This window comes from Salmo trutta, chromosome 31, assembly GCF_901001165.1.
Source record: "Salmo trutta chromosome 31, fSalTru1.1, whole genome shotgun sequence".
Classification (NCBI taxonomy): Eukaryota; Metazoa; Chordata; class Actinopteri; order Salmoniformes; family Salmonidae; genus Salmo; species Salmo trutta.
In genome coordinates, this window is record NC_042987.1 from 13,381,434 (window position 1) to 13,520,282 (window position 138,849).

At 41.9% G+C, this 138,849-nt stretch overlaps 2 protein-coding genes across 2 annotated transcripts; one reads left to right on the top strand and one right to left on the bottom strand.

Moving 5' to 3' along the window:
- Positions 1-45,228: 45,228 nt before the first annotated feature.
- Positions 45,229-76,121, bottom strand: LOC115169581 (protein Wnt-9a-like). Its single transcript, XM_029725323.1, has 4 exons — positions 75,897-76,121; positions 52,240-52,499; positions 51,673-51,935; positions 45,229-49,408 (listed from the first exon to the last, which is right to left on the bottom strand). Exons 1-4 carry the CDS (start codon positions 76,097-76,099, stop codon positions 48,920-48,922), a joined length of 1,215 nt encoding a protein of 404 aa, XP_029581183.1. The 5' UTR covers positions 76,100-76,121; the 3' UTR covers positions 45,229-48,919.
- Positions 76,122-88,095: 11,974 nt separating this feature from the next.
- On the top strand, positions 88,096-118,432 carry LOC115169582 (protein Wnt-3a). The gene is made up of 4 exons (XM_029725324.1): positions 88,096-88,423; positions 106,961-107,199; positions 117,491-117,756; positions 117,898-118,432. Exons 1-4 carry the CDS (start codon positions 88,329-88,331, stop codon positions 118,375-118,377), a joined length of 1,080 nt encoding a protein of 359 aa, XP_029581184.1. The 5' UTR covers positions 88,096-88,328; the 3' UTR covers positions 118,378-118,432.
- The last annotated feature ends 20,417 nt before the right edge of the window (positions 118,433-138,849 follow it).

Consider the following 138,849-nt stretch of genomic DNA (forward strand, 5'->3'; position numbering starts at 1 on the left):
AGGTGAATTCATCTCCCGGGTGTCTGGTGGAAAGTAGACTGAACCAGGTTTTCCTCTAGGATTTTGCCTGTGCTTCGATCCATTCCATTTATTTTTTTATCCTGAAAAGCTTAACAGTCCTTAATGATTATACGCATGATGCAGCCACCACTATGCTTGAAAATATGGAGAGTGGTACTCAGTAATGTGTTGTATTTTCCCCCAACATAATACTTTGTATTCAGGACAAAAAGTGAATTGCTTTGCCACATTTGTTGCAAAAAGGATGCATGTTTTGGAATCTTTTTAATCTGTACAAGCTTCATTCTTTTCACTCTTTCATGTAGGTTAGTATTGTGGAGTAATAACAATGTTGTTGAGCCATCCTCAGTTTTCTCCTATGACAGCCATTACAACATTTAAAAAAACATTTTTTACTATCACTAGGACCCATTTCTCAATACTTAGGTCACTTTTTCAAAACTCTTCACACAGTTCTTCTAACCAACTTCCAGCTTGGCACAGCAGTTAATTTCACATCCAAAATGCACAAACTACCAAAACACTTAATACAAGTCTCAAATCAACTCATTCTTCCATAACACTAGCAAAGGATGTCACCCAACAAGCGCACTTTGTCACTCATAAAACAATGACCTAAAAAAACACTAACAGGCATCATTACACAATGTTTAACTTTGTAAAATGTCTTCACAAATCAAGAATGCCACCTCTCTACTGTTTTGAATTCATTGCAGTATATGTTACAGGAATGAATCAGACATGATACAATATGCTTCAATAGGTTTTATGTCATTTTTTGGCATTGAGTGATTCCACTTGTATATACACCATCTACCAATACAGATACAGTAGCAATGCTAGTCAACCCTGTCTTCTGCATTTGGCCACAGGTTCTCATTCACATCACATCTTATGTCATCTTGGGCAATGCACCTAGAAAATAATATTTTGGCATACCTGGTCCATCCCTGGCAATCTTCTGCAAATATGTCCAGGCATCCAGCATTCATTGCATCCAGGAGGGACATTTGATCATGTGGATGGTCGTCCTAAACCTTCCACCTCCATGAAGAAAATAATTCCTCTATGGGGTTTTCGAAAGGGAGAGTAAGGTGGGAGGAAAAGTGACACCATCCTGGGATGGGCTGCAAACCACTGACTGCACGGGAGTGGTGAAATGCCACATTGTCCCATACAATTAGAAACGTTGGCTGATTTCGACTCAATGCAACCCTTTCCTCACCTGGCACAACTCTTCCATAGAGGTCATCCAGGAATGAAATGAGATGCTCGGCCCAATTAGCGGTTTGTGTAACAGCAATCCATCAGAGGATATTGCTGCACACATTGTGATGTTGGCACCCCTCTGGCCCGGGACATCCACTGTGGCTGTTTTCCCAATCACATTCCTTCCTGCAACAAGGCACTAAAGTATGTGTGAGTCCATGCAACTTATTATGTGATTTTTACTCCTGTGCTTATTTAAGCTTGCCATAACAAAGGGGTTGAATACTTATTGACTCAAGACATTTCAGCTTTTCATTTTTAATAAATGTGTAAAAAATGTGATAAACATCATTCCACTTTGACATTATGGGGTATTGTGTATAGGTCAGTGACCAACAATCTAAATGTAATCAATGTCAAATTCAGTCTGTAACACAACAACATGTGGAAAGAGTAAAGGGGTGTGAATACTTTCTGAAGGAAATGTACTTGGACAGTGAAACTACAATACATTTGTCTCTATACTCCAGCATTTTGGATTTGAGATGAAATGTTTCATATAAGGCGACAGTACATAACCTCACCTTTTATTTGAAGGTATTTTCATACATACAGTGCATTCTGAAAGTATTCAGACCCCTTCAGTTTTTCCACATTTTGTTACGTTACAGCCTTATTCTAAAATGGATGAAATAAAAAATATTCCTCACAAATCTACATAATGACAAAGCGAACAGTTTTTTTTAGAAATGTTTGCAAATGTATTCAAAATAAAAACAGACATTTCACATTTACATAAGTAAAAAATACATTTTAATCAATTTTAGAATAAGGCTGTAATGGAACAAAATGTTGAAAAAGTGAAGGGGTCTGAATACTTTCAGAATGCACTGTTTTTCTTTTACCGTTTAGAAATGAAAGCACTTTATATATCTAGTCCCCCCATTTGAAGAAGTAATAAGTATTTGGAACATTTCACTTGGACACATTCACTTAGTGTATTAAAGTAGTCAAAAGTTTAGTATTTGGTCCCATATTCCTAGCATGCAGTTCGTCTTGGTTGTGTTTTTTGTTATGTTTTGCCCAATATGAACTGAATGATGACCGTTGTCATTTTTTTCTTTTTTCTAATTGAGTAGATAAGATGTTTTTGAACATTTATAAATTATTCCTGACAATGTTATAATTAACAAAAATCATGAATGAATCATGAATAATGATGAGCGAGATGCCATTCGGAGGCTACAACCAGGGGAGGGAGGTTTCTCACTTATCATTACTCACGATTCATTCATGATTATCCATAATCATGGTAGGATCCACATTAATGCAGTGTTCAGAAACATATTTTATTCTAATCTTACTTACAATAAATGTGATTCCAAAATAACACAATACACATTCACTATTCAGTTCCTATTGGACAAAATATAATCTGAAAAACAACCAAAACAAACTGCAAATGCATCCAGCAAGTTTGTAGTCACAAGCTTGATGTGGTCATTGAGTGCAAGGAATATGGGACCAAATATTAAACTTTTGACTACTTTAACACACTAAGTAAAATGTTCGAAATACTTATGACTTCTTCAAATTTGGGGACTAGATACATAACGTGCTTTCATTTCTAAACGGTAAAACAGATTTGTATAAAAATACCCTCGAATAAAAAGTGACATTATGTACTGTCGCATCATATGAAACGTTTGATCTCAAATTCAAAATACTGGAGTATAGAGCCACATAAAAAATGTTAGCTTCACTGTCCAAATACATATGAAGGGGAGTGTATGTTTACCTGGCACCATTTCCTCTGCCACCTTCTCTATGCCATGTGAACGTGGGTCATGGTGTCAGGAAAATTACTTTCTCAGACTTTAAAATATTTTTCCAAAGCAAGAACCATCGAGGCATAGCGAGTGTATCCCCTGCAGTGATCCAAATTCATTGGCCGGATCCCCCTTTTCGGTTTGAGGTGATCTTGCCAAGGCAGAGCCACATTCCAAAGGGCTGGCCACACCACATCCCATCCTCTCAGTAGACCTGGGTTCAAACTGTTTTTGTTTTCTTTCAAATACTTTGAGCATTTGATTGAGCCTGCCTGGAGTCCCAGATGGGAAGGGTTTGGCCTTTTGGGTCAATTCTATTGCTTCCATGTGTAACCGATGTGAAATGTCTAGCTAGTTAGCGGTGGTGTGCGCTAATAGCGTTTCAATCGGTGACGTCACTCGCTCTGAGACCTTGAAGTAGTTGTTCCCCTTGCTCTGCAAGGGCAGCGGCTTTTGTGCTGCGATGGGCAACGATGCTTCGTGGGTGTCAGTTGTTGATGTGTGCAGAGGGTCCCTGGTTCGAGCCCAGGTTGGGGCGAGGAGAGGGACGGAAGCTATACTGTTACACATGCACCCCCCGTCATGCAAGCTCAATGAAACTCAGTTAAAGTGTTTGAAAGATTTCAGATGCTATTTGAACCCAGGTCTGCCACTTAGTGTGCATGACAAAGCCCAGGGCTGTGACGCATGCCACCTCATCCGGGTTAGCACAGTGATCGCATAGGTCAAGCATCTGTAACATGAAAGGTGTTGTCCGTCCCTCATCTAAAATTCCCTAAATTATTTTGCCTACTTCGCTCAAACCATTCTTGTTTGGGAGCGATCCCCTCCCTCTCCTCCTTCTCCTCTTCCACCTGTCTTTGTTGTTAATATAAATGCCTGGGGAATTTTTAAGGTTTTAACGAGTGTCCACATTTCCTGGTTGACAAGAAATAATTCATTCTGATACATTTGTTCAATAAACACAATGTATTGCTATTCATCAATAGTTTATCGAGTGTGTTTGGCGTGGGGCTGGCTCGTCGCTGAGATGTGCCAAGAACCCCTTCTGTCACTGAGAGAATCTGGAACGCAGACCACCCGCAGCAGATATATTTTCACATGATGTTTAGCAACAGAGTGTTAGTCGGGTGCGTTTTTTCCCGAGTTTATAATAGGGACTGACCTTGTAGTCCGAGGGCTATGTGGAGTATAACATTGGGCAGTGAGGTAAAGTGGAGTAATGCGGGATTAAAAAACGAACGTCATCAGTCCAATTGTTCTTATACACTGTTCCGTGGTTGTGTCAACGTTCAGGATTCCTCGCCATAACTCAGATATGCCAGGGCATCTGCCTCTCTACAGAATGTCACCCCTCGACCGACCACATCAAAAATATTATGGTGTTGGCATGAGGGATTGAAATACTTTTCATATCCCTGTGACTAATGTCACCTTCACAGGCTAAATAAAGCTGCCGTAGACAGTGTACCATGTTACACAAACAAGTTATTTTGGCAATTCAACTTCCCCACTGCTCACGGGGCTACAGAGGTGTAGTGTTTCTTGACCTTTCATTTGCAATAAAGACATGTTGGTTTTTGCAAATTAAACAGCATTTCAATGCATTTAACAACACTTGTTTAGACATTTCTGGGATAGGTAACAGGCTTGTTATTTGCTAAAATCAGAATAGTATTGCCATGTGGAAAACGACGTTGGCACAGTTATACAAAGCAACATTTTTGCATATTGAACCATATTACATTATAATAAATTAATTTAGAATCTGGTTGTCAATCAAAGTAATTCAGATAAAGTCATTCAGACAAATCAAATTTACTTCACTATTGAAGCACCTGAAACTAAACTGATGTAGGCAGATAATGAGGGCAACAGCAGCAAGTTGCATTTTTATTTATTTCAATTGTTATTTTATTTAACCTTTATTTTACCAGGCAAGTCAGTTAAGAACAAATTCTTATTTACAATTTACATTGGCGCACAGTTTGTGGCAACGTCTCCACAACCCACGCCTTCAACGAGAAAGTGACTCCTGGTCCCCTGTGCCAAGCATAATAGAAAATATGACATGGGAACATCTCAACTGTCTAGTTCTCCAACATTAGACACCATGAGTCAGGTCTGAGAGGGGAGCCCCAGCCCAGGTCTAGCCCAGTGGCTGCAGCGAGCCGTTCACATGAGTCTGGTATGAACAGGGCCTCTCTGCCCCTGCCCTGTATCCTGTTTTTCCTCATCTCTGTGCCTCTACAGCTCCACTACCAGAAAGCCACACGTTCTGGGATGGAAAATGATGGTCCTTGTGTTATGTTCTCAAACAATAAGGGAGTCCGCACAGTTGATGGGAAAGAGAATTTCCAACAGGTCGGCAGACGAGGGAACACTCCGTTCTTGCATGAAGCATGATGCTCATAAATACTTCACGTCTGCTAGTTTCTTCACCTCTGTGTCATCATAACTGCATCAACAACAATCAATCCCATACGGAAAAATAATATATTGACATATTTTAGCAACGTATATGTACAAAAATGTATGGAAACCATCAAGCACTATTTTGAAATTGGCTCTCATGAGGACTGCCACAGGAAAGGAAGACCCAGAGTTACCTCTGCTGCAGACGATAAGTTAGAGTTACCAAACTCAGAAATTGCAGCCCAAATAAAGGCTTCACAGAGTTCAAATAACAGACACATCGCAACATCAACTGTTCAGAGGAGACTGCGTGAATCAGGCCTTCATGGTTGAATTCCTGCAAAACAACACTACTAAGAACACCAATAAGAAGAAGAGGCTTGCTTGTGCCAAGAAACCCCAGCAATGGACATTAGACTGGTGGAAATCTGTCCTTTGGTCTGATGAGTCCAACTGCCGTGTCTTTATGAGATGCAGAGTAACTGAACGGATGATCTCTGCATGTGTGGTTCCCACCGTGACACATGTACGAGGAGGTGTGATGGTGTGGGGGTGCTTTGTTGGTGACACTGTCTGTGATTTATTTAGAATTCAAGGCACACTTAACCTGCATGGCGACCACAGCATTCCATCTGGTTTGGGTTTAGTGGGACTATCATTTGTTTTTCAACAGGACAATGACCCAACACCTCCAGGCTATGTAAGGGCTATTTGACCAAGAAGGAGAGTGATGGTGCTCCATCAGATGACCTGGCCTCCACAATCACCCGACCTCAACCCAATTGAGATGGTTTGGGATGAGTTGGACCGCAGAGTGAAGAAAAAGCAGCCAACAATTGCTCAGCATATGTGGGAACTCCTTCAAGACTGTTGCAAATGCATTCCATGTGAAGCTGGTTGAGAGAATGCCAAGGGTGTGCAAAGCTGTCATCAAGGCAAACGGTGGCTACTTTGAAGAATCTTTGTATAACACTTTTCTGGTTACTACATGATTCAAAAGAAACATGATTCAAAAGAAACATCCCTTTTTCAGGACCCTGTCTTTCAAAGATAATTCAGAAAAATCAAAATAACTTCACATATCTTCATTGTAAAGGGTTTAAACACTGTGTCCCATTGTCACGCTCTGACCTAGGAGAGCTGTGTTTTCTCTGTTTAGTTAGGTCAGTCCGGAGCCTCCAGCGACGCTTCCCAGTCCGCAGCCTCCAGCGACGCTCCCCAGTCCGGAGCCTCCAGCGACGGCCTGCAGCCCAGGGTCTACAGCGGCGGTCTGCAGCCCAGGGTCTTCAACGGCGGTCTGCAGCCCAGAGTCTTCAACGGCGGTTTGCAGCCCAGGGTCTTCAACGGCGGTCTGCAGCCCAGAGTCTTCAACGGCGGTTTGCAGCCCAGAGTCTTCAGCGGCGGCCTTCAGCCCAGAGTCCTCAGCGGCGGTTGGCGTTCCAAAGCCTCCGGCGATGATCCACGGTCTGGTTCCTCCAGACACACAGGAGCGGGGGGGATTAGCGGGCGGTGGGGGTGCTACGCCCGGAACCAGAGCCGCCACCAATTATAGATGCCCACCCGGACCCTCCCCAATAGGTTTAGGTTTGCGGCCGGGAGTTCGCACCTTTGGGGGGGGGGGGTACTGTCACGCTCTGACCTAGGAGAGCTGTGTTTTCTCTGTTTAGTTAGGTCAGGGTGTGATAGGAGGGTGGGCATTCTATGTTTTTGTTTTCTATGTTTTGGCCGGGTAGGGTTTCCAATCAGAGGCAGCTGTCTATCGTTGTCTCTGATTGGAAGCCATACTTAGGCAGCCTGTTTTTCCCTTTATGTTTGTGGGTAGTTGCTTTCGGTTTAGTTTGTATTAACCTGACAGAACTGTCGGCTGTCATTGTTGTTTATTTGTATAAGTGTTTCATTTCATTAAAATTACAAAAGATGAGCACTCAACACGCTGCGCCTTGGTCTCCTCTATATGACGGCCATGACACCCATGCTTGTTCAATGAACCATAAACAATTAATGAACATGCACCTGTGGAACAGTCGTTAAGACACTAACAGCTTACAGACGGTAGGCAATTAAGGTCACAATTATGAAAACTTAGGACACTAAAGAGGCCTTTCTACTGACTCTGAAAAACACCAAAAGAAAGATGCCCAGGGTCCCTGCTCATCTGCGTGAACGTGCCTTAGGTATGCTGCAAGGAGGCATGAGGACTGCAGATGTGGCCAGGGCAATACATTGCAATGTCCACACTGTGAGACGCCTAAGACAGCGCTACAGGGAGACAGGACAACAGCTGATCATCCTCGTAGTGGCAGACCACGTGTAACAACACCTTCACAGGACCGGTACATCCGAACATCACACCTGCGGGACAGGTACAGGATGGCAACAACAACTGCCCGAGTCACACCAGGAACGCACAATCCCTCCGTCAGTGCTCAGACTGTTCGCAACAGGCTTAGAGAGGCTGGATTGAGGGCTAGTAGGCTTGCTATAAGGCTGGTCCTTACCAGGCATCATCGGCAACAACGTCGCCTATGGGCACAAACCCACCGTCACTGGACCAGACAGGACTGGCAAAAAGTGCTCTTCACTGACGAGTCGTGGTTTTGTCTCACCAGGGGTGATGGTCGGATTTGCATTTATTGTCAAAGGAATGAGCGTTACACCGAGGCCTGTACTCTGGAGCGGGATCGATTTGGAGCTGGAGGGTCCGTCATGGTCTGGGGCGGTGTGTCACAGCATTATCGGACTGAGCTTGTTGTCATTGCAGGCAATCTCAACGCTGTGCGTTACAGGGAAGACATCCTCCTCCCTCATGTGGTACCCTTCCTGCAGGCTCATCCTGACATGCCCCTCCAGATTGACAATGCCACCAGCCATACTGCTCATTCTGTGCGTGATTTCCTGCAAGACAGGAATGTCAGTGTTCTGCCATGGTCAGCGAAAAATCCGGATCTCAATCCCATTGAGCACGTCTGGGACCTGTTGGATCGGAGGGTGAGGGCCAGGGCCATTCCCCCCAGAAATGTCCGGAAACTTGCAGGTGCCTTGGTGGAAGAGTGGGGTAACATCTCACAGCAAGAACTGACAAATCTGGTGCCATCCATGAGGAGGAGATGCACTGCAGTACTTAATGCAGCTGGTGGCCACACCATATACTGACTTACTTTTGATTTTGACCCCCAACCCCCACTTTGTTCCGGGACACATTATTCAATTTCTGTTTGTCACATGTCTGTGGAACTTGTTTAGTTTATGTCCCAGTTGTTGAATCTTGTTATGTTCATACAAATATTAACACATGTTAAGTTTGCTGAAAATAAATGCAGTTGACAGTGAGAGGACGTTTTTATATTAGTTTATATATTATTTCATAGTTTTGATGTCTTCACTATTATTCTACAATGTAGAGAATAGTCAAAATAAAGAAAATCCCTTAAATAAGTAGGTGTTTCCAAACTTTTGACTGGTACAATATATATACTATATATATATATATTTTACTTTAGTTTATTTAGTAAATATTTTCTTAACTCTATATTTTTAAAACTGCATTGTTGGTTAAGGGCTTGTAAGTAAGCATTTCACAGTAAGGTCTACACCTGTTGTATTCAGCGCATGTGACAAATACAATTAAAAAAAATTCTCGATCATGACGGACTTTATTTGTCTAAATGACATTTGTTGAATAGAAGGGAAAGTTTTGCTTCTTCCTGGGTCCGAGGGTAGTTTTGGCCTGCCAGACTTGGAATTGTGTCAGCTCGCCACCCAAGTCTTTTACTTGCAACTTAGGAAAAACAATGGGTACATATTGAAGATGTGCATACTCATCCCCAAAAACGTTTTGCTTGTCTAGGCACCATGCTCAGTTGGTAGAGCATGGTGTTTGCAACGCCAGCATGGTGTGTGCAACGCCAGGGTTGTGGGTTCGATTCCCACTGGGGGCCAGTACAAAAAAATTTACAAAAATAAATAAAAAATGCATGAAATGAAATGTATGCATTCACTACTGTAAGTCGCTCTGGATAAGAGCGTCTGCTAAATGACTAAAATGTAAATGTAAAATGTCTATTTACAAAGGATAGAGTTGGGAACATTAACAGCTTCATTGTTGGGAACACTGTGGCAATTTGGAAGAAAATGAAGCATATTCTACAAGAACCAATATCACTACCTACAAACACAGCCCTATGGAGCAGTCCATTGATAGCTTTTCAGAGTTCACTGATTAATTGGTCTACATGGAAAACTAGGGGCATGGAAGCCGTGAATGACTTGGTAACATACATTTGTTTCCATGACAGAATTAAGAAGCAATTTTGGACTGACCAATATAGATATTTTCGAGTACATGCAGCTTGGAAAGTTTATATCACGAAATTTTGATTTGAAGTCTTTTGGACATCAGAGCAACCTTGAGGGAATCTTATTTGAGTCAGAGAGGGATGTTCATATGATGGGTGGGATGTGCAAAACCTTGCAGAGAGCATATCCAATTGACAATCTCTTAGAGAAAAATATAAGCTATTGGAACCAAGACATAAAGGGAACTGATGTTGGCACAAGATAAAGGGAATGTTGGAGCATGGCTGGTGAAATTACAGTTGACGAAAATGTATGCTTAATCCAGTATAGATTAATGTATATTTATTGTAGAGGAGACAAGGTTCACAAGTTCTGCAGCACAGCGGCAGAGTCATGTCTTGAGTGTGAAGCTAACAGCAACTTAATAGTCGATGCTTTCTGAGAATGCTATGAAGTCCAAGAGATGTGGGCGGAGCTAGAAAGTTGGATGTCAGCAGTATTGCAATGTGAACTTACTTTTGATCTGTCTGTCTGCATGTTTCAAGGCAAGGCATGTGGGGGTATCGTGGGATGCCCGATGGGCTGGAAGTTTCTGTTCTCATCATTCATCTTGAAAAAAATATTTATACAAAAAACCTTGAAATCAATCAATCCGCCATCATTAACACAACGGAAAAATATGATGAAGTAATTATTGAAATATTGGCACTCGGGATTGTGGTGTGAGCATGTGGGTCTGGGCAGATACGATGTACATTAGTTGTTGTTTGTGTGCTTCTGTAAATTGTTGTTCGTATGTGTATGTTTGTAACTGATTTGGGGGAAAATATGAAATAATTTGAAAACATAACATATTGTAACGATCGTCTGACAGAGGGGACCAAGATGCAGCGTGGTAAGTGCTCATATTAACTTTAATGATACTTTAAATAAAACAAGAAAACGAAAGCCAACAGTTCTGCCAGGTGAACACACAAGACAGAAAACAACTACCCACAAAACCCCAAAGGAAAACAAGCTGCCTAAGTATGGCTCCCAATCAGCGACAACGATGTACAGCTGTCCCTGGTTGAGAGCCAAACCAGGCCAAAACAAAGAAATACAAAGCATAGAAAAAAGGACATAGAATGCCCACCCTAGTCACACCCTGGCCTAACCAAAATAGAGAATAAAACCCTCTCTATGGCCAGGTCGTGACACATATAAAATAAAAGAAAGAGACTGTTGTCTCTTTCTGATAAAGTCACCAGTTACAGAAAATCTTGATGGCAAATTGCTTACCATCACAGCCAACCATATGTCCACCCCAGTTTGTCATAGTTTTAATAACAGGTGCTTGACTTGTGGGGTGTGCCTAGAAACTTTGAAAGAGTAAAAAATACATTGAGGGAAAAAAGTATTTGATCCCCTGCTGATTTTGTACGTATGCCCACTGACAAAGAAATGATCAGTCTATAATTTTAATTGTAGGTTTATTTGAACAGTGAGAGACAGAATAACAACAAAAAAATCCAGAAAACACGTCAAAAATGTTATAAAATGATTCGCATTTTAATGAGGGAAATAAGTATTTGACCCCTCTGCAAAACATGACTTAGTACTTGGTGGCAAAACCCTTGTTGGCAATCACAGAGGTCAGACGTTTGTTGTAGTTGGCCACCAGGTTTTCAAACATCTCAGGAGGGATTTTGTCCTACTCCTCTTTGCAGATCTTCTCCAAGTCATTAAGGTTTCGAGGCTGACGTTTGGCAACTTGAACCTTCAGCTCCCTCCACAGATTTTCTATGGGATTAAGGTCTGGAGACTGGCTAGGCCACTCCAGGACCTTAATGTGCTTCTTCTTGAGCCACTCCTTTGTTGCCTTGGCCGTGTGTTTTGGGTCATTGTCATGCTGGAATACCCATCCACGACCCATTTTCAATGCCCTGGCTGAGGGAAGGAGGTTCTCACCCAAGATTTGACGGTACATGGCCCCGTCCATCATCCCTTTGATGCGGTGAAGTTGTCCTGTCCCCTTAGCAGAAAAACACCCCCAAAGCATAATGTTTCCACCTCCATGTTTGATGGTGGGGATGGTGTTCTTGGGGTCATAGGCAGCATTCCTCCTCCTCCAAACACGGCGAGTTGAGTTGATGCCAAAGAGCTCCATTTTGGTCTCATCTGACCACAACACTTTCACCCAGTTGTCCTCTGAATCATTCAGATGTTCATTGGCAAACTTCAGACGGGCATGTATATGTGCTTTCTTGAGCAGGGGGACCTTGCGGGCGCTGCAGGATTTCAGTCCTTCACGGCGTAGTGTGTTACCAGTTGTTTTCTTGGTGACTATGGTCCCAGCTGCCTTGAGATCATTGACAAGATCCTCCCGTGTAGTTCTGGGCTGATTCCTCACCGTTCTCATGATTATTGCAACTCCACGAGGTGAGATCTTGCATGGAGCCCCAGGCCGAGAGAGATTGACAGTTCTTTTGTGTTTTTTCCATTTGCAAATAATCACACCAACTGTTGTCACCTTCTCACCAAACTGCTTGGCGATGGTCTTGTAGCCCATTCCAGCCTTGTGTAGGTCTACAATCTTGTCCCTGACATCCTTGGAGAGCACTTTGGTCTTGGCCATGGTGGAGAGTTTGGAATCTGATTGAGTGATTGCTTCTGTGGACAGGTGTCTTTTATACAGGTAACTAGCTGAGATTAGGAGCACTCCCTTTAAGAGTGTGCTCCTAATCTCAGCTCGTTACCTGTATAAAAGACACCTGGGAGCAGGAAACTTTCTCATTGAGAGGGGGTCAAATACTTTTTTCCCTCATTATAATGCAAGTCAATTTATAACATTTTTGACATGCGTTTTTCTGGATTTTTTTGTTGTTATTCTGTCTCTCACTGTTCAAATAAACCTACCATTAAAATTATAGATGGATAATTTCTTTGTCAATGGGCAAATGTACAAAATCAGCAGGGGATCAAATACTTTTTTCCCTCACTGTAATTCCTCTTCATGTACAGTGGTTCCTCAATTAAAAGTTTTGAGATTATGCAGCGGGACTTGTGGGTAATTTGTGGTTTAGTACGGTACCCTGCGTCACTGCTTCATTGCTCCAGACCACAGGGAGGGGGTGCACTGATTATGATTTTGGGTCCCAAGGCCTAATGTGTCTCTACCTGACAATAAATGAGCGATATAAACCAAATCGAAACTGATAATTGTGCACAACTTCAAAATTGAATTTCAATGAACTGAATGATGAGGATGAAGAAGGTGATTGAATTTAGAACAATAGTGTAAGAATTGCTATTCCTCTGTCCTGCACACACACCTGAAAAAAATACACTTATTTATTTGTTTCTACTTGGTCAGAAGAAGCTGTAACTGGACTGTAGCATATTACTAACTAAAACTGTTGTTAAGCTAAGGTTTTTATTCTAAGATAAACGGAAATGTTCAATTACATTCGATGATATTCTTAAAATATATGTGTGGACTGAATTTAAGCAAGTGATGTCTGCTAAATAATCAAGTTGATGGCGTGGTCATATAGCCTTGGCACCTACATAAAGCTGAGTGACTCACTCATTCATGGCTTTGGATAAAAATAATTAACCTTTCAGCGCAAGGTCTAGTTTCTGACATGCACAAAGTAAACTGCCTGTTACTCAGGCCCAGAAGCTAGGATATGCATACAATTGGTATAGTTGGATATAAAACACTCTGAAGTTTCTAAAACTGTTAAAATAATGTCTGTGAGTATAACAGAACTGATATGTCAGGCAAAAAGCAGAGGAAAATCCATCCCCAATTTTTTTTTTTTAGCTCCCAGCCACTTCAAATGTGAAGCTATTGAAAACTATGACTTCCGCCTCCCAGATTGCAGTGCCTATGGCTTCCACTAGATGTCAACAGTCTTTATACATGGTTTCAGGCTTGTTTTTTGAAAAACCAACGAGGAATAGTAATTTATCCAAGGGGAGGACTAAGGCAAAAGTAGTCTCTTTGCGTGTGTAAACGAGGGCGTGCTCTTCGTTATTTTCCTTTCCTATTGAACATACTAGTCTCCGTATGAAATATTATAATTTATTTAGATGTTAGACTACCTGAGGATTAATTAGAAATATTGTTTGACTTGTTTGGACGAACTTTACCAGTAACTTTTGGGACTTCTTTGTCTGCATGTTGAACGGGTGGATTACTGAACTCAATGACGCCTACTAAGCAGACTGTTTGGGATATAAAGAAAGACTTTATCAAACAAAACAACCATTCATTGTGTAGCTGGGACCCTTGGGATTGCAAACAGAGGAAGATCCTCAAAGGTAAGTGATTTATTTTATCACTATTTATCATTTTGTGACACCTGTGCTGGTTTGAAAACGTATGTTGTTGTGGGGCGCTGTTCTCAGATAATCGAATGCCCTGCTTTTGCCGTAAAGCCTATTGTAAATCGGACAATGTGGTTCGATTACCAAGATTCTAAACTAAAGAATCATGTATGACACTTGTATTTTCATGAATTTTTAATATTACGATTTTGTATTTTGAATTTGGCGTGCTCCGAATTCACTGGATGTTGTCGAATTTGATCCCGCTAGCGGGATCCGTGCGCTAAGATTAAGTACCAACATTCTTTCTGATAGTATTTCATAAAGAAATGTTTTGGTTATCCTGACCTGGATGCCATGTATTATAGTCTCTAAAAGGAAAAATATTACCACTGTCTCTTGCGCATGTCATTTTCCATATTTGCCCTAATGACAAATGCCCCTTAGATGTTAATTTAGAATCCTCCAATCCTCTAAATGTAATTATTGGTGGAGAGCAATATAGATTGCAAACTAGTACAACTAATACAATTATTCAATACATTGGAATACAAAAGAAGCCATCCATCCACCCATTATGGGCTATTAGCAGGACAATAGACTCTTGCCAAGAAGGAGGGTAGGGGGATAATTGTATCATTACGGATTCATGTTTTCAGTTGATGCCAAACAAGTTTGATCTGGTATAACATTTCTGGTGCAGGCATTCCGCTAGCGACCCACCTCGATAACATCCGGTGAAATTGCAGTGCGCCAAATTCAAAATAGAGAAATAGTCATAATAAACATTCATAAAAAATGCAAGTGTTATACATCGGCTTAAAGATTAAGTTCTTGTTAATCCAGCCGCTTTGTCAGATTTCAAAAAGGCTTTACGGCAAAAGCATACCATGCGATTATCTGAGGACAGCGCTCCGCTTACAAAAGCATACAAACATTTTACAACCAAGTAAAGGAATTACAAAAGTCAGAAATAGCGATAAAATGTATCACTTACCTTTGAAGATCTTCATATGGTTGCAGTCACAAGAGTCCCAGCTACACAATAAATGTTTGTTTTGTTCGATAAAGTTCCTCTTGTATCCCAAAAACTCTATTTTGTTGGCGCATTTTGTTCAGTAATCCACTGGCTCACAGGTAGCCAAAACATGCAGACAAATACATCCTAATAGTACCAGTAAAGTTTGTCGAAACATATCAAACGATGTTTATAATTAATCCTCAGGTTGTCAATTGTCTAAATAATCGATAATATTTCAATCGGACAATAGCGTATTCAATAGAAAGGAAAAACAACGAAGGGTGCACACTCGGTCACGTGCGCAAACCAGCACAGCATGATTCTACAGTCCACTGACAGGAAGGTCTCATTCTTCTTCATTTTTCAGAAAACAAGCCTGAAACAATGTCTAAAGACTGTTGATATCTAGTGGAAGCCATAGGAACTGCAATCTGGGTCCTAACCCATTAGATACTCTATAGGCATTCAATTGAAATTACCCCCATCAAAAACAATCTCACTTCCTGGATGGATTTTCCTCAGGTTTTCACCTGCCATATCAGTTCTGTTATACTCACAGACATTATTTTAGAGTGTTTTCTATCCGAATCTACCAATTATATGCATATCCTAGCTTCTGGGCCTGAGTAACAGGCAGTTTACTTTGGGCACGCTTCTCATCCAGACGTCGAAATACTGCCTCCAAGCCATAAGAAGTTAAATCCGGAGACCTACATGTAGATTTTAAAAAAATCATAAGATATACTGTAGGCCTACCATATGTGTTGTAGGTCTTTTATTTTAATTTTTTTATTTAACCTTTATTTTACTACATAAAGTCTACTTACTCTGCTGGCGTCTTGACCCAGTTTATGCCCTCATTTGCAATGCAACCTTGGGTGGCAGTCTGTTTTGGTCCGAGCAGACCCTTTTCCGGCTAACAGACATAGTTTTCATCAAGCCAGCTTCTTTCTATAGCTCTACCTGTTCCAGGGTTAGGACTGTAACCACCAGAGGACTTGAAAATGAGCCAGAGCTGAGAGGATCACCAAAACTTATAGGTATTTGGTTTCAGTGCATTTTCTTAAAAAAATATTATATAGCCTATCAATGTGTAGGCATACTGTGTAATAAATTCTATAATTGTGTACTAAAAACGTGAATGTGTTTTTGCAGAGCATACAACCATGCCGACAATCATCCGTGGAGATCAGTGGACAAAGGGCTGGACAATGGGCCGCACCGAAAAAACACATGGTTCCCAAGAAAGTGGTTTGTTTCTTAAAATGTGTTTCTGTACGCAGCATTTGTGTATTTCAGTCACTTTTAATTCTTAATTACCGTTACTATCATAGGCCTAGGCCACTGTAATCGATGGGGGCTCAGGGCAGTACCATTCTGCTCATCTGATGAAGGTGCACATGGATAAGATTCAAACTTTGATGACCGAGATCGAGTCATTGAAGGCAGACCAGCAAAAAGAGAAACATTCTCTGAGGACAGAGATACGGGCGACAGCTGATGCATTGGTCCAGAGCCAGGCGATATTGGCGGAGAGTCACTCGTCACTGGCGGAGAGTCAGGCACACCTGTGAGCTCTGGAGAGTCAACATACATGGTCGGTTCGTCAAGTCGTCAGTTCACCCTGACATTTCCATTCCACTTCTGACAACAGAACTTGACAAACTGCTCACCAGGCACAGCAAGGGCCGTCCAGACCGTTACGCTGTTCTGCTATTCCAAGGATGTGTAACCGAAGAGAGATACCACGAGTGGACACAGAATACTAACTGGGATGGATCCCGAGGCAAATCTGTCTTACCAGTGAACCTCCGGGTGTTCATCATTAATACTGTGTCTCCGAAGTTTCTGTCCATGACTGATGCAACCAGAAAAAGCATTAAAGACAGAGTTAATGAGTACTTGAGGTCACCGAGAAAGTCTGGACATGGTCTGCTCTCCCTTATGTAAGGAATTAGGCACGTTACCATGTACTGTAGGCTATGTTTACTTGTCAGACTGCACAGTAGCCTAATAAACATATGCATGTGGAACAGTTTAACTATTTGCTTACGGGCTCCCGAGTGGCGCAGCGGTCTAAGGCACTGCATCTCAGTGCTTGAGGTGTCACTACAGATACCCTGGTTAAGTTCCAAGCTGTATCACAAGTGGCCATGATTTGGAATCCCATAGGGCGGTGCACAATTGGCCCAGTATCGTCCGGGTTTGGCCGGTGTAGGCCGTCACTGTAAATAATAATTTGTTCTTAACTGACTTGCCTAGTTAGATAAAAGTTAAATGATGGTTTTGCCTACACCTAGCGACCTGTTTAAATTATATGAGCAAAACATTTCATTTTATTTGGAATGGCAAGTCAGACAAAAGTATTATAGGATTATTGAATCATTAATGGCTTTGCATCAAAATAAATACTTAAATCCGAACTGGTTGGAGATAAGAGTACATGGCCATAAAGGCTAGATCATTTTTCAAGCTGTTCAAACATTCATAGATGACCAGCATGGTCAAATAATATAAAAAGGGGTTATAGAGTGCACCCGGTCAGCACCTTAGGAATAAATGCAAGTTGACTTTTCATAGCCGAGCCTTCAGAGGTCATGACAGCAAGTGCGTGTGCGAGAAAGAGAATCAAAACACAAACAATAACGCGTGGAATACAGCAATAAGAATGACAGTTTAATATGCAGTGCATATCACCTCCTATTACCCTTCTCAGAGTTAATAATTGTGTGTGTTCAATTATTTGTGAAATTGTGGCATTTAAAGCATATTGAAGATAGAAGCAATAGGATTTGAAGTAATAGCCTACCCTTTAATGAATACTCAGGGAGAAAAAGGTGTAGATTCACACACAGTGCAGGGAAGATGTTAATTAATCCTTCGCAGAAAGCAGGAATTGTGGTCGCATGCAATGATCAAACACAGGTAGGTAATCAAAAACAGACAATACCTCACAACTATACAAACAGAAAGAACTGAACTAAATAGGGAGCTGATGGGACCAGGTGAAAAACGAACACAGGTGAAATCAATGAACAAAAATGAAAGACAGGTCTACGTTCCAGAACACAAAGAAACAGGGCAATGTTCAAGAACACAAAGAAAAAGAACACAAGGCTGACTAAGAAAAGAAAAGCAGAACCTTACATATCAGCATGTAGTCAACTATTTCAGCACTGTTTTGCCCTGCTCTGAGACAAGCATAGGGACTGGTCTTGATAAATCAATGACATTTTTATTTCACTGATTCTCCGTTTGGGTATTGGTTAGCCTACAATTTGGGTGTGGAAATGTTAGGATTATTTTGCTCTTAGTAGCCTACTCCCGACATTGTACAGTGCCATATTTTCCCAACGGAAACCCAGAGGGTTTCGTTTTTCATTTTTATTGCAAAAGAAACACCATAATATGAATCAAATTAATTAAGCTACATTTCTTCAAATCAATCCCATATACTATGTTCTTACAAAAAAAAGGTTTTAAATTCTCTAGTACAGCCAATATAAAAAAAGGGTTAGGGTTAAGGTCAGGGTGTGGTGGTCAAACTAGCACTAACTAGCATTATTGGCAACAATGGCTGACACTTAAATAACGTGCCATAGAATTCTGCGCCAGCTCGCAAGGTGTGCTGCAGTGTGACTCAACTTTTACAGGAAGAACCATTGTACATCCTTAGCACAAATGGCAGGTGGTTGGCAAAAAATTGTGGATGACAGGAAGTTAGTGGTTGTAGCGTTGTTAGACTTTAGTGCTGCTTTTGATGTACAGTAATTGATCATGAATTCATTGATTGAACTGTATTGATAGGTAAACTCAAGTGTTATGGATTCACATCCACAGCTCTATTCTGAATGGAAAGCTATCTATCCAGGAAAAGGCAAAGAGTTTGCTTTAATGGAAGTTTCTCAGACAGTATGTCTAAGCTGTGGTATTCCACAAGGCAGCTCCCTAGGCCCACTCCTCTACAACATTTTTACTGGTGATTTACCATCTCTAATTGAAAAAGCACCCGTGGTTATGTATGCTGATGACTCTACAATATATAGTGCCGCATCAGCACATAATGAGTTAACTGTTGTACTGAGCAATGACTTAAGAACTGTATCTGAGTGGATTGCTGAGAACAAATTGATGTTAAACATTTCCAAGGCCAAATATAATGTGTTCAGCCATAGAAATATGCTTGCTGGTGACCCGCAATTAAGCTTGTCAATGGATGGGTGGCTGTAGATCAAGTGAAAAAGACTAAACTACTTGGCTTTATGTTGGACGCATTGCTCTGCTGGTCTGACCATATAACATTGTTAATAACATTGTTATTAAAATGGGGAAAAGTATAGCTCTGACAATAAAATGCTCAGAGTATTTAACATTCTCTGCTCTTTGTTAGGGGATTCAATCTTTGGTCCTCTCACACCTAGAGTAGTATCCAGTCATACAGTATGGTTAAAAAACTTCAAAACAGATCTGCCAGACTAGCTCTTCACTGCGCTGCAGATATCAACTGAATACACCATAACCTCTCATGGCCATCTGTTGAAAGTAAATTACTATCCAGTCTTTAGATTTTTCTTAGAAATGCAATCCTATTAAAAAATATATATATTTCTCAATTGGTGTATACCGGCAAGAAACATAATCACCAAACAGGCGAGACAGGTGAATTTGGGGCCTCAGATATCCCCAGACCTAGAAGAAAACTTCTCAAATCAACAGTTATATACAGTACATCGCCATCGCTGAATGGAACTTCTTACCAACTCATATTTCCCAAGCGAAAAGTGAATTAATTTTCAATAAAACAAAAGTACATCTAATAAGATTAACCATATGACTGGACAGATACTGATCCCTGAATATGTTTTTTGAATGTTAAATGTTACCTTTCAGGTATTTTAAATGTATGTACTTCTTAATGTTTTTTAAATGTATGGTTTTAAAAATATATATTTAAGTATTTTGTCTGACCCCAGGAAGATTAGCTGTCATCATGGGAGACAATGGGGATCCTAATGAAATTAAAATTAAATAAAGTACTTTCGTAGATACTTTAGTAATTGGGGTGTTTTCTTGGCTATTTCGAAACTTAGTTATAGGAAGTATCTAAAACGCATGATATGCTGTCATAGGAAATGGTTTTGGTAGAAGGTACAAGGCTGAAGACATGTCATTTACGTTTTCAAAGACAAAGTGGGCAGTTTTCACTTTAAAACCATTTAAATTACCTTTTGTCTGACAGTTTTCACATAATGTTAAAATCACTGTAAAGTGAATGTAAATTCCATTGGAGCCCCTCTCAGTTTTCTCCAAGCTAATCCCCATCACATAACCACCCCTGAGGTTTCCCACTGATCTAACTGTTTGTTGACCTCTGACCTCTCCTGGTTCCCACCAATGCTCTGGGGATTATATAACCTGTCACAACCCTGGGCTATACACAGAGGGCGCACAAGCACTGCTTTCCTCTGCAAATGTTTTTCCCTCTGAAAAACGGTCTAGCTTGTGTTAGCTTGCGGTGGCTAACTGTGGCTAAGTGTTGGTCTTTGTCCAAACCGTTCAAATGCTTCTTTAATTTCCTTAAAATTCAATGTGATACAAATTTGTCATTAGAGAGGCCACCTTAACTCCCCCTATCATTTCCACAGTTTGATCTCTGGCTGCCTCATCTATGGGATCAATGTACTGTAGCCATCTACACCTCAGCTTTAAATGAGGTGTAGATGAGGAAGGTCCTCAGTCTCTTCTCCTCTTTTTTCTCATTCTCTCGTCATCTCTTTGCATTGGACTATAGCCCAATTGTTCTCCCAATGCATCATGGGCACACATCTTTCATTATTGTCATCCTATCAGAAGTTCAGGATCTAGTATGAGGGTTGTGTGTCTGTAGGGTCATAGTGTAGGCCAAGATACAAATAGTCCACCCATGTATACTCTCTTCCCACTATTTCTCCTCTAAGACTCGTACAAAACCCCATCACCCAATAGTCTACCTCCAGCAGACCAAACCGCAAGAAAGGGAGGAGAATAAACAGTAAAACAAAGTAGAGGATCAGCAGTGGGATCAGTGGTCTAGTGTCAGGAGGACTGACTGGCATTCTAGTTTCCCAGGCAGCCTCCAGCCTGGCCCGGCTCTGCTGGGCTCCGTGCTCAGAGGGGGCAGCTCCAACCAACTCCTGCTGGCTTCTTATGGGCTTAGGCCACTGGACTGGTGGCACCTGTCTCCTCTTCAACGCCAGCCAGGCCGGGGAGACTGCCCCGCTAGCCCTGATCCCCGCACTAATTACGCTCAAAGCAGTCCGGATTTATTGCGCTCTTCTACAGGCGCCAATGGAGCCGCAGCGCAGCAGCTCACAGCTCCCCCAGTCAGCAGATTTAATTTGCCTCTCTATTTGGCCTGGAGGTGGGCAGATGGATGTGTCGGACATGTGGAGGACACCAGAGAAACGCCTTTGTGCTGTTCATCTTCGATCGTCACTAGGATTTGGATGGTCTGTCATGTCTTGAATATGTCAATGTTATTCTAATGACAGGACAGAATGATACCCTGGTTCATCACATATTTTGAGAAGCCCTACACCGCCATGTCATATTCTGATGATACTGGGGGGATTCAACAAGATACAAATGTATAACATGAAATAAATTAACTTATCTGAATTCATTGTGAGACAGAAAATTGCACAGATCTTTCAGTAGCGACATACCTTACCTTTGGAATAAGAATAGCCTGAACATTAATAACCAATTACACCAATAATAACTGAACAAAGCGTCAGCTAATACACTATTTTAGTCACGTCACATTTCTTTTTACTTCCTTTCCCTGGAAAGAATTACCACAAAGACAATTGCTATAATACAGCAGCTAGTAATTGCTACTCATGCACCAATCTCAAGACTAGAAACAGGGGCTGGCTAATCAGGCCTTTGAAGGTATTCCAGTACCCTAATGGGACGGGGAAAATCACAAGCTGCTGCGACAGCTTGTGATTTTTGTAGATTGACATATAAAGATTAGCATACACCCAGACATGCAATATTCATACTTATTTCTACACTTCCTTGTCGTACCATTATTACCATTATTACCATACAGTATTAGGGCCAAGTCAATGACAGTTGACGTCTAATCTCTGTGTGTAGAAATGAATGACTGACATGCCACGGACCATACGTTTAGGTGTAATCCATCCCACTGTAATATTATGATACATCACTGACAGCACATAATGAGCCACACATTGTTTTCAGATTGTAAATAGGATATGCAAGCAACATCAGATTACATCTCCAGAGGCAAGTAGTGCATTTGATGGATTAATCACGGCCAGGGCTTTGAAAAGTAAAACATAATGTTACTACGCTGGAGGACAAGTGGAGGAAAGGCTCCCTGTTCTTCAGACTCTATTACATCATAACTGGCAAACAGTGCGGCTGATACATTTTTGTGGATTGTTATAAAAATAAAAAAACATGGAATCATCACTTGACTTACTGAGAAAACCTAGTTGGAATAGTGGAAGACGTGTTGACTAAATCAGGTCACTTTCTACTAATGTGATTATCGCTGTGAACCCTAATACAGCAACCACCTGTGGACTGAGACCAATTCTACACAGCAAGTAGATGCTGTCTACAAAAAAAAACTATGGACAATTTACTGCACTATAGAGGCATCTTCTCTTTGTGGATGCTTCATGGTTTATTGTATTTTTTGTTGATATCAATGAACCACTATTTAATTTCTTTACAGCTGTGTGTATAAATAACCACACAGTTCCGGATATACTGTACATGCTCAAAGCCCTACACCACAACCCGAGCCACCTCTGGTCTCTTGGCTGTTCCACCCCTACAGGGGTTCAGTTCCCGTTCAGCCCAGTCCAAGCTCTTCTCTGTCCTGCCACCCCAATGGTAGAACCAGCTTCCCCCTGAAGCTAGGACAGCAGGGTCCCTGCCCATCTGCAAAAAGACTGACCTTGCTGATAACTACTTTTGTTAGGGAAAATGTCCTTGCTACGACAGTGACACGTGGTTGTCTCACCCAACTATCTTAAGATAAATGCATGTGTTGTATGTCACTTTTGATAAGAGCGTCCACTAAATGACTAAAATGTAAAATGTACAGTATTTGCCTGATTATAACCAGGTGAAGTATTTGTTCCACTTCCTCGGCAGCTGACCGTAAAACATACAGACCGTGTGCAGTGACCCTTTCATACAGTAGCCTATTCTCTCCAACTCTTTGTTTTGCCCTGAAGTCAGACTGGGTCATTAATTTTACTAGTTCCCTATGGCTTAATACATCCTCTGATGTTTCCAACACACTGCACTTAACATTCCTGATGTACTTCTGGTCACTTGTGTGTGTTGAAGTGACAAAAAAAGAAGTTATACCCATGTAACGTGCACTTATCCAAACACCATACAGGCAAAAGTTATAAAAACAAAACTGTCCGTAACTCTTGGCCCTCTGCCATCGTATACTGCTGAGATAAGGTCCTTGTTTGATGAAGTCATCGGAATGAGGCCAGCTCTGGGAGGTCAGTGTACTCTTAACCCGGCAGCACTCATGCAACCACACCTACTGAATATAATGGGCCAATTGACACAGGTTCAGGTCTGTGGAATGATAAATATTCCTTCCTTGCCTTTTCAGTGACAGCACCCGGAGTGGACCATATGCCTCAGCAGTTCCGAACCTTTTCAAATAAATAATTTAAAAAATCATATTGATATCATTGATACAGTTGAAGTCAGAAGTTTACATACACTAAGGTTGGAGTCATTAAAACTTGTTTTTCAACCACTCCACACATTTCTTGTTAACAAACTATAGTTTTGGCAAGTCGGTTAGGACATCTACTTTGTGCATGACACAAGTCATTTTACAACAATTTTTTACAGACCGATTATTTCACTTATAATTCACTGTATCACAATTCCAGTGGGGCAGAAGTTTACATACACTAAGTTGACTGTGCCTTTAAACAGCTTGGAAAATTCCAGAAAATGATATCATGGCTTTAGAAGCTTCTGGTAGGCTAATTGACATCATTTGAGTCAATTGGAGGTGTACCTGTAGATGTATTTCAAGGCCTACCTTCAAACTCCGTGCCTCTTTGCTTGACATCATGGAAAAATCAAAAGAAATCAGCCAAGACCTCAGAAAATAAATGGTGGACCTCCACAAGTCTGGTTCATCCTTGGGAGCAATTTCCAAACACCTGAAGGTACCATGTTCATCTGTACAAACAATAAGTACGCATGTATAAACACCATGGGATCACGCAGCCGTCATACTGCTCAGGAAGGAGACATGTTCTGTCTCCTAGAGATGAACGTACTTTGGTGCAAAAAGTGCAAATCAACCTTGTGAAGATGCTGGAGGAAACAGGTACAAAAGTATCTATATCCACAGTAAAACAAGTCCTTTATCGACATAAACTGAAAGGCCGCTCAGCAAGGAAGAAACCATTGCTCCAAAACCGCCATAAAAAGCCAGACTACGGTTTGCAACTGCACATGGGGACAAAGATCGTACTTTTTGGAGAAATGTCCTCTGGTCTGATGAAACTAAAATAGAACTGTTTGGCCATAATGACCATAATTATGTTTGGAGGAAAAAGGGAGAAGCTTGCAAGCTTAAGAACACCATCCCAACCGTGAAGCACGGGGGTGGCAGCATCATGTTGTGGGGTGCTTGCTGAAGAAGGGACTGGTGCATTAAAATAGATGGCATCATGAGGGAGGAAAAATATGTGGATATATTGAATCAACATCTCAAGACGTCAGTCAGGAAGTTAAAGCTTGGTCGCAAATGGGTCTTCCAAATGGACAATGACCCCAAGCATACTTCCAAAGTTGTTGCATAATGGCTTAAGGACAACAAAGTCAAGGTATTGGAGTGGCCATCACAAAGTCCTGACCTCAATCCTATAGAAAATCTGTTGGCAGATTGGCAGAACTGAAAAAAGCGTGTGCGAGCAAGGAGGCCTACAAACCTGACTCAGTTACACCAGCTCTGCCAGGAGGAAGGGCCAGAATTCACCCAACTTATTGTGGGAAGCTTATAGAACGCTACCCAAAACGTTTTACCCAAGTTAAACAATTTAAAGGCAATGCTACCAAATACTAATTGAGTGTGTGTAAACTTCTGACCCACTGGGAATGTGATGAAAGAAGTAAAAGCTGAAATAAATCATTCTCTCTACTATTATTCTGACATTTCACTTCTTAAAATTAAGTGGTGCTCCTAACTGACCTAAGACAGGGAATTTTTACTAGGATTAAATGTCAGGAATTGTGAAAACTGAGTTTAAATGTATTTGGCTAAGGTGTATGTAAACTTCCGACTTCAATTGTAAAACTGAATAATATCATGTCGTGATTCAAGGGGAAACTCCTTGCTTGATGCATGCATACAATACATTTCTGTTGCAGCAAGACTCAGCTAATGCCAATTCTTATATATTATCAAGACCTGATTTTTTTTATCTACATAATGTGATTTTCTTCTGTACAGTAAAATGAAAAAATCATGTTTCCTATAAAGGTATGCTATCTTTTAAATCAGGTATGGGCCTTCTCACCTCCAGATTTTCATTTCAACATGATATGAGTTGTTTACACTCTACAGATTGGCAGGCTGATAAAGACCAGCTTGTTTCTAATTGACCAACTGGCAGAGGTGATATAGCTCCTTATTGCTCACAGGTAACAGGCCTTCAAGACATTAACCCAGCATCCCAAAGGGATCCTAGAAAAACAAACCACAGTGTTTGACCTTTTCAAGAGACTCTTGTACCATCAGGCTCCCCTTACAACTCATATCAGCTTCCATTGAAGTCCAAACAAAGGCTCAGTAATAGTAACCAAATAAGAGACAAGCTCTGAGCAAGAGCCCTGCCACTAGAGCCAAGACACCGAGACATTGTGGGACGTGTGAATGTTGCAATGATGCAGAACCAGCCACCCAGAGTGAACATTTTGCAGTCAGACACAGTCTATACAGTAGAATACACTATGTCAATTCAATTGGGGTTCTCATTCTTCATCCTCACACAGTATTCATACACAGATGCCGCAGTACACTATAGGAGAGAGAGAGAGAGAGAGAGAGAGGGGGAGAGAGAGAGAGAGAGAGAGAGCAAGAGCTGTCCTATTTGGATATTATAATTAATTGCTTCTCAAATATACTCAGTTCTGTACTATAAGATTTGCTGGACAGAAATGTGTGACAGCCTTAAGAACCTACTTTAACACTGTACAGTATCAGTGGTCTTTGTGATATTAGAAGTCTGTTGGATCCTCTCTATTCTTATACATGATATATTGCATTGACACCGAAGGATGGTACTGCCAGGGGAGTAACCCATTATGACTGATTTTGTAAATATTTAGGCTTATCCACATTAAGCTGATTTGGGTACTTTACTCTGCTGGTCTGCCATGAACACTTAAGGCTAAATCTCCTTAAATTTGTACTGTGCCACTCTGCGCGAGCTTCACATCCTCCCTGGGACAATATAAATGCCTGATTTGGCAAGTTACATCATCAGGATTTTTAAATATTTAATAGGGGATTTATGGACGGTTTATGATTTTATGTGGCTTTTTAAACTCTCTGCCTTGGCGACAGTGTCAGGGGTATGGCGATTTCCTTTGGAATTGGGTCTGGTGTTTTTGGAGATCATCAGAGGAACGCTTTCTTTCTTCCTTAGAAAGTTGGGAAAGTCTGGGCAGACCTGTAATAATTGATTTGAGGAGCCAAGGAGCCGAGGGTTTCTGTCTGAGCGTCAATCTACTGGTCTATTTGGTAAATGAGAGATCCAGTACCAGGTTCTGGTGGCGAGACAGCGGCGATGTTGTGGTGAAGGGCTAGGCTAAGCTCTTTGGGTGAAGTGCAGCTATCCCTGTGGTTAGGCCCTGAAGGAACAATTACTGGAAGCCATAAAAAGGGTTTCGAGAAAACACAATGAGCATTAGGCTAGAAGTTGAAACAGAGATGTTTGTTTTTCCAAAACACCGTAGTCTGTTTTAAATGTCGAGACATTTTTGTGGATCTCAATCAAAAAGCGGAATGCAGAAAGAGAAAGAATGCCTGTGGTTGAATCTTTGATCCCTTCTTTCAAGGTGCTGCCGCAGACCACAACGTCCAAAATAAGGGAAATAGAATTAAATGATGAAATTATCCTAAAGGGTTTTGTTTCCTACAAAACATGAAACAAAACTGACGTTTTGGGGAATACAAGATAAAAGGGTTGTCAAAACGTAAACCTGGGAGGGTTTCACCATCCGTGATTTTATTTGCAAAGAACTTGAAATATGCAGTAAATGAATGGGTGACCTCAGTGTTAATTTCGATTGTGGTGTCACCTATCAAAAGCTCTGTCCCCTTCCCATCAACCCCATGTCCAAACATCACGTGTGTAGTGCAACACAAATTAATTGGTTTCTGTGATTCCATCTCCAACGTTAGGAGGGCTGTGTTACCCCAGTAATCCCTGCACTGAATCTTCTATCTCGGGCAAAATTCTTAGCACAAGCCAGCCTGAAGAGCCAATGACAAGCTGGTCACACAAGTATTATGTTTTATGTTTCCCCATTACTGTCTACTGTTTCACATCGAGGTTAGGACCATCAAGCAAACTGCAGCTTACAAAAGAATGGGCCCATTGATTCCCCAAGGAATAATTTTAGTGGAGGGAGAATTTAGCACAGGCCAGCTAAGAGAGGGCTATTAGCTTCTTCTACAGCTCTGTGATCCATGACTGGGGAGCCTCAGTCTCAGTCAGAAGGGAGAAAGGGGACCCCAGCCTGGCACCGATTCATTCCCGTCAGCTCACTCTCCAAGCCAACAGCCAGTGTGTGGGAGTGGTGGTGAAGTCACGTTTAGTGCGGTGTTTGTTTGTTTCATTATCGAGCATGCCTCCTACCTGGAATTCGATACAAGATCATTAATCAGGGTCTGTTTTCCGATATGCCAAAGATAAGCAATACCTGTGAGATAAATAGATATTAAACCGTTAATTTCAAAAAGCTATGTATTCACATGCTATAACACTTCCCAGCTGTCCACTTAACAGCTTTATTACACATACAATATACACATACATTACAATCACAATGTGTCCCCTTAACTCTCTCAGTTTGGTCCTGCTGTGTGTCCTAGGTCCAATGGAGAGCCCCATCTGTCAGGGTGGGGCTGTTGAATTCCTCTTTCTCAGGAGAAATCAAAGTGGTCCATCATTACCTCTCCAGACTCCCCTTTTCCCATTTCAGCACCACACTGAACTGAGATATCAGCTAACACATTATCCTCTTAGCCCCTGAGACTGATAGCCAGCAAGGGCCTAGAGCCAGGAGCGGCCATAGATGCCGGTGAATAGAGCAGGCGTCACAATCACAGAGACTGTCAATTGGTCACAAATAAGGTTTTCCATTCACACTTACTGGCCAATTGTAATCAATGCATGTTCATATACTGTAGCCCAATAAATCTTACCCATAATGGTGGATAGGCTTTAAACCAATGCTATGTCAATTTTATATTTTTGTGAATTATTTAATAGAGTATTTAGTGTACTACTGTGATCCTCACTGTAATTATCATCCAATGGTCAAACAATTTTATGTGACTATGGCTGCGTTTACACAGGCAGCCCAGTTTTGATCTTTAGCCAGATTATTCATATTTTGAACAATCAGATCAGCTTTTTTGCCAATTATTGGACAAAAGATCAGAATTGGGCTGCCTGTGTAAATGCAGACTTTGAAGGATTATACAATTATTGTGCCATATTAATTATCCCAAAAATGGGTAATCTATGTATTCATGATGTCACTGAAAAAAGAAACAGACAGGTTGAATGGATTTCCCATATTAATATGAAATGGGGGAGTTTTGCACACATCGGTTAAGTTGTCACTTAGTGTGAATTCATAAATAACTTCTCTGTTCACCTGTGGTGGTCACCTGTGGTGGTCACCCATACATTGCAACACAACACTAACAATGAATAACAAAAACATCATTAGTATCGTATTGTTACTACAAACCATTACCCCATGGCAATAAATATTGGGTGGCATTGTCCCATTAGTTTTGTCTGCCTGGACTACTTTTTCAGGAACATTTGATTGAATACCTTGGCTCACTTCCCCCATGTCAATACAGGAAGCCAAACCCACCAGGTTTTTATGATTAAATGGAGAAATTTGGTGAGGGTCCTATTCCAGACACCTTGCCAAGTCATTTTATATCACTCAAAAGGAGCCAAAAAAGACAAAAAAAAACTGTTTACATGTAAAGGACTAACATTAATAGCTTTCAATGTAAAGTCTTCTAATAGCTGTGAGATGTTTTTACAAGTAAATCTGGCATTTCTCATGGTGCGTTGTCATTCAAACAGGGTTAGCCTAGTGGTGTGAGGTACTTACTTTATGTAATAACTTATCTGAAGCCTGAAAAGTGAGATGTCAAGAAGCAAAAAAACATTACAGCAGCCCCAAGTGCTGGCAACTACCCAAGATGCACCTGCACATTCAATTATTCAGAGGGCAAAGGGAGGAGGGAGCGTTACTCTGTTACTCCTCTCTCTTTCTCTCTGTAATAGTCTAGACACCCAGCACCTGCTACACATTAATTTCTAATAGCCCCTAGCTGCTGGATACAGCTGGATAACATGACAACACGGACATCTGATTGACGACACCTTTTCCCTCAGCTCCGTTCCGTCCCTACAGGGCCGGTGGCATACTCCTCAGCTTTCTCTGTAAAGGGTTAGCATGCAGCACCAGCCAGCAGCGTGGGTTTAGCCTCCACATCAACTAGGCCGGTCAGGAGGAGGGGTGTTTGGGGCTTCTTGGGGCTGCTTGGAGGTGTACTCATGGGGAAATCTAAAAAGGTGCCAGTTCTGCTTCGCACGTTTCTGTTCCTATCATCTTTGCAGGTGCATTGCCGACTTGTTGGCAGAAGTCAAACACTGACATATTCTTTACACAAGAAAGGAGTGTGGTTCTGGAAGTTGTCCACCCACTGCAGGGTTGGGGTCGGTTCTCACCAGCCACCTCTTCACCAGCCTGCAGTACCAACATCATTGTTTCCTACAGCCAGAGCAGACCCAGGCACTACCCCACCCCATTGGAAGTAGTCATTCTCATCCGACCTACATCCGACCTACTCCCAGTTTATGAGAGACTGCACTTTTATTTTGAAAGATCTAGTCATGGCTCACACTTGGTCTAGGTGCTCCCTTTTTCTTTGTATATGCACAACATGAAAATGGTAAGTGCACTTATAAATGAATCCAATGCATGCTCTATAATTTACAATTCACATACTTTAATTAACAGTGACACATAGTATGTGTCTAACCCTATAACCCTCCTGCTGTGTTCCGGTTGAATTGGACCGATTTACATGTTTTCTCTCTGAAAAATGTAGTTCCTATAATCTGATTGTGATAAGTTTCCATGACTTTGTCCACACAGGGCATCTGAACACACAAACACATTTTGATGATTTTCATTACATTTTGGGTGTTTTATTTAACTTTTGTACACCTGTTGTGTTCCCTGTTGTGTTCAGAAATGACCGGTCATTAGAAATTAATGTGTGAGACTACAATTAGTGTTTAAAACTGTGTTCAGGCACCTGCCCATTCATCAGATGGACACACTTCCTCTCCTAGACCCCCACATGCATGTGTGTTTGAGCGCACACACACACACACACACACACACACACACCTCACTCCCCTTCATGGCTTCCATGGCAACCCCCATGGGAACCTTTCCCAAATAGAATCTTTCCCCCACGGGAACCACACCTGTTGGCATTCTCACAAACAATCACAACATTGTTTCAATAATATATAGAACTTTTCCCGCAGCTCTGGTATATCAGGCTTTTTTTGAGGCCTTGCTCACAATTCATTCTGTGGCAGCACAATGACCAAACGATATACTGTATGTGAGGCTCTTGATCATATCTTTGATCATGACACTGGTGAGGAGAGAGGCCAGGAAACTGACAGTTAAGATGAGGAACTGTCAGGAGTTGAAGACAACACAGAATATGATCCAGACCAAGAGAGAACCAATGTGGAACAATCCAGTGATGAGGAAGAGGGCCCCGCTGAGGTTGTTGTTACATTCCGGTCAAAGAATGGGAATTTGTCCTGGTCTACATCCCCACCTTAGAGGAGAGGTCAGCTGTCGGCTGAAAATGTTATCAGGATGACCCCAGGGCCAACGAGATATGCAATATCCCGGGTTGATGACATAAAATCCTGCCACTATTTAAATATTTGAAATGGTTTCAAAACAAATTTCCTTGTTAAACTTTGAAACAAAGTAGTCTGTGATAAATAGCTCAATATGTTTTATCTTGTCACGACTTCCACCGAAGTCGGTTCCTCTCCTTGTTTGGTCGGCGTTGCCGGTCTTCTAGCCATCGTCAAACCACTTTTTATTTTCCATTTTTTTTGTCTTGTTTTCCTACACACCTGGTTTTCATTTCCCTCATTAAGTGTTGTGTATTTAACCCTCTGTTCCCCCCACGTCTTTGTGTGGAATTGTTTGTTGTAAGTGCACATGTTTACTGGTGCGCGACAGGTTTTGTACCCATGTTTGGTATTCTTTATGCCGTTGGTTTTGCAATTAAACTGCAATTAAATTACCTAGTTCTGCTCTACTGCGTCTGACTTCCCTGCCACCAGTTACGCACCCCTCACATATCTGAGTATTTGTTATAGTCAAAATAATCCATACATTATGCTTTTTTTTACTCAAAAACGAGTTGTATGAGCTCAGGTCAATGAGGCAAATAGAAGTTCAAAACGTGTAATGTTCACAAGAACTTAAGTTGATAAGAAGATCTAACACAACATTATGTGATAATATATGTATTATTATGGATTTATAATCAGCTATAATGGGGGCAGTCATTTTGGACCGGGAACACAGAATTAATTAACAGGAATCGAACACAACAGGAGGGTTAAAATCTACACGATTTAAACAGCTGCAGATTAGGAGAGCCCCTTGTAGTCGCTGTAGCAGTACAACGTTGTTAGCAGTCAGATAGGTCATGATCGTTGGAGTACGCAGCACTCCAAAACAACTCTGTGACACTCCTGTGCCGCAGGTTGTACTCTAGTGAACTGTTGACACCTGACTAGAGGAAATATGTGCTCTCTGTGTGCTTAGTGTCTTAGTCAGCCAGTGGAAATGTCATACAACATTTTTGAAATCCCCCCTCCAAAATACATCACACTTGAAACATCTTGGATTTCAGAGATGGAATTTTTCAACTAACACCAATTTAACCTGTTAACAGGTAAATAATGAAACCGTATTTTGAATATCTATAGTATATATTCAGAAGTGTCACGCCTGCCAGGCTAACCCTTCATTATGCACACCTGTCACCATCATTACACGCATATGCGCTCATTGGACTCACCTGGACGTCTTCATGTCGTTGATTGCCCCCTCTATATCCGTTTGTTCCTCAGTTGTGTTCCCCATGTCAGCATTATTGTTGTTTTGTTTTCACCTGTCTAGACGCTGTCCGTATTCTGTTCCTGTCCGTGTTTCATGAAATGTTCACTCCCTGTACTTACTTCTCATCTCCAGCGTCTGTCTTCACACAAAAGTATAGGCCTATTGTATTCAGTGTTGATAGAGTGCATAGATCCATAATTAATTATACAGTCCTAGATACCTTTTAAAAACCAGTCCTCCAACAGTGTTTGTTACATTGAGGCATCGTCAAAACTGTAACATCTTATGCTTTACGGAGTCGTGGCTGAACGACGACAATATCAATTTACAGCTGGCTGGTTATACGATGTACCGGTAGGATAGAACAGCGGCGTCTGGTAAGACAAGGGGCGGGGGTCTATGTACTTTTGTAAACAACAGCTTGTGCACAATATCTAAGGAAGTCTCAAGATATTTCTCGCCTGAGGTAGAGTTTCTCATGATAAGCTGCAGACCACACTACCTACCTAGAGAGTTTTCATCCATATTATTTGTAGCTGTTTACATACCACCACAGTCAGAGGCTGGCACTAAGATAGCATTGAATTCCGAAATAAGCAAACAAGAAAACGCTCACCCAGAGGTGGCGCTCCTAGTAGCCGGGGACTTTAATGCAGGGAAACTTAAATCCGTTTGACCAAATTTCTATCAGCATGATAAATGTGCAACCAGAGGGAAAATAACTCTGGACCACCTATACTCCACGCATAGAGATGCATACAAAGCTCTCCCTCGCCCTCTATTTGGAAAATCTGACCATAATTCCATCCTCCTGATTCCTGCTTACAAGCAAAAATTGAAAAATTTAAGCAGGAAGCACCAGTGACTAGATCAGTGAAAAAGTGGTCAGATGAAGCAGATGCTAAGCTACAGGACTGCTTTGCTAGCACAGACTGGAATATGTTCCTAGATTCCTCCAATGGCATTGAGGAGTACACCACATCTGTCATTGGCTTCATCAATACGTGCATTGATGACATCGTCCTCACAGTGACTGTACGTCATACCCCAACCAGAAGCCATGGATTATAGGCAGCATCCTCACTGAGCTAAAGGCCAGAGCTGCCACTTTCAAGGAGCAGGACTCTAACCTGGAAGCTTATAAGAAATCCCGCTATGCCCTCCGATGAACCATCAAACAGGCAAAGCATCAATACAGGACTAAGATCGAGTCGTACTACACCGGCTCTGACGCCCGTCGGATGTGGCAGAGCCTGCAAACCATTAAAGACTACAAAGGGAAGCACAACCGAGAGCTGCCCAGTGACACAAGCCTACCGGACGAGCTAAACTACTTCTATGCTCACTTCGAGGCAAATAACACTGAAACATGCATGAGAGCACCAGCTGTACCGGAAGACTGTGTGATCACGCTCTCCGCAGCCGATGTGAGTAAGACCTTTAGACGGGTCAACATTCACAAGGCCGCAGGGCCAGACAGATTACCAGGACCAGTACCTAGAGCGTGTCTTCACTGACATTTTCAACCTCTTCCTGTCCGAGTCTGTAATACCAACATGTTTTAAGCAGACCACCATAGTGCCTGTGCCCAAGAACACTAAGGTAACCTGCCTAAATGACTACCGACCCATGGCACTGACGTCTGTAGCCATGAAGTGCTTTGAAAGGCTGGTCATGGCTCACATCAACACCATCATCCCAGAACCCTAGACCCACTCCAATTTGCATACCGCCCCAACAAATCCACAGATGATGCAGTCGCTTTTGCACTCCACACTGGCCTTTCCCACCTGGACAAAAGGAACATCTATGTGAGAATGTTATTCATTGACAACAGCTCAGGGTTCAACACCATAGTGCCCACAAAGCTCATCAATAAGCTAAGGACCCTGGGACCAAACACCTCCCTCTGCAACTGGATCCTGGACATCTAATGGGCCGCCCCAGGTGGTAAGGGTAGATAGCAACACATCCGACACGCTGATCCTCAACACAGGGGGCCCTCAGGGGTGCGTGCTCAGCCACCTCCTGAAGTCCCTGTTCACTCATGATTGCACGGCCAGGAATGACTCCAACACCATCATTACATTTGCCGATGACACAACAGTGGTAGGCCTGATCACCGACAACAACGAGACAGACTATAGGGAGGAGGTCAGAGACCTGGCCGTGTGGTGCCAGGACATCAATCTCTCCCTCAACTTGATCAAGACAAAGGAGATGATTGTGGACTTCAGGAAAAAGAGGACCGAGCACGCCCCCCATTTTCATCGACGTGGCTGTAGTGGAGCAGGTTGAGAGCTTTAAGTTCCTTGGTGTCCACATCACCAACAAACTAACATGGTCCAAGCACACCATGACAGTTGTGAAGAGGGCACGACAAAACCTCACCGGGACCAAGGTTCCTGCCATCCATGACCTCTATACCAGGCGGTGTCAGAGGAAGGCCCTCAAAATTGTCAACGACTCCAGGCACCCTAGTCATAGACTGTTCTCTGTGCTACCACATGGCAAGCAGGTCCAAGAGGCTTCTAAACAGCTTCTACCCCCAAGCCACAAGACTCCTGAACATCTAGTCAAATGGCTACCCAGACTATTCGCATTGCACCCCCACCTCCCCACCACTGCCACTCTCTGTTGTCATCTATGCATAGTCACTATAATTAACTCTACCTACATGTACATACTACCTCAACTAACCAGTGCCCCCGCACATTGACTCTGTACCAACACCCCCCTGTATATATTGTTCTTTTATATTTTACTGCTGCTCTTTAATTACTTGTTACTTTTATCTCTTATTCTTATCCATATTTTTTTAAACTGCACTGTTGGTTAGGGGCTCGTAAGTAAGCCTTTCACTGTAAGGTTGTATTCGGCGCATGTGACTAATACAATTTGATTTGATTTGAATACTTCATTCCAAACAAAAAAAATTGACAATACGGCTCCACGAGAGCTCATTCGTCAGCCAGATAATTTGACTAGTGTTGTGTGGAGCTTACCCAAATCATGACCCGCTGTCATTGTGATCAGAGAATGCAAGGTGCACCCAGCTAACTCCCCCGGTCCCAGTCCCAAATAGTTACAGCCAGAGGAATGGAGAGCACAGAGAGAGAAGGCACAGCTGTCAAGCTGTGGAATAGTGATGAGTAAAGTGAATACATAGGAACACACAGCGAGGCAGACAGTTGCTCAACCTGTCAACAGAGTCTCCATAATTCCGTAAGTCAAGGTGGAGGACCATTCCTGTGTGACTGCAGAAAAACCATAAATAGCTGTCAGGCTTGTGAGTTTTTTTAATAGTAATCTCACCTGTCTCTCTCAACAGGTCTGCTAACGTAATTGAAAACATTGTGAAGGAAAACAAGAACCACTGACACAAGGAATGTATCTTTGTCCTCGTCTGCTATGTATGTGTTTGCTCTCCTGTTTTAACACGTTGCAAGAATCTCCCAATCCTTCTACTGGTCAGTGTGTTTGACATCCCTTGTTCCTAACATTCTCTCCAAATGAAATGATCTGTCATTATGTTTGTGTTTGATACAAATGATGACAATGTTTGAATGTTTAGCATCGCTATGGAAAATATTTTTGGGTGGTATGTTTTGACAATAAATATTTGTACGAGATGGCAATGTTTCATAGCTTGATTTTTTTCCTCAGTCAATTTGTCTTTTTGACAATTCGTATAGTCCAGTGGTTGCCAAACTTTTTATAGACCCGTACCCCTTCAAACATTCAACCTCCAGCTGCGTACCCCCTCTAGCACCAGGGTCAGCGCACTCTCAAATGTTGTTTTTTGCCATCATTGTAAGCTTGCCATACGCACACTATAAGATACATTTATTAAACATAAGATATTAAGAATGAGTGTGAGTTTTTGTCTCAACCCGGCTTGTGGGAAATGACAAAGAGCTCTTATAGGACCAGGGCACAAATAATAATATAATAATAATAATACATCATTTTGCTATTTATTTAGCCATCTTACATATAAAACCTTAATTGCTCATCGAAAATTGTGAATAACTCACCACAGGTTAATGAGAAGGGTGTGCTTGAAAGGATGCACATAACTTGCAAAGGACGTCAGTGTCTTAACAGCGTGATTTGCCAAGGCAGGATACTCTGAGCACAGCCCAATCCAGAAATCTGGCAGTGGCTTCTGATAAAATTTTCACAGAACCGCTTGTTGCAATTTCGATGAGGCTCTCTTGTTCAGATAAGTGGACTGGAGGAAGGGCATGAAAGGGATAACGAATCCAGTTGTTGGTTTCATCCGTTTCTGGAAAGTAATTGTGCACCGCACTCACTCAGGTGCTTCACTATATCACATTTGACATCGTCCGTAAACTTGAGTTAATTTGCACACAAAAATTCATACAATGATGGAAAGACCTGTGTGTTGTCCTTGTTAATGCAGACAGAGAAGAGCTCCAACTTCTTAATCATAGCCTCAGTTTTGTCCCGCACATTGAATATAGTTATGGAGAATCAGATCCTTCAGGCGAGAAAAAACATCACCCAGATAGGCCAGTCGCTACAACGGTTAATGTGATTGGATGTTAATTATTTTACTAGGTTACCTGTATTTGACATTGTGTTGTTATTTCGCCGAACACTAGATGGTTTAATTTTATTTCTGGCAGTGAAATGAGGATACTCAGGCGAGAAAAAAACCTCACACAAATGTATAGCCCCGTTGGAAAATATAAATGGACTGTTTGAAAATGTGAAGAAAAAAAAGATGTCACGTCCTGACCAGTAAAAGAGGTTGTTTGTTATTGTAGTTTGGTCAGGGTGTGGCAGGGGGTGTTTGTTTAGAGTGTTTCAGGGTTTGTTGGGCTATGTTCTTGTTAGTCTATTTCTATGTTAGTTCTAGTATGTCTATTTCTATGTGGTGTTTATTGGGTTGACCTTCAATTGGAAGCAGCTGCTCCTCGTTGCTTCTAATTGAAGGTCCTATTTAAGAGAGGTGTTTTTTTCTATGGGATTTGTGCGTAGTTTATTTCCTGTTTTGTGTTCGTGCACCTGATGGGACTGTTTAGTGTCGTTTGTTGTTTTGTATACGTGTTTCTTTTGTTTTCCTTCTTTAATAAAATAAGAAGATGAGTTTACACGTACCCGCTGCGTTTTGGTCCAATCCCTACGACACCCGTGACAAAAGAATATATACACTACTGTTCAAAAGTTTTAATGGACGACAAATTAGATTTTCTTTCAAAAACAAGGACATTTCTAAGTGACCCAAAACTTTTGAACGGTGGTGTGTATATATATATATATATTTTAAATGTGAATCACATTTTATTTGGCGTACCCCAGTTTGGGAATACCTGGTCTAGTTCAACATAGTTTGGATAACCTTGATTACAGACATCTGACAGCCTTGTCTGATACCTTACCCTTCATATCTTATATATACACTTCTTATCCACTTAAACGTGTAACAATAAATATGTACGTTAACTAAATCGTTAACAATGATTTTCAACTCAATTGCATTGATCAGGTGGAGGAGATGAGGAAGAGTATCCATGGAGTTGGTTTTAGAGTGAAACAAACCTACCGCAGGCCATCGTTCTAATTTCCTCTTCAGATTGATCTTCAAATTCCCTCTTTTTCTCAAAGAAAAGCAGCATTTCAACTTTCCCACCATCTCCTCTCAATATCTGTCCTCCACTCTTCATTGTGACTTAAGTCTCACTTGGACCCGGGCCAGTGTGTTAACTCCTGAAAAATCAATGGATTAACACATTTCATCCCCCTAATCTTAAAGGGCCGACCTCAGTCAACAAATGACCAAATTCACACAAAATGGAGCTCCGCCTCCCTCTCCATGTTTTTTCTTCTTCTAGAATAGTTCCCCCTTCTTTATGAGAGGCTCCCATTGAAATCCAGCAAGCCACTCTTGTTGAGCTCTTTGTGACAGATCTTTAAGTGCCTCTCGGTTAAACAAGACCCCCCTATCCACTGGGATTCAATTTGGTTGGCAAACACGGGCCTGGCTGAAAAAAACAGCCAGGGTGGGAATTCACACTAAGGCAAGCTATCTAGCATTTGTGGTTGGGATTACAACAGTAGCTAGGGCTGGAGGGCTGTAGGGCTCAGTGCATTCCTCAAACTCAATCACACATCTACCACGTTTCATTATACCATTCACTATTGGCATGTCTTAAGGTGTTAAAATACTCGGAAAAGAAAAATAAACTCACGGGGACGGACCCTTATTTGCACAACAACATAATTAACTATAACACTGTTGGTTGAAGATGAATAGACACCGTTTTATTCAGTAAATTGAAAGTGCTTGAATTGGCATCATGGACTTTGACGTTGACTCGAATGAGTACAAATGTGACAGTGCTCCATGAGACACTCTATAAATGTAGGTAGCTAAATAGACTGTTTGAATTGCACAGCTGGTGAGACAGAGGGTGTCTGCCCACAGCCTCTCACCCCCAACAGTAAATGTCTGTTCTGCTGCAGCTCTACAATGGTTTTCCTTATACAGTAAAACTGTTTAATATCGTTTAATACTGTTGATAGACCACCAGAAATATTTTGTCATCAAGAGAGTGAGAGAGATAGCGAGAGTGAGAGAAAGAGAGGGAGGAAGAGAGAAAGGGAAAAAGCGAGAGAGAACGAGAGAGTCAGAGGGAGAGAGAGAGCAAGTAAAAGTTAGCGGCACTGCACATTCACAGGTTGAGCAGAGAATATTTGTGTTAGAATATCTGATTTTACGGGCTACTCAAATGCTTTCACTACCTTACTTTAGCTAACGCTGGTTATGACCCATGAGGTCAGCGTTTCTGTTGACTCTGTGCCATAGTGTCTGGTAGTGTGTGTGTGGACTTCCTCCACCGTGTGCAGCTGTGCAGGGCTCTGAGCTGGAGGGATGCGGCGCTCACAGCACGCACCATGCTGTCACACTGTTTGTCATTCCACATGTCAATCAAAATTGAGCTCTCAGCCAACATTAACACATTTCGGTAAGAGGATACAGGGGAACGCTAGAGTTCTTCCCGTTAACATCAATGTTTCCCATGTTTTAAAACTTTCCCATGCTTCCCTTTAGGACCTTTGTCAGTTGTTATTTTTGTAGAAATCAATAACTTCACAAGAATTACTCTTCAGTGAGAACATGTATTAGATGTTTAATTGTATGCAAAGGGGACTTCTCATTTATGGTCGTTTGGACTATATTAGAATCAACACATTCATCTGGGTGATTGAATTACGGTCACATTTGATTTTGATTAAAAAAATGTACCTCATTTTTCAAGATGTATTTTATTTAAATGTATTTAGGTACATCTTCCCATTCTAAATAAACGAATATGGTAGCTTAATGACTTTAAATCGTTTTTACCATTATGATGACATTGTGCCATCATTGTGCCATATGGTAACATTAATGACAGTAACACCAATGACACATTTTTAGTAAATAAGTATTTTCTGAAATGGAAGCCACAAATGCTTAAATCTAAGGTCATCAATCCTTTATAAATAATTTGCCAAAGTGATATGATTAAAAAAAATTGCTCACAATTGTTATTTCCCTTCATTTAAATTGACTAACACCAAGTGACACTTTGGATTTAGACAAACCAAATTATGAATGGAATCCTCAAATTGATGACATACTTAAAGGGTGTGATTAGCTAATAGACCCCTCCCCCTGTAACAGAGAACGCTGAAGGTCCTTGTGTATCTTTGCAATGAGTGACTTGCAACTCAATATTAGGAAGGTCATTTTTTACTTATCTTTTTTTTTTACACAACACTTATTTTTCTTAAAACTGCATTGTTGGTTAAAAGGGGTGGTGAGTAAGCATTTCACTGTAAGGTTGTATTCGGCGCATGTGACAAATACAATTTTATTTTATTTTATTTGAGGTGTTCTTAATGTTTTGTACTCAGTGTATTAAATACTTCTGTTCAATTTCTGGCATTCAAAATAATAGACAGATATCTCTAAATCCCCAAAACATGTCACTACAACTCTAAACATCACTACTGGTACAAGCCATCACCCATCCCATGTCCCATCACACATTCCCCGGGTGGGCCAGAGGCGCCTGGTCTAGCCACAGTGCCATGTGGCCTAATCACATAAGCACACAGCCTAATCCTTGGGACAGCTGGGGAATCTTTACTGGACAAACGTTAGCAGGATCTCACCACCCCCATCCCCATCCCACAAGAACCCCCTGTTTCATCAGGCTGTACAACAGGCTGCAGGCAGACACCCCCATATAGACACAACCTGATATCCCATAGTCAATGATCATGTACGTAGAGAGCAGAGCCACGATTCTATGTTCACTAATTGGCTACATGCTAAAGTGGGTATAGAAGTTGACCAATGTTTTTGTATTTTATTTTGACTACCGTAGATGTTTGCAGTAAACTGTGTTATACAGTATTAATGTTTACCATGTTGAATCTTGCCACACCCTTATGTAACTAATTCATCCAGGCCTGTCATGTCATTGAATTTTTTTATTTAATTTTTATTTCAGCTTTATTTAACCAGGTAGGCTAGTTGAGAACAAGTTCTCATCTACAACTGCGACCTGGCCAAGATAAAACAAAGCATTTTGACACATACAACAACACGGAGTTACACATGGAATAAACAAACATACAGTCAATAATACAGTAGAAAAAAAATGAAGTATATATACAGTGTGTGCAAATGAGGTAAGATAAGAGAGGTAAGGCAATAAAATAGGCCATAGGTAATTACGATATAGCAATTAAACACTGGAGAGATAGATGTGCAGAAGATGAATGTTCAAGTAGAGACACTGGGGTGCAAAGGAGCAAAATAAATAAATAAATAGAGTATGGGGATGAGGTAGTTGGATGGGCTATTTACAGATGGGCTATGTACAGGTGCAATGATCTGTGAGCTGCTCAGTACATTCAGTACTGTACAGCTGAATGTACTGTACAGTACCTGGGAATTTTGTGAGAAAGCACAGCCTCTCCAACTAGTCAATATTTCATGTTTCCCTGATGCAAACAACATATGTTAGGTCCGGTGAAGGGAGTTTTCCCTTTCGTGATAGCAAACATTTGTTATAGTCAATACTTATCCCAGATACCTCTATGCTGTTGGTACATTCACATCCTCCGAAGAAGGCACTGCACAACTCTTGAATGATGAACTCAATAGGAAGTGTGTATCCCACATATCCTTCAGCTCTGACAAATCATATGCACTACTTTCCTGGTTGGATATCCATGGGGATGAAACATTTTGATTCGGACTCGTCTCTGCTACAGCATTTAGGGCATCCAACCCCTCAGAGAATGGGATGAAGAACGGAGTAATAGAAGGAATTTCCTCTCAGAATAAAATGCTGCTAACCCTGCACCTCTCCTGGCAAGTGCACCAATTCCCCCTGTGCAATCGCGAGCACATCAGCCCTGCCAAATGCACAGGCTTCTACACAGCTCTATGTTTATCCCATCCCCCTAGAAACCCAGCTATGGGATCTCCAGGGCTTTCCTCACTCCCCAAGTATGTATGCCAATGAAAGAAACACATGCTCCACTATTATTTATAGATTTATTTGTTTATTTATTATGATTATAGTTTTCCTGAAGGAAAATGTTGACTTAGGCCCATCTGAATATTATAGAATTTATGTTCTATATTGAATTATTCTCCTGGATTTGGGTAGGAGTGGGAGCATGTGAAAGAGGTGGGGATTTTGAGCAATTGGCTTTGTCATGTGAAGTTGACATTTTTATGATTGTGAACAACGGTTGAAAACCTCCTGAGCCAGTTATGATCATTATCCATCTCGTCTTGCCTCAGACAACGTCTGCTAGGGTTCTCCTCGCGGTGGGAAGGAAAGTGCTAGCAGACCTCCTGACTAGTGGCAGAGCAGTTACAAGTGGAAACACTTAAGGCTGTATTCAATCTGTGAAGCTGAAGTGTTACAGATTCCGCGCTAGAAATTTGAAGGCAATTTCCGATTGAGCCGACGTAGGCAGCTTTTGCCATGAATGCAGCCTCAGCTACGTCGGGAACATTGCCTTTCAATTTCAATCATGATGTAAAGCTGAACATCCGTGATGCGGATTCATTAGAGCCCTTACCGTCTAGACTAACTGTGTTGAACACAGCTAAAAGAACATTGCTGAACATCTTTAAAGTAAATTGTCTGTTGACTTGCCTTGGACCTTTGTCTCTCAACATACGACGAGTAAAGGCAAAAACAAACACCCATCATTAGTCATACATGTTTACTAACTATTGATCCTCATTACCATGGTGTCAGGTGCCATGAGTGATATAGGTTGCTAGTGGCTTCAAATTGCGGAGTATTTACCAGTTGCTCAGACAGCTAACTGACAGAAAGATTCCAATTATATCACATAACACGCCAGCATTTGAGCTTAAACAAAGGAATCCTTGTCTTCACAGCAGATACCTTAGCGCGAGTCACAGCCAGATGCGCAAGTATTTTCCCTCCACCTGGTGCATTTTATTTTGCGCCTGTTTTGAGAGATGCTGAGCTCACATGTTTTTCCAGGCATGAGGGACAAGTGGGAACCTTGACAGATACTTAACAACAATCAAAAACAGTTGTAAACAGGGGACGTTATTGGGCAGGGTGCAGGAAGTGAGCGAGCTAAGGCAGTACTGCCTAGCATAGACCCCTCCTATCACACTTTCCAGACAGGAACTAACTTTTTCCCAAAGAGCTAAAAAAGACGAAGAAAAAAAATCTAAATTCACAGACCTGTATGAGCTAAGGTGTTTTTACAGGGCAGGGAACTCACTCCCTGTTTCATCCTGAGATCGTCCTTGGGTTGAATCATTCTGATGAACGATCTGAAGTCAAATGTACTGCTGTGTACTACTGGTAAAACTCTGCCTCTCTCAGGTAATTGTTAAATGTCTGTTACTGGCCAGTCTTGACAGTCACTTTTAGGTTGCATTCTAGTTCACCAAGCAGCAGTAGCACACTTAGTAGCAGCTAAGTGGTAGCTATGGCCATGCACCTCCTAGGCCTCAACACTGCATTTAATTACAGAGGAATCAACTAAACCACAATCAACAGTCCTCAGTAAAACATCTACAAACTATAAGAAGTACACTATCCTCTTGTAGGGTGGGGGTGGGCGTGATGGGATGTAAGCGTTTAACGATTTTATGCCGTTTTCAGCAGTTCAAGGGTTTTCAGTTAGCATTATCTCATAGCCTTCATCACTAAGCTTTGACCATCTTGGTCCTATCCGCCTATCCTATTGTGTGCCTCAGCAGACCAGAAGGATGAGAACGAGAGAGAGAAAGAAGGGGGGTGTATTTGAGGGGTGCATTTGATTTTTGCTCTTTTTTTTGTTAGTCTGTGCTCTAGTGGCACCAACTTCCTATATGGTAACAGCTGTCAAAACGTTGCTGGATTACAGCACACCGCAGAGCTACGGCTCGTATTAGAGCCTGGTACTGGGCAGGAAGTATTGAGGGGTGGGGCCGAGTGGGGAATATTCAGGCCACACTGTTCCTCAGGGCAAGGTGAGTAGGACCCTGGGGAGGCATATCTAACACCAGGGCCCTCCTGCTTGTAACTTTAGTGGCTGGGTAATACAACTACACGTGTTGAGGATATCTCTGGGCTTTTCCAGTGATGTTTTAGGTATTAGAACAGATACACTCCCTGTAATTGAGTTTTGTTTTCGCAATCTGATGTGAGATTTTTTTTCACTGATGCAGATTCAGGGACTCAAGGTCTCTTTCTTTTGGATTAAGTCAGGGCTTCCAGGCATGTGCGCATTGAGCCATGAGAAGCTTCGTCCACGTAGCTTGTTGAGAAAGAAAACTCCCTTAATTCTTTACACATCTGGTAGGGGAATTGAGTTTGTTTAAATTATATTAGTTCAACAGGGAGATTGTATCAGTTTTGGCAAGTATGTCCTGTACTGTCTAATCCAAAATAGAGTGAAATGTTTATATTGATATCCTATAGTAATGAGCTACAAAATAAATGTGTTTGACTTTCTGGTAAGCATATGCCATGACAGATTGAAATGTGTACTGCACGATGAAAGACTATGGTTGTAGGGCTTGATAATCTAACGCTACCCTTGGGCGTCGAAGGAAGACATTTGAAATGTCATAGCAAATAGAGGTTGCGTCTCCATGATGTATATGGTAATCCAACAGGAGTCGGTATCAGATTCTAATAAACACTTATCTCAACATGACATAGCACGTCGCAGACGTGGCCTTCCTTGTCTGTGACATCGCTCCACAACAGGGGATGTACAGCATTTTCCAATGGAGAGTGTCTCTAATAGCCGGACGTACTTGTCTTTAATTTGATGACGGCGGTGTGTACCTCTCCCTCTATTTAGCTCCACTACTCTCAACCCCTTAAGTATCCAGAACTCTGAACAGCTTGGAAATGCTATCGCATAGCATATTGGAACCTATATCAACAAGTCGCTTTGAGTTATGTGTAGAAGGAAAGGTGGATTATTAGTGGTGTAGAACTGTTACTGTTTGCTTGCTTAGACTTGAACCAAACTCCTCTTAGCAATGGCTGTATAACCACTGGGTATGAATGAGACCAAACATTCAAATAATTTAAAAATTCATTTATTATTTCAGGTTTTCTTGCCTTTGTTATACAAAGATGTTAAATAACTTAAATACATTCTTACCAGTCATTCGTGATCTGTTTATACCTACAAGCTATACACATGAGGTAGAGGACAATAATTTAGGTTCCCATAAGACATGAATAAGTGAACATGGACAAAGCTTTGCTGGTATAGTATTATCACAAAGAGGAATATATGTTTGTTTTGTTTATTGGCAAGCACAGCACAAATCCTAATACAAAATGTACACAGTGAATGTGACCCTCTCATCAGAGTATACCAAAAGTTGAATGAGTTCACACCAATACCACTCTATGTTTGGTCAGCATGTTTATCTGCACAGAAGGTTATGTTACGGGGTACAGACAGAACCCATACACCTCTCGCCAACCCCTCAAACAAACTGATCACGCTACAAATCGGAATGCTAGAAAAATACTTGCGCAGTACTGTGCGATGTCAATTACATAAAGGAACCCAGCTGATTATGATCTATTTAATTGCCTTCAGATGTGTTGTATATGTGTTGTATGTAACAGTTGAAAAAGGGAAGAGAAGTGTTTAGTTACTCAATTTGTAAGGATTTGTTTTGTGCTTAGGAACTGCAAATGTTAGAGTTATCTATAGAAACTGACTTTATAGAATACACTGCCTCTTGAAGCCTCCACCCCAAAGAAGCAAAACACCCATATAAGCCTAAAGGGAAAAAAACAGAGTAAAAAATACAGGTATATAAAATCAGTTTTGACTTTATGTTATTTACATTAAACACATGCTCATAAAATATCTCAAAATAATTTATCTTTCTTTTATTTTCATTTTTTCTACAAAATAGATTTTTATACATCATCCACTGACAACTACACAGTGCCGAGCTATGAGTTCAAAAATAGAATATGAAGGACTAAGACAATGATATTGAAAACAACCGTTGTATCATGCCGTCCTTTGTCTTGAAGAAGAAAAAAAACGTGTGTATATGTACAGTATAAAACATACAAAATACATGCAATGTGCATACTGTATTCCTCTCGTCATGACTCTGTTGACCTTTTGTATAACGTTCAATAAATTACCACTGTAGAGAACCAGTCTTGTGCAGAGGAGCGTGTGTAGAATACACTCACCAGAAGCTGTGGGAAGCAGGCATTTATGCTCAGGCTCTTAGCATAGCCATTATGCATTCCATGTAACGTGCAAAGTTCTATGTAGGTTTTGACCATTCTTTATTTGGCATGTTTGGAATTCAGCTCTAGAGGGTGAACCAACCAACCTTCGCTAGGCTAGACTCCCTTCTCAAAGCATGCTGCTTTTCCTTGATCAGTCACAGTGGGATGAATCATATATCAATCCTGTGAGTGTCACCGTTTCTAACATAGCATGCCAATGCCCTCGAAAATAGCTTGGACCACAGCTATCTAACTAATGTTTTTCACTTACTGATGATCACGTACAATCAAAAGTTTTCAGCAGCAATGTACTCCATATTCATGATTTAGCCATAGCCTTATGCATCAACTTAAATTTGACCACTCGCCTTTCCAGCATCAAACGTCTTGGTCCTAACCTACTTATTGCTACCAACTTCCTCTTTACTTGCCTGTGAGATTTTACCATGTGCCTCACTCTTGTCTCTATACCACAGGAGAATAAACCATTGTTATTTACAACAAGCAAAAGGAAAATAAAAACTTATGCACTGTTTATATTCATAAATACAGGATCTTTAAATACTTTAAAGGGGAAATGATAAAGGACTTCTGGGGCTTCAGTGCGTGAATGGGGGCTATCTTACAATGTTTCCTCACTCAGTAGTTCATTCTCACCCACCTAAAAGAGGCAAAGGTTGTATATCTAAAGGGAATCTATAGATGACTTTGCATCTCATGAGTTATTGTAGGTGTTTTAGAGGGTTGGCTCTGCCTTTTCCACCAGTCATTTGAAGCATCAAGCATCCAATATTACATTTTAGACATGTACAACATAACAGTAACCTGCCTGAGAGAGAATTACTGTCAAAACAACACAAAAGGAGATTGTACTTTTGCAGTCGTGGAGTTGTGGTAGCCATGCCCAAAACAATGGCTAGACAATGCATAGGCATACAGCTAGAGCATACATTTGCTTTGTCGTCGCAAACACATTTTGTCACCTTATTATTGTGAGCTTCAGCAGGACTATATCTAAAATACCAAATTTGCTTGAGGGTGTAAATGTTTAAGCCATTTTTCCATTGGACCATACTGTTCATTTTCAATCTCAACCATTAATACTTTTCAATGAAATGGGGGGTGTAGAGAGAGGAAGGAAGGATATGAGAGACTAGGTATAGGGGTTACATCTCTTCTGTTCCCCACACTTTGCTGTTTTCTTTACAACTTTATAGTATTATTACTAGCAAGATTTGCTTTGCTTTTTTTAAATAGAGGGCTAACTAAGTACCAAGAAGCTGTTATAGTTAGAGCACTATGCATCTGATTGGAAGATGCATTCTCCACTGGTCAGGCGGTCTCCTGTTGTCACGGTGACAGTAGTAGACACTAAACTCAGAAAAGCAAGTCCATTCTCTCATTGAAATTTCATTACATACAGTTTTTCTTCTTTTTTTTCTTTTTTTTTACCATCAGTCCAAATAAGATATAGTGGTTTCAGTTATTCCCTGAACATTATTTGAGTTCGCTCAAGGCCAAGAGTAGCCTAAAATGACTGGCAAAATGTATTCACCAACAATTTCACTCTAGTGTAAAAGAATGAAAGACAAATGAGCGTGTTTTCTCTCCTCGTGAAGGAGTATTCCCAAAGGGTCCATAAATGATCCACAGAGAGACACAAAGGACACACACGTGCTGCTTTCCAAAGGGCCTTGTCAAAACAAAATAAAAAGCAGAAGAGAGCGAGAACACACAAACAACAAAACATTTGTGTGGTTAGTGGTTTGTTGAAACATATTCAGATAAGTAGCAAGTGTATATAACATCATTATAATACAATTTAATTTATTTACATACATATGCATACACACAGTGGTGTGTGCGTGTAAATATGTGTGTGTAGAATACATCTTACACCCTGTCTTCTTAACAGTTTCTGAATATGGTTACCATGATTGCCATATGAGTTGTAATTTGACCCCCCTCTGCACCCTCACTCGCTAACACACACACACATTTCTACATTGGGCAAGGCCCAAAAGGCAGTCTTTTATTAACAGCATGCTAGCCGGAGACAGCGGCCAAGTGCTGCTTTTTCTCACTGACACATCTGACTGCATGTTGAATAGGTGAGGTAGCCTTTCTCCAAAGCTCCAACTCTGCAACAAGAAAACATGAGACCCATGTTGACCCTGTTGTCAGACAAGGCCAATCTCCTCCTGCAACCCCAACCACCATTGGCTGGGGCCACAGGGTATTAAAACCAAACCCATAGAACAGAAAATCCCTCAAAGTGCTTATAAAGGTCCTCCATCTCCATCGTCTTGCTCTCTCCTCTGCCGCAGAAGTCTCTCTCTCTCTCTTTCTGACAGCCACAAGGGGGGTGGGTGAGAGTCAAACCTCTGTCCTAGAACACCATTCATACCCCCCCCCCCCCCCCCCCCCTTCACCACCAACAACCACCCTCCACTTGCTAAGTCCGGTCAGAGGCAAGGGGCGAGCAGGAAGCTAAGACTGGGCTAACCTTTACAGGTGTAGACCTCTTCTCTCTGTGTACACTGCTTGCATTCGACGTAGCAGCACCAGCGCACCTGACACTGGCATGGCCGGGTCACCACGCGGCTCTGGGTGTTGTGGCCCCTGCCGCAGCATATGGCATCGCAGTTCTTGTCCTTGTAGCATTTCCTGGCCAAGGTGCCCGGCGAGTACTTGCTGGGCCGGCAGAAGCTGGGTGAGTCCTCAATGTGGAGCAGGTCCATGGTGCGTGGGATCGGATCATTGCTGGGGCCCGTTGGGGGCTGCTGCTGCTGGGGCCGGGCCTGGGAGATTTCCCCCTCCCCCGTGGCCTCGTTGGTGGAGCTGCCCACCTTCAGTGAGGTCTCGTAGCGCTGTTTCAGCTGCTTGCCGATCTCGTGGAAGGGCGAGAGCTGCCTCCAGCACGTCTGGACGGTGCAGGAGCCCGAGACGCCATGGCATTTGCAGGTGGTCTCCACCCCGGCTTTGATCACCTGGTTGTGGGAGAGGAGAGGAACATACAGTCAACCGTCACAGGGCATCAAAGGGACTGCATGAAACTACATAATATTAACTTTGACCCATTTTGTACTTTGTATGGACGGCAAGATTTCAAAGAAGAAGAAAATGACCTAGACTCATTTCTGCAGCACAATGGGCCTATGTAATAAGTCCTAATTTCATAAGAAATGGATCCAATATGAAGCCTTTACACACACAGGACATCAGTGTATTAAAATGTGATGAGAACAGAGGCCATAATTATCTTTTCTGTTTATACTCATACATACCACAGAGTTAGACGATCTAGAGCCTCTAATTATTGCTGATAAACTGTCATTAACATAATACAACATTTACATTACTCCCCAACCAAAGACTCTTAATACAAAATGTGCTACACTATAAGCAATAGTTTGAAAGATAATGTTTGTGGGTGGAAGGTGTCCATACGGACTGTTACGATAACATTCGGTAATCGAGTTTGATTAAAGTCATCATGGTTATTACTAATAGTAAGTGGAGAACACGCTGAGAGGCACTTTTTCTGAAGAAAAGATCCATTGAGTTCCTCGGCCATGGGAAAGAAGGAGACAGAATTCAGACCCTGGCCCCTGTTCTTGGTTTGTTTTAAGGTATGTGGGAGTCAAGAACCCCCGAGGTCCATCTCGTTCACCAGGCCAACTTCATAACTACTGTTTCGATTCAGTAAGGGGGAAACTTTAGGCTAGCAAGTGTAAAGCTAAACAAATCCATTTTACGTCAAATATGTTGAGGCCTGAAGATTTCTCATAACGCATATAATGGGATCTATCCAACAGATGACATGGAACGTGGACTCAGTTGAACTTGAGAGAACACCTCTGACCATTAATGCTCGACAAACTTTAACTATTGGGGGGTGAATGGGTGTGTTTAAGGCTCCTTGTTTGGTCAGATACAGCACAGCAGTGAATAGTACACGTTGCGACATTGCTTGAAATCTCTGTGGCTGGGAATGATTAATTTGTGTACAGCTCAGTCAGCATCAGCCGACCACAACGTTAAAAAGTTATGTGTTAAAATCCATAACGTATATTCTCCAGAGGAGGCCTGGAGTGGACAGACAGTCTCTCTCCGGTTCTGTTCTCACACACTGGGAAACAGATCGGTGAATAAGAAAGAAGTGCTGCATTATTCGCCACAGTTGCAGTTTAGTTCAGGAAAATGTGAAATGTCAGCTTTAAATGTTCTAGGGATGCAGAGGCTGGCACATTCCAAGATTTGTGCTCCATATGGGACGTGGTACACCTCACTAAATCTGAAAATAAGAAAAAAACATGGACGAAAACAGTGTTGTAAATCTTTTATCACAAATAAAAGAACCTGAGAATGGATTTGGAGAGCCAAGCTGAAAAGGAAGAGCACACCACAGGTCTTCAGGGAGAGGTTTGTGTCTGCTAACATTTGGGGAAGTGTGCTTCTGCTATAATTTATATTCATACTAAAATTAAAATGGCTACAATAGGAGAAAATCTGAGTAAAGGTAGCGGCTGCCAGGACCTTGAGTTTGCTTTGGCATGACATTTTAACACCATTCTCTCTTCTTTTCGATTTTACTATTAAAATCACATCCAGGCCGGGAAAAAAAAACTCACTCCCTCACCTCAAACAATTGTCGAATCTCGCTAAGGCACAAACAAAGGCAATTAGCGTGTGGCCTCTGACTTTAAGCAGTCAATTTAAGTGATTTAGGCTGGCCTTTTATCTCACCATTAAGTGGGATGCTTGAGGATCTATAGTATTTGTTTAATAACCGCAGCATGTGGGTAAACGATTCTCTGTCGACCATGGGAATATAGCTGTAAAAACTCTGTCATTGTTATTCCTCTCGTGGTCACATTAAATTCCTCTCTGGTCATTTTCACTGGTTCTGGTCATTTGGAGAACAATAATTTACCAACCCTACAGTATATAGTTGTCTGTAGGAGATTCAGAAAATATTCACCCTAGAATACAGCCACGGATCTTAACCATCTCAAGAGAGGACAACATAGGCCTACGTACTTAAAATAGCTGTACAGGGCCTAGGTATAGCAAACTACACTGTCAGTCAGTCAATCAATCAACCAGCCAACCCAAAAATATTCATCGTTTTTTTTTTACAGGACAAGTTGTGACAAAAGGGCTATAAGCGGGATACACTAATTACTGTATCCCATAATTCAACAAGATGAAATGTACCGCTTCATCCAACAAGGCTCCCCTCCACACTCACCTTCATGCCCACGTTAGTGTTGTGCATGTCCACGCGGGCACGCAGGTCCTTGTTGGAGCGTTTGCCCAGGAAGTCCTTGACAAACTTGTTGCTGTACTTGAGGTTGTCACCACAGCCGCCCCACTGCCAGGCCTTTCGGTTCTCCAGGTCTGGGGCTTCATCGCAGGTGCAACGCTCCATCCGCCCGGCGCTGCACGCCTTGGCCATGGCGTGAGTCAGGCCTGCTGAGGAGACGGCGTACAGGAAGGCCGTCTCCTTAAAACCTAGAGTGAGGTGTGGAGCAAGAGGAAGGATATCAGCTACCAGCTTCCTAATGGACACTCAAAATGAGCAATTGAAAGTTGCCATTATTGGGCAAATACACCTCAACTTTCTACTGTACTATCTACTATGGCCTCTCTCTACTGTACTATCTACTATGGTCTCTCTCTACTGTACTATCTACTATGGAATTACAAGGATCTATCTCCACCTCTACCCATGAACGTCAGAAACCAGTTATCTGTAAGTCGAAAACATGTTACATTTATACTTCTGTATGAAGTCGGAATGCCTTTCTTTCCCTACCTCTCTTCAAAAGGTTGGCTCTGTAGCGCCCCTCTAGGGTGCAGTTCCACCTCTCAAAGCGGAACTGGTACTGACACTCCAGGGCACTCATGCTGATGGCCTCCATGAGGGTCTCGGCCACGCCCGGGTCTCGTCGACACATCCGCCGCTGCTTCTTCTCCAGTTTGAGCCGGTCGCACAGCTTGTAGTGGGCCCTTCCCACGTTCTCCTCAGGTTGAGAGCTCAGCGGTAGAATGGACAGGGGTTCATTACCTGTCAATCTGGGGAGAGAAATAGACACCCCTTAGATACTGTCAGACGCTGCTGCTGTACCCAAAGGTCTACCTAAGGCTTATTACAGGCATTACCTGTCAATCTGGGGTTGAGAGAGAGAGATGTTGTACTGTAGCACACTGTTGGGAGGGTTCGGAGAATGAAACATTATTTATGGGTACACTCAGTCAGTACAGTGGACTGAGAATATGAGGAAATGGTATGCTAAGTCCCAAACATAGAACGCTGACCTTTATGGTCTAAGTCAGAGCTGGTTAATGTTCGAGGGAATTTGGCTGCAATTGTTTGAAGGTTGTAATCGACTTAATGGTTAATGTGCAGGGGAATGCAACACTTTCTAGAGATTGAGATCAACATTCACCATATGATAGGTGAGTCTGGGCCTCCTGAGTGGTGCAACGGTCTAAGGCACTGCATTGCAGTGTTTGAGGCATCACTACAGACCCGGGTTTGGTCCCAGGCTGTGTCACAGCTGGCTGTGGCCTGGAGACCCATGAGGCGGCGCACAATTGGCCCAGCGTCGTTCGTGTTAGGGGAGGGTTTGGCCGGACGGGACTTTCCTCCTATCGTGCTCTAGCGACTCCTTGTGGTGCGGTGAGTGCCTGCAAGCTGACCTCAGTCACCAGCTGGATGGTGTTTCCTCCGACACATTGGTGTGGCTGGCTTCTGGGTTAAGCGAGCAGTGCGGCTTGGCAGAGTTGTGTTTTGGAGGACGTGTGGCTCTCGACCTTCGCCTCTCCCGAGTCCGTAGGGGAGTTGCAGCGATGGGACAAGACTAACTACTAATTGGGGAGAAAAAGGGGTAAAAGTAAAAAAATATATTTAAAAAATAATAGGATAGGCGTGGCTGTGTATATAGCACATTCTCAGCAGGTGAAGAGCGTTCTGTGCTGATTTGTCTCTTTTAGGGTAGCTAACAATAAGGTTGCTCGTCATAGCATCGTTGGCTAGCCAGCTAGCTAAGTTGACACAGGTTGGTTAAAGGACATTAAGGGTGCGCTTGTAAATTCACTCAAGGGTGTCAGAGTGAGCTCAGAGTGCGCTCTGGGCGTTGGTAAATTCAGAGTGTTGTCAGATTGTCCGTTAGTAAATTCAGCGCTTTTCGCTCCCAGAGTTTTCAGAGCGCACACTGGACGCTCTGGCGGAGTAGGGTTGATTCGAACGTTCTGACCTCACAACGGAAGTCAAGCACCCAAGCTAACTAGCTAAAGTTGGCTAGCTTCCTAGCTAATTCCAGACACAAATGAGAACACCTCACACATTTTACTTGCCATACAGAGCTGGTTAGAGTGTTAGTGACTGCAATTGTGTATTTTTTTATTTTTTATTTTTTTTGCCAGTATAGAGAGTTCAGATGATATGACAGATTTAAACAATGGTCCCACACATTCAATTTGTCCGTCACATCACAGGCATCACAGGCATGCTAAACAGTAGCCAAACCAACAGAAACATTGCTTAATATTTATATCATATCCCGGGGACTACTGACCGTCACTCACGGAGACCAGCGGTGTATAGATGTAAACACAATCACACAGCAGGCTCTCATACACTCATTATAGAATCCCCATACAAACGTCCAGTATTCAGGACCCTAAAGCTGCAATTCATTTGGAATATAATGAGTATAAGCTTAGTTTCTAAACACGGTATAGGAGGAGAACATGTGGCAGAGTTGCACTCCTTTCGTCAGTTTATTTAAAGGAAGTGTATATAAAACACACAACCTAGCACCGGGTCTGCCACATAGCTGGCAAAACCCTCCCTGACCAACTAGTGTTCTGAGGTTGCGATGGATGGGGAAAAGCAGAAGCATTACTTTCACAAAAACACGCAGGGGACATGACTGTCAGCCTGTGACCATTTTGGTCACACCATCTGACAGGATTGGCAGGGTAGTTGCTCATTATGTGCAATTTCGGGGCCTCTTTTACACCGTTAAAGTAAAAGAGAAGAATAAATGGATTTACAGAAGAACTCACAAACACATTCCTGCAACGGGCCCGGGCACATAATGCCATTACTGAAAGAGTTTGATCCCTTTTAAGTGTCAACATTTCCCTGCTAATATTGACACCCGCTAACAATCTGAGGTTGTCCTGACAACAACCGTAAACAAGGGATAAACATATTAGATGTACTCTGGAGGTGACAATGTGAGGTTGTTTCTTCTTCTCTCCTCTATATAACTGAACTGCTCTGCTCAGTGCCACACGGTGACCTGTCTCTGGCCTCTGCCATCAAAATGTTGACATTTATGTTGTTGAGCTCAAGTGAACATCCCTTCTATCAATCTTGATAAAACAGCAGAGGTTTACTTTATCTAACTGCTTTAGCATGTTATCAGGAGAGCTGAGGAGGAGAGGATCCTATTTTAGTTTAATTGTCATGTCCAAGTGAATCCTGCTGTGTCTCATTCACAAAACAATGCTCTGATTATGCCATGTTCAATGAGAGGCCCATGCAGACGTCACCAGTCACATGGCCAGAACAGGAAGTGATTGCTAGTCTAATAAGTAACTATGAACCGAACAGTAACTTTTCAGTGAGGAGGGATTCAGGCCTGGTAGGACACAAGGTAATGAGAGAGAGAGAGTGAACAAGACACAGCCAGCCAGTCAGACACTATTAGCATTTAGCTAGCGTGTTACTGCTGCCAATGAATCAGAAACCTATTCAATTCCATTTCCAGCCCATGAGTCATTTGGGTACAACTATTAACCAAATCACAGCCATAGAGGCTTCCTTCCAGATGTCCCAGGCATAGACCGTGTTGCAGTGAATGTGAACGCTGACTGATTCACTGTCTGTACCTCAAGAGAGTTACTGTGTATTTCTCCCGTCTGTGTACTTCTCTAGTCAATGGTGCTACACGTTCACGTATGACCTAATTTGTCTTCTGTCACCATTCAGAGCCAAACGGCCTCACTGAAGAGGTCACAGAGGTCATGTTACAGAGAGAGAGAAATCTTTCAGAACTGATAATAACTGATTGTGATGTGTTTCCCCTAATCCCAGATGGCAGCGTACCTTTAGGGAGATATTTTGTTGGATATAAAGTTGGAGATAAACAGTTATTTTCACACATTGTATAGCCGGAAATGACTGGTAAGGCATTGCAGATTATAGATTTGTCTTCGGTTGATTTGTCTTCGGTTGATTTGTCTTCGGTTTTAAGTTTCTGGGAAATAAGTAATCCAGAGGGATGGTAAAATCTGCTTTTGGGTACGGGATTGTCGTCTTCAGCGAGGGAAGATCCATGTGTTACATTACAGGTCTCCCGGAGTGAAGAGGCTAGTCAAATGGCTTGTCTCTCTTTTTTGCCTTTCCTAACTTGTCTGACCACTATAGATTTTTTAAATGGAAACCTGGCAAGCTGTGACTTGACAAAAATGGTTCTCCTGCTGGCTTTAGGGTGGAAAATAGCTAAAATACTTAGTACGGTACTCTGGTCTGACTGTGCCACATTCTGCACTGTATGTATAGGGACACTCCATACATACAAATGCTGTATTTATCCAATCTTAATTGTTATCCCTTTTGATACTATGTGTATCCACTGTGTATACAACACCGTGAGGAGAAAAAGAAGGAACTCAAGAGCAAATTGTACCAGTTGACGAACTGTTGTAATCGTGATTGACGAACTGTTGTAATCGTGATTGACAACATTTCCACAACATTTCTGCTGTGGGCTGAGGCTCAATATTTGATTGATTGCAACACCATTTAGAGTACCTGGCAAATTAATTTCGACATGTCATCAGGAGAGCCAAGATAATATAAACTCCAGCCGTGATAAACTCAAGTCCTATGATTGATGCCTAATACGCAACAATAAACAAACTTAACTGAATGTAGAGATCACTAGAGAAATGAAAACAACGGCGTTACCCAGGAGATGCAAAGTGGAACAGATTACTTGTGAAGCTTGGCAGCCACAGTAAATTAAGCATCCTTTTTTTTGTATGATTTCAAATTCCTAGAGATTTTACAGTTATATGCATCATGCTTCTGAAGAATGTAAGAGCAATAGAAACAGCAACCGGATGCTGATATATAGTCTAAGCGTTGTATAGTACGCAACAATTCAATTATGTTTGGTACAATTGTTGCTAATGGCATAACTCTAGAATGTTAACTACCTGTTGCACTAAATATACATAGGTGTGCCATTATTATTAATAACAACAGTGGTGAAACTCCACGGATAAAAAGGTTGTCTTAATTTTCCGAATCCTATCACCATGACGTGTTACATTCCTCAACCACCACTGCCACTATCACAGTCTCCTTAGTGTTACCTCTCCATAGATCACAGATGGCTGCCTGCCTGGCCCTCCAAAACAAGAGTCAAATCAAATGCAATTTCTCAAAAGTGTCTTTGTGCTGTGACGTCTGTCTGAGACAAAAAGATACTCTGAAGCTGGAGGGAGGCCAGAGACAACATGAATGCTTTGGACTACTGCTCTGCCTGCCTAGCTGTTACTGACTTCCACACAAAGGCATATTTTTTTGCCAGTTACCAAGAAGGCTGGGGGGGGCAAAGTGTGGATAGGAGGAGAAGTTTCAGAGAATGGAGAAACACTTCTTCAGGTCTCGGGAGAAGAAGCTACTGTGGCTCCATTCTTGTGCATGTTTCCGCTCTGTGGCAGACCAGTGTATAGTCAAATGATATCCCAGATGTGCTTTAATTTCAGTTTCCCCGTCTTCTAAAGGATTTCTTATATCTAGCTGAGGGGAGGCTGTGTTTGAAAGGTTTTACTTTTTGGGGCTTTTAAAACACTGATGGAAATGATTATTTTACTTCTTAAAGCTATCCTAAATATGCACAATGGTAGTTACAGTGCTTTGATTAATTGTGCTACTGCATATTTCCTAACAAGCACATTTGACGAAGTGTAAGACGAAGAAGGGGAACACAAAACCATACAGGTAAACTAGCTAGCTGGTACTGGATCCCTAAAGATCACTTTACCTCCATAACGTGACCCAAAAGAAACCCAACGTCACACATACTCGGACAATGCTGAGCAGAACCCAGTGTCAGACACTCAATAGGAGCACTGCTGGCTTCAGCAGAGCGAACTAAACTAATCAAACTGACTTAGAGCAAAGGATGGAATCAAAAGGAGAGTACGGTGCACATCTTTGGTCAAAAAGTATTTATTCTAAATCCATTTTGGACACAGGACCACATAGCTTCTGATTAGGAATAATGGAAAGCCTAACCACAATGCCTTAATCTCTATGGTCCTGAAACATGTGCAAACTACAGTGTGTACAGTACATGTTGACAATGTAAGGCATATGAACTAAAGGGAGTATAGGTTGCAGTGTACGGAGCTACTGCCAGGTCTAGGAGCTAGTGCTAGGTCTAGGAGCTACTGCTAGGTCTAGGAGCTACTGCTAGGTCTAGGAGCTACTGCTAGGTCTAGGAGCTACTGCTAGGTGTAGGAGCTACTGCTAGGTGTAGGAGCTACTGCTAGGTCTAGGAGCTACTGCTAGGTCTAGGAGCTACTGCTAGGTCTAGGAGCTACTGCTAGGTCTAGGAGCTACTGCTACGTCTAGGAGCTACTGCTACGTCTAGGAGCTACTGCTACGTCTAGGTCTTACACATTAGAATGTAAGAGCATGTAGACCTGTGTTTTTCTATCATGAAGCGTTTTAGGAGGCTGTTTTTGTTTGAGGAGTTGGCACAGCAACACACATGGAACATAACACCAACAGAGACATAATAAAGTTCACTATTATCATACGTGAGGTAGGATTCTTACTGCTGTTTGCTCAGCTTTGCTTTTTAAACTCCCTCACACACTCACACATAGACATCATCAACCGAGACTTCAAACGGGAATAATCTCACTCACTGCCTTGCCTTTTCCCTCCCTGAATGCACCTTTCACTGGGTAAACGAACGGTGGAGTTTGTTTAGGCATTTCTCTCCACCTGTCAACGCTTCCCATTGCCCGGGACATTTACTTTATATAAATGTTTCAATGCACAGAATGGCTGAGTGAAAACGACTCAAATCATCAAATCAAATAAACGTTTATTGGTCGCATACACAGATTTGCAGAAGTTATCGCAGGTGCAACGGAACGCTCCAACAGTTTAGTAATAATATCTAGCAATACAAAACAAAACGTACATAATCATGAAATTAAGAAATATCAGAACGAGCAATGTCTGAGTCAGGAATATAAATATACATACACTATATATACAAAAGTATGTGGACACTCCTTCAAATTTGAGGATTTGGCTATTTCAGCCACACCTGTTTCTGACAGGTGTATCAATCAAGCACACATCCATGCAATCTCCATAGGAAACATTGGCATGTAGAATAGCCTTACTGAAGAGCTCAGTGACTTTCAACGTGGCACTGTCATTAGAATGCCACCTTTTCAATTTATGCCCTGCTAGAGCTGCCCTGGTCAGCTATAAGTGCTGTAATTGTGAAGTGGAAACTTCTAGGAGCAACAACGGCTCAGGCGCAAAGTGGTAGACCACACAAGCTCACATAACAGGACCGCTGAGTGCTGAAGCGCGTAGCGCGTAAAATCATCTGTCCTTGGTTGCAACACTTACTCCCAAGTTCCAAACTGCCTCTGGAAGCAACATCAGCATAAGAACTGTTCTTCGGGGCCAAGAAACACGAGCAATGAACATTAGACAGATGGAAATTTGTCCATTGGTCTGATGAGTCCAAATTTGAGATTTTTGGTTCCAACTGCCGTGTTTTTGTGAAACGCGGAGTAGGTGAACAGATGATCTCTGTATGTGTAGGGGGGTGCTTCGCTGGTGACACTGTCAGTGATTTATATTGAATTCAAGGCACACTTAAACAGCATGGCTACCACAGCATTCTGCAGTGATACGCCATCCCATCTGGTTTGCGCTTAGTGGGACTATCATTTGTTTTTCAACAGGATAATGACCCAATACACCTCCAGGTTGTGTGAGGGCTATTTGACCAAGAAGGAGAGTGATGGAGTGCTGCATCAGATGACCTGGCCTCCACAATCACCCAACCTCAACCCAATTGAGATGGTTTGCGATGAGTTGGACCGCAGAGTGAAGGAAAAGCAGCCAACAAGTGTTCAGCATATGTGGGAACTCCTTCAAGACTGTTGGAAAAGCATTCCAGGTGAAGCCGGCTGAGAGAATGCCAAGAGTGTGCAAAGCATTTTGTTGACGTTGAGGGTGAGGTTATTTTCCTGGCACCACTCAGCTAGGGCTCTCACCTCCTCCCTGTAGGCTGTCTCATCATTGTTGGTAATCAGTTCTACCACTGTTGTGTCGCTTAGAGATGAGCTTGGGAGGCAGGCACTATGGTGTTGAAGGCTGAGCTGTAGGCGATTAATCACATTCTTACATAGGTATTTCTCTTCTCCAGGTGGGATAGGGCAGTGTTCAGTGCAATGGTGATTGTGCTGTCCGTGGTTCTGTTGGGGCGGTATGCAAATTGTAGTGGGTCTAGATTTTCGGGTAAGGTGGAAGTTATATGTTCTTTAACTAGCTTCTCAAAGCACTTCATGATGACAGACGTGAGAACTACGGGGTGATAGTCATTTAGTTCAGTGACCGTCGCTATATTGGGGTACAAGAACAATGGTGGGCATCTTGAAGCAAGTGGTGACAACAGACTGGGATATGGAGAGATGTATTATGTCCGTAAACACTCCAGCCATCTGGTCTGCACATACTCTGAAGACGCGCCTTGGGATGTCGTCTGTGCCGGCAGCCTTGCGAGGGTTATCATGCTTATATGACTCACGTCGGCCACAGAGATATAGTGCACACAGTTCTCGTGAGTGTAGGGGGCCCACGTCAGAGGCTCGATGTAGTTTTCCTCGAAGGTGTTTAGTTTATCCGGGAGCGAGGCGTCGGCGACGGCGACGTGGCTGGCTTTCCTTTTATAATCCGTGATTGTCTGGAGTCACTGCCACATACTGTACGTCTCGTGTTTGAGCCTTTGAATTGCGACTTCACTTTGTCCCTGTACTGTTGTTTTGCCCCTTTGATTGGCGTATGGAGGTCATAACTGGTCTGTTAGTACTCGTCCATGTTCCCAGTCACCTTGCCATGGTTAAATGCGGTGGTTGGTGCTTTCAGTTTGGCGCGAATTATGCCGTCTATCCACGGTTTTTGGTTTGGATAAGTTCTAATCGTCACCATGGGAACAACATCTATGCTCTTCCTGAAGAAACCAGTCACCAAGTCAGTGTATACGCTGATACTATTCTCAGAGGCAACCTGGAACATTTCCCAGTTCACGTGATAAAAACAATCTTGAGGCATAGATTACAATTGGTCAGACCAACGTTGAACAGTCCTTACCATGGGTGCTTACTGTTTAAGTTTCTGCCTATAGGTGGGGAGGAGCCGAATGGAGTCGTGATCTGATTTGCTGAAGGGAGGGCAGGGGAGGGCCTTGTACCTGACCCAGAAGAGTGAGTAGCAATGATCGAGAGTTTGTTATGTCCGTGTAACACAGGAGATTATATTAGTAACGTTTCCTCCTATTTCCTTTATTAAAGTCCCCAGCTACAATAATTGCGGCCTCAGGATATGCCGTTTCCATTTTCCACATAGTCCATTGTAGTTCCTTGAGAGCCATCACAGTGTCGGCTGGGGGAAAAGTATCTTGGGAGGTAATGCGTTCAGCATTTGATGGTGAGGTATTCCAGATCGGAAGAACAAAAGGACTTGAATTCCTGTATGTTACCACAATCACACCATGAGTTGTTAATCATGAAAAAAAAGTGGAGAGTTCTTTCTTTTGCGCAATGGACGGAGAACCCCACAGCTAAGTGGATGGGGACAAAATATCCGGAGAGAGACATTATTCCGTAAAACACAGTATGTTACAGTCCCTGATGTCTCTCTGGAAGGAGATCCTCACCCTCAGCTTGCATACTTTATTGTCCAAGGACTGAACGCTAGCGACTAATACACTCAGAAGCGCTATTCTCTCCGGCATCTGCGTTTTTGTGCAGCCCCCAGGATGAATAGAGCTGCCTCAAGTTAAAAAAAATGGTCCAGGTCAGGGAAGTCGAATTTCTGAGTGACCGCCAATCTAATGTCAAAAAGTAATTTTTGGCTGTAAGTAATAATACAAAAAATAATGTAAGGAATAACACACCAAAATAAAATACTGGGAGCTAGAAACAGGGTGAACGTGTCTGTCGGTGACATCTTATTGACTCATTACGCAGGGTGTGTGTGTGTGTGTGTATTTGTGTGTGTGTAGCCACACAGCCCTGGGACCCTGGTGGAAATAATGTTTTGAAACTAAACGTTGCCGTCATCACCCTTCTGTGTTCGTGTCAGAGCCCCTACCATGACCCTGGCCTGCACTGCTGCTGCACTGGTTTATATTATGGCTGTTAATGTCGCTCTTCATCTGGGGTTTATAAAGGGTTTTTGAAAGTTTATTAAGGGTTACATGTGAAGGGGTAGTATAAGAACATTCAATCACCTATTAGCAGCTTGATAATCCTAGATATCACATAATCTTTGGCCTAATATAATTGTTAATCTTAATGAGTAGGTAATCACTAGGGATGTCAACGTTAATGTGTTAACGCACGACATGTTTATTGCCGTTTATTTTGTTGACTCCATTAATCGCGTCACCATTTCTTCACTGCATGGAAACTTTTAAGCACAGGACACAACACGGAACACAGCTACAATCAATGCCAGTCCCTTTCCATCGCTGAAGACCGTGTGCCTCTAGCTAAAATCAGTTTTGCCCAATATTACCGGAGCTATTGTCTTATTTTCAGACGCAGATTCTTGCATATGTTCCTAGCTGCTTTAAATTACTCGTGGTATGCTATTCTTTGGTTTGATAACAAACAACATTGTTTAGCTAGTCATGTTACCTACTTAGCCAGCTAGCTAGCAACCTGATAACTTGACCACTAACTAGGGCTAGGCTATGCACACATTTGGATGGCACACGAAGAATTCAAAAGGAATAGGCTACTCAAAGAGTGGAGTGTGTATGTATGTGTGTGCAGGAGTAAGTGAGAGAGAGAGAGAGAGAGAGAGAGAGAGAGAGAGAGAGAGAGAGAGAGAGAGAGAGAGAGAGAGAGAGAGAAGGCCTACTTAAACATTGGGAGCATTAATAGCTGTATGTTACAGTGACTTTTGTGTCGTTTATGGTGAAAACGCTATTAAAACCTTCTAACATAGATCATTTTGTGTTTCCGTCCCTTACAATGAAAGTATGCCTGTAACTCAGTGCACTGCTTTTTAAATGAAAAAATCTTTCTTTAGTGCCCAATTTCTGCAAATTCTAAAATTGCAATTAGCTACAGAAAGGCATGCGATTAATCGGAAATATGCAAACACGTGCAGAGATTTTGGCTCGTCAGTCACACTTCACAACAGCTGTATGTAAAAAGGGTCGCTCAGTGCAAATTCTGCAGAGTCACATAAAAAAAACATGCTGTGACAGGGAGAGCTGCAGTGCAACACACTGTTCGCTCTGTAACAAACATGCTCTTTCTGTTGTGAACTACATGATGAACGTAAGACGACAACAATGACTATTGCTATTTAGATCTCCACAGATTGTTCAGTAACAAGTGTCAGGCTGTGTTGGATTTGATTGGCATACAATGATGCTGAGAGACAAAAAAGGATAACTGACCCCCCCCCCACACTCCAATCAGATCAGTGCTTTTTTAGACTGTACACCATTGGTTGTTTTGAGAGTTCCAATAGAGATTCGGGACAAGGCATTGCATACTACACTTGAGTATCATTATGTCCATTGCCCATGCTTGGTTATTCTGGTTGCACTGGTTGGTCAGCAACATTGGTTGAAGGTTTTGTAACAAAGCTGACATGTCAGACAATAAAATAAACACATTCCTACATGTACGTGTGTGGGAGTTTGTTTTGTGAGGAGCACAATAGCACAACTGAACTGGGTCATATACGTTAAAGGTTAAAAGTCTTAACTACTTCAATTCTCCACTGCTTTTCATAGTTGAGGTCAGGTTCACTACAGCTTCTATATATCAAACATAGGCTACTGAAGGTTTGACAAATGTGCAGCTAGTGTGTACCCGTTCACCATCTCCACCCCACTTGACCAACAGGTTCTGTGTACGTACATGTGACTGCGTGTCTGCGTTTGTGTGCGCATGTGGGCGTCACATGCGTGTGTGCAGCATTTGTACGTTTGCCTGCTTTTTGTGTGTCTGTGCGGGTGTGGGTGCATGTGCTGCTACTTAAAGTCAAGATTCAACCCTGGCTGAACCCACCCAATCAACGAAATCAATTTTTATACGTCATACCGTTTCTGTACCATACCGGGGTATACGCTGTTACAAAATGTGCACACAAGGGGTGTTATTTCCAAAAATATATATACAGTACCAGTCAAAAGTTTGGACACACCTACTCATTCAAGGGTTTTTCTTTATTTTTACGTTTTTCTACATTGTAGAATAATAGTGAAGACATCAAAACTATGAAATAATACACATGGAATCATGTAGTAACCAAAAAAAGTGTTCAACAAATCAAAATATATTTTACATTCTTCAAAGTAGACACCATTTGCCTTAATGACAGCTTTGAACACATTTTTTTTACCTTTAATTAACTAGGCAAGTCAGTTAAGAACAAATTCTTATTTTCAACAACGGCCTGTCGTTCTGCCTTATTCAGGGGCAGAACGACAGATTATCAACTTGTCAGCTGAGGTATTTGATCTTGCAACCTTTTGGTTACTAGTCCAATGCTCTAACCACTAGCCTACCTGCCACCCCAATCTCTCAACAACAAGAGCATTTTGGGGGGGAACAATAATTTAGGCAACAGGGATCTTGATCCAGCAGGGAATTAAATATTTCTGCTGTAACCAAGAAGGTGGATCTTGACATCTAGCCACTTAGTTAGCAAGTTAGCAAACCAAATACAGAGACAGAGCCCTGAGCTCAATTTAATTTATCTGACATATCTTAGATTTCTTATAGTTATACGTAACTTAAGCAGTGGCGTAGCACGCACTCCCGTCGGTATTTTAAAATACCCCCGGTACACGGTATAAACAGTATACCGTCCAAGCCTAGTCTCAACTTGCTGGTGTCTCTAAGGTCAACTCCCTCCCTCCTCTCTCCCTCCCTGTCTCCCTTTCCTTCCCTACCCCCCTAGCTCCCCCTCTCCCCCTTTCTCTCTTTCCCTCTGCCTCCCCCTCCCATCTCCATCCCCTATCCCTCCCTCCCTCCCCCCTCACAAGGCTGCCTCCCCCCTCCTCTCCCCTTCCTCCTCCCTACCTACCCCCACAGGCCAATTTACTCTAAACAAATGCCAATCATTCCCTCCAGCTGTTGGCTCAAAACAAAGCCTGCTCCCAGACAAAGCGAACCACCCAGCTGTCTTACTAAAGGTAACCCAAAACAATGGCAGCCAGCCAGACAGACGTGTGAAAAGTGTGCAAGGCTAGCAGACACAACCATTGCCCGTATTTAAGCACTCCCCTGTCCATATAATCTTATTCAATATGATCAAAAAGGCCAAACTGATCCTATATCAGCACTCCTGTAAGACTGTTTGTAAATACAAACCCTTGGTTAGTTTACATTTCTCCCCTGACTGTTAGGGACAAACCCCCATGCTCACCTCAGAAAGGTGCAAATGTTGTCAAACCCTATGGTGGTAGCCAGGCTATTGTAAAGATGTAAGGGGGAGTTTTGAAAATAAAATCTGGGCTGGTGTGACCTTGCCCTGATCCATGTGTGTGCCTGTTTTTTCCTTCCCTTCTTCCCTCCTTCCCTCCTACCATTCCCCTGCTTGGTTTTCCCTTCCCTCCTCCATTGTATGCTCCAGCTAAATGCTCCCTGCAGGAAAAGAAGTGTCCTCCTCTCCTCAGAAAGAAGGTTTTTGGATTCACTTCAGACCACCCTGCCCAAAGCCCTCGTCCCATCTGGTTTCTCACAGGCCCTGCCAGAGGTAGTAGGAATGTCAGTGTGGTGTACTCCCTCTGGCCCAGCCTGAAACCAAGGCTGCTGCCGAGGCTATGTACTACTACTGACTGAACTGAAGCTCGAGTAATCGGGAGAAAAACCTACGTTTTGACTGTGGCATCCAGATCATTGAATGTTGAATGTTGAATGTTTAGGTCCACATTTGATCTGTACTGGTGGAGATTAAACAACACGTGGTTCATTACAACTTGACGAACTCTACCAATGAACATCGCTTTGCAATTGTTGTCATCATACTTTGCATCATTATGTCCAAGTTGAGTCACAGTTCTGACATGTCCCATATAGGAAAGTGACTAGAGGGTCAGAGATGACATCGTGCTTGGTCACTTCCTTTGTGGGTCAGCTGTTGAAGACCCCCTCTACGACTTAGTGAACAAGATTGTGTAGTGTTAAAAGACTATGCATCATATCTTCCTCATTCGGGGAGGTGCATTACTCAAACGATAATGCCTTACTGAAATGTGAAGTGATATTGGTCTGTTTTGGCACAGAGAGGATCTGTCATGTGTCCTGCGAGTGTACAGTATCAATCTCAGGCTATAACCATATCACTCAATCCTCTCTCAACCAATGGCTAAGCTTAGCTTTACCTTCCCAATAACCATTTACTCTTTCCCCCATATCTGGCTGAAATTACATGTGAAATGGAAACCGTGTCATTAAGGTTGGCGAAAGAAGGTCGCATATCTCCATTCTCAACAGGGCGCAGCACTGCACAGGCCTTGCCGTCCCTCTATACAGATGTAGGATCTGTATAGAGCACTCTTTTTTCCGATTTGATTCGATTTTTTTATGCTTTATTTTTTTATTTCACCTTTATTTAACCAGGTAGGCCAGTTGAGAACAAGTTCTCATTTACAACTGTGACCTGGACAAGATAAAGCAAAGCAGTGCGACAAAAACAACAACACAGAGTTACACATAAACAAACGTACAGTCAATAACACAATAGAAAAGAAAAATAGAAAAATCTATTACAATTTAGCATTAATACTGGAGTGATAGATGTGCAGATGATGATGTGCAAGTAGAGATACTGGGGTGCAAAAGAGCAAGAGGGTAAGTAATGTTATGGGGATGAAGTAGTTGGGTGTGCTATTTACAGATTGGCTGTGTACAGGTACAGTGATCGGTAAACTGCTCTGACAGCTGATGCTTAAAGTTAGAGAGGAAGATTTAAGACTCCAGCTTCCGAGATTTTTGCAATTTGTTCCAGTCATTGGCAGCAGAGAACTGGAAGGAAAGGTGGCCAAAGGAAGTATTGGCTTTGGGGATGACCAGTGCAATATACCTGCTGGAGCGCGTGCTACGGGTGGGTGTTGCTATGGTGACCAGTGAGCTGAGATAAGGCGGGGCTTTACCTAGCAAAGACATAGATGACCTGGAGCCAGTGGGTTTGGCGACGGATATGTAGTGAGGGCCAGCCAACGAGAGCAGTGGTGGGTGGTATATGGGGCTTTGGTGACAAAATGGATGGCACTGTGATAGACTACATCCAGTTTGCTGAGTAGAGTGTTGGGGGCTATCGCCGAAGTCAAGGATCGGTAGGACAGTCAGTTTTACGAGGGTATGATTGGCAGAATGAGTGAAGAAGGCTTTGTTGTGAAATAGGAAGCCGATTCTAGATTTAATTTTGGATTGGAGATGCTTAATGTGCGTCTGGAAGGAGAGTTTACAGTCTAACCAGACACCTAGGTATTTGTAGTTGTCCACATATTCTAGGTCAGAACCGTCCCGAGTAGTGATGCTAGTCGGGCAAACTTAGTTTTACTAGCATTTAAGAGCAGTTGGAGGCCACGGAAGGAGTGTTGCATGGCGTTGAAGCTCGTTTGGAGGTTTGTTAGCACAGTGTCCAAAGAAGGGGCAGATGTATACAAAATGGTGTCGTCTGCGTAGAGGTGGATCAGAGAATCACCAGCAGCAAGAGCGACATCATTGATATATACAGAGAAAAGAGTCGGCCCGAGAATTGAATCCTGTGGCACCACCATAGAGACTGCCAGAGGTCCGGACAACAGGCCCTCCGATTTGACACACTGAACTCTATCTGAGAAGTAGTTGGTGGACCAGGCGAGACAGTCATTTGAGAAGCCAAGGTTATTGATCACTATTTTGTTGCTGAGAATTATTCTGCACAGCAGCAAATGCAAACTTGTAGTGTATTCAAGTTTTAAAAAGGCTTCTAAAGTTTGTAATTTCCACTTTAAAATGTCCAACTTTATTTGCCCTAACGGAAAATGTATCAACGCCTACAAAAAAATGCCCATTAATTATAATCCCCATAATAATACCTGTTGCTGCAGAATTATTTTCCTTCTGTAGCAAACTGGCTCAAATTAAGATCCTACATATGTAGGATGTACTGTACAGCAGTCAGGACCACTCCCCCTTACCAGAGAGTCATTATGAACCTGACCTACTGTATACTTTTTAATCCAGCAAATTAAATACATCACCTTTTTCTAGACATCAGCAGAGTATTCTTTCCCAAAATCTACCCTGATCTGAACTGTTGGCTCTGTTCAACGTGAAATGCTGGGTGCTGACTGCACTGTAGACCCTAGCCATTGAGCGGTCGGTAATGTATTCATAAAGGGTTGGTTGGGGAATGGGAGCATGGAACTTGGTAAGAGGTTTAACTACAATGTGAGAACTCAAGTCTCCTAGGGTCAGCGGCTCAATTGTAGTCACTGTGTGACTGGCACAGATTGGGCGCAACGCAACAGTGTCCGCATGACTCCCCTGTTCTAGCCTATGCCATGGTACAGAGCAGCGCAGGGCACCCCTGTACCAGCACACCAACTGACCAACGCACCAAACACGCTCAGTCACGGCACACATTCATACACACCCACCCCATTCAGATACACACACCCCAGTCACACAAACGCACGCACGCACACACACACACACACACACACACACACGAGCCACAAGAATCAGATAGAAAGGGAACCAGTGTATTTCAAAAGTGTACTTTTAAATAAGACTCTGTACATACTCTGTACAACAAGTAATTGGTTATGTAGTTTATAGATTTGTAACGCACACATTTATTAATTTACTCTTACTGTAGAGTGAGCACTTCCCAGGGGTAATCCAAGCATGTAAAGTCAAACCACTATCAAAAAAACAGTAGCTGTGGGCCTCCAGAGTGGCACAGGGGTCTAAGGCACTGCATCACAGTGCTAGAGGCGTCACTACAGACCTGGGATCGATCCCCGGCTGTATCACAACCAGCCATGATCGGCAGTCCTATAGGGCGGCGCAGAATTGGCCCAGCGTCGTCCGGGTTAGGAGAGGGTTACGCCGGGGGGCTTTACTTGGCTCATCGCACTCTAGCAACTCCTTGTGGCGGGCCGGGTGCCTGCAGGCTGACCACGGTCGTCAGTTGAACAGTGTTTCCTCCGACACATTCGTGTGGCTGGCTTCCGCTTTAAGCTGGCGGGTGTTAAGGAGCACAGTTTGTCGGGTCATGTTTCGGAGGACACATGACCCGACCTTCGCCTCCCGAGCCCGCTGGGGAGTTGCAGCGATGAGACAAGATTGAAATTTGGGAGAAAAAGGGGGTAAAAAAATAAATGAACAGTAGCTGGTTTCAACCATGCATTAGTAACTTCAAGTGGCTAAGTTTAGTCATATTATGAACGGTTATTTACAGTTGCTAATGAAAGATGACAAGGTTTCCTTTCTTCTCTCTCTCTCTCTGGGAATTCAAATTAGAATGGCTGAAAAGCCAGCAGAAGGGAAATTCAATACTCAAGCTGTAAAGCCACCAAGGGTGGTAGTGGTACAGTATATTTACATTTTAGTCATTTAGCAGACGCTCTTATCCAGAGCGACTTACAGTAGTGAATGCATACATTTCATTTCATGCATTTTTTTTTTTTTGTACTGGCCCACCATGGGAATCGAACCCACAACCCTGGCATTGCAAACACCATGCTCTACCAACTGAGCCACTGCACTGCAGGCTTAGTAGGAACATGAATGAATGAATGAATGAATGAATGAATGAATGTGATAAACTACCATCCTGTAGCTACACACTGGTTATAACATCAAGGTACTAACCATTGGTTACAACTGGAAGAGATGTCATTTTGTCTCACCTTACATACATCCGCCTGCATTCAATCTAGTCATAATGAGATTCTTACGGTGTTCCATATGGGCAAGAATCATCACACACTGAGACTTTATCACCCAATTAAATATACATTTCCTCTGTGCTGACTGCCTGCATGGCAAGACTGCATGTATCACACACACCAGCATGCTCCCACAGACTAGGGTAAAGGAGGAAATTGGCCTGTGGTTAAGGACGGACAACATATGACATGGCAAACCCGCTAATTAACGTCAGATCATCAATCTCAGACCAATAAAAGTATTATGATTCTATATTGGCTTTCCTGTTTTGCAAATTATCCTTGTCGAGGCTATGTCCCAAGTCCCATCTGTAAAGAACATCATGTGTCTAACTCTGTATACCTTCTCTTACCAATGAGAATATGTTTCCATTCCATATCTGCGGACTACCCAGCCATGAAGTACACAGCTGACTGGTAAGGGCTGGATAGGAGCAGGGGCCACTCCCTCCTTTTAAAAGCCAATATTTCTTAACTGTGGTCGGTCTCGGCATGCTGACGATACCAGAACCTTAAGCCCTTCGGATGTGAGTGGGCCAACACACATTTTAAAGACCTTCCCAAATGCAATAACAATGTAATCTTCAACACATACAGTAGAACCATGTCATTATACTGCACAGTGTGTATCCAGACTATCCACTGCCCAAGCCACTGCAGACACCATCCATTAAAAACTTCACAACAAAGGTATGTGAGTATATAAACCTCCAAATAATTCATCTCTAAAAAATATAATTACAATCTCACTCCAACAGGCAACATTTGGTAGAGGAACCATTTCCATGGCAGACTGCCTTAACCTGCTTATTCAAGGAGCAATCGTGGAGTGAAATTAATTATTCCTTTCACAGCACAATACAGCAAGGCCCTGCTATGAGTGAGTTAAGTTGAAAGACATTGGGCATCCAAGTGGATCAAATAATGCATTTTGACCACAACTAAGCATACGTGAAACCATTTTATCCTGAATTTGAATTTACACAGTGTCCGGTGCCTTTAGATTTGGCTGTTTTCACATCTCATTTCCCACTCTCCTAAGGTTACACAAAGCGGCTATAAAGTGCTGATTGAGACCCATCCTGGGCTCCACAAAGAGGCTGCTCCCCCTTGTGGTGGCCAGCACTCCCTTCACCAGGTTGACTGAGCGGACATAGACCTAACACTACACAGTGAAAACTCGAACTCATAAGACAAGCTGGAAACAATACTGTGCCAAATATATTAGGACGGACAGAAATACAAAGATAACAAAGCTCTCTCTCTCTGTATTCACAAAGGGCATGACACAAAGGGTTTAAGCTAAGACTCCAGCAGGTTTGCGCGGTGTGATCTCACCACCAGCCAGACTCCGTGTGATCACAGTTAACCCCAGGCAGCCAGCGGTGAGAGAGAATCCTATCTTCTTGGCTCACGGTAAAGTGATACCCTTTGAGGTGTGGCTGCAGCCACAGGATATCCTCTGATGTTGGGAAATCCCTCTATCCCAGGCAGGGAGCCGCTCCCCACCCTGCCTGCGCCCTGCCTGCGCCCTGCCTGCGCCCTGCCTGCGCCCTGCCTGCGCCCTGCCTGCGCCCTGCCTGCGCCCTGCCTGTGAGCTACCCTAGCGTCAGGGCTAATCAGTGCTTAAGGCATCTGTAATGAGAAGCCCGCCACCACTGTCTGCCAGCCTAGCCCCACGCCGACGTCAGCCCTGAGCCCACACTCACTCTTGATGACTGGTAATCACCCGGCATCTCTCCACAAACCACTGGGATACTAACAGCAGCACTCCCATTAACCAGTAGACTGGGGTGGGAGCAGGAGGGAAGTGTTTAAATGGAGACTGACTGTTGAGTAGACTATAACCTCTTGTTTCATCTCCATGCAACACTGAAAACCGACCAACTAGGGTTCGAACCCGGGTCTTCCGCCCACCACAACTGTTTTAGCGAGCTGAGCTAAAGCCTAGGCATTAACACTGGAGAATGTAGAGAAGCAGCACAGTGAATCTATTGCAGGCTATGAATGAATCTGCTTTATGGCATTGTATTAGGTAAATTACCACTCTCTTAATAACGAGGCTGAAAACTATAGGTGGACATGACCTTTGGTAGCTTGAACTGAGGGCAGGGTACATGAAGCTGTCGCAGAAATAGTGATTGGTGATTCACCATAGCTGTGGGTAGGATTCCTGTATATGCCGCAGCATGTGAACTAAATAAAAACAAAGTCGGTTTTAGTCAGTTTAAGACTTGCATTGAACGCAGTTAACAAAACCACAAATTGCCTTTATATGGGCCAAAAGTAGCGTATAAATGAACGGAGTTCGCTTGTTTAACAACATCTTGCTGAAACTCCTTAACAGGAACCCTTCAGTCGGGGTTAACTAAGTGAACAATCTCACTCTTTCCCTTCCTTCTTGAAAATACCACCCAACAAAGAATATTCCCTCAAGGTACAATTTGGTCAAAGCCAAAGAATGAAACTGCAGCAAACTTCCCCAATAGTAAGCCTAATGATACTGGGATGTGAGTGAGAGGCAGCACCTGCCACAACAGGCTGAACAGGGGAAAGTAAATGAGTGCTCACATTCTTGTGGCAAAGGATGACAATTTGAGCGGGTGCTTGACTACGCTAGGAATCCTGCCCCGCCCTCTGCCGCTGCAGACTGCGGGCAACAGAGACGGTGTTTATGTTACACTTACACTCCACCACACTCTGGAAATTGGGTATGCAACATCGACCATCTATATTGAGTAAATCAGTACCCAGGAAGAGGGCCGGAGGATGTGCTGTCCTCGTGCTCATGGCAGATATTTATTTGAACAAGAGTGTGTTAGTATGTATACTTCACTCAATGTCAGCCAGCCCAGGGCTGCGTGTGTGTGTGTGTGTGTGTGTGTGTGTGTGTGTGTGTGTGTGTGTGTGTGTGTGTGTGTGTGTGTGTGTGTGTGTGTGTGTGTGTGTGTGTGTTGCACAGTGTCAATGGTGTCTGGTTTCTAGCTTAGCTTTGGGGAAGTAGCAGTAAGATGTTGCGTGTATCTATGTCACCTGGGCCGGGTCTCTCTGTTTGTCTCATGATCTCTGGCTTAAAGTGTTCAATCATCCACTGACAATCATCTCCATCATCCTCAGGACATAAGTCTGGACTTGTATCCTCATACCAGATGACCCTTTGCACTTCCAAGGCCACAGATCAGATTGATTAGAAGGAATTGGAAAGCTCTACCTGAATAAGTAGATATGCTTTAAACGGAGTGAGCGTTTTGCGCTTCTTAATTGTATGCAACTGGCTAGTTACTGAGGGCCATTGGTGGTGTTGCTGGATGGTTATGATCTACCACTATCACTCTATGCCTCTGAGAGAGAGAGAGAGAGAGAGAGAGACAGAGAGAGAGAGACAATGGGGTTTCCATGACACCGGGCTGCTGAACCATATATAATTTTCACGCATCAAGACAGCATAGCAGTCCAGGTCCTTCAGTCAAAACTAGAATGGGTCTGAACACCACAGTAAAAACACTAAGTAATGACAGTTACCCTAAAATGAAGAGGTGACATATGTTTATTATCTGCAATAACATGCCGGATTTACGGTGATAATAATTTCCTCTAGTACCTGTCAGGGGACTTAACCTTTTGAGAAGTGACACATTAGGACTAAATGGACACCCCTATTATTTCAAACAACTTCTGGCAACTTAAACCACGAACGTTATCCAAAAAGTCATTATTTCCAAACAGAACTATTCCTTCCACCCTAGTCCGCTTTGTCCAGTCCTCCCTAATTGATTGGTTTCCTTACATGAGATCTAAAAGATCCAATTCAGCTGCCCCGGAGGCCTAACAAACCAGTTTACAACTTCATAATGTCCACAACAGGTCCTGGGGGGCCCGTCCCCGTGTTCCCCCACTGGTTCACAGCTAAATGATGTCCTTATCACCTAATACCCCTGGAACTACTGCTGGTGTCATCACTCACTCTCATCACTCTACAGTTAAAACAGCCACAATATTTCAGTGCTGCCAGTCGTTCCAATGTGTTTGGGTGCATGACTCACCTCAACTTCATAACAAGTATTGTTTGCAACACAAAGGGGTATCGATTACTGCCGTCGTCAACATTGTCTGCCTACCGCAGACAGAATGTGAGAACGATATATCTGTGTTCATTGGTAGAATAAAGGATCCATAAAAAAGTATCAAGATTCGGACTGAACTCTCTCGTAGTTGCTGTGAGATTGCAGGTGCCCACTGAAAACAGAACACAACCTGGGACAGAGCCTTCTGTTATAGCATATCCAAGCTATAACATGCCTGCTGTAGGCTACTTGTATACTTCACACAAGAGCTTTGAAGGTCCTGTTGATATTGCATTGATTTGAGCTATCCTTAGGGTTCATTGACAGGTTAATAGTCTTCAGAAGAAGTCTGAAGGATAATGAATGAAATTTGTCAGAAAGGACAAAGGCTGCCAGCAACCTCGGTATATTGAGGTGCAGGCTACACCTTAAAAAAAACAACAAGGCATTGCGTGGGAATAACGTTTTTAAGTGCTCATTAAATTTTAAAAAATACTGTCCTTGACATGAGATTATCTCATAAGATTTGGAAATGAACTATACATTCAGGACACATTATTTATTGTGTTTTAAACTGTTTTTAAACTTAGTGGGTGTGTGAACCCAACACCAGAATTCTCTCTATCCCGATGTTTATGCTGGATGGGGAATTTTCTCTTCAAGCTGAAGAGACGTTTCATCCACCGGTTGAGCTGCATTTCTTTATTGTTACCAGCTGTTGCGACTGAAGCCTACACTCACCTTTCGCTCCGTGTCTGTTTTCAGAGCCGACTTACAATAGTATTACAAGTGTTTCGACAAAATATTCACACAGATTTCTGCTACCAGTCATTTAAATATGCCTGGTATCAATGTCTGAGTAATGAGCATACCTGTATCTCTAGCTTTCGGGATCACCTTTCTGTTAAACAACACTTAGGGCCTGAATGGGTTGTCAAAACTAGTCTCGAGGAACCCCTCTGAAAAGGGTCTTCGAGGAACCCCAGTGTGAAGGTTCAAATCTGAACCTTTTTGTGATGGGTGAGATTCAATTTGGAACTTTTTTAATAATATATTGTAGATGTGGCAGCTTATCAGAAGATTGGAGCCATGGCTTATTTGAGGCGTGGCTTTTCAGACAGTTATTTTTGGCCACCCGTTAGAGTGAATGTCATTCCTGTTCACTATGTTAAGTTTGTGCACTGCAAATTTAAATGTTCCTTGAATATTAACGCATATGACATATTCTAATATAATATTAACAATGTTGATTACATGTAGTAATAAAGCATTAACCATTCCAACTGGGGGATTTGCATAGGAACTCATACACCTCTGTAAGCAGCAAGTTGAAGCTACAAAAGTGTCAGAGTTCATCATTAACATGTAATGACAATACAACAGAACAGGAATGACATTTAATGGGTGGCCAAAATAGATCTATCTAAAAGCCACACCGCTACTAAGGCAAACCTCCAGTCCAGGGTTCCTCCAGGAACACCCTTTGACACATTGAAACATTGAAGGTTCCTCCAAGAACCCCTCAACTAATGGAAGATGCAAATATGAACCACTGACGACATGTTGTTCCTTACGGAACTCCAGGTGTTCCTTGAGGATCTCCAGGGTTCCTCCAGCCACCACTAATTCTAAGTGTGTTTGAGAACCCCCAACCCCTCCCTATCCCTTTAAAAATCTGCTTCGGTATACACTTTGGGTAGCCTGAGCTATTACACTGGTCAGTTAAATCAACCATTTCAACGCGACGGTATCATCTCACGTCAACCTGCTCTCACCGCCGGTTGTGACAGCCTACTGCGCTACACAGGTGCTGTTGAACTGACAGTTCTATGCAACAACGTTGCAGATACTTGAAACAAATCACATTGTAGCTACAAGGACACCAGTATCTGATTAATTTGCACCGCATTTGATTTTAGAGGAAACATCAACAGTGATGAATGTAAGTTTCATTGGATACTTATTATTTGCTGCCATATTTAGGACTACGCGATACGAAAGTAGAAACATTTCAATGAACGGTAGGCTAATATGAGTAACGTAATTTATCCGGTCTATTAAAGTTGATCTAAGAGCGCATGACATATCTCGGAACAAACTCAAATCAATGACAGTGTCATGAACATGTGGATGGATCCAGTGCCTACCCGAAGTACGCTGTGGTCGGTCCGGGCAAGTTGAAAAGGTACACTATAACTGTGAACGATAACCATCCCAGGAGTAGGTGTCCATCCAGCATTTTGCTGCGGCTCCAAGGCAGATCATTTCGTTTCTCCTGAGTAGCTGTGTAAAATCCCTTGTTGTACGTTCGGCACTTCTTATACAGAGAGGAATTTTGCGCTCCTCCCATTAGCAGAGAGCAAGTCTGAGTGAGGGAGAGAGAGAGAAGGAGTGGGTAACAGAGAGATAAAGAGAAAGAGCGAGAGAGAGAGCACTTGCTTTGTGGAGCTGATTGTTAGAGATTATAATTATACATTATGTTCAATATTCAATATTTTACATTATGAAATCAATGATATTGTCAAATGTTTCCAAATGTGCGCAGGCACGTGTACACACAACCACAGCCTTACTTTACAGACTGACAATAGACCTTTTAATTTAAAAGTATTTGTTATAACCCAACAATATTATTTTTATGGAGTAATTTCCTTGCATACAGACAGTAGGCCTAATGAACTTTGTGGAACTGGGTGAACTTGTCAGGAGCATGTTTAGGACCTTTGAAGTATAAGCTAGTGAAGTCAACAACACCTGATTTTGACATTCATGAGCTGTCCCTCTGTGTTGGAAGGTGTCCAGTAGTCGTTGTGCAGCATGCTAACTGAGGTCAGCTGAGCAGAGGTGTCAGTCTGCTATATCCTTCGTTTTTACTGCCAATTGGTCAATGACATGTCATTTCTGGAATGGCAAGCTAGCCTTTAGGGGCTAGGGGTTGTGCAATAGTTGCATGTAGCCTAGCCTACACTACTAAATGGCTTGGCTTGGAAAAGTTTATGCATTACCTATTTTTCACTGAATCATCACTTCTATTGCTACAGTATTCTGTGTAGCAGTGACTACACTGACTATACCAAACATGAGATGAGATGCCCCCCTCCAATGATTTACACGGTTGTGTCAAGTTTGCTGGATGTCCTTTGGGTGGTGGACCATTCTTGATACACACAGGAAACTGCTGAGCGTGATAAACCCAGCAGCGTTGCAGATCTTAGAACAAACCGAAGCACCCGGTACCTACTACCATGCCCCATTCAAAGGCACTTCAATATTTTGTCTTTTTCATTCACCCTCTGAATGGAACACATACACAATCCACGTCTCAATTGTCTCACGGCTTGAAAATCCTTCTTTAACCTGTCTCCTCCCCTTCATCTACTCTGATTGAAGTGGATTTAACAAGTGACATCAATAAGGGAACATAGGTGATCATCTGGATTCACCTGGTCAGTCTGTCATGGAAAGAGCAGGTGTTCTTAATGTTTTGTATTCTCAGTTGGCACTATATGCTCATTCAAAATGTGTTCTGGTGCTGGGAAAATCTGTCAAAAAGACATTATGGACGAATATAATCCCCCATGTTGCTCTGCTCCCAAAAGTGCATGTATTGTCTACACGGAGAGAAACACTGTTTAGATCAACTGCAGAAGCCTGCAGCTGGCCTGCATATGTATAGCGAAAACATAATATATCACAGACAGTATAACCTTTATTCATTCTTTTTGGTTAAATATTCTCCACCTACATCAAAGATCAGCTTATGTGCCTATAGCATTTGTGGAATATCCTTTTCAGTGTTATTTCTCACAAGAGAAGAAAACTTAACTAAGTTTGAACTGAACTAGGTACAAACTGAACTAAGTACGGTTCATTTGTAGTTCGCAACTGCATGTGCAAAGCATATTTCTTTAGGCTAATATTTCGCAAGAGCAGAAGATGGAACCTTTTATTAGTAATCAGAAATTCATACTCAAAGCCATAAATCAATAGGATTTTGGCAAGCATGCTTAGGAAAAGATTGTCTATGCTCGTTCTGGTACTTCTATTCCGATCTATAGTATTCGGTTGCATAATAGAAACTTTCGTGGTCATAATTTTACACACATAATCAATACATTGGATGATTTTCAGACGCATTACGATCGTCGTTTTGTTTTTAACAGTAACCTGCTGCCTGACATCTTGTGCGCCCACACTTTAATCTATGAAGCAAGGAGTAAAAGATAGATATGGATCTGGGCTTGGGAAGGATCCAGCTTTCTTCTCCTAGCCTGCACTTGGGGAAAACTCATGCCAGAACCAGGGATGAAGTCTATTCATCCCCCAAATTAAACAATACATCCCCATTCATCCCAAAGATCACAGTAACATTTCACACCTGTACCAGGAACAGCCAAGCTTCTGCCAAGTTTCTGTTTACCGAATGGCCAGTTCTGCTAGATAGACAGCATCACAAATAGGGGGTAAGAGTGAATGAGAAATGAGTCCAAGGAAGTGTTGTGCTTGGTATGATTACATACAGGTGTCCATTTGCATCCCACTTTCGTCCGTCAGTTCAGTTCTGAATCTGCGCCCCAGTAAGCGAGAGGTCCCCGGTCTGCTTCTTATTAACACCTTGTTTAAAGGAGATCAGCTGGAGGGTTTGTCGGCTACAGTACATGACAAGAATGAACAGTAATCCTGGCAGGCATTACCCACTGGTCCTGCATGTCTGGTGAGTGGGGTAATTGATTCCCACACCCTGCTTAAGTTAAATGCTCGCCGTTCTCATTACACCAGGCTGAGAAACCAGGAAAACAGTCCTTCTCTGGTGTGTTTGTGTGTGTCAGTACTTTTCCCTTAAACTTGTTGCAACTACTCTACCCTACTCCTCTGTTCTTTACTCCTCTTGACTTTAATCTCGCTCTCGCTCTCGCTCTCTCTCTCTCTCTCTCTCTCTCTCTCTCTCTCTCTCTCTCTCTCTCTCTCTCACACTCACACTCACACCTCTGATATGGCGGATATGATGCCTGACTGAATTTTTTCATCAATTTGTTATGCCTTTTGCATTGAGGAACATGAATAATATAAATGATTTTGTACGTCGAAATATCAAATATCACGTGAAAGGTATCCGTAACTTAATGTGGGTGTAGCTTTTGTCTTTTCTTGTGAAAAAGCCAACCTGGTCTCAACTCATAGTGTGACTACAATACTCAGACAGGATTAGGAGTTAGCCTGCAGTGTTGCATTTCTTTGCAATTACAATGAGTTTCCTCTGGGCATTGAGGTTAGGAGCACTTCTGAGCACAGACTATTCCAATGAGCTGGAATGTGCTGTAGGATGTTGATGAAGTTCGAGGTATTTCTTTCAGCAACAGGCTAAACCTAAACCCAATGGCCAATGTTTGCATGGCCCCAGATATCTTAACATGTGTAGACTATCTGCACCTTTTTCAGACACAACTGATGCCCACAGTGACACCCTCAACAGTTTGTCCTTTGTCAGTCCTTTGACTGAAACAGTGAGCTCAGGACACGGCAGAGAAGTTCTAACGTAGGGTTCTAGTACTTCCAGTCTCTTGCGTATTAGCCTTGCTCTGACCTTGTCTTGATACCGTATCGTCCAATCCGGCTCTGCTACCACCACCACCAACCTCCTCTCTTGCACTCACCACCCCTACTCTGCCCGGCCAGCCCACGAGATCTTTTCCATGCCCCAGACATAATTTGTGGCTTGGGATGTAGGCTGACGGTGCGTCTGCGCTCACTGCTGTTTCAGGCGTCCGGTTGTTCGGGTCGCACCATGTGCACTGTGCAGTTCTCAGGACCAGCCAGCCAGTCACTCTTCCTTCGGAACCGGATAAGTAACTGTTGTTTTTGAAACGGCAATACATGCACTGTCAATCCCTGGATTGTTTTGATTGTGTCCCTGGGTACACTCTAAATGACATAACTCATCCACTTACCCAACACTGCTAACTGGGGAGGAGTGAGGTAACTATGTGGGGGGAGGGGAGATACCCTCATCAACTCTGTTAATTACACATTATTTAACCACAGACCTGCAGACTTGATTGAATATCATAACAAATACTGTAATCAATCTAGGGGGCCTGGATTTGGAGTAGTGTAACCAGGCAACAGGTATTTAGTTCTGTTGTAAATTAGTGACATCACCAGGATCTCCCACATGCAACTTCACCTCATCATCTGAACTCCCCAATGATGTACTTATTCACAGTGCAGGTTTCTGGCATGTATAACATAATGAAGTAAAGGTAAAAAGGAAATCTTACAATAACAAATACATTAATTAACGTCAGAGCTGTAGCTCACTATACATGTAGTATAGAGATTATGCAGAGGTCTTTGTTGATATTTTTCAAAATGGGACAGTACTGTATAATCTGTACACTAATTAAATCACATTTATTTTATAAAGCCCTTTTTACATCAGCAGTTGTCACAAAGTGCTTATATACAGTACTAGTCAAAAGTTTGGACACACCTACTCATTCAAGGGTTTTTCTTATTTTTTTACTATTTTCTACATTGTAGAATAATAGTGAAGACATCAAAACTATGAAATAACACATATGGAATCACGTAGTAACCAAAAAAGTGTTAAACAAATCAAAATATATTTTGTATTTGATATTCCTCAAAGTAGCCAAACTTTGCCTTGATGACAGCTTTGCACACACTTGGCATTCTCTCAGCCGGCTTCACCTGGAATGTTTTTCCAACAGTATTGAAGGAGTTCCCACATATGCTGAGCACTTGTTGGCTGCTTTTCCTTCACTCTGTGGTCCAACTCATCCCAAATCATCTCAATTGGGTTGAGGTTGGGTGATTGTGGAGGCCAGGTCATCTGATGCAGCACCCTATCACTCTCCTTCTTGGTCAAATAGCCTTTACACAGCCTGGAGGTGTCTTTTGGGTCATTATCCTGTTGAAAAACAAATGATAGTCCCACTAAGCGCAAACCAGATGGGATGGCGTATCACTGCAGAATGCTGTGGTAGCCATGCTGGTTAAGTGTACCTTGAATTCTAAATAAATCACAGACAGTGTCACCAGCGAAGCACCCCCACACCATCACACCTCCTCCTCCATGTTTCACGGTGGGAACCACATATACAGAGATCATCCATTCACCTACTCTACATCTCACAAAGACATGGCGGTTGGAACCAAAAATCTTCAGTTTGGACTCTTCAGATCAAAGGACAGATTTCCACTGGTCTAATGTCCATTGCTCGTGTTTCTTGGCCCAAGCAAGTCTCTTCTTCTTATTGGTGTCCTTTAGTAGTGTTTTTTTGCAGCAATTCGACCATAAAGGCCTGATTCACGCACTCCTCTGAACAGTTGATGTTGAGGTGTGTCTGTTACTTGAACTCTGTGAAGCATTTATTTTGGCATCAATTTCTGAGGCTGGAAACTCTAATGAACTTATCCTCTGCAACAGAGGTAACTCTGGGTCTTCATTTCCTGTGGCGGTCCTCATGAGAACCAGTTTCATCATAGCGCTTGATGGTTTTTGCGACTGCACTTGAAGAAATGTTCAAAGTTCTTGACATTTTCCAGATTGATTGGGCACACCTACAGTACTCATTCCAGGGTTTGAAACTTTCTTCAAGTGCAGTCGCAAAAACCATCAAGCGATATGATGAGGCACACCTGTTAATTGAAATGCATTCCATGTGACTACATCATGAAGCTGGTTTAGAGAATGCCAAGAGTGTGCAAAGCTGTCATCAAGGCAAAGGGTGACTACTTTGAAGAATCTCAAATATAAAATATATTTTGATTTGTTTAACACTTTTTGGGTTACTACATGATTCCATATGTGTTATTTCATAGTTTTGATGTCTTTACTACTATTCTACAATTTAGAACCCTTGAATGAGTAGTTGTGTCCAAACTTTTGACTGGTGCTGTATGTATATATATATATATATATATATATATATATATATATATATATATATATATATATATATATATATATATATATATATATATATAGATATATATATATATAGATTGTCTATAGCTTTTAAGATAATACAGTAGGTTATATAGCAGCATAAAGTGGGAGCTCTCCAGTCCCAATGAATACCTTAATGGAACTTAATCCCAAGACTTCATTTGTGACATGTAACTTATGGTCCCTGCACATTTTCTAGTGAAATGTTATGACATACGTGAGCCAAATTGTATGTGCATGTAGTGGCATGTCCATTCTCGAAAATCTCTGTTTAAATGACACCTTGCTATGGAGACTTTGCTAATGGAGTACTGCAATGTTTTTGAGTGAGGGTTGAGTTCAACTGAAAGTGCTAGTCTTTCTTTGCCTTGTTATTCTTCCAAAGCAAAGAATAACAACATCAACATTGCGAGATGAAACATTTCCTCATGATAGTAAAGTTGGATCTTAGTTCAACAAAGTCCATATTTCAGTATGTTATCATAGACCGTAGAGAATTACACTGCATGCGGGTTAGCCTAGGAAGCACAACAAGTTGATGTCATATTTCAAAGGTCTATTTATTAACAAAACACTATATCTTAATGTTTGGCTTTGTTTAAATGGACATTTCACTCAATTGACTACATTCCGTTTCAAGCAAGTGTTACTCATTGTACATTATAAACCCAGAACATACAGTCTGTAATTTGCATTGACCCCCATCGGACTTACATATTATTCAGTTATGCACCAAAACCACAAGATATGATCAGTCCAGTGGTTGCCAAGCAAACAGTGAACACTCAGGGTAAACCATGTATACAGAGTGACAAATCTCCAGGATCTGCTATTTGCCTTTACTCTCTTGAGCACCCAAGTACATTTTTTAAACAGGAAAAAGCATTGAACATTGCGGGATGTTAAACAGTAAGTCATTTTATTTTATTGAGTTAATGTGTATCCATTGGAATGTGTTATGGTGTTGACATGATTCAGTTTTATTTTTCCTTTTTGAATAACTAAAGGAACAGCTGTGGTCATTGGCGTCTCTCTTAGTCAGCGATGATGATCCGGGAGGACCCGGAGATAGTGTCATTGTCTGTAGGGAGGGAGGCAGGAGAGAGGGAGGCAGGAGAGAGGGAGGGAAAGAGAGAGGGAGGTAGAATACGTGGAGGAGAGATGCCTGTGTCCCTGCTCCCTGTGTCCGTCCTGACAAGCTGCAGCTGATGAAAGCCATTCTGTCCTGAGTTGACAAGGAGGGTGTTCCTGTAATGTCAAAACCTCCACAGACTGACTCTCCTGTTCAGACACTCCACTGCTTTATCTGTGACCTCAGCTCTGACACAACTGTCCAAGTGCCTTAGAGGAAGAGCCCAGTGATCAAAGGACAGGGCTAAGGCGACACATGCAGATAAAGGGCATAGCAATGGGTTAAGGCCAGTTGCAGATGAAGGGCACAGCAATGGGCGGAGGGAGGCTATACAGGCTACCTACAGCTTCCCTCCCTTCCCACCCATCCGGATCATAGCTCATCCTGACACAGATGCGTGCGCGCACACACACACACACACACACACACACACACACACACACACACACACACACATGCCTGTCAATTTGTGTCCTTAGTCCTCAGAAACTGGAAGTACAACGGCCACGACCTTGTCCATCCGTCCTGACAGTATGATGTCATACACACCCAGTCCACAGATGTTGGTGACTCTACTGTCCTAGAGACTGTCCAGAGAGGATGTGTCCAGAGTGGAGGTCACCTTCAATGATGTGTCTTATTAATATTATGTCAGTCACTGACAGTCACTCAATTAGCCGTTTGAACTTAAAACGTTTCTCTCCTCCATTTAGAGGCTAGCCACTAAAATGTTTTGCCCGCAAGGTAGAGGCGCCCCCTGACCAAATCTCGCCTAGGACCCTCAAAAGGCTAGGGCCGGACCTCAGAGGGAGACATAGTGGTGTCAACACCAATGGCAGCGCCTATCCTGCCGAAGAGTAGCGTTTCCCATGTCTTTAAGTGAAGGGGAAATTGATGGGTAGTTTCCAGGTGTGAGCTGAGCTTCTCCTGGGGTGTGTCCTGACTTAGACTGACACTTATCAAGGCACAGCTAACTCCCTTCTCTCTTTTCCTTGGGAACTTTGTAATGTAAACAGAGCAGCAGCGTTGGAGGAATGGATGGCTGTATTTAATCAAAAGGTTGTGTCTCCCTGGCCTGGCCCGCTGCTATGTGTTCCTGTTGACTGCATTTGTTCCAGACAAGAAACATTTGACCGTGCCGTTACAGCTCAGATGGGATACTGTACACATCTTGGTCAATTGCCGTTGTAGTTGTCAATGTTTGTGTTTGAATGCTGATTTTGCATAAGCATGGTTTTGTAACTGAACCTGAAACCAATTTTTGGGGAGTTGGTGATTGACATGCAGTTTGGCTAGACTTGTAGCTTGACATTTTGTTTTGTTATCTTGTCTGTAAAAAACAAATCATACTTTAATATCTCTTTGTTAGAGAACACATACTGTTGCAGGAAATGAGCAAATATTTAATTAATTGTCCGATCTGTTTGTTTTATGTCTGATAATTGTTGCCAGTAATCTAAATATAGTCTATATAACAAAAGGAGACAAGGAAACACAACAGAACAAAACTCAATGAGAAGTAAAACTATAATTTCATTACACAATGCTGACATCTAGTGGTTAATATACTTGCACAATTAATCTTATTCAAGAGCGCTACAAAAATACTCAGATCGCCCACCCAGCTATTGGGTTATTTTCCCTGGATAGCAAATAAAGCAGATATTCCAGTCTATGAGTCAATGTAGACTGAAACATGAACATTAATAGACCGTCAAACTGCAGAGAGAAATGAAAACCGGGAAAAGAAAGAGAAAAATGTCCTCACTGCAATAATTTTTACTTTGTACATTTTGAGTTATAGTTAAATAACAGTGGCATGTCACTGTTCTGTAAATGCATAACGGATTGACTGTAGGCGCTTTGAATGAATGCAAAGAATCATGTTGTTAGAATAAACCAATGATGTGTATGAACATGTGTACAGTATGTCTATGGAATCAACTAACCCGCGTCTAAATCGCCATGTCTGAATAACACAGTATAATCGTTTATTTTCATGTCTCAGCTAAAGAATCACATTAGTAATGAAAATAAAAAAGTATGATTGATTGGATTTGACTAAAGTTGTGTCAATTATATTGTGCACTGCTGTCTTTTGTCAACGTGAGGCTGAATGAGCCATGTGCAACCAGGGATACATATAGGGCTGGCTGGCCAGGGTCACTCACTGCTATGGACATGGCTTGGCCTTGACATCATGCTGGATGACATCATCATGGCAGTGAGGTCACCCTGGCCACATAGAGGTGCCATAATGGCCAACTGACACAATGTCGCTCTGTTCCCCTCTGAGGAAAAACTGAATCGGCTCGTACTGCTGCTGCCGGAAAAGTAGCAGCAAAGACGGATGTATAACACCCACGGAAGAGAGGTAGGGTCACACTTTAAATCAACTTGCACAGTTACTGTTTTATGTATATTTGTATGTATTGGTGTGATTAAAAAGTAACTACATAGTAGCTAACTGTACTAAGAACTCCTGGTAATCTGAAACATGATTTGATCTGTTACTTCAACTCAGTAAACATCATTCTTTAGTAAAGCTGAGAGGCAGCTAGGACTTGGAGGGTTCAACACTTCAACCATGATGTCAACCTGACATTTAGCTGTGCTTGTATGCGAGCTGATTCTTAAAGACTAATAATGGCAAAGTCATATCGCACAGACTTCGTGCGATATAAATGGTGTGATCGTCACCTCCTGGCAGGGCAGTTACACTGCACAGACATTCACATGACATACTATTACTGTAAACTGAGAAGACATGTGTTTTCCTCACCACCCCTGACTTAGACCGCATGCCAATGCTGACAGCAGTTGGAAAAAAGGCATCGTTCACACTTCCTCCCTGCCAGTACCCATTGACATATGGTCAGTGCCCCCTTCCTTCAGCCTGCTTCCAGATTTTCCCTTCTATATTAGGCAGGTTTGGCACCTGGTTCTCTCTGCACCTGTAGCTCTCTCTAGCTGCAGATGCTGAACACCTTGGCTTCAAACTACGTTTCAAGAGAGACTATTTATAGACGTATTTGAAAGTATATGAAATCTGGTGTTTAATCGCGTATTCATAGTTAAATATAACTCACCAAGAACAAGAACAACACTTTTCAACACTAACTGTTTTGTCTTGACACATAGTATGAAAGGAAGGAATCACTTTCCTGTGAATAAATTGTGACCTATTGTCTTGTCTGTCAACAAGACCACCTTGGCTCATCAGAACTGACCCACAAAGCATTCTATGTCAATCAAGTGGTCAACTGTAGTGTACTGGATAAAGACAGTTTAGGATGCATACAAGAGAAATCATTGAGAAGACAAACGTTTCTGCAGCCCGTTCTAAGCAGTGTATGTCTGGAGGTCCTACTACAGTGACATTATCTTCCTGATAAAAGCTGTTGATCCGTTTGGTCCCCTGTCTGTCTGCTGAGTGGTTGTGCCCCTCCTGCTCCTTGTAAAAACGCACTGAGTTCATAGCACGCTCAATGTCCACAAGATGGCGATAGAACCAAATGTTTCACGCTGAGAATGTAACGTAGCTGGGGGGTAGTGCTTCTTCAGACGGCTCTCATCCTACTTCTGATGGCTCGCGGTTTGGGGGGCTTTTGAAATGATAATGAAATACTTTTATGAGTGAGCGAGGGGTGGAGTTAATGAATTCGTGAATCGACTGATTGATGAATGTGATTGTGTATCACGTTATATTAACCAACGTACATTTTTATAAGGCAACACATCCATAAAAAACATATTGATGAACAAGAATGAAGTCCGTCATTTAATTCATTAATGTTGTATTCACAACAAAAAATTGTATGTTATTAGGGTTTCAAAAATGTCCGTTTGTTTATTGGGTATAGAAAATGTGTAAAACGGGATAAAACTGCTGCAGGAAATATATAATTTAAATGGGTGACATTGGATTTGAGTTTAATCCAATTGCTTGGCATTTTAGCCAGTTGTAGTCTACTACAACTTGGTTCCTCTTTCTCGTCAATTCAAAGCTTATTTCAGTGTGAGTGTACTTTAACATGACAGTCCGTGCAACTATACGTCGATGGTAAGCTATTCATTTAAACAATCACCGCAAGAATATAGTTAGAACGAAGATATGCATCAGTGAGTGCATATCAATGGGGAATGAGGACTAGTCCACTTCCTATTAGATCACATATCAACAGCCACTTGACATTGAGAGAGAGGAAATTCAACACCATGTCATTTAAACTCAGCACAGCTAGTGACAGGCAACCATATGTACTTCATGTTGCAAAGACATGAAGTGCATAAATAGCCCGAAATACGCGTATGGACAGTTCATTAAAAAAAATATATGGTTTATCTCGCCAATAGTACAAATTATATTATAATCTGTAAAGTGAACAATATTCGATTCCAGATTAGATGGTTCCTTATTTGCAGATATTTGATGATACTATTTGTACACCCGACATGCATTTCTCTCTTGTAGACCTATACATTTGTCATTATAAATTAGATAATTAATTATGTGAAAATGAATCGATATGAACCAAAAGCTTTCAAGCAACCCTAACATCGCAATTTCAACAGATATCACGTGTAAAAAGTAAGCATGTTGTCAAATGCTGCAGAAAATGACAAAATATAGTCACATAAAATGGATAATTGACGGATATAATTACATATTCCATCTTTCAAACAAAAAAATCGTTACCCAATTTTTTCTATAACCTAGGCTATCTGAATGGGTATAATAGTATAAGGAACATTCTAAGGATCATGCAAATATGCTTTGAGGTACTAATTTGGGAGTAATGATATAACTACATCTGCAAGTTAAAGTTCCACGTTTTTAGTACTCAGCTCATCACTTACAAAACAACATCTCAGGTGTATGTAGATGCGTCCATAATGACATACAGGGGACAAATGAAGGATTAGAAAACTGAATAGCGGGGCTCAAGCAATTCACACATATTTATTTCTGCATTTTAGCAGCTTCAAACCAGGGAGTGAAATCCGGACAGGTTGTTATAGCTACCCAATCCACGGGGGTTCCGATGTCTATTTAAAAGACCTCGGACCCTCCCTCTTCTCCTTTAAACAACATTATATATCACACACAGCATGCCAATGCGACCACGTCTTAATGAGCACTAAAACATTATCTTCTTAAAATGGGCTCATTCTTGTGTTTGCGTTCAGCCTAACTGACTCAGGCAAAGAGCGCGCGCAAGGGAACGAACAGCTCTCACCAGAATTTCCCCTTTGGCAGTACCTGCTGATTGGGTCCTAAAAGCAAGCTGGTTTTAACTTTTAATATTTGGCTCCTGTGTTCTGCCATGACTAGTCGCAAAATACTGTTTCTCTAACCTATCACTAGTTTTAGGACAAGGCGAGACATTTTGGTAAGCAGCGCAGATTGTTTCGTTTTTTTTGTCTCATTGAAAAACGAGTGTGCGCGTATGAGCGCGCGTGTATCTGGTGAAGATGTTTAGCGAAACCTTTTTAAGGATGATATACCTTGGATGTTTACTGTTTCTTTGTGGGCTTACGCATGCCATACCAAGTTACCCTATCTGGTGGTAAGTTTATATTTCACTCTCCTTTTAACTTCAATTCTGCAATATCATATGAGAGTTATGCCTGCCTGTTATTTCAACAATATGCAGTACTTTATGTTAATTTATTGTTGCTTTCAGTTCGTTTCTTTGAAAGGATAGGCTAATATCAGCATGTGGTTTCCAACGCTGGTCACCCTGGCAATTAAGTTGTAGCCCATCATACCGGTCTAATTGACCCTGTCAACGGGCAGTTGATAGCGACGTTAACAAGCTGAGACAGAATCGTAAAGATGGGTCAAGTGAAATTGTATGAAGAAAAAAAAATAACGCACGTGAGTCAATGACACTATTGATTTCAAAGTGCACACATTGCGGAAACAAAGGTATAATACCGACACAGACTGGTTATGCAAAATAAAACATTTTTTTGTGCAGACTAGTTTCAGCATGATTTGATTAACTTAAAAAGAGGTCATGCTCCGTTCTGCTTGATTCAATATTCGATGACAGACATAGGCCTAATGGCAGGTGCAGAATACGTTCGTTTAGGAGAGAGGCAGTGGGAAAAGGGAAAGGTACATGAATTATGTTATTATTTTAATGAGACTAATATCTAATAATAAGAAGAATAATGTGGAATCATAATTCAACAAAATACGTGCAGTTTACTTTCCTTCCCATTATTACTTTAATCAGAAAATGTATACGCAAAATGTACATTTCCTAGTAATCTCAATGATTTTTTCGATATCATGTAAGGAATCCTTTATACACAAATTGAATAAACGGATTTCACTATTAAGAATATTGATTATTTCCCAAGTATTCAATTGAAATTGGCCTATGAGTTATGTTATCCAATGCATTTGTGTAACCCCATGAGATAGAGGCTATACTACAATTATTTGGATATAGCCTCAGCCACTGATTCAGCCACTTTCAACGATGCTTCATTAGCTACAGTTTTATTTGGTCTCCATAGCCAAATAATCAAATTTAATTTGTTGGTCTTCTTATGGCACTGATGTTGATCATTTCCCAAACAGTCAAATTCCCTTTGACATCTTATTGTGTTAAGCAGTAGGCCTAAGGAGAATGAGGGATGCCTTCAAGCCTTGAGTTGGGGGTCAGTTGAAAAATGAATGAAACCCAGTTGCCCATTCCCAGACTGTGGAAATTAGGGTGGGAGATGTTCAACTGGAATTTTCTTTTGATTCTAAATAATCCATCGTTGACCAAATGTTTTATTTTAAAGGTAAGAGCTGTCTGTTGTCATCTCTTGACAAAATATGAACCGTTTTCTGAGTTATTGAGTAGGCCTATTGCATGTTATAATATTATCATGATTGAAGTCACATTTGGAATTGAAGTAGATTGACTGACAGGCCATTAGGGGAGTTTTAATTGATAAATGATTGATTTCTGTTGAGAAAAATTGATGAAAGGAAAGAGTGGGATTTGAGACAACTGGGCATTAGGTGGACTGTTAGAGTCAGCCGATCAAACTGAGAGAGAACAAATTATGGAAAGGTGCAGTTGGAGGATGGAAAATTGGATGAATGTGAATTCCATTCACTCATCTTTAGGATGGATTTCGTAGAAAGGCTTGCGGAGCCCTCTTGTTGAACAATTCATCTTCCCTTGAGAGGGCAGACATTTGTCAGATTCTGCAGCTCAGAGGTATTAGAGCCAGAGGACAGGGGATGCTACAGAATAGACACCGTCCTAGATCAGAGATCCTCAGTCCCAAGACATTCACTACAGGTTTGCATTTCACCAATCGCACACCGCGTCCTTCAACAAATCAATATTTTCCTATGAATTATTAAAGATGCTGTGTCCTGCACTTATTTCAGCTAATAGGTCTCCTGGTGGTAATACTGATGAGAATGTAATTACATGCTCAGCTGGACAGAAATCCATCATAAACAGTGGTGGGCTCTCTAGTCCTAGATCAGCACTCCTGCTCTTAGACCCAGGGCTGGGAAAGACTGGCCCAAATCAGGATGGGTTCTTTCTGTGGGGAGAAACCTAATGGTCTACTGTTTTTCACAAACCTCTCTTTGAGTATCCCCCAGACGTTCCCCTATTTGATCTATACCAGTACCAGCACCAATACCAGTACCAGTACCAATACCAGTACCCGATTCAACTGGTGATAATCATCAAGCCGTTGATCACCCGTTTTTTACCTCAATATCAAATCATTTCTGGGTAACAATTAAGTTCCGTACAGTGATTGCTTTCAATTAAAATTGTCAAGAAGAAACAAAAATAGCTTTTTAGCAAAGGGCAATTTCTCAAACAATAATTTTGATTGAAATGTCTGGGAGTGGTCTGAGTGGGGAGGGAAAAACTGAAAATTAGCTGTTATTGGCAGAGAGGTTTGGAACTATCTTTCTTATTGGTCTATTAACTAATTTACTGCATAGTGATGTCACCATGGAAGGCCAAAACAAAATCCCACCAAAACAAGCAGAAATGTATTTTCAAACAGCTCTTACACTAAAAGGGAATTAACATAATTTTAACTATTTCACAGTATTATTCCAACCTCATAGTGTGGAAATACATTATAAAACACAGGAAATCAAGTTTTTGATTGCGCTGGGCCTTTACTGTGCCTTCTGAAAGTAATTATACCACTTGACTTATTCCAAATTTTGTTGTGTTACAGACTGAATTAAAAATGGATTAAATTGTTGTTGCTTTTTCTCACCCATCTACAGACAATAATGACAAAGTGAAAACATATTTTTTGAAATGTTTGCGCATTTATTGAAAATGAAATACAGAAATATCTCATTTGCATAAGTATTCACACCCCTGTGTCAATACTTTGTAGAATCACCTTTGGCAGTGATTACAGCTATACGTCTTTCTGGGTAAGTCTCTAAGAGCTTTCCACACATGGATTGTGCAACATTTGCCCATTAATCTTATCAACATTTTCAAGCTGTTTGATGATCATTGCTAGACAACCATTTTCAGGCCTTGCCATATATTTTCAAGTAGATTTAAGTCAAAACTGTAACTCAGACACTCAGGGACATTCATGGTCTTCTCGGAAAAGAACACAAGTGTAGATTTGGCCTTGTGTTTTAGGTTATTTTCCTGCTGAAAGGTTTATTCATCGCCCAGTGTTTGGTGGAAAGCATACTGAACCAGGTTTTCCTATTGGATTTTGCAAGGGCTTATCTCCATTCCATTTATTTTTTATCCTCAAAAGATTGCAAGCATACCCATAACATGATGCAGACACAATTATGCTTGAAAATATGGAGAGTGGTACTCAGTAATGTGTTGTATTGGATTTGCCTCAAACATAAAACTTTGTATTCAGGACAAAAAGTTAATTGCTTTGCCATTTTTTTTTTCAGTATCACTTTAATTCCTTGTTGCAAAAAGGATGCATGTTTTGGAATATTTGTATTCTGTACAGGCTTCCTTCTTTTCACTGTGCATTGGGTTAGTATTGTGAAGTAACTACAATGTTGTTGATCCATCCTCAGTTTTCTCTTATCACAGCCATTAAACTCTGTAACTGTTTTAAAGTCCCCTTGGCCTCATGGTGAAATCCCTGAGGGGTTTCCTTCCTCTCCAGCAACTGACTTAGGAATGACACCTGTATATTTGTAGAGACTGGGTGTACTGATACATCATCCAAAGTGTAATTAATAACTTCACCATGCTCAAAGGGATGTTCGATGTCTCCTTTTTTCTATAGGTGCCATTCTTTGCGAGGTATTGGAAAATCTCCCTGGTCTTTGTGGTTGGATCTGTGTTTGAAATTCACTGCTCGACTGAGGGACCTTACAGATAATAAATTGTATGTGTGGGGTACACAGATGAGGTAGTCATTTAAAAATCATATTAAACAATATTATGAGTATTGGTTGACATTATGGGGTATTGTGTGTAGGCCAGTGACATAAAATCTAAATTTAATCAATTTTAAATTGAGGCTGTAACACAATAAAATGTGGAAAATGTCAAGGGGTGTGAATATTTTCTGAAGGCACTGTAAGTAGAACTGGCTGTGGCTACTCAAGGAGAGGTTTGGGAAACACTGGTCTAATACAATGCTGACAGAGAGGGTTGTTCCCTGAGTTCCACCAGAATCAAAGTGACAGAGTTATGTACAACCCACAGTACACAGTCATTCACCCTCTCCTTTTTGATCATAAAAGAGCTGTCTTTTGAGTTTCTTTTTTGTGGGGCCAAGATTGTATCAAAACACCAGAACCAGTCATGATGACTGACAGAAGATGGCAGGCTTCCATTTGGTCACAGCAAACAGCCTCTGGCACCAAAATAAAGTCATCAACTTGTGTGTTTATGATTTGCTATTGGTGGGTGGGTCAGAGCACTGATTCAATCTGGGCAAGAGTGCAACGACGAAAGCAAAACAGAGGCGAGCAAGTCCAAAGACGCCGCTGAGCGTTCTCTGGGCTTATTGTGTCACCCCTACCAATACAAACAACGCTCAGCTGAAGCTGCAGCACCAGGCTATAAGAATAAGAAGCTGATGTGAAGTCACCATTGAACTCTGCATACTTTATGTTATATTGAATTTTGATTCATTCTGGCTTTAATGGAAACTAGATAGCTCACTAAAGAGTGAGATAAGAAGCTAAAACAGGCTTGTGTTTCATGGTACTGTAACTTAACCCTCCTGATGTGGTCCGGTCGAATTGGACCTTTTTACAAGTTTTCTCTCTGAAAAATGTAGTTCAATTAATCTGATTGTCATAAGGTTCCATGAGGTTCCATGACAAAAATGACCGGTCATTAGAAATGAATGGATGAGACTACAATTAGTGTATAAAATTGAGTTCAGGCACATGCCCATTCATCAAATGGACACACTTCCTCTCCCAGACCCCCACATGCAAGTGTGTTTGAGCGCACACACACACACACACACACACACACACACACACACACACACACACACACACACACACACACACACACACACACACACACACACACACACACACACTCCCACACACACACCTCACTCCCTTTCTTGGCTTCCATGGCAGCCCCCATGGGAACCTTTCCCCAATAGAATCTTTCCCCCACGGGAACCACACCTGTTGGCATTCTCACAAACAATCGCAACATTGTTTCAATAATATATTGAACTTTTCTTGCAGCTCTGGTATATAAAGCTTTTTGAGGCCTTGCTCACAATTCATTCTGTGGCACAATGACCAAATTATATACTGTATGTGAGGCTCTTGATCATATCTTTGATCATGACACTGGTGAGGAGGAGAGAGTCCTTGTTAAACTTCGACACAAAGTAGTCTGTGATAAATAGCACAATATGTTTCATCTGAGTATTTGTTATAGTCAAAATAATCCATACATTATGCTTTTTTTTTTACTCGAAATCGAGTTGTATGAGCTCAGGTCAATGAGACCTACAGGCCATAAATAGCAAATATAAGTTCAAAACTTGTAATGTTCACAAGAACTTAAGTTGATAAAAAGATCTAACACAACATTAGGTGATAATATATATATTATTATGTATTTATAATCAGCTGTAATGGGGCAGTTATTTTGGACCGGGAACACAGAATGAATTAACATGAAACAAACACAACAGAAGGGTTAACATCATTTTTTACATAAAACCTTGCTGTTGAACAATATGTGCCTTTTAACTCCTCTCACTAAACGTGTCTTTACTTTTGCAAATAACTGTCAATCATCCGAGAACTGACAGCTATTATTATCATGAAAAGTCGCTTTGTGGAGTTTTGTTGGCAGAAGCTGAACACTGCTTGGTTAGAATGTACAATGGTGGAGGATTGGTGGAGGATTGGCTGAGGATATGGGACTCGACCAACACAGGTTCATGTCTCTCTAACTCCTCGACCTGTCATGGCTCAGCCTGACACACACACACACACACACACACACACACACACACACACACACACACACACACACACACACACACACCACCCCACCTTAAAAGATAAATACCTGGAGGTGAAAGCTTGCCGCACATTCCTTTTCCCAAACGTGCTCTCTTGATGTCAAAGTCGGCTCCAAAGCCCCGGGGCCTGCGAGAGTAAAGTGGTAATTCTACGGTACCCTGCTTGGGCTTGCTGAAATATGCATTAAACCTAGTCTGGATACACTTAAATGAGAGGAGGAAAGATCTATACTGACTGAGACTAGAATCAAACATGATATCTATTATTTTCTCTTGTGTGTGTATTTCTGATGATAATATGCAGCTACTGTTTATGGAGATGACACTGGCAAGGTTTATATGGATCCTCAATCGTCTTGGTTTTGTTTGAGTTTGGGTATCACCTAAAGTAAAGGAATCTGGTATAAGACACATGATTCATTCTTTACCTATGAGAAAATGAAAATGACCTTTGTAATCAGAAGCACTTTTATTCGCTAAGCACATTCACATATACCCAGAATTGTACTTGGTGATATGGTGCTGCTGGCGGAATACATAACCTGGTCTCAGAGCAAAACCAAATATATTTGACTAAAATCTGTGCCACTCCATTTAGTATGATATGTTACTTTACGTTACGTTACATTACATTAGCTAAAATGTTAATGTTGTCTGTGATGAGGTTCGGACACGCAACCTTTGGGTTGCTAGAAGTTTGCGTTGTCTGTGATGAGTTTTGAACACCCTTCCTTTGGGTTGCTAGAAGTTTGCATTATACGCCCACCTAACCACCCTAACCAAACACCATCATTTTGTTTCTAACCTACTGTCTTATCGAACATAATATATCATACTAAACAGATCAAATAATGTAACCTAATGTAAAGTAACATATCATACTAAATGGAGTAGCACAGATGTTTGTAAAATATAATATGTTTTGCTCTGAGACCAGGCTCTGAGACCAGGCTGGTAGACAACATATTATATTATAGAGACAGAAACAGAGAGGAATGTAGTTCACATTAGAAGTTAGATCTATGAATTACAAGGAGGAACATTTTACTAATAAATGAAAACATTTTGCATTCAACTTAAGACCAAAAACTCCATATATCTTAAATGGAGTTGTACAACATGTAAAATATGTATTTTTTAGTACTCAATAACACCATGTACTCCATAGTCTACCTCTGTAATAAATCCATAAATCATATGGTTGAAGCTTTCCCCACTTCCTCTCCTCCTACTTCCTAACAGTAATAGAGGTGACCTGAATCACTCAGCCTGTATAGGACGTCCTCAGAAGCAGAGCTAGCGTGAGGGCCATGGGTCTGACCGCCCTAGGGCCCACACACCTATAGGGGCCCTGTAAGGGGCTCCCTGTTCTTGCAGTTAAAAAAAATAGAAATAAAGATAAAACATTATTTAACACTATAAATCATGGCAAAATGGATAAATATTATATCATAAATAATATAATTTCATCAAATCCTGGAATTTGTCTAAGCTGGTGTTGGTTATTTTATAAAGCAATGTACAGCTGTGTCTGTCGCTATACCCCCTTGAGGGGCCCCCTGCATGGCCTTGGAACAAAATGCAATTATTGGAAAAACACCATTCTAAAGCTCAACTGATACGAGTGGTTTCATGTGACAGAGGTGAAAATCTCCATTAGAAACACTAAAAGAGGTGAAGTCTAAAGATGTAACTAGGATGAGTTGCTAATATGACTAAGATTGTGCCTTTGGCTTCTGGACGAAGAAAAAACGTTGACATGAAAACCAATAGAACATGAGAGAAATGTTGCTTTCAATGGCATGTCAGGAAGTCTTTATAAAATACAGAGTGGGGTTCCAGATTTTCGGGTGCCCGATTTGCCATAGCTAAAGTTACTGAGATTTCTGCGCATGTGCGTGATTTTTTTTTACATAGCTGCTGCCCACTCCTTACCGTTTCCCCCTCCTTCCAGATTGTTTTATGTAGCTAAGCTTACAACGCTGACTACGTAGCTGCTGCTTCCCCCTCCTTGATCAGCCATGTGCGCCTTTGTCTGGTGTAGCCTACAAACTCCATGTTGCACACAAAAGACATGGTCAACATGTTCAAACGATTGTAGAATAGTAGGCTATTAAGCATAAGCACGATTTCATGTTATTTTCCAGGAGGGGAGTTAGGCTAAATGCTGAGCTATTTACATGTTGGGGCACCAGGCAATGCAAAACAAACTTGCCCACTGTCAGATTCTGGTTACCAGTCTGGATACATGCTTGGCTGCCTAGAGCCGTCGCTGCCCAGAGGTGGAACAGCCACAGTAGGTAGCCTACTCGTGCTGTACTTCCATGATCACTGAGAAGCTAAATAGCCGTTTAGAGCCTGTGTATTGCTAAAACACAGATCGTTTCTACCCCAATGCAAAACTCAAGTGGGGAGTGACACCTAATTAGCGTTGTATTTTTTCATCATCATTGCAAACATTCGCTAAGCAGGAGGAAGACAGGCAGTCAATGTAATAGTGTTCTTTTTTTCAGCAACTGTGGCTAGTGGCTACAATAAGGCAGCAACTATAGCCTACGTCATCACACAGAACAATTACTGTTTTTGCAATGTGTAGGGACTGCTTCCTGCTTGTGCAACTGCAATATTCATTGCAACAGACAGAGAAGGTTGTAGCCTTCATAATAGGCTATATGTTTTTTGGAATGTTCATTCAAATTGCCACAGGGGTTTTTATTTCAGCTGTTTAGAAAGATAAGGCAGACACCTAGGCTGCATCATCATGGTTTAGAAGAGGGTGAGTAAAGAGAGAAACTTCAAAGAATTGGGGGAGTGTCAGCAGCAGCTACGTAGACGTAAAATAACACATGCGCAGAACATGATCCAGATCTTTATCTTTGAGAAAGAGGTTTCCAGAGTATACAATAATTCCCTAAATGTTTCTACAGTTGGATTTTGGCTAGGCTACTTTGAAGCAAGGTAAGACATCCCTTGTAAATAGGCTAGGAAGTTAAACTTCCAGGGTTCAAACAGTTAAGTATATCTTCTCAACATGCAGACTGCCTTCAACCAAAGCCAACCCTAGACGTTAGGAAGCCCTCAGTGAAATCTTGTTTGGGGGACCCCTTATTACGGGGGTTGAAAATATTTTTGTGGCTCCCCTCTTGAGAGGGGAGAGGGAAAAAGAGGGGAGGGAAAAAATATGTTTTTGAGTTAATTTCCTGCAATTCTACACATTTTTCCATGGGGCGTAGACAGGGCTCTAAAGTGCGACCAATTTCATTGCATATGCAATGAAATATTTTGCTGTGCGACCTGAAGTTTTAATTTGGGAGCAACAGTTTCTAAAACGAAAATAAAATAAAAAATTAAATGAGTAACAATATTTCGCCGCAACAATCTTTTCTACTCTGCCCAAACAAGCTGTCACATCATGCTGTCAATTCATTCACTCAACACATTCTTCCAAAACAAGAACATTGCTGCTTTCCACATTGCTTCTAAAGATGAATCCACATGTTTTCTCTATTATACTATTAGTTTGTGTATCTTACTCTCTGCAAAACGTTAGTTAGTTAGCTAGTCTAAGGAAGCTGGCATGTGCTTAAAATAATTCTAATCGTTAATGCTAATCGCTAACTAGTTAGCCTTTAGCTAAATGCACTAGCTAGGGCAAAGCAAACGTTAGCTCTAATGCAGGTTGCTACCAGTGGTGGTGTAGATCAGTATGTTGTAATCGTTGTCTAAATGTAACATCTATTCAAATGTGACTCGAGTCCTCTGGGAAATACTGAACAACACTTTGGTTCCTACCCTTTCATAACTATTACCTGGCTTTTTGATATGTTGTCACGCTAAACAACACCAACCATAGAATTAGAATAATCATTCTATTTCTATGATTCCAACAGTTCACCCAAGTGTTGTGATTTTGCTGCGAAGAGACAGAATCATTATATAATTTATTCTGATATTGCCCCCATATAGCTAGTTTCTGGTCACAGGTTCAGGTTAATTTAAAATTAATCCTACAAATAGCAGTGTTGGGAAATTTGGAAAGCTATAGTCAATCAATCAACAATATAATAATACTCTGAGGAAAATAATATTTTTTTTAATGTAACCTTTATTTAACTAGGCAAGTCAGTAAAGAAGAAATTCTTATTCACAATGACAGCCTACACCGCCAAACCCAGACAATGCTGGGCCAATTGTGTACTGTCCTATGGGACTCCCAAACATGGCCGGTTGTGATATAGCCTGGAGTCGAACCAGGGTGTCTGTAGTGACCCCTCTAACACTGAGATGCAGTGCCTTAGACTGCTGTGCACCTCAGAAGCCCAACTAGCTAGCTTACAAACTGTGGATACTGTGCGATTAGAAAGATTCAAAATTAATGTAAGCCATCACAGCACAGTCGTTTTTTTTGGGCCCATATCGTGCTGCCCTACTAACAACCTGGCAACTTTAGCAGTATATGCAAACATTTGGTGGCACAGAAAAAAAGGTAAAGTGATGTATTTTAACAGGAGATGTGCTTCAAAAGTAAGTAGGATTATTTGACTGTCTTTACACAGGCAGCCCAATGCTTATATTTTTTATTTTGACCAATCACATCAGATCTTTACACATCAGATATTTTTCAGAACTTATCTGATTGGTCAAATGAAAAAAAAGATCAGAATTGGGCTGCCTGTGTAAACACAGCCATATACAGTGCCTTCAGAAAGTATTCACACCTCTTAACTTTTTCCACATTTTATTGTATTACAGCCTGAATTTAAAATGTATTAAATTGAGATTTTGTCAATGGCCTAACACAATAACCCATAATGTCAAAGTGGAATTATTTTTCAAATTCTTAACAAATGAATTTAAAATGAACAGCAGAAATGTCTTGAGTCAGTAAGTATTCAACCCCATTGTTATGGCAAGCGTAAATAAGTTCAGGAGAAAAATGTGCTTAACAAGTCACATAATAAGTTGCATGGACTCACTCTGTGTGCAATAATAGTGTTTAACATGATTTTTGAATGACTACCTCATCTCTGTACCCCACACATACAATTATCTGTAAAGGCCCTAAGTCGAGCAGTGAATTTCAAAAACAGATTCAACCACAAAGACCAGGGAGGTTTTCCAATGCCTCGCAAAGAAGGACACCTATTGATAAAAATAAAAACGCAGACATTGAATATCCTTTTGAGTATGGTGAAGTTACTAATTACACTTTGGATGGTAAATCAATACACCCAGTAACTACAAAGATACAGGTTTCCGGAGAGGAAGGAAACCACTCAGTGATTTCACCATGAGGCCAATGGTGACTTTAAAACAGTTACAGAGTTTAATGGCTGTGATAAGAGAAAACTGAGGATGGATCAACAACATTGTAGTTTCTCCACAATGACAGAGTGAAATGAAGGAAGCTTGTACAGAATGAAAATATTCCAAAACATGCATTCCGGTTTGCAACAAGGCACTAAAGTAATACTGCAAAATAAAGTGGCAAAACAATTCACTTTTTGCCCTGAATACAAAGTGTTATGTTTGGGGAAAATCCAATACAACACATTACTGAGTACCACTCTCCATATTTTCAAGCATAAGGGTGGCTGCATCATGTTATGGGTATGCTTGTAATCGTTAAGGACTGAGGAGATTTTCAGGATAAAAAATAAATGGAATTAAACTAAGGACAGGCAAAATCCTAGAAGAAATCCTGGTTCAGATTGCTTTCCACCAGACACTAAAAGATACATTCACCTTTCAGCAGTACAATAACCTAAAACCCAAGGCCAGATCTACACTGGAGTTGCTTACCAAGAAGACAGTGAATGATCCTGAGTGGCCGAGTTAGTTTTGACTTAAATCTACTTGAAAAATTCTATGGCAAGTCCTGAAAATGGTTGTCTAGCAATGAGTAATGACCAATTTGACAGAGCTTGAAGAATTTAGTTTTTTTGTTGCACAATCCAGGTGTGGAAAGCTCATATTGACTTACGCAGAAAGACTCACAGCTGTTATCGCAGCCAAAGGTGCTTCTACAAAATAGTGACTGAGGTGTGTGAATACTTATGTAAATTAGACATTTCTGTATTTCATTTTCAATACATGTTCTAACATTTCTTAAACATGTTTTCACTATATCATTATGGGATATTGCATGTAGATAAGTGAGAAAATAAATACATTTAATACATTTTGAATTCAGGCTCTAACACAACAAAATGTGGAATAAATCAAGAGGTATTGCTTAGTTGAGGTCAAAATAGCTCTTACAATATTTCAGTGGTATAAATACTTGGTAGAACTGTAATGCAGAAACCAGCTACCCTCTGAAAAAATAGTTATACTATGGAAAATGTTATATAAATACCAGAATTCCTATCCTCCAATATTCTATATGTGCAACTTGTTATGGTATTTGGGTTGTTTAACATTTGGTTTAAAGTGACTGAGGATTTGGGCATGCTTTTTGAAGCTTCCAGCCATATGTAAGACATACGTAAGCCCTACCACTCCCATTGTTTCACTAGCAGCGATGCTAATGCTGGCTGTGGGGTAAGTAATTAAAGAAAAACTAAGCCATATTTTTGGTCATTATCTCTCAGGATCAATGGTTGACAAATTTTTGGTCAATAAAATTAAGTATATTTCAAATGTTGGTGTACCGCCCCGTTTTTAACACATAAATAAGACACAATTCGTATTTGTTTCAAATTCGAAAAACTAAATGATACTACTATCAAATTATGGTAAATCAGCTTTTTAGTACTAGTGTGGATTGCACTTTGGAAAAGAGATGCTTATTATTTATTAAGAAAAAAATATATACATTTTCGATTTCCAGAATATGTTTTGGTTATATTTTACTTCAGGTAACATTATTTACATGTCTAATGATGTTTGATAAAAATTAAGTTTGATATTTTGCTATGATTGTTGCTTTTTCCAATAGTTTCATTTTTGGGGTCAAAATTATCCCAATTACAGTGAGGGAAAAAAGTTTTTGATCCCCTGCTGATTTTGTATGTTTGCCCACTGACAAAGAAATGATCAGTCTATAATTTTAATGGTAGGTTTATTTGAACAGTGAGAGACAGAATAACAACAAAAAAATCAAGAAAAACGCATGTCAAAAATGTTATAAAATGATTAGCATTTTAACGAGGGAAAAAATAATTTGACCCCTCTGCAAAACATGACTTAGTTCTTGGTGGCAAAACCCTTGTTGGCAATCACAGAGGTCAGACATTTCTTGTAGTTGGCCACCAGGTTTGCACACATCTCAGGAGGGATTTTGTCCCACTCCTCTTTGCAGATCTTCATTAAGTCATTAAGGTTTCGAGGCTGACGTTTGGCAACTCGAACCTTCAGCTCCCTCCACAGATTTTCTATGGGATTAAGGCCTGGAGACTGGCTAGGCCACTCCAGGACCTTAATGTGCTTCTTCTTGAGCCACTCCTTTGTTGCCTTGGCCGTGTGTTTTGGGTCATTGTCATGCTGGAATACCCATCCACGACCCATTTTCAATGCCCTGGCTGAGGGAAGGAGGTTCTCACACAAGATTTGACGGTACATGGCCCTGTCCATTGTCCCTTTGATGCGGTGAAGTTGTCCTGTCCCCTTAGCAGAAAAACACCCCCAAAGCATAATGTTTCCACCTCCATGTTTGACGGTGGGGATGGTGTTCTTGGGGTCATGGCCAGCATTCCTCCTCCTCCAAACACGGCGAGTTGAGTTGATGCCAAAGAGCTCCATTTTGGTCTCATCTGACCACAACACTTTCACCCAGTTGTCCTCTGAATCATTCAGATGTTCATTGGCAAACTTCAAACGGGCATGTATATGTGCTTTCTTGAGCAGGGGGACCTTGCGGGCGCTGCAGGATTTCAGTCCTTCACGGCATAGTGTGTTACCAATTGTTTTCTTGGTGACTATGGTCCCAGCTGCCTTGAGATCATTGACAAGATCCTCCCGTGTAATTCTGGGCTGATTCCTCACCGTTCTCATGATTATTGCAACTCCACGAGGTGAGATCTTGCATGGAGCCCCAGGCCGAGTGAGATTGACAGTTCTTTTGTGTTTCTTCTATTTGCGAATAATCGCACCAACTGTTGTCACCTTCTCACCAAGCTGCTTGGCGATGGTCTTGTAGCCCATTCCAGCCTTGTGTAGGTCTACAATCTTGTCCCTGACATCCTTGGAGAGCTCTTTGGTCTTGGCCATGGTGGAGAGTTTGGAATCTGATTGATTGATTGCTTCTGTGGACAGGTGTATTTTATACAGGTAACAAACTGAGATTAGGAGCACTCCCTTTAAGAGTGTGCTCCTCATCTCAGCTCGTTACTTGTATAAAAGACACCTGGGAGCCAGAAATCTTTCTGATTGAGAGGGGGTCAAATACTTATTTCCCTCATTAAAATGCAAATCAATTTATAACATTTTTGACATGTGTTTTTTAGAATTTTTTTGTTGTTATTCTGTCTCTCGCTGTTCAAATAAACATACCATTAAAATTATAGACTGATCATTTCTTTTTCTGTGGGCAAACGTACAAAATCAGCAGGGGATCAAATACTTTTATTTTTTAGTGTTGATGCCTAATTTGCGTTTATGATAGGCCATATCAGCTACTCATTTTTTAAATGATTTGGTCAGAATGGCGCCTCGAGAGCACCCCACTCCCTCTGTGCTGAGACTAGCGCCGCGCCTGTACGTCCCGAGACTTATGACTGTGTGTATTGTCCAGGCAGGTTCTGTTTGTCTGTCTGGCCTGTTCTGATCTGATCATCTACAGTATACACTCACACAGTAGTCAGACAATACTAGCTTTAACCAGCTCATACATGGTCAAACAGGAATCAACAGGTAACACCTAAAATAGTATAACCATATTATCAGGCATGGAGAACAGCATAATGCAGTACAAAAAGAAGCGCAGCACAATGGTGAGATAAAAACATATACAGTAGTACAGTATCTATGTAGCTAGTGGGATAGGTTGGAACCTTGCCGCTGTTTGTTTTCTTCCACCTGCTGACCTCACTCAACACCCACAGAGAAATTCACAAGTTCTTCCTGGCAGAACAGAACGTCTACAGGTCAAATTAAAAGCTGTGCCACTTGTTTTCCCTTCTTCCTCCCTCAGTCTTTCCCAGACAAGATCTTATCTGCTCACACTTGCGGAGGGGGCTGTACTTGTGTTGCTGGTTTCACTTGGCATGGTTCAGAAGTCATCACATTCCTGCTCTACATGTTATGGCTATTAGGAGCAAGTGTCTGCGGTGGGTTGTGATGTGGACTCAGGTTTCTGTTGTGCGAGGTCTGCTGTGCTCAGCTTAGCGCCTTAGGGTGCGGATTGACAAGCGCCAAAGAGAGGTCAATTTGGAATAGGAGTTTCCTTGTTTACTGACGTGCTTGCTTTCGTTCATATGTATTGCAGACAAAATGCAGGCCGTGAGGACTTGATATCCTCTCAGACACTTTTAGAGCCTGTTTCCCCCCTGTCTTTCTTTTTGTATTTCTCATATATGATTAACCAGAGGTCTAGTCATGTCTCTGAGCCAAGGAAAATAATATGGGAAAGCCTTTAAAGTGAGCATGACACATTGCTCCGCCATTTGCTCGGGGATATACTTTGGAAAATACTAAATGGCTACACTTACTCGGTAACCCATTGACGTATGTAGGCTACAGACAAGAGGTTGAAAGCAGACGCATGAGACTAGGTGTATTCAGTTAAGCTTCATTTGTTAGAGCAAACAATATATCTGCTACATTGACTTGATTTGCGACGCAAACGTCTGGTACACAAGGTCAGCCTGTCTCTCAGGGACGACCTGGGTCTCGTTCTCCAGTTGCGATGTAACTTAAGCATTACGATGATCGTACCAGTCGCATTGTTATTTCCGAGGCAACATTTTTAAGTGTTTCCCAGAACAAGCACGCAGAGAGAACATTCGCTAAGTGCGTCTTTAGCCATTGGTCGACACTGGTAGGATCGAAAGAAAAGCAACACTGCTCTCGGATCAGCCTTCTCCACTCAAATCTTACCATAATATTAGAATTATTCCACAGTACTGACGATGGATCAGCTTTTAGAGACGGATTATAATCTGTGGCTACAAATATTGAGGCGGCTTATCATGCTTACCCAATATTATGCACTAATTGCACACGTCTTGTCACACATCATGAAGCATATTGAGGCAAAAATGACAGGCAGTAGCCTAGTGGCAAAAATAAAACTCAATATGATTTTAATATTATTGAAATATATAGGCCCATGTAGCGTATTTATCTTTTAATGCAGTTATCTCGGTTTTCATTTGAAGCATTATTTTATCTGTCACTTGTTTATAACAATTGCAAATACTTTGGCACTTTGTATTTGTAGTCAACTTCGTTCTGAAGTTATTAGAGCTTACAGTCAGACAGATGCCAAGCCTAAACATCTTGATCATATGTTTAACGGAGATCTCCTGCGAGTAAAGTGATGCGGAAGGGCAAAAAGCATCTAATGATGCACTTTAGCTCCTCTCCAAGTGTCTGGATCACTCGTAGATGTGCGAACGTTTTTAAGAGCAACGTTACTAATGAAGCCTCTGGGAAACAGATCGGCTACTAAAGATACATCGTAAGATGGTTCTAACGACAATCTCCATGCTACGAAGTCTCTGGTAAACCTCGCAGTGTAGAGTGATACGGTTAAATCATTTGTTTTTTGGAGTGGAATTTAGAAATGCCTCTGGTGAGACTCGGGCTCTGTATGATCATCTTGTTGTTGTGATCACAGAGTGATTACTTCTTTAACATCGTTGCCCAGGTCAACAGATAGTGAGATAATTGAGCTGCGCAAGTCCTGCCTGCTCCCACCTGCTCTGGCTTGAGGCCTACTGTCGGAGCCACGTTTGGGAGTGTCAGAAACAGTGAGCGGATATCCCTTCTTTCTATGTACTTGATCTTCTTTTTGTCCAGCTCCTGTTATTTTGGATGAGTGTAAAACTCCCTTGTTCTACTGTTGGAGGTTGGAGCAGATCACTGTGCAAACAAACACTGCACTGTCTGTCTCTGTCATAATGGCCAAATCACTCAGACGTGGATCGCCAGATTACTGTCATCAATAGCAGCTTCAGTGAGGACTGAGTTTACTGCAGAAGGAGCTGTTGACTGCAGTGCCAACAAGGAACTTGTTGCTACTATGCAGTAGTTGCCTTGCCAATGACAATAGGAAGTCAGTTATTAGATCAAATGTTATGTTACGGTTGTAATATAATACGTTTTTATTCATGGTGAATTGATTGATATAACAATCCCATTCATAGAATGAGGTTTATCCAATCCTATCGTCTCTATGAGCTGTATTTACCTGAGCTGACAACAATGGATAGTAATTGGAATGGAATTAACCCTAAACTGTATGTAGTACTCTGGGAGAGGGTGAATGGAAATAAATGCATGGTGGCTAGATGAAAACAATGTGATGGATTATGAGGAGCAGAGCAGAGGAACAGTGAGTGAGGAGTGAAGGAAAATACTATATGTTAAAAGCTTTATGTGGAAGTGCATGAGTGTGGTCTGAGTGTATCTTATTAATATATTGTAATACATGGGTGAAATACAGTAGGATCTCAACCAAGCACCTATATTGTGGAATGGATAATCGAAGTGAAATATATTTGCTATCAATGTGTCCAAAATAGTTCCCCCCGTGGGGACAATAACGTGTATCAGCTGTTGTTAGAACATAGTGGCCATCATTTAATCTCATTTCATGCTCATGTACATGCTTCCTTTCATCCTCATTGGATGGTTGTCATCCTCCCACTCTCGACCCTCCCACTGACGGTAGTAGGCCACTGTACAAAAGAGTGGAATACAAACTGACTGGAGCCAGATTGACTGGTGCGTTCTTTAGATCAAACAATTACAATTACAGCATGCTGCTTCAAAAGTCTTCTTCAAAAGTACCACAATGACATAACATGAGATGACAGCACCGAGATAGTTGTCACGTTTCCATGGTTACGAGCGATGTTAACACCTTAATTGAAAGACACACACACACACACACACACACACACACACACACACACAGAAAGATATAATCAGAGAACAATCAAGTTTGCACTTGTTGCATCCCAGAATATCCGTCCTCAAAGAGAAAGGGGGATGGATGGATAGATATGTAATTAATACATCCGTCTGAAGTCTCAATGTACAGTTGTACTCTCATTACCCTAAGTCAAGGGCCTGTTTAGCGTGTGGACACTTAAAAAAAGTGGTGGTTCTCTGTAATAACAAGGTGAAGTTTCCAAGTTGTCAACCTAGAGGTCTATGAACCACTTTGGGTTCACGGGGGGACTTTCATCTTTCCTCGTGGCGCGGTTACCTTTGTGGAGTATAGCACTGGGACTGCGGTTTAAATCCACACAAAGGCCAGGTGGCTACAGAGGGGATAGATAGAGGGATAAGGCATTGATGCTTAATGGTAACATCTGACACACACACACACACACTGCACGTACACACATAAGCACAACATACACACACAAAGAAAGAGAGACACACACAAGCAGTCAGTATATCATGTCACTGCCTCCTCTCTCCCCATGCAGGTCCCTAGCGGTGGGCCACCAGTACTCGTCTCTGGGCTCCCAGCCCATCCTGTGCGGCTCCATTCCTGGCCTGGTGCCCAAGCAGCTGCGATTCTGCCGGAACTATGTGGAGATTATGCCCAGTGTGGCAGAAGGGGTGAAGATCGGCATCCAGGAGTGCCAGCATCAATTCAGGGGCCGTCGTTGGAACTGCACCACCATCAACGACAAGGCCATCTTCGGACCAGTGCTGGACAAAGGTAATGTATGGTAATAGAATTATAAGAGAATGCAGGACACACTCATGAACAGTAGTGTAAAGTACTTAAGTAAAAATACTTAAAAGTACTACTAAAGTCGTTTTGGGGGGTATCTGTACTTTACTATTTATACTTTTGACTACTTTTATTTTACTACATTCCTTAAAACCTCTTACATCTACACGTTCCGCTAGCGGAACGTCTGCTCCAATATCCAATGATGGGCGGGGCGCGAAATACAAACTCCTCTAAAATCCGAAAACTTCCATTTTTCAAACATATGACTATTTTACAGCTATTTAAAGACAAGACTCTCCTTTATCTAACCACACTGTCCGATTTCAAAAAGGCTTTACAGCGAAAGCAAAACATTAGATTATGTCAGCAGAGTACCCAGCCAGAAATAATCAGACACCCATTTTTCAAGCTAGCATATCATGTCACATAAACCCAAACCACAGCTAAATGCAGCACTAACCTTTTATGATCTTCATCAGATGACACACCTAGGACATTATGTTATACAATACATGCATGTCTGTTCAATCAAGTTCATATTTATATCAAAAACCAGCTTTTTACATTAGCATGTGACGTTCAGAACTAGCATTCCCACCGAACACTTCCGGTGATTTTACTAAATTACTCACGATAAACGTTCACAAAAAGCATAACAATTATTTTAAGAATTATAGATACAGAACTCCTCTATGCACTCGATATGTCCGATTTTAAAATAGCTTTTCGGATGAAGCACATTTTGCAATAATCTAAGTACATAGCCCAGCCATCACGGGCTAGCTATTTAGACACCCAACCAGTTTAGCCTTCACCAAAATCACATTTCCTATAAGAAAAATGTTCTTACCTTGCTTGTTCTTCATCAGAATGCAGTCCCAGGACTTCTACTTCAATAACAAATGTAGGTTTGGTCCCAAATAATCCATCGTTATGTTCCATCAAGACGTTTTGTTCGTGCGTTCTAGACACTATCCCAACGCTAAATCTCTGCCACGAGCATGGCGCAGAATGTGACCAAAAAATTCTAAATATTCCATTACCGTACTTCGAAGCATGTCAACCGCTGTTTAAAACCAATTTTTATGCAATTTATCTCGTAGAAAAGCGATAATATTCCGACCGGGAATCTGCCTGTCTGTATACTGAGGGAAAAACCGAAAGCCGGGGGCGGGGCGGGTCGCGAGCGTAAGGCTTAGTCCACTGAGTGACCACTTAGCTTTTGCTCTCCTTTGTTTCAGCCAGGGCTTTGAATTACGTCATTCCTGTTTTTCCCGGGCTCTGAGACTCCATTGGAGACGTGAGAAGTGTCACGTAACAGCAGAGATCCTTAGTTTTTGGAAGAGATGTCAAAGAAAGAAAATAAAAGGTCTGACAGGGTACTTCCTGAACAGAAACATCTCAGGTTTTTGCCTGCCATAGGAGTTCTGTTATACTCACAGACACCATTCAAACAGAAACTGTGGAGTGTTTTCTCTCCAAAGCTAATAATTATATGCATATTCTAGTTTCTGGGCAGGACTAATAATCAGATTAAATCGGGTACGTTTTTTATCCAGCCGTGAAAATACTGCCCCCTAGCCATAAGAGGTTAAGAAAATATTGTACTTTTTACATTTTCCTTGACACCCAAAAGTACTCGTTACATTTTGAATGCTTAGCAGGACAGGCCTTCCCTGTGGCTCAGTTGGTAGAGCATGGTGTTTGTAATGCCAGCATGGTGTGTGCAATGCCAGGGTTGTGGGTTTGATTCCCACGGGGGGCCAGTACAAAAAAAAAAAAATGCATGAAATGTATGCATTCACTACTGTAAGTTGCTCTGGATAAGAGTGTCTGCTAAATGACTAAAATGTAAATGACAGGGAAAGACTCAAATTCACATACTTATCAAGAGAACATCCCTGGTCATCCCTACTGCCTCTGATCTGGCGGACTCACTAAACACACATGCTTCGTTGTAAATGATGTCTCAATGTTGGAGTGTGCCCGTGGCTTTCTGTACAAACAAGAAAATGGTGCCATCTGGTTTACTTAATATAAGGAATTTGAAATTATTTATACATTTACTTTTAATACTTAAGTATATTTTAAACCAAATACTTTTAGACTTTTACTCAAGTAGAATTTTCCTGGGTGACTGTTACTTTTACTTGCATCATTTTCTATTGAGGTATCTTTACTTTTACTCAAGTATGACAGTTGGGTACTTTTTCCACCACTGCTCATTGTCACGGCTGTCGAAAGGATCGGACCAAAGTGCAGCGTGGTTGTAGTTCCACATTTTATTTAATCCGTGAAACTTTGCAATACATAAATAACTGAATTGAGAAAAACAACAAACCGTGACGCAGAGAGAAACAAACACTACTCAAAATATAATCACCCACAAAACCCAGGAAGAAAAACCCCTACTTAAATATGATCTCCAATTAGAGACAACGAGGACCGGCTGCCTCCAATTGGAGATCATTCCAAACAAGCCAAAATAGAAATACAAAAACTAGAACCTAAGAACATAGAAATAGAAAACAGAAAAACACAAAACACCCCCTGTCACGCCTTGACCTACTCTACCATAGAAAATAACATCTTACTATGGTCAGGACATGACACTCATAAAACACTGCAAACTAGCCATCTTTGGACCAGTGCTTGACAAAGGTAACAACATATCTTGAGAGAAAAAGGCACTATAATAAAACAGTGCAGCCTTGGCATTTCTCCTACTGGGCTACTCATCCACAGAACAGGACGGCTATGGGTGACAGCCTACATTATACATTTAATAACACTTGAGAACCAAGTCTTAACTGTGAGAACCGAGTCTTAAACCTGTTTGCTACATTAGAAAAAAAAACATTACTGTGCTGTATAATACAAGTGAAAAGCAAATTATTTTCCTGCATGACTTGAATACATGCAGTGAGTGTTTTCCCCGTACCTGTTCCCAAGTTCTTGAAAGAATACTAGTGTACTAAAATCATTTCCTTGCCTGTCAATGTTGGTAATGCTTGGCATTTCAAATGAGAAACGATACCTAACCCTGTCTCGACTAAAACTCTACCACTCACTTTAATCAGGGCTGCAACTGGTGTTGATATTGAGAGGATAGAATAAGACCATTGTGTTGTAAGTTGTTGTTATATTATGTTGTTAGTTGATAGATCAAACAAACAACTGTTTTAACTCCATCCTGCCTCAGTCAGTGTGTGTGTGTGTGTGTGTGTGTGTGTGTGTGTGTGTGTGTGTGTGTGTGTGTGTGTGTGTGTGTGTGTGTGTGTGTGTGTGTGTGTGTGTGTGTGTGTGTGTGTGTGTGTGTGTGTGTGTGTGTGTGTGTGAGAGAGAGAGAGAGAGAGAGAGTATCATATGCAATTAAAATCCTTGTTCAAATAGACTTGTGAGAGTCACTCGGCTATGAGCTGTTTGAACAGATGAAATGATGTGTATACACACTTTGGGTGGAGAATGTTGTCTTTTGTTGGAATTTTCTCTGGAAGGGAATCCCCTTCAAGGCCCCCCCTCTCCCTCCCCTCAGCTTCCATGTGAGGTGTGTAAAATACGGATGAAGTCAGACCTTATAAATTAAATGATGTTCCATCATCTCTATTTGAGATGAAGTTAACTGAAGAAGAAGCACCCATATTTTACTCTAAAAATGTTCATCCTTGTATTATTCAGCTGTCATATTATGAAGCTAGTGGATTCTCTGTCTCCACACTATTGCACTGAGACCCTGCGATTAGTTGCCAGTAGTCAAGGGTAGAGGATGAGCAGAGAGGAGCATGGAGGGGTAATGGAGAGGAGAGGGGGAAGAGGAAAAAGAGAGGGGGGGGTCTAAACCTGTCAACTGGATTTGGAAAAGACTGATGTTTACTATAGTGTGATTTGGGGTTAGTTGGGGCAATTGCTTTTAATAAACTCTTGAGCCAGTTGTTACATTGATGGAGAAGGCTTGAGCTCAAGTAGGTGGGTAATGATAGGGGTTCACAGTCCCTGGCCTCATTGTGGTGTAAATACCTCCACATCACCCCCATGGCTTCTCTCCCTCCTTGTCTAAATTGCAGGGGCACTGGGTGGAAAGGGGAGGTGGGGAGAGAGGCAGCCGGGCCAGGCTACTCTTTGGGTCTGGGGGGACTTTAGTAAATCATTTTGATTGGATTAAGGTCAGTGAAGCCCTTAAAAAACGTGAGAGGTCAAAGTGGTTGGATTAAGTGTCTTTGTCAGGGTCCGGGTAGAGTGACTGGCAGGGCTCAGGTTCTTTTGATAGGGCTTAGTAAGGGAGAAGTTTCTCATTTCATTTGCTTTGATTGATGCTTGTATTTGTCTGCGCATCGGGTCCATTGTTCCCCGGCAAGGCTAGTGTCTGTTCTGTTTGTCTGCTGAGCAGACGGATGCGTGTTTGTTTCCTCCTTAGGCTTTTTTTATTGGGAGAAAGGCTGAAAGGAACCATAGGCCTCAAAAGCTTTGCACCTATCTGTTAGTTAGCCTATTAATACCGATCCCTTGTCTTAACCAGTTTATTGGCAGGCATCCCCTGAACAGCTTCCAGGCAAAGCTGAGGAAAGAGCAGGACTCAAGTTTGCTCCTTCAGATACATAACCTACTGTATATGGCATCACTTAGGTAGGGAAAGGATGACTGAAGGCAAATATGTGTCATTTAGAATGGATTTATATACTGAGGTTACAAAACATTAGGAACATCTTCCTAATATTGAGTTGTACCCCCTTCTACCCGCAGAACAGCCTCAATTTGTCGGGGCGTGGACTCTACAAGGTGTCAAAAGCGTTCCACAGGGATGCTGGCCCATGTTGATTCCAATGCTTCACATTGACTGGATGTGCTTTGGTGGTGGACCATTCTTGATATACACATGGAACTGTTGAGCGTTACAAACTGCTGCGTTGCAGTTCTTGACACACTCAAACCGGTGCGCCTGGCACCTACTATCATACCCCCTTCAAAGGCACTTAAATCTTTTGTCTTGCCCATTCATCCTCCATCCTTGCCCAATCACCCTCAAGCCAGGCAATCCATGTCTTCATTGTCTCAAGGCTTGAAAATCCTTCTTTAACCTGTCTCCTCCCCTTCATCTACACTGATTGAAGTGGATTTAAGGTGACATCAATAAGGGATAATAGCTTTCACCTGGATTCACCTGGTCAGTCTATGTCATGGAAATGTTTTGTACACTCAGTGTATGACAGAGAATACACGTATTTGAATAGACACACAGGTTATAGAATGCCCTGAAACACTGAGTGACTTATTGCTGGTTCTGGCAACAACCCGTTGTACTGATCACACCCTCTCACTCACACTATCTCTCCTTTTGTTCAGTACACATCAAACAAACAGTATCATGCAGATGTGCTGTTATGCAAACGTTCTACATCGTATTCGGATCTATTCGGTTTTGGGACAGTTTTCCTTGGTGTTTTCCATCATTTGTTTACATGAATGCATGTGGAACCATCCTTATCCGATAATCATGACAGAGATCATGGGCAGCCAGTTATCGTTCTCCCTCACGTTAAACTGGAGCTCTTCCTGAGCTCTCTTCGTCTCTCTCACTCTGTCGCTCTCTCTCGCTCTCTCCCTCTCTCTCGCTCTCTCTCTCTCTCTCTTTCTCTCCCTCCTCTTTCACTCTTTTACTCTCTCTCTTTCTCTCTCTCGCTCTCTCTCTCGCTCTCTCTCTCTCTCTCTCTCTCTCTCTTTCTCTCCCTCCTCTTTCACTCTTTCACTCTTTTACTCTCTCTCTCACTCTCTCTCTCTCTCTCTCCCTCTCTTTCTCTCCACTCTCCGCCCTCCCTGCCCTTGTCACAGGGCCTAGCATACCTCCAGGCTATGTCTGCGTCAGCACTCATTAATTTACATTAACCAAAGTGTCAAAACATGGGCCGCTGGAATCTGTCTGTGATGAAAGGGGAAGCAAACTGTGCAGGTGTTCTCAGTTTGTGTGTGTGTGTGTGTGTGTGTGTGTGTGTGTGTGTGTGTGTGTGTGTGTGTGTGTGTGTGTGTGTGTGTGTGTGTGTGTGTGTGTGTGTGTGTGCGTCGAACAGGACAGGGACATTCATTGGAGAGCTTGTTTGGCGCACTTGGAGTAGGAGAAGTAGCCAAACCCTAGTGTGACTGATAGAGTTGCTTAGAACAGGGAAGGCCAACATGAGTGGACAGACAGTCACACAAACACAGACTCAAAAGCTCAGTCTCACAGGTATAAACATGCACTGTTAGTCACACCAGTGCATTAAATGGATAAAAAGATATTGAGTGTCTTTCTGATAGGCTAGGTCTCCATTATGTAATACCTGTAAGTGAATATGATATGGACTCACAATTAGCAATAATATGTGCTATTGTCCCGATTGTGAATTATAGTTCAGGTATTCATTTCACAGTTGGACTTTATAGTACTGCAATACTCTCGAGAATAATGTGCCACTGACAACCATAGTCACAAGGGCTGGAAAATCAGGATATTTTTACTTGATTGATGGACTGATATATATAAAAAATAACTGTCTTAGATGGAAAATAAAGGCAGTGCATCTGCTTCTATATTCTAGGTGTTCAAATTTCAATGCGTTCAAGTGATGCACTTTCTATGCTTCTCCTAGGTGCTTAATGCCTCAACTAAACCAAGCAGTGAAAAGGTCAGTCAGGGAATTCAGGTTATGACCCCTGACCTCAGGATGAGAAAGTGTTACAGTTTAGGATGTGCTAAGAGGGCCCTGCTTTTCATAAAGTGCATGTTTCTCCATGCTGGGGGAGGTGAGGTTAGCGCACCATAATATCATTAACTCTGGCTAAGAAAGAAAGAATGGGTGTGGTAAATGGAGTTGATGGGGGGACCTTAGCCCCGCACCCCACTGGGCGCTGCTCGGAGCACAATATCTCTGCAACCATGAGATTAAGCCGGGAGAGAAAGCGCTTTTCCCCATTCACACGCCCTTTAGATTGTTTTATTAAACCATTTGAATAGGGATTTCCCAGTCTGCCGACATGCGGGGTCTGGCCAACGCATAGTTCTCTGTTGCTATGACTTAACTTGGTCCCCACTAATCACTGGCGAGGGCAGAATTCATATAAAATATCTGGGGCCATTGTGGGGCTAACGCGGCGTGACAGTGGCAGCACAATAGGGGATTCAGCCCCCCAGCAGGTCGTTGGGACCACTTGCCATGCCAGGGTCCGGCAAACTATGATAGGGGGGGGTCACAAGTAATCAGTCCACTTAGGCTAGGCACCCCCCGACACATTCTGTTCCAGGTAAGCCCTGGTCTGTCCCACCCACCACCCACCCCTAGATGTCAGGACCTAGTTCTTGTTTCTCCGTCTCTCCTTCTTTTTCCTCATCTTGTCCCCAGAGATCTTATTTTCCTTTCTTTTGGTCTCATCCCTCCATTTCTCCCTCCTCTCTCCCCCTTTCTTTGCTCCGCGGCATCATTGTCAGTAAGCCGTAAGGGTTTGACCCGTGGTTTATTGGCTTCCTGATAATAAAATAGAAAAGACACCCTCCCAAGCTTTAGACCATTCATACCTCCAACTACCAGCCACCACCTAGTGACTGCTTCAGGGTAATGGAATAAGAATTCAGTCAACATTAACCATGCTGTCATTTGTAAAGTTCTATCTGTACGTTTCAAAGGAAGACATTTTCGGATAGGATTCAAGCAAATAAATGAGCCCTTTATTCTGTTTTTATTCTGTTTTCCCAATCCGCGGTGTATATATATCACACAATTTCAAAACATTATGAGCAAGGAGCAGCAAAGGATATTAGAGATACTGGGGATAAGGTTGGGTAACACTTCTTTGGATAGTCCGTCTATAGATACTCAATAAACTCTCAGTAACATGTCAACTGGACTATAGACGTTCAACTAATCGATACTAGACTGTTAAGTCGTCCGCATCCTTCCCGTCCGAAATAGTTCTGAACAGTTTGTGCCTATATTATGACGACACTTTGGTCACATTTTGTGACACATTTTGGTATCAGGTACGTTTTTTTTATGCTGTTCATGCTCACCCAAAAGAATTTTGGAGGCAAGCCGAAGTTCGGTAGCCGAAGTCTACGCCCCTTCATCGGTCATTGGTCAACAGTAGGGATTCTTCAATTAAGTGATTGTTGTCGTTCAATGACAGACGACTCGTTTTGATGCACATTTTTTCACTTAAGAAATACTGCACCAAACATCTTAGTTAAATGAAAAATCGCACGACTAACATCTACGGGGCAAAAACATCAAAATTAATGACAGATCTTTTGACTTATTTACGATTAATTCTGACTATGTTGAGGAAGTGTATACTGGCTACGGTGTCTCAAGATGGACAAAGTACCATTGGCACTTTTTTCAATTGAAATAAAATAAATCTTGTTTTTCAAGCAAAGGTCTTTTAGGGGAGTGCGTGCACACTCATTCGGTTCGCCTAGCTGAGTTCGTCTAGGTGCCAACCGAACCGAAGCATGCGGAAGCCTTTAGTTTCAATGCTGAGATGCGACATCCCAGAGTAAACCATAATAGTGCTTGGTACAGTCCTGCTAAGGGAGGGTGTGATGGAGAATGGATGCCAGTAAACCTCTGTTGCATCATTGTTCTTAATGCCCCTTATTCCTCAAACTGGTTGAAACCTGCAGCCTGGGAGGAGCTCACACGGTACCTACTCCCCATAGTCATTTACTTATCTCTCTCTCACTCTCCCCCCCAACTTGTTCACTCTTTCTCTCCCTCCCCAACTCCCTCCCTTTTTCTCTCTCTTTTTTCTTCTTCTTGTCCAACTCTCTCACTCTTTCTCTCTTTTTCCCTCCCGTCATCCTTTTGCTCTCCTTTTCCCTGTTCCTCTCGCTCTCTTCCCCTTCTACTACCCTCTCTTCCTAGCTGTCTCTGTTCTTGTCATTGTGCAAGACCATACAAGACCTAAGCACATATATCCAGGGAATCCTTCCTGTCATAAGGGATCCTGTAAAAATCAGGGACAGTGGAACGTCAACGAGACCTCAGTGAAACATTGCACCTCATATTAAATGGTTATAGTTTGACATGTACGACACATCCCTGAACCTTCCCTCTCTCTCGCTCTCTCTCTCGCTCTCTCTCTCTCTCTCTCTCTCTCTCTCTCTCTCCCTCTCTCTCTCTCCCTCTCTCTCTCTCTCCCTCCCTGTTGTGTCTCGGCTTAGTCTTATAGTGTGAGGCCATTTTCCTAACCTTTCAAAAGCTTAATTGAGTCTGTTAATTATAGTCCTGTCAGGCCTGTCTCTTCCTCTCATCTCCCTGGAAGTTTCTGATGATGAGTCATCAGTAAACTATGTCAGACAGACAGAGACCTCCCTCCCTCTATCGCTTGCTCTCTCCCTCCCTCTCTCACCACACGCACACACACACACCCAAGACAGATGACTGTCCTTGATTGCTCAAGCAGATCAGATTGGATTGGATTGAATTGTATTGGCATGCCAATCAACATAGTCATACATTGCAGATGTCTATGACACTGTCTATGGAATCTGTATGGATCGGAGCTTGATGGAGCATTGTTTGTGTGGAGTATTGTTTCACGAACAAGCGTGGCCTAATGATTACGTAAATGGAATATTTGCTTTGGTAGGGTTGATGTGTGACATTTACAGTATTATATAGTATTATACAGGACAGCACAGAAAAGTAGCAGGTGCCAGCATCATCGTTCTGTAGACACTGATCTGAATTCCTACATGCTTTTTGAGATACATTAATGGGTACATTCCAGCAAAGTTATTGGTAACAATTTATCATTCTCTGCACTGCCATGGTTTCAGATGTATGGACCTGTATGTAAACCATATAGATGAGCTGGTTTGCTACAGCAGGAAAATAATCCTTCAGCAACAGGAAATGTGGATTATTATGATGGACATTGATGGACATTTATGATGGACATTTAATGGACATGTTTGTAGGGGTTGATCCATTTCTCGTCAGGGCAAATCAAGTCTGAAATTTAAAAGTGGAATTTGCAAACTTTAGAAGACTTTTTAAAACTGAAATACACTACAATTTTGCATTTTCTGCTTTGTGTGAAAATTCGCAGCCACAAAATAGTGATCAAATTTAGATCCTACATCTGTATGAACTATACTCATTTTACAAACAGAGATCCTACACACAGGAACTGAGCTGCTTACAAGCAGCGTTGCGTAAAGACCTATGTGGTTGTTCACGTCTGTAAGAATGCACCCATACGATAGATATATAAATCTGACATCTACTTCTCCCTCTCCTTACAGCCACGCGTGAGTCAGCATTCGTTCATGCCATCGCATCAGCTGGTGTGGCGTTCGCGGTGACACGGTCCTGTGCAGAGGGTTCGGCCACCATCTGTGGTTGTGACACGCGCCACAAGGGTCCGCCCGGCGAGGGCTGGAAGTGGGGCGGCTGCAGCGAGGACGTGGAGTTCGGCAGTATGGTGTCCCGGGAGTTTGCAGACGCCCGTGAGAACCGGCCCGATGCTCGCTCCGCCATGAACCGGCACAACAACGAGGCTGGACGAACAGTGAGACATTTTCTCTCTCTCTCGCTCTGCATCACTGATAATATCAGCCTTATGGATTAAACATTAATAAACATCCCCAAGTGTTAGTTAGACTTAACATTCATTAAACTAATTGCATCCCTGCGTCTATCTCTCCCTCAGTCTCTGAATGACAACATGTTTCTGAAGTGTAAGTGCCACGGCCTGTCCGGCAGCTGTGAGGTGAAGACATGCTGGTGGTCCCAGCCTGACTTCAGAGTGATTGGAGACTACATGAAGGACAAGTATGACAGTGCTTCAGAGATGGTGGTGGAGAAGCACAAGGAGTCCCGTGGCTGGGTGGAGACGTTGAGAAGCAAGTACAACTTCTTCAAACCCCCCACGGAGCGAGACCTGGTCTACTACGAGAGCTCGCCCAACTTCTGCGAACCCAACCCAGAAACAGGCTCGTTCGGGACACGCGATCGCACCTGTAACTTGACGTCGCACGGCATCGACGGCTGCGACTTGCTGTGCTGTGGCCGGGGACACAACACCCAGACGGAGAAACGGAAGGAGAAGTGCCACTGTATCTTCCACTGGTGCTGCTACGTCAGCTGCCAGGAGTGTGTTCGAGTCTACGATGTTCACACCTGCAAATAGATATGGCCTCTGGCACCACTCTTTCTGCACCTCACCCCATTTTTTTTTTTTTAAGACTTCAACATATAAAACAAGAAGCTACTGTACGAGTCGGGCTCAGAACTTGAGAGGCTTTGATTTGACTTTGATCAAGCGTTAACCGACTCGGCTATAGTACAGTCAGCTAATAGGCAACAGAAATATAGCCGCCTGTCATGTGATGCGGTGGATTCAGCCTCTGTCTTAGAATGCTGTGGTAGTTCTAGAACACAGAGGTGCGCCCATGGAGGCTCCATTCAGACAAACAACATGATGACGTTGATGATGTTGATGAACACCATCTCATCGATAGAGGCAAAAGAGGAGACCATTACAGAGTGGGCTGATTGTAGCCAAGGAGGGACTTCCAGTGATTTCCAGAAAGGTGTTTCAAGGTATTGGTTTCCTGACACAAGAAAAGAGAACTGTAGGTTTTATACGGGCTATATAAACTGTGCTGTTGACAAGCACCATATTGGTGAATTATCTGTGTACTCTGTGTCGTCACCTTCATGTAGAGCATAACAGCACTGTCTAAACCTTTGGGACACCATACAATCTATGATGAACATGTCATATTTTTATATTCCCACTAGATAGGCCAGCAGCAAAGTAAAAATTGGCTATATTATAAAACTGTATGAAAACAAAATGTATATTTTTAATCTTAATTCAAGGTTACGGTTAGGCATAAGGTTAGCAGCATGGTTAAGGTTAGGGTTAGGTTTAAAATCAGATTTGAGGAAGATAAATTGTAGAAATTGGAGGGGTTTACGACTTTGCCGCTTGCCCAGATAGTGACAACAATATTTTTCAAAATATTCTGTGGTACTCTCTGCTCTCCACCCTCATGGTGTTATTTTTTAAATAAAATGCGTATGAGTTTATATATCTACAAAAAACAGCATTTCTGAGCTATGTTCTCAACTTTGTATTACCATAACCAGGTTTCCATCCAACCTTTTTATTTGTTCATGTCGGATATAGAAATGTAATGAAAGGCCTGATGGAAACAGCAAATTTGCCAGTAAACTTTCCAAATTTCGACAAAACAAAATACTTTAGACAATGTGCAAACTGTTTGTGTTGGTAAAATTAATAATGCAAAAAATGACACTGGAAATACTTTTATCTTCGAGTCACGCGATGACTTGTTGTGTGGTCCTCCCACTACGATTTGTAAAAGAATGCCATTTATTAGGCTACAGATTAAATAAATTACGATGAACTTCACAGGGGGGTGACATTGCACTGTGATGAGCTTGATGCACCTTTCCAATAAATATCAAGATACTTATTCTGGTGACATGATGATCGATGCTTGGCTACCGTTTGACAAATAAAAATAATCTCGCTATTTTGTCCATAATAATCTCATCATGTAGGCGTATTACCGCACTGTATCTGCGAGCTGTTGGCTAGAGAGCACGTGCCAATACCAGAGTGGGCACATTCGCTATATAACGCAACATTGTTTTGTGACAAAACGATCAGTAGAGTTGAAAATGTGATGGAAACCCATTTAACTTGTATGGGAATTCAACCGCGAAAGTATGTTTTATGTGCACTACGTCATCACATACAGACTTTTATCTGCAACAAGTCCGTTTGATGGAAACACATATCTGGTGGGAAAATGAGCATATTTCATTTATGCAGATTTTAGAATATTCCCATGAAAATCTGTCGTCAACTGGATGGAAACCTAGCTATTGATACACTCAAAAGTACATATTCTACTCAACATTTGTGGTATATAAGTGGTAACTAACTTTTCGACTGAGTGAATGGGATTTTTTTATGTTAAATATAGATCTAGTGTTAACCTGGTACTAATGTTGGGGTTAGAATGCAATTGTACCTAAGTGAATGTTGTTTTTACATTTCATGTGTTCTCAAATCCTCTGGCTTTTTTTATCTGTGGTATTAATTGGGATTATTCTGATCTCAAAAAGCACATGAGCACAAATCAACCAAACAACAGGTTTGAAATTAAGAATATTGAGAAAGCATTGACGTTTATCCCTATACAATGTACTATAAATGTCTCATCGGAACCTTGCTACAAGAGGTTTGGCCACAGTACGATCGATGATAAAACAAAGTTTAGCCCAAAGACAAATTACTTTCAGCTGGAGGAGCATGAGGTGGTCAGTCTAAAGTGAGTTTGAAAGTTCAGCACTTGTGTCTAGTTGAAGAGTATGAAGCTTATTCTCCTCGTTTTTATCAGTGTTAGTAACGTTCACCGAAACACAGTGTGTATATCACCACGTGACCCGGTGCAGACAAACCCATGCTATTTAGTGTTTGAGAATGAACGTTTGTGAAAGGGAATTGCCCACTAGAATAATTCTGTTTTTTGTTATGCCCATGAATGCACGTATGCTATGTTATCTGTAAGCTATTACTTATTGTAATCTGAAATGCTCCTCAGCGTATACTTTGTATGTCATGAACAGCAATCTGATGGCAAGTGGTAATCCAGATGCAGTTGCTGTAAAACTATGACCAAAAACTGTGTATCTGATTCTGATTCCTGGCTTATTCTTTCTCCTCCAACCTTAGAAATAGCAGCATCACTGAAACTATCAAGACTTTCCCCTTTGTATGCTGCTAATTATTAACATGTATATATGTACAGTGCCTTCAGAAAGTATTCATACCTCTTGACTTATTCCACATTTTGTTGTGTTACAGCTTGAATTATAAAAAATTAAAAAATTCTCACCCATCTACACACAATACCCAATAATGACAAAGTGAAAATATATGTTTTAAATGTAGCAAATTTAATGAAAATGAAATACAGAAATATCTAATTCCCATAAGTATTCACACCCCTGAGTCAATACATGTTATAATCTCCTTTGGCAGCGATTACAGCTGTGAGTCTTTCTGGGTAAGTCTCTAAGGGCTTTGCATGCCTGGATTGTACAATATTTGCCCATATTTTTTTTCAACATTCTTCAAGCTCTGTCAAATTGAATGTTGATCACCGCTAGAAACAAATATTTTCAGTACTTGCCATAGAATTTCAAACAGATTTAAGTCAAAATTGTAAATCGGCCACTGAGGAACATCCACTGTCTTCTTGGTAAGCATCTCCAATGTAGATTTGGCCTTGTGTTTTAGGTTATTGTCCTACTGAACGATGAATTAATCTCCCAGTGTCTGTTGGAAAGCACACTGAGTCAAAGGCGAGTTCAACATGGCTTCTGTTTCCAGGGAACATGTTGCCAGAGTAACAATTTAAGTTGAACGATTTTAATGAACATTCAAAAATGTTATGGTGAAATATCAAACAGCTACTTCTTGTAAGGATTACTGTGGCTTTTTAGCGACAATATTCAACCTGAAAACGACTTAGCTTTTCCTACTAAATATAGTAGAAATTGAATACACCACAGCTTTTCCTCTAGGAAAACCACTATGCTTGAAAATATGCAGAGTGGTACTCAGTAATGTGTTGTGTTGGATTTGCCCCAAACATAACACTTTGTATTCAGTACAAAAAGTTAACTGCTTTGCCTCATTTCTTGCAGTATTACTTTAGTGCCTTGTTGCAAACCGGATGCATGTTTTGGAATATTTTTATTCTGTATAGGCTTCCTTCTTTTCACTCTGTCAATTAGGTTAGCTTTGGGGAGTAACGACAATTTTGTTGATCAATGCTCAGTTTTCTCCTATCACAGCCATTAAACTCTGTAACTGTTTTAAAGTCACCATTGGCCTCATGGTGAAATCCCTGAGTGGTTTCCTTCCTCTCGATCAACTGAGTTAGAAACGACGCCTGTATCTTTTTAGTGACTGGGTGTATTGATACGCCATTCAAAGTGTACTTAATAACTTCACCATGCTTCACCAAGGGGTTGGATACTCATTGGCTCTAGACATTTCAGCTCTTCATTTTTAATGAATTGGTAAAAAAAAATGTCAAACTTTATTCCACTTTGACTTTATGTGGTATTGTGTGTGACAAAAAAAAATCTAAATTTAATCCATTTTAAATTCAGGCTTGTAAAACAACAAAATGTGGAAAAGGTCAAGCGGTGTGAATACTTTCATAAGGAACTGTATGTTTATGTATGTTATTATTCTTTCTATGAAAGAAAGTGTTTAGACTTAGTTTGAACAACAATGTGAAGTTTTCTACTAATTCATTTTGCATATAGACAGCATAGACATGTATGTACATTAACCAAATAGACATATTTTGATAAGTATTGTTTGCTATTCTTTGTTTTGTTTGGGGAATCATGTATTGACTGGTCCAACTGTGGATTCCAATTATGTTGAGCATTTGCTCAGATGAACTACTCATTGCTTGGACAAATCTGACACCTGTTTCACAGGTCTACTGTACATCAGTACACCTATATTATGTGAGATCAAATGCAAAATAATATTCATACCTTTTGCAGAACAAAAATTACAATACTGAACCTTGAATCAAGAGTTATGAAGACCATAAGTAGCAAAGAACTTCAGCAATAGTGTTTCTGGTTCCAGAAGCTCTTGAGAAATAGTAAAGGTTGATGGTTAATGAAATAGTCAACTATATATTTTCTGTCTCAGGCATGTGTAGCTCTCACCATGTCCATCTTCCATAGACTTAGACATTCCTTATACATTGACTGCTGTAATCCTGTTGAAATGAAAGGCCAGCCCCAGAATGACCCTATCACGATTCACATTATATGACTTTTTGACTATGATAAACTACTGAGCAACCATTGTTGATACAAGATGTGCTTTTCTGCATTTATATTTTGTTTAATGTTCTGTCTGTCTGTCTGTCTGTCTGTCTGTCTGTCTGTCTGTCTGTCTGTCTGTCTGTCTGTCTGTCTGTCTGTCTGTCTGTCTGTCTGTCTGTCTGTCTGTCTGTCTGTCTGTCTGTCTGTCTGCCTGCCTGCCTGCCTGCCTGCCTGCCTGCCTGCCTGCCTGCCTGCCTGCCTGCCTGCCTGCCTGCCTGCCTGCCTGTCTGTCTGTCTGTCTGTCTGTCTGTCTGTCTAAACAATTTGCTGATGTTATAAACGTTTTCTTATGGTCTTTAAATCCAAAGTTTTGTACAAATTAGTTTTTGTGTTTTTATGGATTTCTAAAGTCTGATGTTTTTATGATTATTTATTTTACCGTAAATGTATATATTAGTAAGTAAGAGTATATATTTGCAGATAAAATCCTTTTTCGAGACAGTGTTGTTACTTGTAGCACTGTAACAGTTTTACCTCAATGTCTGTTTTAAAACTGATTGTACACAGGATACTGTTTGTCCTATTGTCTGTACTAGATTGATAGATGTTAACTTTATAATAACATAATAAAACAACATAAAAACTACAAACATGGAGTCACTTTAAATTCATTTTTATATATATAGGCCTAGTCTCATCGGATACAAATTTCCATGCAGAATGATTGGTAACAGTGTGGTGTACTTCCATGTCACCATCTTCTTTCCATCAACCACAAACGTGTTTACAGTGAACAAAAAAATATATATGTAAAGTGTTGGTCTCATGTTTTATGAGCTGAAATAAAAGATCCCAGAAATGTTCCATATATACAAAAAGCTTATTGCTCTCAAATGTTGTGTACAAATTTGTTTACATCCCTGTTAGTGAGCATTTCTTCTTTGCCAAGATAATCCATCCACCTAACAGCTGTGGCATATCAAGAAGCTGAATAAACAGCATGATCATTACACAGGTGCACCTTGTGCTGGGGACAATAAAAGATGTGTAGTTCTGTAAACACAAAACATTGCCACAGATGTCTCAAGTTGAGGGAGCGTGCAATTGGCAAACTGACTGCAAGAATGTCCACCAGAGCTGTTGCCAGATAATTTAATGTTAATTTCTCTACCATAAACTGCCTCCAACATTGTTTTAGAGAATTTGGCAGTATGTCCACGTGTAACCATCCACATCCGGCTTCTTCACTTGCGGGATTCTCTGAGACCAGCCACCCAGACAGCTGATGAAACTGTGGGTTTGCACAACCAAAGATTGTCTGCACAAACTGTCAGAAACCGTCTCAGGGAAGCTCATCTGCATGCTTGTCATCCTCACCAGATCTTGACCTGACCGTAGTTCAGCATTGTAACCGACTTCAGTGGGCAAATGCTCACCTTCGATGGCCGCTGGCATGCGGTAGAAGTGTGCTCTTCATGGATGAATCCCGGTTTCATCTGTACAGGGCAGATAGCAGACAGCATGACACATCTCCTTTTCATAGAGTTGATCAGGCTGTTTGTTGATTGTGGCCTGTGGAATGTTGTCCCACTCCTCTACCATGGCGTCGTGTGGGCGACGGTTTACTGATGTCAACGTTGTGAACAGAGTTCCCCATGGTGGGGTTTGGGTTATGGTATGGGTAGACATAAGCTATGGACAAGGAACGCAATTGCATTTTACCGATGGCAATTTCAATGCACAGAGATACCGTGACCAGATCCTGAGGCCCATTGTCGTGCCATTGTTCTGCCACCGTCACCTCATGTTTCTGCATGATAATGCACGGCCCCATGCCGCAAGGACCTGTGCACAATTCCTGGAAGCTAAAAATGTACCAGTTCTTCCATGGCCAACATACTCACCAGACATGTCACCCATTGACCATGTTTGGGATGCTCTGGATAGCTGTGTACGACAGCGTGTTCCAATCCCCGTCAATATCCAGCAACTTCGCACAGCCATTGAAGAAGAGTGGGACAACGTTCCACATCAACAAACAGCCTGATCAACTGTATGAAAAGATGTGTCGCGCTGCATGAGGTAAATGGTGGTCACACAGCAAATACTGACTGGTTTTCTGATCCACGCCCCTAACTTTTTTTTAAGGTATCTTTGACCAACAGATGCGTATCTGTATTCCCAGTCGTGAAATCCATAGATTAGGGTTTACTGAATTTATTTCAATTCACTGATTTCCTTATATGAACTGTAACTCAGTAAAATCTTTAAAAATTGTTGCATGTTGCATTTATATTTTGGTTCAATGTCGTTCTAGAGATTATATAGTCCTCGCTGTAGATAAAGGTATCTACATCACAGGTAAGAACAGTGAAGGCAGTCCAGTCACCACCCCATTCCTAAAAATGATGTTGACTCATGTAGAGGTGAAATCATGCTTGACTGATGACAACTATAAAAACAGAGAAAATAAACAAAGAAGAAATCTGGCCGTAAAACAGATCACACTGTTTTCTTTCTCGCCTAAAATCTTACCATGTGGAGGATGGATGCATCTGGCATTACAAAAACAACAAGACAGATCTCCAGAATACTGTTTTTTTCATTCACTATATTGCAGCATTGAGCATAGAGATACGGCAAAAATTCCAAACTTTGGAGAGAGGAGAAGATTGATACATTTTATGAAACAACAAAAAAATTCGCCGAGCTGAAGTATCTATATCAGTTCTCTAATACTGGACTACTAAAGGCCCAGTGCACTACTTTTGTGAAAAAATGTTAACCAAATGTATTTGAGTGTTTACCAGCATCTGATAATTATCAGACACAACAAAAAAGTGAATCTAATAATACTTGTGGAATATAAAAATAGTTGCTTGATATATGTTTTCCAGTTTCTTTAAATACTTTGCAAATGCAACTTATTTCTATGTGAAGACTGAAATGGTCTATTTACTTATTTTCCATAGATGCTCTTATCCAGAGTAACTTACAGTAGTGAGTGCATACATTTCTTTACTGGTCCCCTCTGGGAATTGAACCCACAACCCTAGCATTGCAAGGGCCATGCTCTATAAACCTAGCCACATCATCACAACCCACTTGATGTCTCAAAGTACTCAATTACTGTATTGGTCATTGTTTTTCTTCATGGTGATAGTCACGGTTGTCGTAAGAACGGGACTAAGGCGCAGCGTGTGTAGAGTTCCACATCTTTATTCCAAAGTGAAACTTCAAGCAAAAACAAATAAATCAAACCAATATCCCACAAACACAGGTGGGAAAAATAGCTACTTAAATATGATCCCCAATTAGAGACAACGATTACCAGCTGCCTCTAATTGGGAATTATACAAAACACCAACATAGAAAATATAAACTAGAACACAACATAGAAATATAAACTAGACTACTCCCTAGTCACACCCTGACCTACTACACCATAGAGAAACAAGGGCTCTCTATGGTCAGGGCGTGACATTACCTCCCCCAAAGGTGCGGACTCCGGCCGCAGAACCTGAAACCAAATGGGGGGTTGGGGGATGACTAGTGTCGGTGGCGGCTCCGGTGCGGGTTGTAGCCCTCCCCCAGACCCTGGATCCGACCATGGCGCCGGGCTGAACGCCATGCCTGGACTGGGCACTGGCGCAGAGGAGCCCTGGAGCCGGGTTGGACGCCGTGCCTGGACATCGGCGCAGAAGAAGGCTCTGGCCATGGAGCGGGACCGGACACCATGCCTGGACTGGGCACCATTGCAGAGGAAGGCTCCGGCCTTGAAGCTGGACTGGACGCCGTGCCTGGACTGGGCACTGGCGCAACGGAGGGCTACGGCCATGGAGCGGGACTGGACACCGTGCATGGACTGGCCACCAGCGCAGAGGAAGGCTCCTGCCCTGGAGCTGGACTGGACGCCGTACCTGGACTGGGCATCGGCGCAGAAGAAGACTCTGGCCTTGGAGCTGGACTGGACGCCGTGCTTGGACTGGGCATCGGCGCAGGGGAAGGCTCTGGCCATGGAGCTGGATGTTCCGGGACCGTTGACCGTCGCTGGAGGTTCCGCACTGTGGACCGTCGCTGGAGGTTCCGGACTGTGGACCGTCGCTGGAGGTTCCGGACTGTGGACCGTCGCAGGAGGTCCCGGACTGTGGACCGTCGCAGGAGGTCCCGGACTGTGGACCGTCGCCGGAAGCTCTGGACTGTGAACCGTCGCCGGAAGCTCTGGACTGTGAATGCGCACTGGAGGCCGAGTGCGTGGAGCCGGTACAGGTGGCACCGGACTGGTGACACGCACTTCAGGGCAAGTGCGAGGAGCAGGCACAGGACGTACCGGACTGGGAAGGCGCACTGGAGGTCTAGTGCGTGGAGCCGGCACAAGTGGTACCGGACTGGTGACACACACTTCAGGGCGAGTGCGAGGAGCAGGCACAGGACGTACCGGACTGGGGAGGCGCACTGGAGGCCTCATGCGTTGGGCCGGCACAGGTTGCACCGGCCTGGTGACACACTCTTCAGGGCGAGTGTGAGGAGCAGGCACAGGACGTACCGGACTGGGGACATGCACTTCAGGGCGAGTGCGAGGATCAGGCACATGATGTACCGGACTGGGGAGGCGCACTGGAGGCCTGATAGGTGGGGCCAGCACAGGTTGCACCAGACTGCTAACCGGATCCTCTGGTCGGATGTTGCGCAGAACACTTCCCCATTGCCTCCCTGACGGTCTCTGGCTCTTCAGGGCGAGTGCAGGGAGCAGGCACATGACGTACCGGGCTGGGGAGGCGCACTGGAGATCTGGTGCGTGGAGCCGGCACAGATGGCACCGGACTGATGACCCGATCTTCAGCCCGCCTGCGCATACTCCTAGCAAACTCCATTCTCAGGTATCCCTCCTCACACTGTTCCATCGAATCCCAGGCGGGCTCTGGTACTCTCCTTGGGTCGACCGACCACCTCTCTATCTCTTCCCATGTGGTCTCTGGCTCTCCCTCTGCTCAGCCGCCAGCTCCATGTGCCCCCCCCCCCCCCCCCCCCAAAAAAAAATCTTGGGGTTTCTGTGGCTGTGGTCTGACGACACGCTTCTCCAGAGTTTGCCATTCGGGCTCTGGCACTCTCCTCGGCTCGACCAGCCACCCCTTGTGCCCCCCCCCCAAAAAAAATATTGGGGTTGTCCTTGGGCTTTCTGTGGCCGCGAACCCCGGCGTTGTCACCGTCCTCCATCATTACCTTCCGTCTGCCGCCAAGGAAGGGTCTCGCATCCACCCATCACTTCTTCCCATGTCCAAAATGCCTTCACCTGGTGAACACGCTGCTTGGTCCTGGTTTGGTGGAATATTCTGTCATGGTTGTCGTAAGAACGGGACCAAGGCGCAGCGTGTGTAGAGTTCCACATCTTTATTCCAAAGTGAAACTTCAAGCAAAAACAAATAAATCAAATAAATCAAATAAACTAAACATGACTATGTGGTGCACAGGCACAAACACAAAACAATATCCCACAAACACAGGTGGGAAAAATAGCTACTTAAATATGTTCCCCAATTAGAGACAACGATTACCACCTGCCTCTAATTGGGAATCATACAAAACACCAACATAGAAAATATAAACTAGAACACAACATAGAAATATAAACTAGACTACCCCCTAGTCACACCCTGACCTACTACACCATAGAGAAACAAGGGCTCTCTATGGTCAGGGCGTGACAGTGATGGAAAGTCTACAGGTACAAACCTAGATGACCAAACTGTGTACAATACAGTGATGTACATTTACATGAAGTGGTTTGTAAGGATGGTAAATTAATACTGCACAAAAACTGGTTGTTGACCATGTTATTTGATCAAGATGTTGATGTGGATGTTTTGTGTCTTTGCCCATAACTTTGCACCTTTTGATGCAAATATTTGAGGACGGGTTTTGTTCTTTCTGGATTCCATTAGAATGACAAGCGCAGAGAAAGGGACAGGGCAACTATTGAATCCTGCAAGATACTGTTCTTAATTATACAACTTCCTTTTTTGCCAAACTGACTCTACAGACATCTATATCAGTCCATTAATACTAGTAAAAGCCCAGTGCAGTAGTTTTGTGAGTTGTTTTTCAAAGAATGGTTCGACTTGACACACAGTGTCATAACACGTTATGACAAGGTCATAACCATGTCATAAAATGTCATAACAGCTGACATAACTTGTCATAATCTGTCATAATATGGTCATAACACTGTCATGACCCATATATTTACACCTGTAGTGACATTTATTGTGTTATTTTACGGCTGATTATGACACCTACATAAGAGTGTCAAAACCAACATTTATTCAAATTAGTTTTTCCCCTGTCAAGAATCTTCCTTTTGTTTAAAAGTTTGTTACTTAAATCCTTTGTTGTTGTAATGAATTCCTTAGAGTCATGTTTTTTCATCATATTTTAAATAACTTAGAAAATACACTATGACACTGTCATGAAGCATTATGACCATCCTGTGTCCTTTTACTTGGACTAGGAAAGTACACTTTATGACACTGTCAAGAAGCATTATGACCATCATAATCATATAAGCCAGATAGACCTCTCACCCACATTCCCTTATCATAGTTATCAGTCAAAAAGAGAGTGTCTTGTCCTGCTGCTACATTCATCCCAGTCATCAGCAACAGAGCATTGTGGGGTAGGTTTTGTGGGTTTTGACAAGCTCGTGTAGGTGTCATAACCAGCCACAAAATAACGCAAATATATGTCACAACAGGTCTAAATATATGTGTCGTGAAAGTGTTATGACCATATTATTACAGGTTATAACAAATGTTAGCTGTTATGACATATTATAACATGGTTATGATCGTCTCATAACGTGTTATGACGCTGGGTGTCAAGTAAAGTTTGACCAATTATTGTTATCCTAAAATATTGTCATATAATTATAAATTCAGTGTATACAGGTTTTGTAAAAAAGGTCTGTATAAAAAGGCTGTAAAATATATCGTAAACAGACCATAATGTCTCAATGTTTTTTTCTTGAAAAGCTGAGAGTGTTATACTATAATACTGTCATAAGACCTTTCATATCCATTCTATTATTCTAATTTCTAATTCCTGGATGGAACTATCAAAGCAGAAGATAGTCTCCTTCAAATGTTGCTATTTGGTTACGTTGACAACCAAACACAATTCAATATCACTTTTGGAATGCAGTAAAAAGCCTATTAACTTGACAACAAGTTAACTAATGATATGTTGGATTCACATCTCCAACTCAACTAAAAATGAAAGTTAAAGAATAAGATTAAGCCGGTGGCACAGATGGAACATTCCAAGCCATATAGATGCATCTCCTTTAATTACTGCAGTGGGCTCAATGAGAGTCACACAGAGTGTTTCTTGGTAGTCTTAAACAAATGTACTTTGAAACAAAAGTATACACCTCACACACAAGGTTATGGGCTCAAAAAAAAGAAGACAACTGTACCATGTCAGATATAGAGTTTAAATGTATACAATCTTGACTTTGCATCCCTATATTACACTTCATATACATCACAGAATACTGAAATATAACAAAACCATTTGACATAGAAACACCGGATTTTCAGCGTATTATTTTTTTGGGGGGGGGATTAATTATGAAATTATGAAAAATATTAATAACATTCCAACCATGAGGCCACTAGAAGGCGATTTGGTCATTTGACTGCATGGAATGGCTACATGTTGATATTTGGTTGCGTTGTCAACCAAACACACTTTGGTTAAGGCTACAAACTGAAGTAAGAGTATTTATTCAACCTTAAAATGAGTAACAATATCCATGGCGACATTTGGAGGTTACTGTAACTATAATGTCTTCTTATGTAATCATTGAAAGCATGCATGTTCAAGATCGCAGGTCTGTGGGGTTCTTCACAATTGCTTTAATAATCTGCCCAAAATCTTGAACAGCATTGATCACCTGCACCATGTACTTTTAACGTAATCTCAATTGCAATTCAGGTAATTTGGTTGTTATTAGATGTGTACATTTAGCTGTTGTATACATGAACAAAATATATGTAATTGTATTCCCATTTGAACTGTGTTGTGCTTTTAAGTATTTAAAGTGCAGTGATACACATTTAGGTGACAACTAAACCTAAATAAGCCGTTGTTGGTAATCAGTCTTATTTTGTTTGCTGTCGTGTCGTCAGCAAACTTGATGATTGAGTTGGAGTCATGCATGGCCACACAGTCATGGGTGAACAGGGAGTACAAGAGGGGGCTGAGAACACACCCCTGGGGGGCCCCCGTGTTGCGTTCCAGTGTGGCGGAGATGTTGTTGCCTACGGTCCCCACCTGGGGTCGGCCCGTCAGGATATCTAGGACCCAGTTGCTAACCCAGTTTTTTGCATGGGGTGCATCTTAATCCACTGCATCCACCGATGTCGGCCTTCCCAATCTGCGGTGGAAGGTGGCAGAGCGACAGCGGTGTTTGTCAGACCGGGAGACATCCCAAAAATCTGTTTTCTCACGAAAATGTCTGAAGTGAACGAACGGTTTGGACTAGAATCTATTCTCTAAAGCTAAGACTCTCACAAAAGTGTTATCTGTTTTGCTCTACGACACCCACAAGCTTCACAGGACTCACCTCAAGGTAACCCGGTAACAGCCGGTAAAAAATGTATGAAAATTAATAGGATTTTTTGGGACAAGGGTTACACATGTAAAAAAACAAAAAAACATCCTGATGCTTTCCTATATCTGTCAGATACATTTCAGACTCCTGAAACCATGCCTCCTTTTGATAAATGTTTTGACTATCTGTTTTGGCGTGTATGAATGTGTTATTCAATGTGTTTCTATGAGGTAAGGCAAAATTCAATGTTTCATCAAATCCTTTTTTTATATAAAGCATTTTTTTACCTACAGGGGTCATAAAATTCAACATCAAATAGCTAAAGGATCTTTGGTATGACCGTCTTTAAAAAATGTATATGTTAGCTTAGTAGACCCCTCCCCCCCACGTCATTTCATAAATATAATTCAATGTGGTGCCGTTAAATCTACGTTGAAAACAGATTGTACAGTACATCACTGGGGCCAAGCTTCCTGCCGTCCAGGACCTCTAAACCAGGCGGTGTCAGAGGAAGGCCCAAGTCATAAACTGTTCTCTCTGGTATCGCACGGCAAGCGGTACCCCCTCACCCCCATTTTTACGCTGCTGCTACTCTCTGTTTTTTATCTATGCATAGTCACTTTACCTAAATGTACATATTACCTTAATTACCTTGACTAACCTGTGCTCCCTCTCATTGACTCTGTACCGGTACCCCCTGTATATAGCCTTGTTACTGTTATTTTATTGTTGCTCTTGAGTTATTTGTTGTTTTTCTTTTTTATATACATATATATATATATATACATATATATATATATATATATAGAGAGAGAGAGAGAGAGAGAGAGAGAGAGAGAGAGAGAGAGAGAGAGAGAGGGAGAGAGAGAGAGAGAGAGAGAGAGGGAGAGAGGGAGAGGGAGAGAGAGAGAGAGAGAGAGGGAGAGAGAGAGAGAGAGAGGGAGAGAGAGAGAGAGAGAGAGAGAGTAAATACTTTCCTAACACTTATTTTTCTTAAAACTGCATTGTTGTTAAGGGCTTTTAAGTAAGCATTTCACTGTAAGGTCTACACCAGTTGTATTCGGCGCATTTGAGAAATATATATTTTTTTTATGTCCAAAATGTAATCAATGTAAGGGAATTTTTGATTTTTTTCACATATCTTTTAACCTAAATCCAATAATATGCTGATATGTTGTGTTGATTTCACATTGAATTCACATCAGCTGACAACTCAACCAAATGTCAATCAAAAATAGACGTTGAACTGATGTCTGCGCACAGTGGGATGCTTAGATTCATCATGACATCACTGATTTAATGATTTGTAAACAGCGACAGTTTCGTTGCAAACAAGACACGCGGATTTACAGTGCCTTCAGAAAGTATTCATTCCTTTTGGCTTCTTGCACGTTTATTAAAAATGAAATGCAGAAATATCTCATTTACATAAATATTCACACCCCTGAGTCAATACATGTTAGAATCACATTTGGAAGTATATTACAGCTGTGGGTCTTTCTGGGTAAGTCTATAAGAGCTTTGCACACCTGGATTGTACAATATTTGCCCATAATCTTTTTCCAAATTCTTCAAACTCTGTCAAATTGGTTGTTGATCATTGCTAGAAACCATTTTTACTGTCTTCTTGGTAAGCAACACCAGTTAAGATTTGGCCTTGTGTTTTAGGTTATTGTCCTGCTGAAAGGTGATTTAATCTCCCAGTGTCTGGTGGAAAGCAGACTGAAGAAGGTTTCCCGCTAGGATTTTTCTTACGCTTAACCGTTTATTTTTTATTCTGAAAAACTCCCCAGTCCTTAATGATTACAAGCATACCCATGACATAATGCAGCCACCACTATGCTTGAAAATATGGAGAGTGGTTCTCAGTCATGTGTTGTATTGGATTTGCACCAAGCATAACACTTTATATTCAGGCCAAAAAGTGTATTGCTTTGTCTATTCTTTGCAGTATTACTTTAGTGCCTTGTTGCAAACAGGATGCATGTTTTGGAATATTTTTTATTCTGCACACCATCCTTCTTTTTACTCTGTCAATTGGAGTAACTACAATGTTGTTGATTCATCCTCAGTTTTCTCCTATCACAACCATTAAACTCTGTAACTGTCATCATTGGCTTCATGGTGAAATCCCTGTGCGGTTTCCTTCTTCTGTAACACCTTAGTTAGGAAGGACACCTGTATCTTTGTAGTGGCTGGGTGTATTTATACACCATCCAAAGTGTAATTAATAATTTCACCATGTTGAAAGGGATATTCAATGTCATTTCTTTTACCTATCTACCAATACGTGCCCTCCTTTGCATGACACTGGAAAACCTCCCTGGTCTTTGTGGTTGAATCTGTGTTTGAATTCACTGCTTGACTGAAGGACCTAACAGATAATTGTATGCGTGGGGTCCAGAGATGAGGTAGTCATTCAAAAATCATGTTAAACACTATTATTGCACACAGAGTGAGTCCATACAACTTATTATGTGACTTGTTAAACACATTTTTACTCTTGAACATATTTAGACTTGCCATAAGAAAGGGGCTGAATACTAATTACCTCAAGACATTTCAGCTTTTTATTTTGAGTTAATTTGTAAAAATTATGAAAAACATAATCTCACCTTGACATTATGGGGTATTTTGTGTAGGCCAATGACAGAAAATCTCGATTTAATCCATTTTAAGTTCAGGCTGTAACACAACAAAATGTGGAAAAAGTCAAGGGGTGTGAATACTTTCTGAAGACACTGTAGATTTGGAGAAATATGATAAGATGAACGCATAGGCCTATCTGTCCATTCTAAGCCTGTCATTTTGGTCATTTGTGTGGTATTAAAAAAATATTCTGCTAAGGTCTCCAGACATGTAAAATGAATTGCATTTTTCTCTGACCCGCAAATACGATAATAGATTCATTCAATGCAAAGGAGATCTTTTCACCCCTGCTCTTGTCTGTGGTGGTCTGCGAACCCACAACCTTCTGGCAAGCAGCCCTGCACGCTATCAAAATGGCTAATTTGCCATTAAATGCCTACAGGAAGAGTAACATAGCTAAGGCTCTGGTCCAGGGCTCCCCAACCCTGTTCCTGGAGAGCTACCCTGCTGTTGGTTTTCACTCCAACCCCAGTTGTAACTAACCTGGTTCAGTTTATCAACCAGCTAATTATTAGAATCAGGTGCGCTAGATTAGGGTTGGAGTGAAAACCTACAGGACGGTAGCTCTTCAGGAACAGGGTTGGAGAGCCGTGCTCTGGTCTCTCCTATATGTGAGGGTAAACGGTAGGCATGTTCTCTGATGTCCACTTTATGTTTTAATTATTATTTTGGTTATAGGAGAGGGTCACTTGTTATTTTTTTAAAGCATTCAGAGAGGCTTTAGTGAAGGGGCGATCATGGTAAACCTTTATTTCTCATTTCTAACAACGGTAGACAGTGTCTCTGTTCCTCCTCAGCTGTATCTTACCTGGTCACAGTGAGAAAACTGCCTGAGAACTATGGAGATGACATGTCTACCCCCCCGTCCCCCCGTCCCCCCCCAACGCCACCCCCCAAGGCTTTGCACAACACTGCCTTTTGGCATGCCAACTGCCAAACTACCTGTTCACTTGTAAAGGGGATAAGATGGATAAGATGCCTCACTGCATCGATGCACTGACTGGCTGGACAGACAAATGCAGCCAGCCTCAGTGGGTCCTTCACAATAACTATCTCAACAGGCAGACAAAAGTACATTGAGACTGAATGGACCTAATCCCTTGAGATGCCCTTTCATATGCCTGAAGGTCATTGTATCATCCATGGTCATCTCCTGCTGATGGGGGAGACTATAGACAACACAAAACAAATTAATAAAGTTGAATGCTTAAAATGCCAGAGATTAAAATCCGGATGAGTTGGTACAATTAGAATCTGGGAAAAGTCCACAAGCGGAGGGACAATGCTGTCGTTATCCTTGGCTTTTCACAGGAGAGAAAGAAAGAGAGAGGCAGAGAGACAGAGAGGCAGAGGGAGAGAGAGGCAGAGAGAGAGGGAGAGAGAGAGGGGGAGAAAAAGAGAGAGGGGGAGAGAGAGGGAGAGAGAGAAAGAGAGAGAGAAAGAGAGCGCTTTGGGAGGAGAGAGCGCTGATCTGATCTGGGGGTAGATAGATTAGAGAGGGTGATCTGATGAATAGAGCCCACCAGTGCTCCAGCTCAGCCCCGAAGCCCCGACCGGACCCCTGATACTCTTTCATACCCACAACAATGTCACCACCAGAGGCCAGGGCTCAGTGCTATCTAACCCCATTATAAAATAATAAGATTGATACACAACCCCCCTCTGAGAGGAATGGCTACAATATAGCCAGGCAACTATGATACCTATTCCTTTCTGTTCTTTTTCATGTGGATTCATTTGTCTCCTAACTCAAACTGTATAGCTGGCTGTCATTCACAAGTTCTTCATAGGCCTGGGGGTCCAGCAATACATTAATGAAGGAATGATGGCAGTTCATGAAGATTCAAGAAAGTGCTGTTGTTTGTCTCGTAACATTCACTTGTGTGTGCCTCCTCAAGACGATAGCAGTTTTGCAGCTAGAGACAGAGTAGATTGCTTACAGTCCAGACCAGTATAGCTCACTCATTCCACACACTTTGATTCTTCCACTTTTCACATTGACTGAAAAGGACCAGAAAACCTAATACAAAACATGAAACAACCAAACAACAGAGAGATCAGAGGACGGACAGAAACTCCCCTGCAGCAACACCGAGGGGGGAATTGGGCCCTTCCCTCCCTTCTCTTCCACCAGAGCCACCTAACTGCATTGTCACCCACGTGAGACGTACCTTGTTAGCAGATAGTTGCCAGAGGAGGATACAGCGGCTCCAGCTATGAGAGCTGGCATCCTGACTGTGAGAACTTTGACACGGCTAGACCCTCAAGTGGCAAATCCCAATAACCATATAAATGGGAGACAATGGTCCTAATTGCAATCAGTGCCCTCCACCTGATTTGATTTCCTGTTCTTGCTGTTGTCGGATACAGAGAGAGAGAGAGAGAGAAAAGCCAGGGATTCACAATAGAGGGAGTCCTGTCCCCATCCCATGCATTTCAATAAAGCTGTGGTATTCTGGAGGGGTAGGTAGACTGGGGCATGATATATAGTGGTTGGTGTTCTGTGGTCGTCTGACACAAAGCCTGTCCTCTACAAGTGACATGATGCAAAACACTCCCACTGTCTAAAGTCACACTTTACTTTCAACAGTCCCAGGCCTTGTCTCACTTTTCTTAAAACCTTTTGATGTCCAAACAATGTAGCATGGATTCCTTAACGTCATATTTGCATACAGATCACAATGAGATGTTGTTATTGTTGTTGTGGTTGGCCTGGGGATGGTGATCGATGGCTATGGCTTTTGACAATTTTGTATTTGTTGTTTTGCTAACACTGTACATCAGTGGAGGTTGGTGACTTGAAAAATGGAGGAGGATGGGAGACCCACGGTATAGGCACAGGAACGCACGGAGACGAAAAAGTGTTTCAAGAATCGTCAAAGACTAAATATTTTAACCTAAAGCATTTAATAAAGAAATGTATAGTATAATATTATGGGGAATTGGAATGAGGGGGCTACTTACACAGCGTTGGGAAGGGATCACAGCAGAGATTGAATGAGGGTATGAGGCATGAGTTGAGGAGTTCAGGGGCTTGACTTCAGTGCAGGACAGGGGTTGAGGTGTCCATAGGATTCAGTGCAGGACAGGCTCATCATGGATGGAGAAGAGCCCAACTCTTCCACTGAAGGAAGAACAGGATTTGACTGGGAAGACAAAAATGCAATAACACAAGACACTACACAGTTAGACAAAAGAGCTAAGAATGAGTTAGTCCAAGCAAGGAGTAAAATCATTGATGTGTAATAATGTGATTGTGTATGTGATTTACTCTACATACAGTAATGAGAGAAAATTGATACGGGTGCACACAGTGCTTGGAGAGGAAACATTCAATGTGCCGGTGGATGAGCGGACACATGAGACATGGCTTCAGTTCATGTCAGGAGAGAGTTGATAATGGTAGAGGAGTGGAGTAGTCATTACCTCTTAATCAGGGAAAAGGAGGGGACTTAGCTGTAAATACAAATAGCAGATACATTCCATTGCAGCAGTGCCATCGTAAGTTGAAGTTAAACTCAGACATCTCAAAATTAACAAAGTCAAACACAGAACGCTCATCTCCCTCACTTGACACATCAAAGTAGCCCAAGAAACATTCCTGAATCAAGCCCTGATCCTCCACATACCTGACGATAACTGACAACTGCAAGAAGATTGGTGGCACCATAGGTCCCAGAGTGGTGGAGCAATTTTGAATTGATTTTGACATCCCAGAAAAGACAGAAAGTTCCATGTGTTCAGCAAGTAAAGCAACGTACAATTACCGCTGCAAGCTCCTCGTAGTTGCACTTGTTAGCGGAACTTTCCCCCTGGTCATGACCTCTAAAAGCCAGTTCTTGCATACCCAAAAACGCAGTGGTGTTAATAAGCTGCTTGAGAACAACCCTGTTTCCTCTTACTTTCTCGTTGTGTTGTGCAGTTTGAACACTGTCACGTCCTGGCCAGTATAAGGGGTTATTGGTTATTGTAGTTTGGTCAGGATGTGGCAGGGGTATTAGTTTTATGTGGTTTGGGGTTTAATGGATATGTATTTATGTAAGAGGGGTGTTTGATTTATGTTTTCCGGGGTTTTTGGGTAATGTTATTGTTTTGTATTTCTATGGTTTTCTATGTTGTGTATTTCTTTGTGTTGGCCTGGTATGGCTCTCAATCAGGAACAGCTGTACATCGTTGTTGCTGATTGAGAGTCATACTTAGGTAGCCATGTGTCACCTGTCCCTTTGTGGGAAGTTGTTGTTGTACTGCTGTGTGTTAGCCTGCAACACTGTTTGTGCGATCGTTTTGTTTGTTACGTGTTCTAATAAAGTTAAGATGAGCACTCAACCCGCTGCGCCTTGGTCCATTATGTACGACGACCGTTACAGAACTTCCCACCACCAACGGACCAAGCAGCGGGCCCAGGAAGAGGAAGGATCCTGGACCAGGGAGAGAAGGGAGTGGAGGACATTTTGGACATGGGAGGAGGTAATGGCAGGGGACAAGACCCTGCCATGGAAA

What these genes read in the sequence shown, in the direction of transcription:
- LOC115169581 (XM_029725323.1), bottom strand. Translation starts at nt 76,099, where the DNA reads ATGGGAGGAGCGCAAAATTCCTCTCTGTATAAGAAGTGCCGAACGTAC. An exon ending in CCGACCACAGCGTACTTCGG is followed by an intron (nt 52,500 to 75,896) that starts GTAGGCACTGGA and finishes TTCTCTCCCCAG; the next exon opens with ATTGACAGGTAATGAACCCC. An exon ending in ACACTAACGTGGGCATGAAG is followed by an intron (nt 49,409 to 51,672) that starts GTGAGTGTGGAG and finishes TCCCACAACCAG; the next exon opens with GTGATCAAAGCCGGGGTGGA.
- LOC115169582 (XM_029725324.1), top strand. Translation starts at nt 88,329, where the DNA reads ATGTTTAGCGAAACCTTTTTAAGGATGATATACCTTGGATGTTTACTG. An exon ending in CGGACCAGTGCTGGACAAAG is followed by an intron (nt 107,200 to 117,490) that starts GTAATGTATGGT and finishes CTCTCCTTACAG; the next exon opens with CCACGCGTGAGTCAGCATTC. An exon ending in ACAACGAGGCTGGACGAACA is followed by an intron (nt 117,757 to 117,897) that starts GTGAGACATTTT and finishes TCTCTCCCTCAG; the next exon opens with TCTCTGAATGACAACATGTT.